Genomic DNA, 105,566 nt, shown 5'->3' with positions numbered 1-105,566 from the left:
AGGAGGTTGCAGTGAACCATCCGTGGGAATTCTTTTTTTTTTTTTTTAAACTCTGTGCCCTGCCCAACATGGGGCTTGAACTCACAAGAGATCAGGAGTCACTCTACTGACTGAGCCAGCCAGGCACCGCCATGGAAGTTCTTTATCCTAAAATTAAAAGTTCCATTCTAAATGAATCAAGTGAAAAACTCAAACTATTGATTGTGAAAGTCATGCCTAATATAACCTCCAGCTTACATTTTTCTAAAGAAATCCATTCCTTTCCTAAGGCTCCAAGGAATTAAATTGACTTATCCAAGGTCAACCTAATCAACAAAACACTGCTACTACGGACCGTCCACCAAGGTTGTGAAATTTATTATGTAGAACTCTGCTTATTTTGATAGAACTTTTACCAGTCAAGTAGAAAGATTTACTGAGTGTTGTGTTCTAACCCTTAAAAGAGAGTACTTCTAAGAGCAAAACCATAAAAACAATGCTATCAGAAGAGGGGGAAAATACTTGCTAGTAAAGTAAGGGTAGTAAGATAGATAGTAAGGTAATAGAGGGTCAGAGCTATTGATGTGCACAAAGGAGGCCAGTGGATTCTTTTGCCAACATAAACTTCTAGCTAATATAAACTCAGCCTTATTGTTACTCTAACCAATTACACTGCCACTATTCAACACATGAGAAAAGAAAGCAGTGCTAAGAGGTGTTTTGTTTTGTTTTGTTTTTTAATGTTAACATGTCATGACTACTGTTAAGATGTCCCTGGTAATACTACAAATCTGTTGGTAGCAAAGGTCTTGTATGGCTGTGAAAATGAGGGTTCAAATAGAAATTATGATACACATTAATATTACAAGCTATTTTTTTAGGACATTTGGTGAGGCTAGTCGTGTCTTAGCATGCCTAGACCTTGTTAGTGATTGACTCAACTTTTGAAAACGAGTGGGAAAAAATCTGATAAAGATCTATTGGAAAAAAATATATAGAGACAAAAATGGCCACCTTTTAATAATGATGAAGATAGCTAGTAACTCCCTAATAATTTTTAACCAATATTTTAAAATATCTTAATTGCATAGTACTTTAATTATTTTGTTTAATTTAGCCTAAGAGACCGTGTTAACGAGAAAACTGACTAGATCTCAGGTCTAGATTTTAAGAGAACAAGGATCTTGGAAACAAATACCTTTTGCTTAAAGTATTTGTGAATTTTACCATTGAAAAACTTTGAAGATTGATTTACCTATGACTGATATTCAAGATCTTTGACATCTTAATATTTCAAAAATAACTTACACTACAAAGCATATGTTGGTATTGAAAAACATGGCAAATGTGTGGTTTACGACTAGTCATTAGTTTATAATATTTAATTTGAATTGGTATGTAAAGAGATCACAAGATGAATAACATTTATTTAGAAGCATATAATTTTGGATCTGGAAAGGACTATAGAAAGAAATCTAGTATTACATATGCATTTTGTAATTGTGGAAATAGAGAATTAAGGACAAATTAGAGGCAGGTTTTTTAATTAGAAACAGCTCTTTTTTTTACTATTTTTTTTAACATTCATTTTTTGAGAGACAAGAGTGCGAGTGAGGGAGGGGCAGAGAGAAAGAGAAATACACAGAATCTGAAGCAGGCTCCAGGCTCTGAGCTGTCAGCACAGAACCTGACATGGGGCTCAAACCCACAAGCTGTGTGATCATGACCTGAGCCGAAGTCGGGTGCTTAACAAACTGAGCCACCCAGGTACCCCAACACTCTTATTTAAATGAAGAATATGTAGCAGCACCTGGGTAGCTCAGTCAGTTAAGTATCAACTGCAGCTCAGATCATGATCTTGTGGTTCACGAGTTCAAGCCCCACGTTGGGCTCTGTGCTAACAGCTCAGAGCCTGGAGCCTGCTTTGAATTCTGTGTCTCCCCTCTCTCTGTCCCTACCCCGCTCGCAGTGTATCTCTCAAAAATAAACATTAAAAAAAAGGTTTTTTTTTTAATGAATATGTAGTGAAAACATCAAAGTCGATGACAACTAAAAATAGGATACAAAATTATGCACATGTTATGTGTGGTAGGCAGCCTTGAAAATGACCCCCACCATCCCTGCCTGTTGGGATTCATGCCCTTATGTCCTTATGTAATCCCCTCTCCTTAAGTGTGGGCTGGATTTACTGATTCACTTGTAATCAGTAGGGATGTCCCTGCTGAGATTAGGTTTTTAAAAGACTGGCTTTCATCTTGGTTGTTCTCTTACTCTCTCCCTCTCAGATCACCACCTACCATGTTGAGAGGACACATAGGCAGCCTATGAAAAGGACCATGTGCTAAGGAACCAGCAATCATCAGCTAAGGATTCAGCAACCACTTGAGTAAGCTGAATCCTTTGGCCCCCAGTTGAGGTGGCTATAACCCATAGACTTCCAGATTCCCAACACACAGAAACTGAGGTACTAAATGTTTGTTGTTTTTAGCCACTAAGTTTTGGGTTATTTTGTTATGTAATAATAGATCACTAATATGCTGTAATTATAACCTAGCAAAAGCATATGGTAGGATGACTCACATACAATGACTGACCCATGTGGGAGTATAAAGGCCTGACCTTCTAGATCCACTGGAGGACAACTCTAAAGGGCTTTCTTATATCTTAGCTTCTGAGCTCTTTGTGGGTTTGGATGAGATTGTCATTGGGCCTGTACTATAGCTCAGCCTTTCCCTCTGCCCATTCCTGTTTTCTTTCCCTCCTTAACAGGTGTTGACCTTCAGGGAACTCCTTAATAAATATTCTGTACACTGGGGTGCCTGGGTGGCTCCGTTGGTTGGGCAACCGACTTTGGCTCAGGTCACGATCTCACAGTTTGTGGGTTTGAGCCCCGTGTTGGGCTCTGTGCTGACAGCTGAGAGCCTGGAGCCTGCTTTGAATTCTGTGTCTCCCCCTCTCTCTACCCCTCCCCTGTTCATGCTCTGTGTCTCTCTGTGTCTCAATAATAAATAAACGTTAAAAAAAAATTAAATATTCTGTACACTAAACTCTTCTCAGAGTCTGCTATGTGGGGAATCCAGTCTGTGATAGCATCCGGAATATCTATGTATCCTAGATAGCTGCTCCAATTATCACTGTTTCAGCCAGCAAGATATGGATGGATGAGAGAGAGGAAGTGGAGTTTTATTTTATTTTATTTTATTTTATTTTATTTTATTTTATTTTATTTTATTTTATTAATTTTTTAGAGAGAGAGTGCGTAAATTGGAAAGAAGGGAAGAAAGAAAATCTCAGGCAGGCCCCACGCTCAGCGTGGAGCCCAATGTGGGGCTGGATCCCACGACCCTGGGATCATGATCTGAGCTAAATCAAGAGTTGGCTACTCAACCGACTGAGCCACCCAGGCACCCTGCCTTTTAACATTTTATTGACTTGACGTAGAAATTGCATCATTTCCACTCGTATATCATAGGTAAGACTTAATAGCCACATTCACCTGCAAGAGAGGAGGCTGGGAAATATACCCAACTAAAGCCATCTACCTAACTAAAACAGATTCCTATTTAGTTAGTTTTGAGAGAGAGAGAGCAAGCAAGCAGGATCAGGAGAGGGGCAGAGAGAATCCTAAGCAGGCCCCATGCTGTCAGCATGGAGCCCAATGTGGGGCTCAATCCCACAAACCATGAGATCATGACCTGAGCCCAAATCAAGTGTCAGACACTTAACCAACTGAGCCATCCAGGTGCCCCTAAAACAAAGATTCTAAGAGATGGTGTTCTAGTTATTTTTTGCTGTGTAACAAACTACCCTAAAACTTAATTATATAAAACAACAACTATCTTACTATGCTTATAAGATGACTCCATGAGTGCAAAGTACAGAAAGGGCACAGTAGAGATGGGGTGATCGATCTGTGTTCCATAAGGCTGGATCCTCAGCTGGATGAATGGAATTCTACAAGATGACTGAAACAGCTCGGGGCTGGAGCACCTGTGGTGGGAAGACTCCGTTCCCAGATAGCGTCTTCACTCACAAGTTTGGCTCCTGGGCTGGAATGCTAGAAGGACAGTTTCAGATGGGATTGTCTTCAAGAGCATCTACTTGTGGCCTATTTAGCATGACAGTCTCAGGATAATCGTAGAGTGTTCAGGGCTCCAAGAGCAAGAGCATTCCTGGAGACCAATGAGGAAGCCGCAAGGTTTTTTATGACTTACCCTTGGAAGTTCTATAGCATCACTTCCACTGTCCACAGTCTTAGAGTGCACCCAGATTCAGGAGGGGGAAACATACATCCCATGGGAGGAGTGTCAAAGAATTAAAACTGCCACAAGGGTGAATATTGAGGGACAATTAGTTCCTGCCATAGGTCCTGAGTCTGTACCACAGCAGTGAAGAGGGAAATGAGAGAGAGAAGGAAAGCCAGAGACCATTAACAACTATAAAATGAAGTTTCTATAATATACCAATTAATCCGTAACTATTTTCTAATTACTTACTACATACACAACTCTAGTACTTTTGTATCCATTACAGAGTGGGTAAGTGTCCTATTATATACTAGATAGCATTGAGGCCCTTCCCTTTGGCTCAAATTCTTTAAGCTTTTAAATATAGCTCAGGATCCTTGGCATATGTAACTGAAATGTTCTTTGTGGGCTTAAGGTTATTTATAGGAGGAAATGAATCTTTGTTAGGTTGCTTGCAGATTGTCCAGGCTGGGGTGCTATAGATTGGTAAGTACTAGGTCCAAACGAAGTAGTGTTCCTCAGGTGACATATTTAGTATCACAGTTTGAGCACCACAATGGACCCCGAACTGTAGTTTTCTAGGGACTTCCATTCCATTTCCATTTAAAGGATTTACTACATTATTCAGCAGGATAAGTAACCTCCCTGCCAACAGTCTACTGTATATTAATTTTTTTTCTGAATTAAAAAAAGAAAGTTGGGTTTTTAATTTTTTTTTTAATTTTTATTTATAATTTTTGAGAGAGACAGAGCATGAGACAGGGAGGGCAGAGAAAGAGGGAGACAGAGAATCTGAAGCAGCATCCAGGCTCTGAGCTGTCAGCACAGAGCCCGACACAGGGCTTGAACCCAGGAGCCATGAGATCATGATCTGAGCCAAAGTCAGATGCTTAACTGACTGAGCCACTCAGACACCCCCAAAAAAGAAAGTTTTGTAATCACAAAGGCAAACTAGGACAGACACTGAGCATACTGAGATCTTTAAACTCTTCCAAGATTTTGGGATTTTCCTTATATTCCTAGGGATAGGGTGACCTCACCCCATTGTTCTAGAATAGAAGCATCTACTTTGCTGCTGGAAAGGCCTGGGATAATGTTGGAAATCTAAAAGGAGCAGTAAAGCATGACTAAATTTCATTAATCTCCTTTTCCCCTGTCAAGAAGAATAAGGGCCACACATTTTTTGCCTGTTTCGTTTCTTTTTTTAAGACTGGAAGCAACCTGGGGCACCTGGGTGGCTCACTTGGTTAAGTGTCTGACTTGGCTCGGGTCATGATCTCATGGTTCGTGGGTTCGAGGCCCCAGTCGGGTTCTGTGCTGACAGCTCAGAGCCTGGAGCCTGCTTTGGATTCTGTGTCTCCCTCTCTACCCCTCCTCCACTGGTACTCTCTCTGTCTCTCAAAAATAAACATTAAAAAAAAAAAAAAAAAAAAGACTGGAAGCAACCTGGTATCGATCTGAAGGGCAACATTATGTGGATAAAGTTAAGTAATAACCTATGCCTTCCTTTAGCTCCCCAAATCTCAAACTACAATTCCCATAAAGCATGAAGTGGAAATGTATTATTTACTTAGAAGCAGGAACTAAACAGCCACACCTCTTGATGGGTTGGGGCTTGTTTTGTACCTGCAAACCCGGAGGGAATGATAAGGAAGGGTAATGTATCCCTGGGCAGCCGCATTCCCTTGGGAAATTGGGGTTATTCCTCAGTAACTCTTGTGTGTGTCCTCACTCTGGCTACCTATGCCCTCTCCTTTATCCACTTTACCAGCCAATGTGTGTGTCCATCTCCTTTTAAACCTTTTGTTCCATAGGAGATGAGATGTGTTCCATATTCCTTTCACTCTATCTCTAGTGGTTTGCCTCAAGTGTTCTTACCTATTATTTCCCTCTCATGTCATTCCCACTTATACTTGAGATGCATTTTCTACCAGTTCCAATTTATCATTGTCCTCCCCTGTACTCTGCATCTTTCCTTCATGTGACTCGGTATAGAAAATGTATTGCCCTTTGGTAAAACCCTCATCTGAAACTGGAATATTAGGACAAATATCTTGTAAGGGAATGGTTTTAGGAACATGTGGTGCCCTGTATAAATCTACTGATAATTAATATATTTGAGTCTTAAGAATCCACATCTTATTCTACTGTGAACTTTTTGATGAGAATTAGTTCTTCCATTCATGTTTTATGGTTTAGTTCATTAAGTTCCTGTGCAAGAAAAGCAATTAAAATTTTTTTAATGTTTATTTATTTTTGAGAGAGAGAGACAGAGAGACAGAGTGCAAGCAGGGGAGGGGCAGAGAGAGGGAGACAGAGGATCTGAAGCAGGCTCCAGGCTTTAAGCTGTCAGCACAGAGCCGACATGGGGCTCGAATCCACGAACTGTGAAATCATGACCTGAGCCGAAGTTGGGCGCTTAACCGACTGAGCCACTTAGGTGCCCCAAGAAAAGCAATTTTAACAAGGAAAATGGAAAACACCCTAAGAGGGGTAGGAAACCTTTCTGCCAGGTGAACTACTAAAGAGATTATTAGGAGCTTCTGTGCTTTTAACAGTCACCTGCTAATATCCTTAATAGCTTGACAATTAAGGTTACTAGGCAAGAACTGTGCCTATTCAATTTTATTCCCTGGGCAGTACCCAACGTGCTCTGTATATGTGAACATCTGATGTTAACTTGAGTTATTATGCCTGATCCTCAAGGTTGAGTAGAACAACTCAACTGCTCATTCTTGGGAATAATAGGTAATTTTTCCCGGGCACCAAGATACAATGATTAGGGCATGGGCAAGGAATTTTCCTAAACTGGCCTATCTGCCCAGAAGAGGTCATTCCTTTTCCCATGTGAGTACCTCCCTCCCAGAGAGCTGCATTGACTCACTCTCTGACTCAGCACGATTACACACAATAAACAGTTGAGAAATTATTGTCTCTGCTAAGAGTTTCTGATGCGGTAAAGCACATGGATGCAATTAGTGACCAAAAAGATACCAATCTCAATTTCTAATAAGGCCCCTAGTTCTTTCCCTGGTCCCTTTTCTCTCCTGAACCCACTCACAAAGCTAATGCATCAAAAGTGTTGGCTACCCTCTTCTCTCCTCACACTCCAGTTTCTCCAAAGCTTCTCACCTTCCTTCTCCAAAACCCCCAAATGCTTTTTCCACCAGAGTTCAAAGAATTTACTCTTTGTTCTTCAATATATATGTGCTAAGTTTAGCCAACTTAAGTTTAGCTAAATTTTTTTCTTAGGCATTGGAGGGAGACTAAGTTGGCAGAGATTGCTTTCTGGTTAAGTAGAGTATATAGGGTTCTCTTTACTAGTTTACTAGTTACTTAGTCTTCCATTGTGTGCCTCTACCAAAATTTATCCCAATTCCTATCCATAATGATAGCTAAAATGTATTGAGCATATACTGTGGGTTAGGCACTGTTCTAAATATCACAGCCCAATGAAGTAAATTCTATTATTAGCTTTTGGTAAACCAAAAGCACAGTGGGGTAATTTGTCCATGATCACATAGCTAGTAAATTGTGCAGATGGGATTGGAATCTAGGCAATTCTTAACCACTATGCTATACTTCTTCCCTGTTGATGGGATATTTAGGCCTTTCTCTAGATTCCTTTAGATTTTTTTTTAATATAGATAATGCAGTAATGAATACCCTAGTACATAAATATTTATTTTTTTTTTTTTTTTTTTTTTCAGAGAGAGAGGGCACGACTACAGGAGAGGGGTAGAGGGAGAGAAAGAGAGAATCCCAAGCAGGCTCCATGCTCAGCATGGAACCTGATGTGAGGCTTGATCCCTCAACCTTGGGATCATGACCTGAGCTGAAATTAAGAGGTGGATGCTCAACTGACTGAGCCACCCAGGTGCCCCATTTTCTAAATATATCAGTAAGGACAAATTCCTTGAGATGACATTATGAGGTCAAAGAGCAACACATTTTTATTTGAACAGGAAAAGTTTCTTCTCCAAATGTATCATTTGTTTGGAGGAGGCAGCATTTTTATCAGAGGCAACAAGCTGTCCTCTTACGGTATTTGAATTTTTACTAGCAGGGCATCTGGGTGGCTCAGTTGGTTGAGCATCTGACTTCAGCTCAGGTTAGTGATCTTGTCATGAGTTGGAGCCCCACATCGGGCTCCCTGCTATCAGCATAGCACCCACTTTGGATCCTCTGTCTTCCTATCTCTGCTCCTCCCCTGCTTGCTCTCTCTCAAAAATAAACAATTTAAAAATAAGTAAATAAAATAAATCTTATTAAAAAATAAAATAGAAAATAAAATAAAAATTTACTAGCAGAAGTACTAGAAAGTCATCTTAGTCCTTTATCTGAGGGAGTGATTATCTAAGTGGTCCTTTCCTCCTATCATTGCTGTTATTTGATTAGGAGTGCACACAAGTAAATTGCAAGCCGAAGAGCCCTAGACTGGGGCCTGGGTCATGGTAGTTCAGTGATTGAATTAAATGACAAGGTCTTTGATTTTTTTTTTTTAAAATCTGTAAAATGGGGACATTAAGTACTACTTACTTTATCTCCCACGTATGGGTTTAGAGACACAAATATGAATGTATACATTGTTCATATGTGTCATTAAGAACACTTATAATGGAGGGATACCCATCTAGGAACCAGGGGAGAGAACTATGGGGCCCATTAGGAAATTGAGATCTGGTATCTTTTGGGTTACTAAATGCATACATGTGCTTCACTCATACATGTGCATTAGAAACTCAGGCAGAGACAATAATTTCTCAACCATTTATTGTGTGTGACCATCTGTATAAGTCTTAGTATACTTTTAGCAGGTAGGCTTACTATAAATATTTTATGAATAAATTAATGAACAAAGTTTTCTTTCTTTTTTTAAGTTTATTTATTTTGAGAAAGAGAGCAAGCTAGCAGGGTAGGAGCAGAGAGAAAGGAAGGGGAAGAATCTCAAGTAGGCTTCCTGTTGTCAGTGCAGAGCCTGACATGGAGCTCGTTGTGAGATCATGACCTGAACCAAAACTAAGAGTTAGATGCTTAACTGACTGAACCACTCAAGTGCCCTGAACAAAGTTTCCAATGCTGGTCATCAATTTTCCAAAGCTAATACAAACATCCTTTCAAAAATAAAAAAGAAAATAATTTTTAGCACTTTGTTTTTCCCCTAAATAATGAATGTCTATGTCTTCTTTAGGAGAACTATGTTCATAATATGGCTTAAGGTCTTAAATTTTGGTCTTGGGTAAACTAATAAGCAAATCACCCAGAGCAGAGTCTGAAGTTATCTACGTTGTCAAATGTTGAGTAACTGCCTCTCTATAAATTTGGAAAATACAAAAATGTAGAAAGATAATCCATTTATTAACTAGTAACCCTTATGCTGTATAATTTATTGGTCCTTCAGGATACTATCTTCCATTTCTTTAAATTTGTTGATAGACAACCCTATTTGTGAATCACTTCCAAGTGATTAGCAATCTAGTAGAAATGAGTCATATGTAGTCATATATATGCTGACAAAACTTTCAAATTATATCTTAGATTATGTGTATTTTACTGGACTATATAAGTCACTTTTTATAAATTTCATCTTCTATTTTATTCTAAAACTTTCAATTATCTTGAATAATGTTCTTTCTTGTTGAGTGTATCCATATTTCAAATATTTGTACAAATGTGGATATAAACTGAATCCATTTTTCCCCTTTTCCAACTTGTGTGTGTGTGTGTGTGTGTGTGTGTGTGTGTGTATTTATTTTATTTTTTTAAGTAAGCTCTATGCCCAGCTGGGGCTCAAACTCACGACCCTGAGATCAAGAGTTGCTTGCTCTATTGACTGAGCCAGCTAGGCACCCCTAGATTTATATATTTTTTAAACTAAGTTAGGAAATATCTACCAACTTCAACATGGAAATATTATTTATTTATTTATTTTTAGCACATGTATGAACAGGGGAAGGGCAGAGGGAGAAAGAGAATCTTGGCCTCCATGCCCAGTGCAGAGCCCAATTTTGGGCTCATGATTGTAAGGTCATGACCTGAGCTAAAATCCAGGGTCGGATGCTTAACTGACTGAGCCACCCAGACTCCTAATATGAAAATATTTTACACTTAGGTGTTTTGGAATAGAAAACTATACCTTTCTATGAATGATACATGTGTGTACTCAAATGCAGAAATAAAGTAAACATGAAAAACATTCTTTCTAATTAGGGATAGATAGAATATGTGTATATATATATATATATATGTATGTATATATATGTATGTATATATATGTATGTATGTATATATATGTATGTGTGTATATATATATGTATGTGTGTGTGTATATATATATATATATATATACACATATATACATATAATTTTTAACATTTATTTTTGAGAGAGAGAGAGACAGAATGCAAGGGGGGGAGTGGCAGAGAGAGAGAGGGAGACACAGAATCTGAAGCAGGTTCCAGGCCCTGAGCTGTCAGCACAGAGCCCAACATGGGTTCCAACTCATGAACCGTGAGCTCATGACCTGAGACACTTAACCAACTAAGCCACCCAGGTGCCCCAGATTAGAATATTTTTAAAGAATTTATCACTAAGCAGCCAAAATTTTTATACTCAAGAGTTTCAGGATTTTTCCAAGAACTAGAAAAATAATATTGTTTTAGTCTGTTGGGGTTGCTATAAAAAAATACCACGGACTGGGTAGCTCATGAACAAATTTATTTTTCACAGTTCCAGGGCCTGGAAGTCCACCATCAGGGTGCCAGCACGGTTAGGTTCTGGTGAAGGCCCTTTCCAGGTTGCAGACTGCCACCTCCTATGGTGCCTCACAAGGTAGAAGGGAGCACAGGGCTCCTGAGGTCTCTTTCATAAAAGCACTGATCCCATCCATGAAAGCCCCATCCTCATGACTGAAGCACCTCCCAAAGGTCCCACCTCCTAAAATCATTACACTGGGCATTAGGATTTCAACATATAATTTTTGAAGGGACACAAGCATTCAAATAAATGTTTGAATAAGTCATAACAAATAAATCAACAAATACCCAACTCGACAGCAGTCCTCCTCAGTTATGGGAAAGTAATTGCCAATGCAAAACAGATACTAGTATGAAGTTCTACTTTATTCTGAATAACTGTGCTGGGACCTATATTTTCTGAGTCATGCTATCGAATAGACAACGAACTCAATGATGAACTTAAGTTCTAGTTATTGCGTGTGTACTCAACAAGACTTTGATTTACTAAGCGTTTGCAGCATTGAAGCTGTTTCTAAAATTTCTGTTCACTCTTTTTGGGGCAGTCATTATATCCAACACTATTTACTGGGTGGCAGCACTATGTGATAATGTACACACTAATTTGTGGGGTACCTGGGTGGCTCAGTTGGTTAAGCGCCGACTTAGCTCAGCTAACGATCTCACAGCTCGTGAGTTTGAGCCCTGCATCAGGCTCTGTGCTGACGGCTAAGCCTGGAGCCTGCTTCAGATTCTGTGTCTCCCTCTTTCTTGCTCCTCCCCTGCATGCACTCTGTCTCTCTCTCTCTCAAAAAATGAATAAATGTTAAAAAAAAAATTTTTTTTTAATGTACACACTGATTTGTGTGTTAAGAAAGAAAGTTCTGGAATCAGTTAATTGCCCAGATTTGAATCCTGGCTCGACCACTTATCAGCTATGTCATTTCTATTACTATTACCTATTGAAATGGAAATGACAAGGATAATTACACCTGCCTCGTAGAGTTAACTAAATAATATATATAAAGCACTAAGCAAGAGTAGTGCTTAATAAGTGTTAGTTGTTATTTCATCCTTTAAAAAGAAAGAATGAAAATGTATACTTAGGGATGCCTAGCTGGCTCAGTTTGGTAGAGCATCCAACTCTTGATATTGGGGTTGTGAGTTGAGCCCCACATTGGGTGTAGAGATTACTTTTTTTTTTTAATTTTTTTTTTAACGTTTATTTATTTTTGAGACAGAGAGAGACAGAGCATGAACGGGGGAGGGTCAGAGAGAGGGAGACACAGAATCCGAAACAGGCTCCAGGCTCCGAGCTGTCAGCACAGAGCCCGATGCGGGGCTCGAACTCACGGACTGCGAGATCGTGACCTGAGCCAAAGTCGGCCGCTCAACCAACTGAGCCACCCAGGCGCCCCGAGATTACTTTTTTAAAAATGTGTGTTTAGAAGTCTGTGATTTAGTATGCAACCCATCTGTAGTTTAGGACTAGAGTAGAAAGCCTTATGGCTTTTTCCACATAATGCTTTACATCAAAAATTTTATTTCTAGTCAGTTGAAAGTAATAAGAATGGGGAAACCTTGTCTTTAGAAGTAACTTCCAGACAGAAAATAAGTATATAAATATTGGATACCTGGATTACTCCCTGAGGTTTAGCTACTAAAAGCAATATCCCCTATTTTGAATCATGATTTATTACATGCCCAGTAGTAGTCACCACCAGTACCTATTGCAGTGCCTTGCACAGTCAGGCATTCAAACATTAGCTCAATAAATAAATGAATAAAAAGTAAATTCACAGTTAAAGCCAAGAGTATGAAGAGAATGTTTAATTTTTTTTTTTCATTTAGTTCCAGCAATGTAATTCCCAACCAGCAAAGTGCATACAGATTATATGAATCAAGCTCTTTGGTCCACAGAGTAATGCATCATAGGAAATTATAATCATTGCTTTTACAACTGTGTATGATCCTGTAAAATTCTGTGCTCTTGGTGGCAAATGGAGGAGGAAGACAGATAGATGGATCAGCAAGAGTTCTTCACTCCTGGTGGAGGACAAATCAAAACCAGTGTCCTACCAATGGAAGATTACCGACATTTACTTTTATGAAGGATTTAGACAAATTTGCAAACATATTGCAATTTTTACTTTTTATTGAAAAACATTTTTAAGTACATTTTATTTTGTGTTTTCGTATTTTTTCTTAATGTTTGTTTATTTTTTTTTAGAGAGAGAGAGAGAGAAAGAGAGAGACAGTGTGAGTGGGGGAGGGGCAGACAGAGAGGGAGACAAAGAATCCAGAGCAGGCTCCAGGTTCTGCGCTGTTGGCATGGAGCCCAATGCGGAGCTTGAACTCACAAACCGTGAGATCCTGACCTGAGCTGAAATTGGATGCTTAACCGACTGAACCACCCAGACTCCCCCATACTGCAATTTTTAAAAACGTGATTTACTGAGCTATGAAGAAATAAAAAGGGACCTGTTAGTAAAGAGATATTTCCCTTTTGCTTGATTTATGTGGCCTGATTGTCCCATTAGTCCATATATATTAATTAGTCTAAATATATTCATGTGGTAGGCTGAATGATGGCTCCCAAAATGTCTGTGTCTTAATTTCCTGAACATATGAATATGTTACCTTGCATGGCAGAATCAATTTTGTAAGTATGATTAAGTTAAGGATCTTGAGATGGGGAGATTATTCTGAATTATCTGAGTGGGGGCCCAATGTAATCAGAAGGATCCAAATACAGCGAGACAGGAGGAAGGACAAGAGACAGAGGAGACTGGAAGACACTGTGCTTTTGGTTCTAAAGATATAGGAAGAGATCATGAGTCAAGGAATTCAGGTAGCTTCTAGAAGCTGGAAAAGGCAAGGAAACAGATTATATTCCCTGGAGCCTCCAGAGAAATGCAACCTTGCTGATAGCTTAATTTCAGCCCTGTAAAACCCATTTTGGACTTCTGACCCACAGAACCGTAAGATAAAAATCTATGTTGTTTTCATTTTATTGTATTTTTTTAAGTTTATTTTTTTCAGAGAGGGAGAGGGAAAGAGAGAGCAAGACAGAGAAGAAAAGAGAGAGAATCCCAAGCAGGCTCCATGCTCTCCATGCTGAGCCCAATGTGGGGCTTGATCTCACAAACCATGAGATTATGACCTGAGCTGAAATCAAGAGTCAGACACTTAACTGACTGAGCAACCCAGGTGACCCTAAACCATGTTTTTGTAAGCCACTAAATTTGTGGCACTTTGTTAGGCAGCAAGTTTCTATTATACATTCATTAATCTGCACCTAACTTATGGAGACACTAATTTGTAGTCAGTACAAACAAATTTACTTCTGGTTCTCTTGGATTAAAACTGGAGTTATCTTAGGGTGTCTAGCTGGCTGAGTCGGTAGAGTAGGCAACTCTTGATCTTAGGACATAAGTTTGAGCCCCATGTTGGGTATAGAATCTACTTTAAAAATAAATAAAATGAAAAAACGAACAAAACACAACTGGAGTTATCCTTGGAAAAGTGATTTATTCCAGGGCTGGGGTAGGAAAAAATATAATTGAATCTAGAGCATCTTTTGGTATCAGAAAGTGAAGAAGTGCTCAAAAAAGATTGAGGGTATGTCAAAAGGGTACAGACACTACCTGAAAAAGGTATCAATGGCTAAAGCTGGAAGTTGAACAACAAAATAATGATAATTTGGATTATATCTCCCCAAATTAAGTATAAATATATATGCATGAGTCCATAATAAAATAAATACATACATAAATGGAGGAGAGTGGACAATTCCATTGAAGAATGTTAATGTGGGGGAAAAAATTAAATTAATGTGAGAAAGTTTGAGGAAAAGCAGAATATTTACATAGTTCAAAGTATGTCTCCCGTAACATTAAAAAATTTTTTTTGTCTTATTAATTTATTTTTTAAATTTTTTGTTTTTTATTTATTTTTGAGACAAAGAGAGACAGAGCATGAGCAGGGGAGGGGCAGAGAGAAAGGGAGACACAGAATCTGAAGCAGGCTCCAGGCTCTGAGCTGTCAGCACAGAGGCCAACACAGGGCTCAAACTCACAAAGCATGAGATCTTGACCTGAGTGGAAGTTGGATGCTTAAACGACCAAGCCACCCACGTGCCCCTCCCATGATATTTTTAAATTACAATTTTTTTATATAATTATAACTTTACAGTGGAGAAATCTAGAAGAAGCTTAACCAAGTAATCAAGATCAATAATCACTAGTGTGGCAGGCAGAATTTTAAGATGTCTGCTCACTTCCTCTGTCCTTGCTACCTTTGATATATATGTCTTGCCTCCAGGCTGTGAATATAATGGATTTAAATCCTGGAATGAGGTTGTATTATGTGACACTGTTGACTTTAAGAAAGGGAGATGATGGGTTGGGGCCTGACCTAATTATATGTGTCTTTTTTTTTTACTTATTTATTTTTTGTAAGATTTTATTTTTAAGTAATCTCTATATCCAACATGGGGCTCAAACCTATAATTCGGAGATCAAGAGTCCCATGCTCTCCCAACTGATCCAGCCAGGTGCCCCTTTCTGAGTCTTTTAAATCTTGGCCTAGAAGTCAGAGATTCGAGGTGTGAGAGGGATTGTCTGGGAGGTGCTCCTGCTGCCATTGTAGGTGGAGGCACCACACAACTAGAACTTGAGAGTGGCCTCTAGGAACTGAAAGTGATCCCTGGCTGCCAGATAGCCAGAAGACAGGTGAGTTCTATAACCAAGAAGCTGAATTCTGCCAACAACCTGCATGAACTGGGAAGAAGGATACAAGCTCCACATGCGAATGCAGCCATCAGACACCTCAGTTTCAGCCTTGTGAGACCCCGAGCAGGAAGCCCAGCTTCAACTTGCCTGGACTTCTCACCTCCAGAATCCATGAGATAATAAGCGGGTGGTGTCTTACCGTGCTGGGTCTGTGGTGATTTACTCTGGCAGCGGAAGAAAACTATACAGGCAGCCATAACATATCTCAACATCATGCCCCAATAGGGTGCTCTGAAAAGGACACATCGCTACGAGATTTTCTTGCCTAAAATAAATTACTTCATCTAATCATGGGAAAACATAAGAGGAACCCAAATGGAGAGAGATTCTACAAAATGACTGACTAGTACTCTTCAAGACAGTTGAGATCATGAGAGACAAGGAAAGACTGAGTGTCTGGAGTGGAAAAAGGACTTTAGTGGTAAACTGGTGAAATCTGCAGTTTAGTTAACAACAAAAACTACAACAAAACACAGTCATTTCTCTCTAGAACTGGCTAGGCTATGTAATCGTAAACAAATCACTTGCTAGATGTTGGTTTTTTCAGTTGTTACAAACAGTGAGTTTGTAGTGGTACTTTAGGATTCTTAGCTGAGGGGCGCCTGGGTGGCTTAGTCAGTTAAGCGTCTGACTCTTGGTTTAGCTCAGGTCATGATGAAGTCCTCTTGGGATTCTCTGTCTCTCCCTGCCCCTCTCCCGCTCATGTTCTCTCTCTCTCTCAAAATAAACTTAAAAAAAAATAAGTAACAGATTATTAGCTGAAATAGTCGCTTACTGTTTGTTTTTTAGTAGTACTATTTTCCTTTAAGAAAGCTTAATTTTGGAAGAGTTGGTATGTTTTGGAAGACTTAGTGTGCTTTAACATTGTAATGATTTTGATGTGCTGATACAGATTAACGAAAGCAAATACTATGAATGGATATAATCCAAAAATGAAAATCTGGACAGCTTAGTACATTGTGGAGGCTTTTTGCGGTTATTGCTTTGCTCTTTGAATTTTCTTTTTATTTCAAATTAAAGAGTTGGCATAAACAACAAATACACAAAATCCTTTTACGGTTTAAAAGAATGAATATTTCAGAAATTTTCTGAATTCAAGTCAGGATAAAGAGAGGCAACCAAAAAAGAATTCAGTAACACACCATTCAAACAGTTTGATTCAGACAAGATAGAAACCCCCTTCTAATAGGAAAAAAAAAAAAAAAAAAGGACAAATGGACTACATGGAGTATTTACAAGAGCTTTCTTTTTTTTTTCAAAGTTTATTTAATTCGAGAGAGCGAGCATGAGCAGGGGGAGGGTGGGGAGAGAGAGGAGGAGAGAGAGAGAGAATCCCAAACAGGCTTTGCACTGTCAGTGCAGAGGACCCGGGGCTCAAACTTATGAACCATGACATCATGACCTGAGCCGAAACCAAGAGTTAGTCGCTTAACTGACTGCTTCACCAAGGTGCCCCTACATGAGCTTTCTAAGTATGGTATCATGAGTCTCTTCCCCTATAATTTTTTGTTAGCTTTATTTCAGAGAGATGGACACATACCGTGTGGATTGAATGATGCTTTATCACATCATCAGTGATAACTGTATAAAATACTCTAACTTTGCTGCTTGTACATTTTAGGTAACATAATTCTTCCCTCCTTCCTCCATAGAGAGAAACACAATGCTTACCATTTCCAGCTCAAGACTGGCTTAACGGCCTCCTCCGAGGTTAATGTTAACATCGTTCTGGACAGAGTAACAGGAAGCATCTGTGTATCTGACCACAAACTGAGATGATCCATTCTTCCCCCATCTGAAGTATAAATTCTGTTGGTATTAAATTGCTTAATTGCTTCTGCTTTATATATTAATACTTTAAAACATCATAAAATCTCTGGGAAAAGTAAAATGATTTATGACTATGTAAATATTTATTTAGTTCTTCCCAGTTGGTCAGTATTGATTCTTTTTCCCCCCTCTATACTTTATTATTTATTTATTTATTTTTAAAGTTTTTATTTAAACTCCAGTTAGTTAACATACAGTATCATATTAGTTTCAGGTGTATAATATCATGATTCAACAATTCCATATATCACCCTGTGCTCCCCACATCAAGTGCACTCCTTAATCCCCATCACCTATTTAACCCATCCCTCCACCCCCTCCCTTTTTCCTCTATAATTTAAAGGAAACTTGTATTATGAAAGCTATTCTTAGATATCTTTTGTTTTTATGTTCTAGAACCATCTATGGCTACAGGAAACTCAGGGAAGAATGTTAGTCAATTAGCAGATGCTAAGTTACCCAGAAGAGCAGATGGAATAATTGATTATGTCCTACAAAATGGGGGAAGGGAATACTTAAAGATCTTTCCTCAAGTATGCTACAGAGTTTCCATACAAAAGGCTGTAACTAAAACTATATTTTTCTTTTTTTTTAAATGATTTATTTATTTATTCATTTTGAGGGAGAAAGAGAGCACAAGCAGGGGAGGGTCAGAGAGAAGGAGAGACAGAATCCCAAGCAGGCTCCACACCATCAGTGCAGAGCCTGATGTGCGGCCCGAACTCACAAACTGTGAGATCATGACTTGAGTTGAGATCAAGAGTCGGACACTTAACCAACTATGCCACTCAGGTGCCCCATAAAACCATATTTTTCTTCTCTGGTATGTTTGTTTTTATTTCAGGTGATCTTTTATGTTACTTTTTAACCTGTAGAGTTTTCAATATGATGTGGCATTAATCATTTAAAAATAGGGTATGCATACATTTAAAGTTTTTTTTGGCAATAAAAAATGTACAAGAGAAATAAGCCAATAGAACAAAGTAGCATACTTTGCACTGCTCCCAGATTTTTTAGCCTACACTATAATATGGACAATTGGAATATATTGGCATCATTAGAATTGTACAGATATTTTACTAATCACCTTGGGACTCTTAGTGAGATTGAAAGTCCACATTTGCTTCCTCAGAACTCTTCTCATTCAACCTATAAAATAGCCATATCTTTAAAAAAACGTTTTTTTACGTTCATTTTTGAGAGAGACAGAGACAGAGCACGAACAGGGGAGTGGCAGAGAAAGAAGGAGACACGGAATCCGAAGCAGGCTCTAGGCTCTGGGCTGTCAACTCAAACTTGTGAACCGCGAGATCATGACCTGAGCTGACATTGGACGCTTAACCGACTGAGCCACCCAGGTGCCCTCAAATAGCCATATCTTAATTATGTAATAGTCTTGAAGACATTGTACTATTTAAGAATTCAAAATCTAAACTATTAAGTTAATAAATATTTATGGTGCAAATTTTGTGCCAGGCACTTTTCTAGACGCTTAGTGAACAAAATAGGTTAAAAAAAAAAAAAAAAGGAGGGGTGCCTGGTTGCCTCAGTCAGTAGATCTCAGGGTCATGACTTCAAGCCCTACATTGGGTATGAAGCCTACTTTAAAAATGAATAAAGAAAAATAAGTTTAAGGGGTGCCTGGGTGGCTTAGTTGGTTAAGTGTCCAACTTTGGCTCAGGTCATGATTTCACAGTTCATGGGTTTGAGTCCTGCATTGGGCTCTGTGCTGCCAGCTTCAGATCCTCTGTCTGCCTCTCCCTCTCTCTCTGCCCTTCCCCCACTCTTGCTCTCTCTCAAAAATAAGACATTAAAAAAACTTTTAAAATAAAAAAGAATAATAAAGGAAAAAACCCTAGCCTTCATGGTACTTACATTTTTTAAAGTGGGATCTGTATAAACTAAAACATCTCTAAAACAATAATTCTCGGGGCGCCTGGGTGGCGCAGTCGGTTAAGCGTCCGACTTCAGCCAGGTCACGATCTCGCGGTCCGGAAGTTCGAGCCCCGCGTCAGGCTCTGGGCTGATGGCTCAGAGCCTGGAGCCTGTTTCCGATTCTGTGTCTCCCTCTCTCTCTGCCCCTCCCCCGTTCATGCTCTGTCTCTCTCTGTCCCAAAAATAAATAAACGTTGAAAAAAAAAAAATTAAAAAAAAAAAAATAAAACAATAATTCTCTTCTCTCTTGCCAGAGTGAAGCCACTTGAGGGCAGGGGCTACTGTTTCCCCAGTATCCTAACTGCAGTGCCCGGCACACTATAAATGATTAATGGGTATTCCTTGAATAATTAAATAGCAGAAGATCCTTTTTGCTTAAGTACAAATAATGCTTCTTTATTGCCTATTGTATCTGTTTAGATTTTTCAGCTTGGCTTTCGAAGTTCTCTCACTCGGGTCCTACCCTTCGTCTTTAATTTCTATTTTTCAGCACACTCTTGTGATACTGTAAGACACAGTACTCTTGCTTTACCTCATACCACTTCCTCTGTCCCAGATAAATAAAAACCCTCTCCCTTTAGGTTCAACAAACACTCATCTAGGATCTTCCATGTGCCAGGACTGTGCTATAGATTTTCACATCTTTTCTTGAACGTACACAAGCACACTCGCAGGTTTTTAGAAGGAGCGAAAGAAGCTCAGAGTTCTGAGAGCAGCCCAGGGTCACTGAGCTACCCAGTAGGGCCTGGACCTGGCCTTCTCTCCTTACTCTGCCCCTTTGGTTCCCTACTGTGAGCCCTTGCTTGTCTCCAGGGCTTCCAGGATGTTATTTATCTTTGCAGCTAGACTGTAAGCTCCCTGTGCCCAACTATGTACTATCTTCTACTTCCCCACAGAGTCCGAGTGCCATGCCCAGCAAGCTCTCAATAAATATTTCCCTAATTGAAGGAAGGCTAACCAATTTGGGCTGAGTCTCCTATTTTCAACTGTCACAAAGTTAACCTTTGCAATAAATTCCATCTTTTTTTTTTTTAAGACCTTATTTTTAAGTAACCTGTGCATCCAATGCAGGGCTCGAACTTGCAACCCCAAGATCAAGAGTCACACAATCTTCTGAACCGAGCTAGCCAGGTGCCCCACAAATTCCGCCTTTTCAATTAAGTTTTACATGGTCAGAGCTTGCTGGGTGAAAAAATACTTCCTTTTAGTCTTAAATACTTCACCTGAGATTTTAGTTATCTTTGACTTTATGTAAACGATTTAATGTTCAGCTGATCTACTTCCTTCAGTGACTTTAATCACAACCCTGTTCATATTTTCCAAGCACAGAAGTCCTAGTGTTTCCAGGTTTTCTTTCATCCTTGACCACACAACGTCTTTGAGATACGGCAAGCTAAACTGCGTGGACAAACTGCATTTTCATGAGATAACCTATCCAGGGTCACGTGTTCTCTCATCAGCCAGCAGATTTGCCCCCAGAATGTTTGGCCAGCAGTTGAGAAAAAAGAAAAAGAAACTTAATATTTTTAAGCCCACTGGTCTCAAGCGCCTCTCTGGCTCCACCTCTCCCTATAGTCTTCAATCTAGGCCAGTTCAGACCTTTATCCTATGCCTCAGCTGTAAAGCCCATGAGGACAGGGCCTGTCTGGTTCACTACTTATACCCTGCAGGACGCTACAAATTTCAGCCTCAGAATACACAGCAGTAGCTCTAAAACTTTTTGTTCCAGTTCACCATAAAAGCACATGCGCACGTAACTGAAGGGAACGGTTTCGTGAAATAAACTTTGACCACAATGACTCTGGATATTTTCCGTTCTATCATTCTATTCTTTTTAGTAGGTCATTAGCTGCGAAGTTGATTTCTTAAGTTCCCTGTTTCAAACACAATATGCCACAGAGTTGAGGTGAGTTCTCTTGGCATTGTATCACCTAGTACCCTGTAAAGGAAGACCCCTGTGATCATTTTCCATTGGAGCCAAGTTCTAGGGAAAGGCCTATCAGTCTGGCACATAGCTGAGTGAATAAAACACTTGTGGCTTTGTGTTGGCTGAATCTGTTCTGGCTGTGAAAATGTATAGTTCAATCATGGTTTTTAAAATTAAACTTTCATTTCATCAAGACCACTAATAACTTCAAAGAGAAATCTCACATAAATCTTCCAAGCAAATAATAAATATGTAAATAGGGTTCTAATTAATGTGGTATTTGTTCAATACTTAAAAAAAAAATTTTTTTTAATGTTTTATTTTTGAGAGAGAGAGAGAGACAGGGGAGGGGCAGAGAGAGAGGGAGACACAGAATCCAAAGCAGGCTCCAGGCTCTGAGCTGTCAGCACAGAGCCAGACGCAGGGCTCAAAGTTATGAACCATGAGATCATGGCCTGAGCTGAAGTCAGCCACTTAACCAACTGAGCCACCCAGGCGCCCTCTGGCCCCTTTCCATTTTCTAATGAAAGTCCTACTTTGATTCCAGTTGCTTTCTATGAATTCAGAGAAAAGAAATAGGAATGGACAGTTGTGGAGTGGCTGTTAGGTGTCAGATATTATACCACAGATGGTCCTATAAATCATCTTATTCAAGCAATGGTGTTAAGAATGAGAGCATTGAAGTCTGAGAGACTAGGGAACTTGCCCGTTTGCATAGCTAGTAAATAAATATTAGCTATTGGATTCACACATGGTTTTCTGATCTATACCCCACACTTTAACCCTGAACTGTATTTGCATTTTAAAACGAATACCTGCCCGCTAAAACAAGTTAGTTGGAAATGTTACACATCAAACATCTACTCGTTCCTGTGTGGGATGGCTCTTTTTGAAGATGTTTCATCATCTTTTTTATGATTCATTGTCAGCAAATTCTTCTTCAATCCCTCATATTGAAGCTGAAATGCATTTCTCATTCTTTAGGATGGCTAACGGAGGGGTTAATAATAATGGTGACCATATTCTCCTGTTGTGCATTCTGTGTGTACTCTTCCTGTACCCCACTTTATATTTCTTAACACTTTGATGGAGTCTGAAGGACACCAAAAATCTCAGCTAAACTTAAAATTCTTTATTGCAGACTATCACTCACCTGGGTATTCAACACTATCTGGAAAAAAAGTCAATGGAATGTTTATATTTTAATGCAGATATTTGGTATACCATAATCATAGTCTTTGATCTTTTTCTGTGTTGAGGTCAACTTGTGTCTAGTGCTGCTAAGCCCACTGTCTTGGTAGTGTTTCAAAACAAAACAAAAACAAAACAGTTCTCCCTGACCTTGAGCCGTACTGCCTGTAAAGTGTTTATTGGCAAGCAATCAAAAAGAGCAGCTGACCTTTACATAGCACTTACTAGGTGCAGGAGACCCTGCCTCGGGTCTCACATGCACTATGCCACTGAATCCTCACAACTCTGTAATCCTCATTTTGACAAAGGAGGACACGGAGAGGTTAAGTAGCTTGCCCAGGATCACACTACCAAGGAAAGTGGTAAAGCCAAGTTCCTGAACCAGATAGCCTTGATTGATGACTGAACTCCCAACCACATCAGGCCCTTTTGCACAAGAGGAACACATGTGGAAACAAACAAACAAACAAACGAAACAAACAAAACCTAGAAAACTCAAGGATTTAACTGGCAGAGCTCAGAACAGAGGCATGAAGACAAGAATGGCCGTGGCTTGAGGCGTGGGGAAAAAAACATCAACGACCTAATAGAAGAATGAGGTTGGATAATTTTTAGTAGAATCGTATCTACTTCTGTCCATTTCTTTCTCTTTCTGGTTTTCCTTAATAAAACAAAATGCAGGGCCCCCTGGATGGCTCAGTCGGTTGAGTGACCCACTCTTGATTTTGGCTCAGGTCATGATCTCATGGGTTTGTGTGATCTAGCCCTGTGTTGGGCTCTGCACTGCCAGCACAGACTGTGCTTGGGATTCTCTCTCTCTCCCTCTCTCTCTGCCCCTCCCCGGCTCGTCCTCACTCTCTCTCTCTCTCAAAATACACTTAAAAAAAAAAAAAAAAAGCAAACACCTACTTGTAAGCTCATATAGCACCCAGATATGCATAAAACAGAAACACCAATGTATGCAGTTAAGGTGAAAATACAACTTTTGGTCACTGAGGTCTTCCTCCTGGTGTACAATTGGCCTTACCGTTTTATAATTTGATCATCCTCCTCACCTGAATTTGAATCAGCTGTTTGAATTGTGTTAACAGTTATCCCTTATTTATATTTTTAAACAAACGGAGAAGATAGGAAGTTTTTTGTTTTGTAATGCTTATTTATTTTGAGAGAGAAAGAGAGCACACGGGCGTGTGAGCAGGAGAGGGGCAGAGAGAGAACAAGAGAGAATCCCAAGCAGGCCCTGCGCCGCCAACACAGACCCGGGGCTCAGTCCCACAAACCGTGAGATCGTGACCTGAGCCAAACTCAAGAGTCGGTCGCTTAACCAACTGAGCCATCGAAGGGCCCCTAGTTAATCCTTACTTTAACTGAATGAGAGAATTTCCCCCCTTTCTCCAACCTTACTATTGAATTCTGGTATTCTATAACAAATATATGACAAAGATGTTACAGTGTAGCAGGTCCAAACTAATTAATGGACACGTTCCAGAACATCATTGTAGATGAGCTATTTGGAACCCGGAATTTATTTTCCCATGGAAATAGTGGTTAAGTTCCCACTGGGTCTACAAAAGTTCCCTTACCCAGGAATGTAGCAGAAACGAACACTGTAATCTTCGTGTTGACCTTTGCTTGTTATTCTGAGGGCTCTATGGACTTCTCTTCTTACTACAATGTTGTAGCTAACCACCACTTTAGGGACAGTTTTTCATTTGAAATTATAGCAAAGGTTGACCATCACTTATAATTCTACTCAAATCCAATCATTAATACTGCTTTTGGGTATTTCTTTTTACTAATCATTACCTAAACCGTAACTTCAGTTAGAGAGTTGTTTTCCTTAGTGTAAGGTTAGTAGTCCATGGAATGGCCCTAGAAGGCAGACAGCCTAGGCTCTGTTACATTCTTCTGCCTACAGCACGATAAGGCAGTGAAACGGCACCAGGGACACATCTTGCCCCTGCTGCTGCCAGTGACCATCAGGTTCCCGGAGGGTATCTTTTGGCCCTTGTGGGGATTAAATAAAACAACTTTTCTTGGTTTCTGGTTTGGCATCAGGTCGTAATTTCCAGGGCTCCGTGCCCCTGGGTTAGGTGTTTAGAACTTGGAGATTACCTGATCATGTGTGTTTTGACTACAGGTGAATCTGTATTACAGAAATTTCATACTCAGATAATCTACAACTATGGTGTCGATGTCTGCCAAATATGCCGGTCTCAGAAACATTTTCTTGTAGGACACGGTAACCACAATAAAACCAAATCTTTGTTTTAGATAGAAACATTACCAACAAATGTTTCCAAAACAGCAATGCTTCAAGTGAAAAAAACCTGTGTTTATGGCCATCCTAATAGCGTGGCTCTGAAAACTCAGGCTCTGTACACACACCGCACACCCCACTCCTGTCTTTTCACCTCCTTGGGAGTTTTTACCCTGGCTATGGACTCTTGATATGAATTTAGAGTCTGCTTTTTTTTTTTTTTTTAACGTTTATTTATTTTTGAGACAGGGAGAGACAGAGCACGAACGGGGGAGGGGCAGAGAGAGAGGGAGACACAGAATCGGAAGCAGGCTCCAGGTTCTGAGCCATCAGCCCAGAGCCGGACGCGGGGCTCGAACTCTCGGACCGCGAGATCGTGACTTGAGCTGAAGTCGGACGCTTAACCGACTGAGCCACCTATGTGCCCCTTTAGAGTCCACTTTTAGAAATGTTAGGAAAAACATTTGTATGATTAGGGAAGGTTTATATCCATAGCCCTATCCCTCCAAAAAAATCCCATGTGTAATTTATATAACCATGTCTGCTGTCACTTGTCTTTTTAAACACTTAATGATTCTGTCAGCAAACATTTGCCAATAAAGTCATGGCTTTATTGCTTAAAGATATCTAATAATATTAAGTATGCAAAACTCTTTCACTTGAAATCCACACAATCTATGAATGAGACCTTTAAAGGATATACAGGTGGTATTTTCTTCACTTCACTATAATGTTCACAATAAGGTGGTTAATTTTTACAAAATTACAATCATTAATACCAAAATACAGATCAATTAAAGATTCCAATAGTAAAAATATTAAGGCAAACATTTCCCACTTCACCTACAGGCCAAACTGTGAAATTAAGTCTTCCGAAATTAACAGAATAAATAAAAGACACTATTGCTTCACGTATCACATAAGGTAAACCTGGCATTCATGGATGCACTGTCATCTGTTAACTAGATCTTTATGAAACAGCATAACTTTACAACCACAGGTGGCATTTCCAATTATGCTAGTACTTTACAACATATACTGTTAGTTTTCAGGATCAAGAGGAAGTCTCTCAATCACAGTGCTATTTCAATTGGCAACTATATTTATCTTTTTGCATTCTTTAACATAATGGAGAGACTTAGTTACCAGCTCACAAAGGTGAGCTAGGCCACTTGTCACTGATGAAGAGGGCTCCAATTGCTGGCTACTCAACATTTGGTTTTGGCACAGAGCACATGGCAGGAATTTCGCATTTCCAGATCCAGAACATAGAGCTGTGGCAGGCACCTCGGAAATTCTAGAGGAGAATTTGAAATCTTTTTATTAAGTTTTAGGGCCAAGAAGTGATCCCAACAGTATTTAAGTAAAGAAAGGAAAAAGAAGAGGAGGAGGAGGAGGAGAAAGAGGAGAGAAAAGAAGGAAAAATAACTCTGTTTGGAGCTCTTGGGGGTATTAAATGAGAGCACATACATAAAGTGTCCAACAAGGTTACCAAAATGCACTAGGTGCTCAATAATGTTAGACAAATTCGAATATTGGGAATTTTATTGAGCAAAAATAGGGTTATTTAAGATTAATTATGTCAGTAGTTTTGTTAGCACCTTTAGCATCTAGTAACTGGGGAGACATAGCACCTAAAAGGAATTCAATTATCACCTGAAATACTGGCCAATTAAATTCACCAATATTGCAAAATGTAGTGAGATTTCTTTCTTGGTTAAACTGTAATTCCCCAGGTCTGGGTTATTTAGCTCAGCTGGTGGATAAACATCATGGATTATAGCCATGTACAAGTCAAGCTTTATAAAGAGAAAGACACTGAGATGCTAAGATTATGCACCATATCCCATATCCCTATCACACAAATAAGTTTGGGTGTCACAAGAGGGATTGCATAAAAGGGTGCAGTCAGCTTAAAGCGAACACATCTTAATTTCTTGAAAATGTAAAGCATACCTATAAGGTCACATCATATATAGGAACAAGTTCAAAAACCCGTTTTTTGAGTCCACTAGAGTTCCACGTTAAGAGAAGTAATTTCCTTGTTATGACCAATGTGTTTGCTCTCCAAATGTTTTTTAAAAAGTTGCACATAGAACACAACTTCACAATTGAGGTTTCCAAGATGATAAGAATCTGTTAACTTTACACCTTAATTATTTCAGATTTTTCTACTACAGAGAAAAATAAAAGGCCACAAAAAGAAAACCCAAAGTATTCAGGTACTGTATTCAAATTTAGAGGACAAAGATGGGGTCAACATGAAAATAATAATTATCTGATACATGCATTATCTGAACTCACTTTAACCTTATGGGAATTTCTTCTAAATTTGGAATCTCAAAAAATAAACATTTTTAAGTGGAGTCATCAGTCATTTCTAAATGCTTTGCAATACATTTTAAATGAGAGAAATTAAATATTCTGCTGATTCGAGGCACTAACATCACAAATCCATTCCCACTCGGTTGGCCAACGTATGTCAGAAAAATAACTTTTAGTACAAGATTCAGTTCATCATTCCCTGTAGAACATATAAGAAGTTCCTCTGATAATTTTTCTGGTATTCTCTTTCTTCGCAAAAATAGGAAAATATCTCTGTAACTTATTCTCCTCCAGTAAGAGTCCATGGGAATTGTTGCAAGTGGGCGGTACCCTTCTCTGATCTCGGTGCTACCTCAGCTTTGGGTAACTTTGATCCCATTTATCCACTAAGCTGTGCTCATTTAAAAAAAGTAGATCTGTGACAACCACTGCAATATATTAAAAGTGATTTATACAGCTGGCAGCACACTGGAAGTTAAGAACCAACAACATATCAACTCTAACAAAAACACACATTTTTCCACTCTGTGACACAGAAAGTGGACAGCAACATGTGCGATGCGCCAAAGATCTAACCCCTAAAGAATCTAATGAGAAAATCAAATATCTGGGTAGAATAATCACATTTCCTCAATAAGCAATTTTAAAGAAAATCTAAAGCTGTCTTTTCAAGTCTATTTCCAGTTTTACAGTAACCTTTCTTCATGGGTAGACCATAACAGAATGAGGATTATTCTCAGAAATGTGCTCAGTTATACTTAAATTGTATTTAACCTCTCAGTGATCTCTGCCTTTATTGGCACTGTGAAAAATAAACAGCTGGATCATGCCTTTCTGGACAGTCAGGTTTTATTTACATAGCTTTGAGACAAGGAGACAAAAGACATCCCTTAACAATTGTCTTTTGGCAATCTCAGTTTTGAGTGGAATATATAATACAAATTTTTATATAGAAAGCGACTTGCAAATATGCATGTAAAAACATATCCATAGACCAATATAAGATACAGTGGCTATGAAGTCTCTTGAAGTACAAATTTATAAACTGACCACCAGACACAGAACTTGGATCCGATCCGCAACGGAGAAGAATCATTATTAGCCTGAAAAAAAAAATTAAAATGCCACTGCCACCAACCTGGAAAAAAATCACATAGGAAACAGAAAACAATAATCACCGGAAAACCTGTGTCTTGTAAAGATTTCTTTCCATCAGAAGATGCAGAAACATTTTCCCCCGAGGTGCGAATGAAAACGTTTCTCAAGCACCCCCAGTTTCTTCCCTGCTTTCTCCCCCAGGCGCCAGTGTAGACGGCCGGTATGGACTTTTTTCCAGAGATGAGAAGTCGAAATTTGCACTTTATCGGGAGCGGGTGCACTTTTCCCCCCGGCCCCCCTTTCCTCTGCCTCCAAGATGGTAGGAAAGTTGTCGTTTCGGAGGGCAGAGGAGCGGCTCTCTGGTGTTATGTCCTCGCAGTGCCTGTAGTGGTGCTGTAGGAGGCTGCTGCCTCTTCTTGTGCAGCCCCGGCAGCCCTGCCTTCTTGGCTGGAGAGTATATTCAGGGATTTCCCCTTAATAATCACCGACCCTGGGAGCACTTTTTAGTTTCCAAAATAAAAATATGATCCTCACCCCTCTTGCTTGACAGGGAAAGGCTCTCGCCGGAGCCCAGGGGGGAGCAGTAGCAGCGGCAGCCGAGCTTCCTAGTCCATTGCCAGCGCCTCTCACTCTGATCTGTCAGCCCGGCCGAGGGAAAAGGGGGGAAGGAGAAAAAAAAAAAAGCAGCTGAAAGGTAAGCAGAGGCGGCCCCAGGCCCGGCCCACATCCCCGGGCTCCCGTAGGGCGGCGGGCAGGGCCGCGCAGGCAGGGCGGGCGGCGAGCGCGCTTACGTGAGGCCGGGGATCCGCCGGCCCGCGTCAGGCCCCGGGCAGAGAATGAAAGGGTGAGAGGGGCTGGCGCCGGGGTGGCGGGGGCTGGGGGCCGCAGGACCTGGGGGCGCCCACGGGCGGCGGCGGCAGGCGGGCGGGGGGTCCAGCCGGGGCCCGAGCCGGCCGAGCGGCGCGGCCTGCGCGGGCCCGGGTGGGGGTGTGGGCCGGGGCGGGGGGTTGGGGGGGAGCCGGCTAGGCCTCGGGCCGGCGGGCCCCGCGGCGGCCGCGCCCTGCCCCGGCACCCCGGGCCTCCGCGCGCCCCTCCGGCTCCCCCGGGGCCTCCGGGCGGGACGGCGGCGCTGCGGGGCCCGATCGTGCGCCGGCCGGGAGGCTCCCCCGCGGGGCGGCAGGCCCGGGTTGCCGGGACAGGGGCGTCAGGGCCTAGGAGTGGGGAATGGGCACCCGCCCGGCCCTTCCCCCTGGTCTCTCGCCGAGGCCCCCCCACCCTCGATTCCGGTAATAGTTGAATTTATTTATTCCCCTCTGCGCTCTGGGCGGCCAGGCCGGGGCGGGGCGGGCGGCCTGGCGGGCGTGGGGTGGGGTGGAGGGGCGGCGAGGAGTCAGGTGCAGCCGCGGCCCGGAAAGTTTCCTTTTAGGCCCGAATTGGGGGTTGCCCTCCTTTCGGGGAGCCCTGGTCCTAGCGCCCGCGACCCCCGAGGGCGTGGAGGAGAGCACTCGGCTATTTTGCAACTCTTTGCCAGTTCCTGTCCATTGAAGGTACTCCGCCCCTGCACCCCTCGCCCGCGCCCCACCCCACTCCCCGGCGAGCCCTTCCCGGGCTGCAAACTCCTGCGGGTTCCCCAGGAGCCCCCAGGCTGGGGAGAGGGCCTTCTCTGCCCGTTTGGAAAAGTTTTCCAGGGAATTTTCTCAGCTTATTAGTTAGTGACTGGGCTTTTGGTGTGGGAAAGGAGGAGGTAAATTCAGGTGGTATTTCTCCTGGGCTGGCTCTCCTAATCGCCTTTTTAGCCTTTGCTCCAGAAACCGGGGGTGTTCATTTCAGATTAAGCACGCCCCCTCCTTTCCTCTCGGACTCCTCCGGGTCTCAAGCCCCCCTTTCCTGGACGGTCCCCGCACAGGGAAAGACGAAGGGAGCGGTGAGGAGATTGTCATTAGCGGGGGTTGGATTTCTGGAGCAGCCCCCAGACGTGGGAGTTTCCTGTCCTATTTGGTCAGCGTCTGGTATATCAGACACACGAACGGAACCCGAGGGGGGAGACCCTGGTTGTCAGAACGCTTGGAAGCATTAAAAATTAGGAGGAGGGAGAGGAGGTGGGCAGGGCAGCTTCTGAAACCAGGTCTACAGTTTAAGGATGAGTGGCTTATTTATTGTGACAATAACTACTTGGATTGATGTGATATTATGTCCGACCCTAGACATCGAAAAATGGGGATTTTTAAGGAAACTTGTTATTGCCACAACTCAGAAGGGTCTGTGGAAGAGCCCTCAGGGAACTGAACGAAGCTGACACAGTGTGGTTTTGGTATTTTTTTTTCCCCCTATGTTTAAACGGGTTCAATTTTAGTTTTATTTTGGTGCCACGAGCTTTGCAAGTTGCAAAAACAAACAAACAAACAAACAAAAGTAAAAAACTTAAATTTCCAGATCTCGATTTCCTGGTTTTCAGGGATGGGATGTTTCCTGTGGCTACACTTAACCACCTTCTGGTTGTCGTCTAGTATGGAAGTGGAAATGTTAAATGTCCCCTGCCCCCACTACCAGCCCCTGGTGTGGGCAAAAGTTTGCAAGTTATTTTTCCTCTTTCGTTTTTTGTTCCCCACCCCCCCCCCTTCTTTTTTTAGCGGACCCAGGCCATTATGTTGTGTGTCTGTGTGTGTGCCCTGCCCGGTATCAGGCTGTCGTTCATGGGCAGAGGTGTTCCACATTCTGACCACACAACCCCCCCCCCCCACTGTTACCTAGTGAGAAGCTGGCACTTGAGCAGAGCTATGGATCACCCATGACTTGGTCTGACTCCTGTCGGGCGTGGAAGTGAGACTCCTCCTATGATTCTTCTGTGTCTTTCTTTTCCTTTTGTCTGCCTAAAATAAAACTCCTGTTTCTCCACAATGATAGATATCCAGCCATTTAGCATTTTACTTAAGGAAAGCTTGATATTTGAGGCATGGATTTCATACAAAAATGCAAATTACATTTAATGGTTGTTCAACTTTATCGATTAATTGAAATTGCTTATTGACTTGGACGTTTTCATGTACTTGTGTACTCAGAATTGTTACTTCTATTATAGCTTGCCCTTATTTTTAGAGCATGTTGGATGGAAGAAATCGTTCAGTGAGTCTCTTTTCCTAGAACATTTTAGGATTAAAAAAAAAAAACCTTTGCCCCATAATTTGCTAGCTTTAAGGTATATTATCGACTTCACTTTCCCAAGCTTTCAAAAACTGTATGTACAAATCCCAGAGTTTTCTGCTTTTTCCCACCCTGTCCCAAACCTACAGAAATTTCCTAATCTAATTGTGTCATGGGCTACTTTATTCTTGAAGGAATGGAAGATTTGACACTTTTAAAAGTTGTATTTTATTTGAAACTAATAAGAGTTTCAGGGCAAATATTGAGTTAATTTTAGATTGCTAAGGTAATTAATATATGTTTCACTATATGTATTTAGTTTCAAAAGTAGATGTTTATTGTAACTTGTAAGTGAAATAATCGCATCTTATTTCTTCTGAAAGATTGTATAAGGAAATGTGTGTAGGCCCCCACCCCAGCTATTTTCCTCAGTAAATCATATTACTGCTATTTTAGAGAAATGAGATTGTAGTTTATATGGATTTTAAAATTTCAAAGTCAGAGCATTCAAACATGTCCTGTCAAAAAAAGTGCTGATCCATTCATTCTTACCAGAGATGTTCCCTAAGGGTTAGCCGCTCTCACCGTCCAGGTTTGGAACAGTAGTTCTGGGTAATGAGAGGTCATTTATATCTGAATACAGTTAGCAATAGTCTCAGACTTATAACACCTCATTTCTCCCCCCACACACCTGGGAACTTGTAAACAATAGATGAATGGGTGAGTCTGGGCTGGAAGCAGCAAATTGTCCCCAAAGCAGATACTCTGCTGCTTTGACAATGGAGTCACATTTAAGTCCATTTAACTTATGCTAATACGACTCTGCTTTGCAAAACAAACAGCAATGGAATCTCCTTCCCACTCCATCAGGTACAGGTCTGTCCCAGGGTCCTCCCTGTGATGGCTAGTTTTAGACAATGCTTCTGGCTCTTTGAGACACTTTCAGAGATAACTAGTGACTAAAGCTTCAAGTTAAAACCTTAGGCCTCTGTTCTTTTTCACCTTGCACTTATTATGCCAGGCTACTTGGTTCTGATTCTTTCCCAGAATGTGATTTGTTTTTGAACAGCTTTTCGGTTAAATTTTAGTTGTCGTGTCCTGCAGTCAGGCACATTTCGACTGGGCTTTGGGTTCTGATCCCAGCTCTTCCACTGGGAGCGTTACTTAATGTTTAGTTTCTTTATCTGTAAAACGGAAATAGAACATTTTTTGGCTAAGGATTAGATGAGATGGCCTATGTGCTTGCCTCTTGGTAGGTGCTCATTAACTATTCTCCTAACCCACCTTAACCTTTTTTTTTTTTAAACCATCTAAATACCATTTCTTCTATTTGTTTGCTTTTTTCTGACTACAAGTTATACTAGCTCATATTCACCCCACTCGGCCCTGTCTATCACACTCAGAGGTATAACCACTGTTAACATTTTTGGTTGTGTTTTCTCTCCTTGTGTGATTGGATGTGCACGCAGCTGAATCTTAGGATCTTGCATTTAAGTGTTGTGTAGTTTCGTGTTGGTTAAGTGTTTGGGTTCTGACCTCAGACCGGCCTGGAATCTCACGTGACTTGGACCAATTGACTTAATTTCATTAAGTCTCGGTTTCTTCATCTGTGAAAAGGGGTGATAATAATACCTTTATCATAGGGTTGCCGTGACAGTTAAATGAGGAGTTGTGCATAGTTTTTAAAATGGTGCCTGGTGCGTGACTTTTATATAATGTTTTCCTCTAAAGATTCTTCGTATTATGGATGTGTTTTCAATGTCAAGAAGCTCTTGGCTCCGTATGTATTACCAATACTAAGAATTTAATACTGATACTGTATTTGAGTACAGATAGAATATTATAATTGCCTTCATGTGGCAAATACCTTTTTGTGCCACTGAAAAGTTAGCAGGATTTTCATAGAAGTTTCAGCAGCTTGATGGTGGTCTAGCCGTTGGATTCTGTGAGTTGGCAGATGTAAAGGACTGGTAAGTACTCCAGTGGGCATCGAAAGCGGGTTTACTTTACTTCCTGCTGCTCCCTTGAAAGCCTTGTAGTTATCTGCCTGCTTGTGTGTGTGTTTGTGGGGGGTGGGGTGGGCTGCAGAGCTTTGAGGAAGTCTGTGACTTTGGTGGGCTCACCTTAGGAGGGTAGGATGTTTACCTGGGGTGATGGTGGAAGTTGCCAGAACCAGTGCTGTTTCATTCATTTACCAGATTAGTTTCCTCTTGGTCACTGTGGCCTTGTAATACTGCGACACATTCTCTGCCCTTGAGGAGTTTTTAGTCTAGGGGTGGGGGGGGGGGGAAAGGCTGACATTTACAACATTAAATGATAAGGGATAGATTAGCCTGGAGGAAGAGAACCTATTTATTCTGGCCTAGGGGTAAGCCTCAAAGAAAAGAAGGACTTCCCAGGGTTTCTAGACTTTTAGGGTTTCTGCCCTAAGCGAATGGGAGGAGTTAGAAAGGCATTCGGAGAGGTGGGACCTGCTAGTAGGAATAAATGCCTGAGGACAAAAGAGTATTCTGTGTTGCAAATTGTAGGAGTTGTAGGAATAGGAATAAATAGTGGGAGGGGGAGAGGTCAGCCTGGTCAGGTCCTTGGGAGTTTAAGTGATGGGCTCCAGAGTTTGGATTCCTTTTACATTCGTGAGCAGACCCTGAAGGGCTTTGGCCAAATAAATTATTTGCGTTTCAGAGGATCTGAGTTGTACAAAGATTGGAGTGAAGGAGAGCAAGACTGGAATAGACCAGAGAGGAAGCTGCTAAGAAGAGATGGAAGGTTTGAACTGAGGTGTTGGGAATGACAGTGGAGATGGAGACAAGTCAGTGGACAGGCTGGTCACAGAGGTAAAGTGGTCTGCATAGGTTGGCCAGACGTCGATTTGGGGATCGTGTCATGGAGATGACAGCTAAAGCTGTAGAAGCAGAAACATTTGGCTTAGTCTGGTTCTGAAGTCTTTTGGGGGGAATCTGATGGACTCTGGATTCTTCTCCAGAAGAATGCATTTAGGTGTGTTTACGATTTGTACATGTGTTTTCAAACTAAACTTGGGATCATAACCTGTAGTCTTGGGGTAGATGTAGAGTGGAAGATAAAACGAGGCGCTGTAGAAATGTTTTGTTTTATTCACTTTATGTAAAATTTGTGACTTTATCACTGCCATTTCATAGATGAGGAAACCGATTTATAAAGTAACTTGCTTGAGGTCACGCATCTCTATTTTAACAATTTAATGGGAAATCTGGCTTCTTGCCTTTTGAAAATGCTAAGATTTAGAAACCTTGGGTCTGCATTTGTCTCTTTTCTTCTTTTTTTTAATATCACAACAACTTGCTAGAACTGGTTTGAGTCAGCCACCTTTAGAGGAGCAAAGTCTGTCCCTGTCCCACCCTTGTGGCCCATTTAGGCGTTTCACCTTGCATCCATCCCTACAAAATAAGAATAAGAAAGTCTTGGGGAACATTGACATTTAAGTGTGGGAGCAAGAGAAAGGAATCCACGGAGCTGCCAGAAAGGAGAGCTTTTCAAGAAAGAGAAAGTGGTCAACAGTGTGAAACACTGCAGAGGTTAAGTAAGATAGGGATGGAAAAGTGTATGTGGAATTTAGCAACAAAGAGGCCATTAGTTTCAGGTTCTTAGAACAAAAGAACTTTGAGAACTATAGCTATAACTTAGTTTTTCTTCTGGTCCTGCAATATAGGGTTTCTGTCACAATGGAGTGTGACCGTGGCTTGCATAGGGACTCAGAAGCCTTTGTTGTAAAGGTTTATTAAGTGGAACTCATCAATGCTGCAGCCAAATCAAGCAATGCTCATTGAGTTGATGTTTCGCATCACGAGAATATCAGGATATAGTGACTCTATAGAACATAGAAAATAGTTTTAACACTGGATTTTTAATGTAGATTATATGGTTTATTCTTAGTGGATTCTGTTACTCTAGCTCCAAGAAGGTGGGAGGCCCTGACTTAATGGAGAATTACACTGTACCATTCAGAAAACCACTAGCAGCTGGAGAGTGCATTTTAGCCCTGCAGATTCTAGATTAAAATGATAATACCAATAAACTACTTCTTACTGCTTCTAATAGTAGTTAAGATTAAGTGATTACTATGTGCTGGGTACCATGCTAAGTACGGTTCATGAAATACCTAATTTAATTCTCCTGAAGGACTCAGTGAGGTGCATACTATTATAGTCCTCTCTTTTACATAGGAGAAAACTGGAACCTAATAACTTGCCCAAGGTCACGCACCTAGTACTTAGCAGAACCAGATTGGAGCACCATCTCTGACATGCGCTAGAGCCCAGGAGTACTGACACCTGCCATAGAACTGTCCTTCCCTTTCTAATAAATCAGCCAAGGAATTCAACTAGCTTAAGGGCCATGTTAATTTAAATTCATAATGCAGACTCATTTGTACAGCAAAGTATTTGGCACATAATAGATGTTCAATAAGCATTTATTTGGTTTATTTTCAAGTATTTTAGTTTGAACTTTATGCTGAATATCGTTTATGTTTTGGGGTGATAGGCAATTTTTCTCACTGATCTTTCTCTTCAGATCACATCAGCGGGAAGATTTTCATTTCCGAGTCTTAATTTTACCGCTTTCACATTGCTATGTGCGATGTTAGTTTTTTGGTTTTTTTTTTTGTTTGTTTTTTTTCTTTAATCAGTATACTTATCTGTTTAGTATCTCACTACCTTTTGGTGCTCCATGAAGTTGAATGAAAACTTACTTCAGGGGTGCCTGGGTGGCTCAGTCGGTTGGGCGTCCGATCTCATAGCTTGTGAGTTCTCATAGCTTGTGAGTCATGATCTCATAGCTTGTGAGTTCGAGCCCCACTTCAGGCTCTGTGCTGACAGCTCAGAGCCTGGAGCCTGCTTCGGATCCTGTGTTTCCCTCTCTCTCTGCCCCTCCCCCACTCACTCGCTCTCTCAAAAGTGAATAAACATTAAAAGAAATGAAAAAAAAACAAACTTCAAAGAAAGCTTAAGGGGCTTTTAGGTGACTCGGTTGGTTGAGTGTCTGACTCTTGATTTTGGCTCAGGTCCTGACCCCAGGGTCATGGGATCAGTTCAGGTCCCTCCTTAGGCTCCTTGCTGGGTGTGGAGCCTGCTTAAGATTTTCTCTCTCCCTCTGCCCCTCTCACCCACTCATGCACACATGCTCTCTCTCTCAAAAAAAAAAAAACAACAAAAAACCATCATAACAAAAATAATTTTAAAAAGCATAGCATGGGTAGAAAAGTTTTTTGAGCCTTGAAAGTATAGGACTCAGGGATAAGTAAATTTTTTTTTCATTGTATTAAATATGTTAAGAAAGCTAACATTCTGGGAATTAAAGTGCTCGATTTAAAAAAATTGTAAGGTATGTCGTAAGTCTAGGCTCCTAAAAGGGGCTAAACTATACAATTACAGAGAGCAATTAGGGGAATCTGCTGTGGCAGTGAAATGAACATGCTTCTGAAACATGAGACTCAAAAGAACAGTAATGACATGCAGAGTTTCCGCATGGATGTGGTACAGTGGCAGTCCCAAAGAGAATAATGTTCATATTTTGGTCAGATTGGTTTATGTGTTGCTGTGGGAAGACTGAAAGGGCCATAGGTTGCTTTGTTAAAGGCTTGTCTTTTCTCCCTGCTTAATATCTTCTTCTGCTGTATTTGAAAGAAGAAACTATGGGAAGGAAGTGTTTTCTTTTCCAGTTATACTCAGCATTATAATATAATACCGAGGAAGGTTGTTTGTTTGTTTGTTTTTTAAGATTTTATACCTAACCATTATTTCCCACTCTTGAATTCCAGTATGTGGATATGTTTGCTGTTTGCTGTGGAAATACTAATTCTGTGAGACTATTCTCAGTAGTGATTACATTTGCCTTTTAGTAATAAATAACGGCATATATTCTGCTCTCTAGTGTTCAGTTACTTGCATTGTGCTCTTTAAGGGAGCACAGATCCACTTACAGTCCAAACAAGTTATTTCCACAGCAGAAGATAATATCTACTATCGCTGTCAATAAATTGAGTGTGGTTGGGATTTTTTTTATCTTTTTCAAGTGATACTGATCATGTATTAAAAAATAGAGTTTAGGTATAGTTTTTCTTCTTCATGGATTAGACAGTAATAATTTGGTTAAGACCATGTGGACTTTATACGTTTCCTCTCTTTATGTCTTACAACAAATGTTAAGGAGTGAAGGCTATGTGAACTTCACCTTTGGAGTTAGGGGTAAATAACGTCAGTTGTAGGAGGCTACATGTAAAAAATGAAAAAAAAATAGGTTTCTTTTTTTTCTGAGATCTACTTTAGTGCTTTTGTTATGATTTCTTCTTTAATTAAAAACCCATTAATGTAGAGAAGACCAGATGAAGAGTTGTGTCCAGTTTATAGACAAAGTAATTTTGATATTAAATAGTAATTCATTTAGAAGGAAGCTAGATTTCAAAGCACAGGGCCATTCTCCTCCAACATTCTTTCCTTTTATGGTATATAAAGTGAGTCTGAATACATTAGGGAATTGGAAATATTAAGTATGAAGATTAAATTGAGCATTTAAAAGAGGGATTTGAAAATGGCGAAGTGTTGATTGTTCAAAACGTAGAATGATATAGAGTTGGTTTTTAGTGGAACTTTAAAATATTAAAAATCAAAGAAATGGGAAGAAAAATTGATCACAGATAGATAGAAAAAAATTAAGGTTAAATAGAAGTTGTTTCTAAGATGTTGAAATTAAACACCATTCTGTAATGTCTTAGAGGTCCTTGGCAAGAGCTTTGGCACCTTGTGGCAAATACTGAAGAGGGCAGGTGGGTAGACAGTGAATTCTTTGAGTTAGAAAGAATCTGAATATGGGGTGCATGGGTGGCTCCGTTGGTTAAGTGTTGGCCTCTTGATTTTGCCTCGAGTTCTCTCTTCGTAGTGAGATGGAGCCCTTGTGGGGCTCTGGGCCTAGTGTGGAGCCTGCTTAGGGTGCTCACCACCACGCTGCCCCTCCCCTGCTCGCGGGCAAGCTCTCTTTCTCTCAAAAAAAAAAAAAAAAAAAAAGAAAAGAAAAAAAAAGGTTGAATTGGCAGATTTGAAGGCATTCTTACTTATATTATTTTAAAATGTTTTTTTGGGTTTTTTTTGTTTTTGTTTTTATTTTAGAGAGAGCATGCATGTGCATGGGGGAGGGGCAGAAGGAGAGAGAGAATCTCAAGCAGGCCTCACGCTCAGCACAGAGCCCTTTGCAGGGGAGCCAGAAGTGGGGCTGGATCCCATGAGCCTGGTATACCTGAGCCTAAATCTAGTGTTGGACGCTCTCAACGCTCTTACCCTCAACCAACTGAGCCACCCAGGTATCCCAGAATAGTGTTAGACTTACAGAAAAATTACAAGGTCACTTTTTTCTTACTTTATTTATTATTATTATTTTTTAAATGTTTATCTATTTTTGAGAGAGAGAGCGCAAGCAAGGGAAGGGCAGAGAAAGAGGGAGACACAGAATCAGAAGCAGGCTCCAGGCTCTGAGCTGTAGGCACAGAGCCCCATGCAGGGCTCAAACCCACGAGCTGTGACATCGTGACCTGAGCTGAAGTTGGACACTTAACCGACTGAGCCACCCAGGCGCCCCCTTTCTTACTTAATTTTTAAACATTATTTGCTGAATAGACATTGGGTGCCACTTTATATGATATCTATTTGATGTTACTTCATAAAAACTTTAAAGTTTCTGAATTTTTTTTAAGGTTTATTTTTGAGAGAGAGAGAGAGAGAGACAGCACGAGTGGGGGAGAGGCAGAGAGAGAGGGAGACAGAATCTGAAGCAGGCTCCAGGCTCTAAGCTGTCAGCACAGAGCCCAACATGGGGCTCGAACTCATAGACTGTGAGATCATGACCTGAGCAAAAGTTGGACTTTTAACCAACTGAGCCACCCAGGCACCCCTAAAGTTTCTAAATTATACTAACTTTCTCTTGGTATATGACTGTGGCTATTAGAAATTACTGTATAGACTGTCCGAAGTGCCAGTTTAGTGATTTTGAATTATTTAATGATCCCTGGGTGAATTGTAACCTCTGTTTTAGGTAGACCACCTGGAATTAAGAATTACTGTCACAGAAGCTATTTATGTAAGCGGCACCTATTTATTGAGCACCTGTTAACTTCTGGGCACTGTGCTAGGCCCTGGGATATAATGATGAACAACAGAAAATGGTTTGTCCATCTGGGAACTTATTTTTTAGGAGAGAAGACAGCAGAATAGGCAGTTACAGTGGAATGTGATGATCACTGAAACAGGGAAATGCACGGAATACCTCAGAGGAGCATGTACCTAACCCAGCCTTTGGGAATCTGTAGGTGGCCATGACTAAGCTGGCTTCTGAAGGATTGGACTAGGTCTGGCCCCAAGTGGGAGCACGAACAGGGAAGATGTCCACTGCTCTAGACAGAGGGAGCAGCTTCTTAGATTTGATGAGACTAGAGGAGCCTGGGCCGCTCAGCTGTCATGAGGGCCTCCAATTGTACACTTCCTTTTGAATGCATCTTGTCTCATAGGCGATATCATCTAAAGGCAAAAATTATGTCTTTTTTCTAAATTTAGGTTTTTATCTTAATTCCATTTAGTTAACACAGTGTTATATTAGTTAAAAATTGTGTCTTTTACTATTTTCCACAGCTTCTGAGAAAATGATGAACTTTTCACAAGTGATTAGTAAATACTTGCCATTAAAGCTAGAGTCATGTGGATTTCACATAGTGAAATGAATTGAATCAACTTTATTAACTATTTATTTTTAAATAAATACAGTTTATTTATTTTGAGAGAGAGACACACAGAGAGAGAGAGAGAGAAAGAGAGAGAGAGAGAGAGGGAAAGAGAGAAAATCCCAAGCAGGCTCTGCACTGAGAGTGCAGAACCCAATCAATGCAGGGCTCGAACTCCCGAACCATGAGATAATGACCTGAGCCAAGGTTGGATACTTAACTGACTGAGCCACCCAGGCGCCCCAAGTTTATTAACTTTTTAAATAGCATATTGATTCTTTAAAATAAAAAATAATTGATTACAGAAGCAATGGATTTCTTACAAAAAATTGGGTAATACATTTGTTTTATGATTTTGGTTTTATTTTGATATATTTTACCATACAGAATTTTAAAATATAAAGAGTACTGACATCTTTGTTCTCTTCAAACCAACTAGAAGTAACAAGGAGCGTGAGAAACAAAAGCAACTCATTCTTTGGTAACTAACTAAACCTTATAACCAGAATAAGTGAATGAGTGCTGGTAAGTGCAGTGAAAATTGAGTCAAGGTAAGAGCATGCCGGAAGAGCGTGAACTCAGGCAAAGTGAGGATGCAGCTTTTTCCCAAATAGCTGACACACCTTGGGAGCAAAACCAATAACCTGCATATGTGGAATGGCAGAGTTGGTATGTACATTGGGCTCCCTGAATGGCCAGAGGGAGGGCTGAATTACGGACTGCAGTGATAACTGTGTTTGCGAGAAGTTTAGAGTAGAGGAGAAACTGGAAGCACGTATCTTTACAGCTGCTGATCTTCGTCCACTGAAGAGAAATGAAGCCTGCATTATCATCCCCTGAAAATCTATGGCCTTTGGGCCTCTGTGAGTTGGGGAGACAAGTTCAGCATTGAGTCAAGCTTCAGGGGAAGAGTGTTGGTGATAATCATTTCCAGAAAGAGCCCAGCAAGTGAAAATTATGAACATAGTTCCCTATGGTGACAGGTGGTGTGTGGAGTTGGGGGTGAGTTGGGGGTGAGATGGCTTCTCTGAAGCAGGAGTTTAAAGAGGAGACAAAGCTCAAGAAATCAATGATAAGACAACGGGAAGAGGTAAGAGTGAGCTGATAGAACAGGTTACAAAAGAAAAAATATATACGTAGTTATTATACAAATGAAGGTCACTTTCAAAGCATCAGATACACTCTTGTTGGGAATAATGGAGGTAAGCTTGAGAGATTTGAGCAATCCAAAATGGAAAAAGTAAAAGGGAGTGATAGATACGGAGCACGGTAAATCTAACATACCAATAATTGATAACCCCTGAAGAATAGAATCATTGAAGCAGAAAGAACTTACCAAGACATTAAGGAAGAGTTTCCCCTAATAAAAGACTTGAAATTCTAGAATGGTTTCTAATCTTTAAATGTAAAGACTTATTATTAAGTCAAAATGGAAAAAAAAAATACACAAGGTCACTAGACAAAAAAAATATGACCCAGGAATTTTATGTCCAGGTAAGCTATCGTGTAAGTATAATATCAATTGACACATATTTCCGAACAGAAAAAGCACAGCGTAGTTCTCCTAAGTCAGCCCTGCAGGGTGTGGGGCAAGGCTGGAGAAGGGAGGTGACTGTATTATAAACTACTGAATTAATAGATGAATTGAACACTAAGTTAAAAGGATTAGTGATTAGCATTAAGTAAATGTAAGTGTAAATATTATAATGTTATAAACTATGGCAGTACAGAAATATAAGGGAAAAATTGGAGATTGGGTAGTTACAAAATGAAAATAGAGAAGAATACAGTATATAATTCATATAACATGCAAAATATGTGTTAATCAGCTGTTTAATGTTATTAGTAAGACTTCCAGTCAACAGTAGGCTACTAGTAGGTAAGTTTTTGGGAAGTCAAAAGTTATATATAGATTTTTGACTATGTAGGGTGTTGGTGCACCTAACTCTCACATTATTCAGAGGGTCAATCATATACCAATTTCTTTTCTTAGTGTGGAGTGAAGAGATGTTATCCAAAGGACACAGACTATAAATCTTCCAGGAAAACAGACTATATAGTGAAATTTTTAATAAAAAATTAAAAGCTAAAAGCAACACAAAAAAAATAAAATTAGGACAAACTATTTGTCATGTAAATAAATATAAAATTATAAATTAGATACTACTCATTTATTAGAAGAAAATGACAGATTGGGACAAAAAAGTTATATCCATTAAGAGATGCATCTGAAAAGGGACCAGCAAATAATATTTTAGAGATTGATTGATTTAGTGAGTTTTTTAAGTGTCATGACCATACGATCTCTTTTGTAACTACTCAGCTCTATTACGATGTGAAGGCAGCCATAGACAGCATGTAAAATGAATGAACAGGACAGTGTTCCAGTAAAACTATTTACAAAAACAGGTAGTGGGCCAAATTTGTCCTTTAAGCCAGTTTGCTGACCCATGATCTAAAACTGTGCTTTAGAAAACTTAAAAGTAAAAGGTAATAGCATGATATACGGAATAGCAAACAGCACGCCATGGAAACAACGAATACTTTTTCAAGCATACCCTATTACAGCCCAGAGAAAATATCAGTCAAATCCAAAAAGCAGAGATATATCCATATTCTCCGTATTCTTATAGAACTAAAGCGAAGGAAAGCATAAAACTCTGCCAGCTGAGACAATTAAACAACTCTTGGGCTAAAGGAAAAATTGAAAAATCAAATCCGTATCAACTAGTAATACCAATCATCAGAATTCTGTGTGTTCTTACGGAATATGGCTAAAGTTGTACTCAGCGGAAAATTCATAGATATAAGTAAATTACTAAAGCAAAGAATGATAGAGGAGAAGAATTCATCCCAAGAAGTTACAAAATAATAATAATAAAATGGAAAGAAAGCAGAAAGGAGGTATTAGCAAATATAAAAGCAGAAATTGATGGATTTAGAAAACATACTTGGAGGTATTAATAAATCTAAGAGATTTGAACCTTTCTTTTAAGATGTTGGTAACATCTTAAACCCCCATTGAGCCTAATCACGAGCAAAGGGAGAAAGCACGAGTCACCTGTGTATGAACAGACGCAGAGTCAGAGAATGCATCACGGATATTTAGGAAATTAAATGTAAGTGGTCCTATTGCTAAATTGCGTGCAGGTAAGTATGAAAACCTGATCTACACAAAAAATCACGAGGCCCAGGCAAACTTCTAAGAAACATAACTGCAGTGCTTTTTAACTTGTTCTAGTACATAGGAAAAGAGATTTGCTAAGTTATTTTTTGAAATATTATTTTGATACCAAATTCTGAAAAAGCACACAAAAACTAAACACTAGACCAGTCTCAAATTACAAAAATCCTAAAAATTAGCAAGTGTGATTTAGTGACGCATTAAAAGAATAATACATGATGACCAAGTTACCTTCATCCCAGGATGAAGTATCAGGAAATCAGGAAATACTAAATACATCACTAATGGGAAATACTAAGTGCCGTGTTTTTAAAAGTATAAAAGGGAAAAATGATTTTCTCTTGAGAAGCTGAAAAAGAATTTGGTAAAATTAACTATCAGTTCTGAGTTTATTTTAAAAAAGAAAAAATTCTTTATTTGTTTTTTAATGTTTATTTTTGAGAGACAGACAGAGCATGAGCAGGGGAGGGGCAGAGGAAGGAGGAGACACAGAATCCGAAGCAGGCTCCAGGCTCTGAGCTGTCAGCACAGAGCCCAATGCAGGGCTCATCATGACCTTAGCACAAGTCGGACACTCAACCGACTGAGCCACCCAGGTGCCCCTAAACAACTCTTAATAGGAATTACTTGATACTTCTTAACATGGTAGGAAATATGTCTTATAAAAAGTTTGCATTATTCCTCCTGTTGACGGTAAGCAATTCTCATTTAACGGGAGTAACAGTTGTTGCCATTATTATTAGCATCATTCCAGCAGTTCTAGCCAATTCAAATAGAGAAAAAAAGATGTATAAAAATTGGAAAGAAAGGGAAATCATCAATCTACACAGATGTGATTGTTAACCTAGAATATGTCTTAAAAGTGAAGGTGGTCCATCATATCCCTCCATCCCTGCCCTCAGTCTTGTTCTGTTACTTATTAAAATTTTTTTTTAATGTTTATTTATTTTTGAGAGAGACAGAGACAGCATGCGAGTGGGTTAGGGGCAGAGAGAGAGGGAGACACAGAATCTGAAGCAGGCCCCAGGCTCTGAGCTGTCAGCACAGAGCCCAACACGGGGCTCAAACTCACAAGCTGTGAGATCATGACCTGAGCTGAAGTTGGACGCTCAACCGACTGAGCCACCCAGGTGTCCTTCCTTTCTATTATTTATAAAATATTCTCATGCAGCTAGATACATTGGCTGCTTTTTCACAATGGCAATCAAATTAGTTCTATAAATTACTTGTTTCACTTATATCCAGTGTATTTTCCCCCTGAAGTTCACAGAGGTTTACTTGAACTAATTTATGAAATATTTATGTTGACCAGGTGGATGAGCAAGCCAAAGAGAGAGTATAAAAATGAAACAGCATGAGTTTGCTTTGAAATATTTCCTGTCCTGAACATCTAGACCTTTAGGACAGTTAAATTAAAATTTTTAATACAACTTTTCCTTGTATCCTAATAAAGTGAAAAGGGAAAGTTCTTATTCTTATTTAAAAAAATTTTTTTAAAGTTTTTATTTTATTTATTTTTGAGAGAGAGCAGGGGAAGGACAGTGAATTTCAAGCAGGCTCTGCACTGTCAGTGCAGTGCTTCACGTGGGGCTTGAACTCCCGAAGAGTGAGATCAGGACTTGAACCGAAACCAAGAGCCAGACATTTAACGGATTGAGCCACCCAGGCACCTCTTGACATTTTTTTAAGGTTTATTTATTTATTTTGAGAGAGAGCCAGCATGAGTGGGGGAGGGGTAGAGGGAGGGGGTGAGAGAGAATCCTAAGCAGGCTCCCCACTGTTGGTACAGAGGCCTACGTGGGGGCTCCAGCACACAATCCAGGAGACACATGACCTGAGCTGAAAGCAAGGGTTGGTCCCTAAACTGAGCCACCCAGGCTCCCCAAAGCATTGGCATTTTTAAATTTTATTTTATTTTTTATTTTTTAAAATTTACATCCAGATTAGCATATAGTGCAACAATGATTTCAGGAGTAGATTCCTTAGTGCCCCTTCCCCATTTAGCCCACCCTCCTCCCATGACCCCTCCAGTAACCCTCAGTTTGTTCTCCGTATTTATGAGTCTCTTCTGTTTTGTCCCCTTCCCTGTTTTTATTTTTGTTTCCCTTCCCTTAGGTTCATCTGTTTTGTCTCTTAAAGTCCTCATATGAGTGAAGTCATATTTGTCTTTGACTAATTTCACTTAGCATAATACCCTCCAGTTCCATCCACGTAGTTGCAAATGGCAAGATTTCATTCTTTTTGATTGCCGAGTAATAGTCCATTGTGTATATATACCACGTCTTCTTTATTCATTCATCCATTGTTGGCCATTTGGGCTCTTTCCATACTTTGGCTATTGTTGATAGTGCTGCTATAAACATGGGGGTGCATGTGTCCCTTCGAAACAGCACACCTGTATCCCGTGGATAAATGCCTAGTAGTGCAACTGCTGGGTCATAGGGTAGTTCTATTTTTAGTTTTTTGAGGAACCTCCATACTGTTTTCCAGAGTGGCTGCACCAGCTGGCATTCCCACCAACAATGCAAAAGAGATCTTCTTTCTCCGCATCCTTGCCAACGTCTGTCGTTGCCTGAGTTGTTAATGTTGCCATTTTGACAGGTGTAAGGTGGTATCTCATTGTGGTTTTGATTTGTAGTTCCCTGATGATGAGTGATGCTGAGCATTTTTTCATGTGTCGGTTGGCCATCTGGATGTCTTCTTGGGAGAGCATTGACATTTTTTTTGTTTTGTTTTGTTTTGTTTTAAGTTTGTTTATTTTGAGAGAAAGAGCCAGTGGGGGAGGGGCAGGGAGAGAGGGAGAGAATTCCAAGCAGGCTTGAACTCACAACCTATGAGATCATGACCTGAGCCGGAGTTGGAAGCTTAACCAACTGAGCCACACAGGCGCCCCAGCATTGACATTTTTTAGTAACTCCTATTTGTTCAGTGCTTGATACTTGGTGGGTTGTGTGCTCTGTTATCTACTTGATCCTTAGAGCAACGTGATGGTAACATAGCTACTACTATTAACCCCTATTTTGCATATGAGAAAACTGAGCGTTTATTATTTGTTCAAGGTAACACCGAAAGTAGCAGATTTTGGCAAACCTGTCTTCTGAGTCCTTTAAGTATTTATGTATCTTGTCATTTATTGGTGAAAGGAATTTCCTATTCAGTTTTGTAAAGAAGAGAGTATTTCTTGAGTTTTTCTGTAGCTAGGATCCAAGCTATTTCATCAGCCATCTGGGTGACTTTTGGTTTCTGGAGAAAGTGTTAGACCACATCAGCCCACATACAGTCCTGACTTGACAAATCAGTTGATTCAGTTTCATTGTAGACTATATGGAGTTACAATATGTAAATGTTCCTGTTGGACATTTTGTGTGTAGAGAGGTAGTGGGCATTATGTGATTTCTAACTTGCATTTTGTTACTAAAACTCCAGAATCTTAGAAGTCACGATTCTTAGACTATTTAGCGTAGTTGGGAGCAGCGTTTATGGATAGCAGTGCACTGAATGGTAGCAGTGTATTGGGTGAAGAGCCTTTGGGCTCAAGAAGTTTATAGTTTGGATGGGATAAATGTGGAAAATATTACAGGCAAAATGACTTTTAAAATAGGGATTGCCTCCTTTTTTTTTTGTATTTCATAGGAACATTTGTTGCAAATTGCCAAATATTTTGCCAACATATCAAAAAATGTTGAATTTCTGATGGAAGTTTTAGGTCTGTAGGTTCATTCTACTGGTATTGTGAAAAGATCTGGGCTCTGAAAACAGATGCAGCAATCAGCCACCAGTAATGAAATAAAAAAGACCTGCCACCTTATGACATCTGTTTATGACATTTGTAACTTTGAGGTACTTATAACACTTAACCAGAGTAAAAGTTATTTAGTTCAATTTGGAGGGATAAGGTAACTTGATATTTTATCATGTCTCTTATTATTTGAATTTAATGTCGGGATGATGGATTACAATGAAGAATCCATCCCATTAGGAAGGGTGATATCCTAGAATTTCACTTCCCAGGTGAGCAAGCTTTTCATGTTCCTATTTGTTAACTAGGCCTTTTGATATTTTTGTAGACAATCTGCTTCATCTTGATTCTGCAGCATTCCAAACTGTGGTATCCTTGGGGTTCTCTTAACATTGCTATGGTGCAGAAGATTTAAAATCAGGTATGGCTGTGGGGCCAGAAGTCCCTCAGTGAAATTCTCAACTTAAATCTGCCTTATACTCTCTGATTTATCATTTGGGTTTCTTTTTTTGTGGTGGTCTTTTAGCTGATGTTCACAAGGAATAGAGTCACGTGATGTATGAAGGGAAACATATACACTTCTCTGAGGTTGACAATAAGCCCTTGTGCTCATATAGCCCCAAACTGTGCAAGCAGCGGCGACTCAACGGCTACGCTTTCTGTATCAGACACGTTCTGGAGGACAAGACTGCCCCCTTCAAGCAATGTGAATATGTGGCCAAATATAACAGCCAACGCTGCACCAACCCAATCCCCAAATCAGAGGATCGTAGGTAAGAGCTAATAGTGGGAATCCATCTTTGATTTAATTCGTAGGCTTGGAATTTTTCTTGTCTATTTTTTTTCTTAATGTGGTGAATTTAAACATTGAGTTCCAGGGGTAATCTAAGTAAACCTTGGAATGCTTCTAAAGATGAGAGATGGCAGTTTTTAAAAAATGGGGTAGTAAACTTGGGGAATTATTTGAAAAGTATGTTTGAGTGTTTTTATTGATGCAATAGACTTTAAAAGAATTTTTCCCTCAGTTGTTGCTTGTGTTTGGTTTGCAGTCCTACAAAGTAAGTCCTGATTTTGATAGAAATCTGCTTAAACACAGAAATTATAGGAACTACTTAGGTGTTGTAATTAACAACAATAATTTTGGAATTTTAAAATCTGTGCTTGAAAGGTAGCAAAGGGTATGTACTTCTTGAAAATTATTCAAAAGAATGATTACTTGAATTAGATTTATTTTCTATCAGACTTCTAAGCAGTGTTTGGCATTGTTTTATAATGTTGCCTCTTTTGGTTAAAAGAGTTCCATATAAAGTATGTTTACTATAATTGAAAAATGATATTTTCATTAGTATGAGTAGGCTTTATCACTAGGATTGTGAATTTTTACTTGGCTGAATTAAACATGGAGGTGTTTTTAGAGGAGTCTTATGATGGTTATTCATCATTCATATTCTTAGGAAAATTCACACTATTTCCCATATAATCTCTTTTTTTTCCTCTTATAGCCTCTTTTTCGTGTTTCTTTTTCTTCACTTCTCCAGAAACCATGTGGATCATTGCAGGATGTCACAGGGAGATAACACGATTATTTTCCTAAAAGTTCAAATACTTGTTATCTTTAGGTAGAAAATGTGAACTTTTTACTTCTATCTTTAAAATATGTATGTATGTGTATATATATGTATATATATACACACACACGTATGTATATATACATATATATATACACACATGTATATACATATGTATACCCACACACATATATACACACATATACATATATATATATATCCTTATTCCTATACATAAGTAATTGTCACCTGCATACATTGGTTGAAAAGAAACCATGTATTTTATATGTCATGGTGAACAATTTTTACACTTTCAGGATGAAATAGATAATTTGTGTTGATAGACCTCTCACCAAAATGAGTATAGCACCATGTGGTGATTTGGGAATACTCTCTGAGAATTTCTAATGAGCACTTAAAGCTTCACATTACAATACCTGAAAATTTGAAGCAGCTGCTCAGGGAGACAAGGAATAAAATTTTAATCTCAGATGAGAAAGGGACCACTGTTCCTGGCTAACCATATGGGTCCAGTTGGTTTTAGCAGACTTAACATGCCCATTTCTTCTTACCCCTGCCCTTTTTTAACTTGAAGAATTGATGAACTTGGATTAATTTACTTCAAGCTCCACTATAAACACATCTATAATTTTTGTCTTTTTTTTTTTTTAGTTTATTTATTTATTTAAGTAATCTCTATATCTAATGTGGGGCTTGAACTCACAACCCCGAGATGAAGAGTCACATGCTCTTCTGACTGAGCCAGATAGGCACCCCTGTAATTTTGTCAGCTTATCACAGTTGCAGTTGTCCACTGTGGCTTTTTTCCTCTCCTTCATTTCAGCAGAAGCAAGTAGGTAAAGAAATTTCTACTAGCTAGCAGTAAGAAGTAAAGCAAGAGTAGCTCTGAATTTCTCCAAGATGTTAATTCTCTCAATCCTAGGTCTTCACCTTGATATTTGAAGTAATTTCCTCTTTTTAGAACAAGAAGGAATTTTGCTATGTCAAAAGAAGCAATACTTAAGTACTTACTAAATTGCATATATTTTTTCAAAATTGGTTCAAACCAATGCAAATGGGATCAATATTTTTATTATTTGTAGCATTTGGAATAGATTAGAGTAGACATTAGCTAGCAGGAGGTAATATTTTTCTTATTACCTCAAATCCAGGTTGAGGGGTGCCTGGGTGGCTCAGTCGGTTAAGTGTCAGACTTTGGCTGAGGTCATGATCTCATTCGGGAGTTTGAGCCCCGCCTTGGGCTCTCTCCTGTCAGCCCAGAGCCCACTTCTGATCCTCTGTCTCCCTCTCTGCCTCTCTCCAGCTCATGCGCACTCACTCTTTCACAATAAATAAATAAACTTAAAAAAAAAAAAATCTAGGTGGAATTCATATAAGGTCTAAACATGTATATAAATATTGATAGTTACAACTACACTCTATGATATGATATAGTGTAGAAAAGATTGAGATTCTTTTGAAAATAAGCTTTCATTAGTTTTTTATTTTTATTTTTATTTATTTATTTTTTAACGTTTTATTTATTTTTGAGACAGGGAGAGACAGAGCATGAACAGGGGAGGGTCAGAGAGAGGGAGACACAGAATCCGAAACAGGCCCCAGGCTCCGAGCTGTCAGCACAGAGCCCGACGCGGGGCTCGAACTCACGGACCGCGAGATCATGACCCGAGCTGAAGTCGGCCGCTCAACTGACTGAGCCACCCAGGCGCCCCAGTTTTTTATTTTTTTAAATTCAAGTTAGTTAACATACAGCGTGGTATTGGTTTCAGGAGTAGAACCCAGTGATTCATCACTTCCATAGGGCACCCAGTGCTCATCCCAACAAAGCTTTCATTATTGTTAATGCAGTTCTTCTTTGGACACTTAGGAATTTGAGGTGGTTTCATGTATTATTTTAGAAAACAAATTCCTGAGGCCTTCCCCCCCCCCCCCCCCCCCCTTGAGGACTCTTAGTTGATAAAATGATCTGACTGGTAGTCAGCTAAAGGAAGGTTCTCAATATCTGGTGCCCAACTTATCTGGTATGTATTATAAATGCTAACTTATGGGATTCTACCTTTTTGAAGTAGAATAATGTTATGTTCAGTAGAAGTACTGGTATAATTAAAAAGTAAAGTTAATTTCCTAATATACTTAAAGTTGGGAAGCTAAGGCTTATCACTGTTACCTTGGTGTCTCAGAGGTAAGTGGTTATATTAAGTTGGTTATTTTATATAATATTTTAAATTTGTTTGCTATAATTTTATACATTTTAGTAGTATATATTTGCCAAGAAATTTTTTGTTTCTTGTATGTTTACTCTTTTCTTTCTTTTTTTATTTTTTTATTTTTTTTTAACGTTTATTCATTTTTTGAGAGACAGCACAAGCAGGGGAGGGGCAGAGAGAGGGGGAGACATAGAATCCGAAGCAGGCTCCAGGCTCTGCGCTGTCAGCACAGAGCCCGACGCAGGGCTTGAACTCATGAAACTCGAGATCATGACCTGAGCCGAAGTTGGATGCTTAACCGACTTGAGCCACCCAGGCGCCCCGATGTTTACTCTTTTCTAAAACAGCTTAGTTAAGATATAATTCACATCCCATACAATTCATGCACTTGAAGTGTTCAATTCAGTATTTTTTAGGATATTTACAGGTTGTACCACTATCATCATAGTCCAATTTTACATTTTCCTCCCCTCAAAAGAACCCCTTAGCAGTGTCTTCCCTGTTCATATTTGTACACTTTTAAGCACCGATCATAACTAAGGAAGCTGTTGTAATTCTAGCTATGAAAACTTTTCCCTTTTAGAAGAGGAAATATTTTTACAAATTCAGACTCTGTGTTGTGGTGATGCTGACAGAGTGACTGGAGCAGGAGTTGAGGGTGAGGTCGAGGAAGGACTGTACAGGCAGATCAGCCTCTGCCATGTTACGTGAGGTGGCGGCGCATAGCGGGCTCAGTTACCAGTTCAGGCTGCCTGTGTGTAATGAGCAGAAAAATTAGATTTCCAAATTAAAAAAATATTATTCTCCTCACTAACCCTTTTGTTAATTTGAAAATGACTTGACAACGACAACAGAAATCATTTATTCTTTATTGGGAAGCTTGGTTAATGCGGTTATCCCTGAAACTTTTTTCCTTGTTGGCCACAGCTTTCTGAATCTATTCTGGGTAAGGTATCTGTGAGACCTAGCCCAAACTTGTTAGGTGTGTAGATTCTCTTTACTGTCCAGAAAGCTTTCTTAATAGTCCTATTAAAATTGAGAAGTGCCTCTGATAGATTTATGTATAAAGCCAACGAAACCATGTCTCCTGATTATTTGGTGAATCTGTATTTTTAATAACTACTTAAAAATTTGTTTCAGGGGCACCTGGGTGGCTCAGTCAGTTAAGCATCTGACTTCGGCTCAGGTCATGATGTCACCGTTCATGGGTTCGAGCCCCAAATCACACCCTTCACTATAGCGTAGCCTGCTTCGGATCCTGTCTGCCTCTCTCTCTGCCCCTCCTTCGCTCGTGCACTCTTTCTCTCAAAAATAAATAAACGTTAAAAACAGTTAAAATTTGTTCGATGCGGCCCAATGAGTTTGAGGACTGACGTTAATTATTTACTTTAGTGCCTTTTCCCCCAAAACTGGGTCCGATGGAGATAACACAGGTGGGCTACAGTCAAAATAGATGCCATTTTCGAATAAGTTAGGGAAACACTGTCAGATGGGTACATCTCCACCTCGAAGCATAATGCACATTATCATACAAAATGCTGTGAGAAGTTCTTCATCAGAAACAAACAACAAAATCGTTGTCTAATTCTGTTTAAGCCAGTATTTTCCAAATTTATTTAAGCATGGAATACTCTTTAAAGCATACTTGTTAACCTACTCTGAATTGCTTAAGGAATACCAGTTTGGAAAACACTGCTTTTCTAGTGGCGAAAAGCCTCCATAGGTTTTCAGTGTGGTTTACTGGAGCAACATGCATTCTACTTTCTTATTATGTAGAAGGATTCTGTCCTTTTTTAGTATTTTTAAAATACCATTTACATTACAAAAGTAGCCTCGTGTTGAAGACCTACTAAGAGTCTTTCTGAGCTTTGATAATCTGTTCAGGTCTCCACTCTGACACTTTCCAGATGTGGGGTTTGGGGCAAGTTATTTGATTTCTATCAGGTTTAGCTTCCTCATCTGTATACAGGGCATTATTTTAGTATTTACTGCAGGTAGAAACATGTACTTCTCTCTCTCGCTGTTGAGGAACTCCTTTCATCTGTAGTCCCACTAATTAGTTTTAATTTACTTTTTCCTTCTCTTCTGTATTCTCTTCTTTCTCTCTTAATGTGTGTGTGTGTGTGTGTGTGTGTGTGTGTGTGTGTAGAATACACTGTAGACACTACATTATTAGGGGCTATGTCATAAGATCTTTGTGACTACAAATATTTGAAAATATACATACATACATATTTCTGCATAGGAGAGTTTTAGATGATCCTTTAGAGTCCTTACTTTGTATGCTATGAATACAAAATAAAATAACAAAGCAGAGCGAGAAGCAATAGCCAGATGGTTATCCGGGGCCACTCACTATTTGAATGACTTGCTTCTGTCTGCAGCCTCTGCACATACACAGTTCACATATTTGCTTCAGGAAAATGGCAGACTTGGAGGATTGCTTGAGAGTAGCGGCAGTTGTTTACATTAAATCCACCAATGCCAAGAGTTAAGATAGTCATGAATTTATAACATACTAGGCAGGAGTCACAATTTATACCATGTCGTTCTATATTCTCCTTTTCTTACTCTGTATATCATAAACCTTTCCCCCTTCTGTGTGTGTGTTTTTAAAGGTACTGCAACAGCCACTTGCAGGTACTTGGCTTTATCCCGAAAAAAGAGAGGAAGAAAAAGAATGATCCTATAGATGAGGTAAAGGTCAGGCACCAGATGGATACCATGGCTTTCAGCCTGACGGTGCCCACGCTGGCCTTGAAGATGCCCAATGGACTGGATGGAATGTCCCTCTCTCCGCCCGGGGCTAGGGTCCCTCTCCACTACCTGGAAACCGAGTTGGAAGACCCGTTTGCTTTCAACGAGGAAGATGATGACCTAAAGAAAGGGGCAACTGTGAGAAAGAAGTTGCAGAGCAAGTTGGCCCAGAATCGGCAGCGCCAGAGAGAGACCGAGATTTTAAAAGTTCGACAAGAGCACTTTAGTCCCCCTCCTGCACCTTCACAGCAGCAGCCCCCGCAGCAGCACCCTCACCCGTCACCCTCCCCCACTTCTTTAAAACCTCCGGCGCCGCCGCCACCGCAGGGTTTCGTCTGCAAGTCCCCTCCACCTCCGAACACCAGCCTACCACTGCAGGGAGTGGCCCCCACCACACACACTATAGCACAAGCAAGGCAGTCGTCTCACAAGAGGCCGCTGCCCCTCCTGCCCTCCGGCAGGGCGCCTGCCGCGGACCCGCCCAGCACTGATCGGGTCCTTATGAAAGCCACAGCCTTCTCTCCACACTTCTCCTGCATCAGCCGACTGCAGAGACTGGTGAGACTGTGCACCCAGAAACATCAGCTGGACACTGATCTGTTCCCCCATCTAGGTGAGTTCTCTCTTGTGCCAGATCGTGCCCGCGTGACGGGAACAAAATGTGCCCTTTCCCGCGAGGCCGCGTGCCCACGGCCGCCCCCTGTGCGATGGGGGTGGAGGGCACTGGGGCGGGGGGTCCGCTGCGGGGCTCCGTGTTTAGGCAGGCCTTGGTAAAGGAAACCTCCCTGGTGGACGGGATGCGGAAGCCGCAGTTGGGAAGTGTAGAATCCCATCACAGCTTCTGGTTAGTGGTCGTAGCGGCGGTGTTAAAAGGCGGTTGGTTGTGTTTGGCAGTTCTGTGCCTCTGCCAGCTCAGCACCTGTGTCTGATGAGGTTTTCGACATGTCTTATCATAGGACTTTGGAATAACGATAGCATTGTTAATATCTGCCGACAGTTAAAAAAAAAAAACTTGTTGAAAAAAAATTCCCAAAGCAATATCTGTTGATAATTTAAAAGTGGAAAAAAAAATACAGCTAAAACTTTAATGTAGTGAAATGTCTGTCTTTATTGCTTCTGAATTTTCTTGCTCAAGAAAATCTCTCTGATCCCAAGTTCATACAGATACTTTATATTTTGTTATTGATAGCTTGTTTTTGATTATTTAAACTTTTTTTTAAGTTTATTTATTTACTTTTGAGAGAGAAAGCCCATGTGCACGAGCAGGGGAGGGTTAGAGAGAGAGGGAGAGAGAGAATCCTAAGCAGGTGAACCTCGATCATGACCTGAGCTGAAATCAAGAGTCCAAAGCTTAACTGAGCCACCCAGGCACCCCTGATTATTTAAACTTTTAATTCATTTGGAATTTATTCTTAAATATGGTGTTAGCTGTGATCCTAACTTTAGGAAAAATTATTTGCATGGCATATGATAGCAATACAATAGAAAAATAGGAAAAGGATGGGAATAGAGGAAGAAGAAAGGTAAATTAAATGGTCAGTAAACCAGTGAAAACCCCAATCCCCATAGCAGGTGAGGAAATGCAAATTAAAGTAACAGTAAGTTACTATCAGATTGGCAAAAACTATATCCAGTGTTGTTGATGAGGCTTATACATTGCTGATAAGTAATGTGGTAGTATTTACTAATTAAGAGTGTGTATATATAGCCAGCAAACTCACTTTTGGGACTCTCTTTGGATTAAAAAATACATATATCAAAATGTAAGGATATGTGTTCAAGGATGTTTATTGCAACGTTTCTTGCAGTATTAAAAATCCAGAAACAACCTTTATAACCAATAGTAGGCCTTGAGTAATTATGGTATGTGTATATATATATATATATATATATATATATATATATGCTTTATGAAGTATTATATAGCTATTAAAAAGAATGAAATCTGTGTCTTTTAACTTGATGTGCCTATGTTATATTAAGTAGAAAAGAACCAAGAAGTATGGGTATTATCCCATAAAAAAAATATAAACAGGGGGCACCAGTGCATCTATTGATCAAGTAGATGTATAGATAGATGTTTGCCTCTTAGGTGTGATTATAGGCAAAGTGTAACTGAATATACACTACCAGGCTGCTGACATTGGCTCTCAAGGGGGGATAAAACTGGTCAGGATGTGTTTTTACAGAGACGGGAAAGGTAACTCTTCTTACAGTATAGTTTTATATTGTTTCACCTGTTAGTAAACCATGTATGACTTTTGGTAATTAAAGCAACTAATAAAACTTAAAGAAAAGGTGTAGATAAAAATAATAAATTAAAACACCCAAACCTTATTAATACTGATTTGTTAATACCTTGGTATAGTTAAGTTATATAAAATTGGGTTCCTGCTCTACATACAGTTTTGTAAACTGTTTTAAAATTTTTTCATATTGGACTACCAAGGGAGTAATTTTTCATACAAAACGTCATTTGTCACAGCTGAATCCTTTTTCTAATTTAGGTTGTTTGCAGTTTGTATCATTATAAAGTGTTGTAGCTGTATAGTTTCACAGTAAAATTATTCCTATCACATCTTTAATTTTTCCTTCAAATAGATTCCTAGAAGCAGAATTGGGGATTCTAAGCTTTTGCGGTTTTTAAAAAGTTTTGTGAGGGGCACCTGGGTAGCTCAGTCAGTTAAGCGTCTGACTCTTGATTTCAGCTCAGGTCACGATCTCATGGTCGTGAGCTCAAGCCCTGCATCACCCTCTGCACTGACCCCACAGAGCCTGCTTGGGATTCTTTCTCTCCTTCTGTCTCTGTCCCTCCCCTGTTCATGTTGTTTTCTCTCTCAAAGTAGATAAATAAAACTTAAAATAGAAAGCTTTTTGATACATGTTGTCAAATATTTTCTTCAGAATTATTTTGTCACATTACCTCTTTCAGCAGTATATGACAATGATAGTTTTTCTACATCTTTATAGTATGAGATATTAGTTGTTATTTGCCTTTCCAAATTTGATACAAAATTGATTTTTTTATTAATTTTTTTTTAATATTTATTTTTGAGAGACAGCGCACAAGCAGGGGAGGGGCAGAGAGTGAGACACAGAATCCGAAGCAGGCTTCAGGCTCTGAGCTCTCAATTCAGAGCCCAATGCGGGGCTCAAACTCAGGAACAGTGAGATCATGGCCTGAGCCGAAGTTGGACACTTAACCGACCGAGCCACCCAGGCGCCCCCAAAATTTGCTTTAATTTGTGTACTTTAGATCAGTGTTTCTCAAGCTTTTTGGCTTTAAAATCAATCCCTTTTCACTCTTAAAAATTATTGAGGACACTCCAAAGCCTCTGTGTATGAGTTAAATTTATTGATATTTACTGAATTAGAAATTAAAACTCAGAAATTTAAAAAATCCTAATGCATTTAAAGATGACAACAAAGTCACTACATGTTAACATGTTCTTTTTGTGAAAAATAGCTATATGTTTTCCCAAGAACAGAAATATAATAAGAGAAGCATTATTTTATATTGTTGGGCAAATCTTAATGTGTGGTTTGCTGGGAGACAGCTAGATTCTCCTGTCCACTTCTGCGTTCAATCTGTCGTAATACGTGGTTTTGATTAGTAGATAAAAATATGGCCTTACACATTCGTAGCTGGAAAAGGGAGGAATATTTTACTGGTTTTTAAAAAATAATTATGCATATTCTTGATTCTACACCAAAATTTCACAAGTGGTAGTTTCTTTTCTTCTTTTTCTTTTTTCTGTTGTTTTTTAAGTTTTGCAGCTTTTTTTCTTTTAATGTTTATTTTTGAGAGAGAGCGTGAGAAGACGGGGATGGTGGATCTGAAGTGGGCTTTGCACTGACAACAGTGAACCTAATGTGGGGCTCAAACTCACAGTCTGTGAGATACTTGACCTTAGCTGAAGTTGGACGCTCAACCAACTGAGCCACTGAGAAGAGGCGTCCTCCTTTTTTTTTTTTTTTTTTTTTATATCTATTTATTTTGAGTGAGACAGAGCAAGTGGAGGGGAGGGGCAGAGAGGGAGAGGGAATCCCAAGCAGGCTCCATGCTATCAACTCAGAGCCCGACTCAGGGCTCTCATGACCTGAGTCAAAGTCAAGGGTTAGATGCTTAACCGACTGAGTCACCCAGGAGCCCCCAACAAGTGGTGGGTTTTTAAAGATTAGTTGTAATGTGGAATCTGAGGCCATTATCAAGGAATTTTTGCAAACTCTTACATTAAAATCCATTGATCTACTTTGTACTTTGCATGGATCTTTTTACTCCTGCATGATTTTGTAACATCATGTGTTGGTCATTTGGAAAATAGCGGTTTACCAAGTTAAACATATGTTCCAAATGTTGATATATTTCGTTATACAAAATTTAAAAATCACATTCATTGATACTCTCACCCAACCTCATCAGAAAAATCTTTTAGAAAGTTGTCATATGGGGCGCCTGGGTGGCGCAGTCGGTTAAGCGTCCGACTTCAGCCAGGTCACGATCTCGCGGTCCGTGAGTTCGAGCCCCGCGTCGGGCTCTGGGCTGATGGCTCAGAGCCTGGAGCCTGTTTCCGATTCTGTGTCTCCCTCTCTCTCTGCCCCTCCCCCGTTCATGCTCTGTCTCTCTCTGTCCCAAAAATAAATAAACGTTGAAAAAAAAAATTAAAAAAAAAAAAAAAAAAAAAAAAGAAAGTTGTCATAGACTTAGTGAAGACTTCAGGTTTTCAAAAAAAAAAAAAAACAACCAAATCGGGGCGCCTGGGTGGCGCAGTCGGTTAAACGTCCGACTTCAGCCAGGTCACGATCTCGCGGTCCGTGAGTTCGAGCCCCGCGTCAGGCTCTAGGCTGATGGCTCAGAGCCTGGAGCCTGCTTCCCATTCTGTGTCTCCCTCTCTCTCTGCCCCTCCCCCGTTCGTGCTCTGTCTCTCTCTGTCCCAAATAAATAAATAAAAAAAAGTTAAAAAAAAAAAGGGAAAGAAAAAAAAACCAAAAACAACAACAACAACAAAAACAACAAGCTTTCAAGTGAAAATGTGAATTTCATAGTTGGGAGCAAATACTGTTCATTGCTTTCTTTGAAGTGACAGTTTCACTGCATTCATTTTAGAAAAAAATGACTGCCAGATACCCAAGTCTTAATAACTGTAGTTTGTCAGTCACTCTTTCGAATAAAAATGGTGTTGGATGACAAAAAAGCAGCTAGTTGAGGTCACAGCTAAAACAGTGGAGTAAGTGTTTTCCTCAAAGCAACCACCATACTTTCTTGGGAGGTATGCAGAGGCGCTTTATGACTTTCCATTGAGTCACAAAGATGTTGGAAAGACGTGTGGTCAAGAATTGAGATTTAGGGGCGCCTAAGTGGCTCAGTTGGTTAAGCATCCGACTTTGGCTCAGGTCATGATCTCGCGGTTTGTGAGTTCAAGCCCTGCGTTGGGCTCTGTGCTGACAGCTTGCTCAGAGCCTGAAGCCTGTTCCAGATTGTCTCCCTTTCTCTCTGTCCCTCCCCCGCTCACATTCTGTCTCTGTCTCTCTCAAAAATAAATAAACATTAAAAAAAAAAAAAAGAATTGGGGCGCCTGGGTGGCGCAGTCGGTTAAGCGTCCAACTTCAGCCAGGTCACGATCTCGCGGTCCGTGAGTTCCAGCCCCGCGTCAGGCTCTGGGCTGATGGCTCAGAGCCTGGAGCCTGTTTCCGATTCTGTCTCCCTCTCTCTCTGCCCCTCCCCCGTTCATGCTCTGTCTCTCTCTGTCCCAAAAGTAAATAAACGTTGGAAAAAAAAAAAAAATTAAAAAAAAAAAAAAGAATTGAGATTTAATAAAATCAGTAATCTTTAATATACAATTGCTTTGTCAAAGATACTCTTAAAACTTGTTTTTGGCTTTTATTTCACTGCAATTCATGGTGTGAAACCTATAATGACTGCTAGTACAGTTTGGTGCCATTGTTCTGATTCCCGCTGAGGTGCCAGCAGGTTTGTTCACCATGGTTCCCTCCTCCCCCTGCCCCAATCAGTGCAAATGTCAACAATGGTGAAATGAGCAAATAATGTCTTAGTATTATTTTGAAGGTAGTGTTGACCTAAGGAACTCTCTAAGAGGGTCTCAGGGACCCCTGGGGATCTATGGACCATACTTGGAGTGAGAACTGCTATTTTGAATTAATAATGTAGCTTTGAGTATTTGTTCATATGCTTTTTGAACATTTATAGGTCTTGTTCTTTTTTCACCTTTTCAGGTTTTTTTCACTCATTTTTATGGAAGTGTTTCTCTTTTTTATTGATTAGGTAACAGCTTTTTATACATCATATTTGTTGCAAAACCTCTCCTCCTGCCCATTTGTTATTTGCTTTTAAATATCTATGATAATGATTTTGGAATTTAGGAGTTGAAATCGTTTGTATGTTCTATTTTTTTAGAATTTCTTCCTTTTGAATCAGGTTTATTGTTTTGTTTTGCTTTATTTGTTTTTTACTTGCTTGGGCTCTCTTCATTCCAAGACTGTGTAATATGTTCACCTATATTTTCTTTTAGTCCTTTTCTTGTCTTATTATTTACATTGCAGTCCTCTATTTGGAATTCGTTAGGTATGAGTTTTGAGGCAAAGATCTAACTTTATTTTTTCCCAGATGTTTGCCTCTTATTCCACAATTTACCTACGTCCTCTTCTAAATATTTATACTTTGGATTATCTGTGGATGCTGATTTTTTTCTTTTAGCTTTTGAAACAAACTATGTTGTGTTGAGGGCTGGTTTTCTATCATTTTGAATTAAAAATTTTTTTAAGGTTTATTTATTTTTGAGAGAGAGACAGGGTGTGAGCAGGGGAGGGGCAGAGAGGGAGGGGAAGACATAGAATGTGAAGCAGGCTCCCAGCTCTAAGCTGTCAGCACAGAGCCCCACATGGGGGTCGAACCCATGAACCCTGAGATCATGACCTGAACCAAAGTCGGACACTTAAGCTTAACTGACTGAGCCACCCAGGCTCTATCATTTTGAACAGAATGAAAACTTATAGAAAATGTATTGTCTTTTTTATTCAAGCATATTATGGGCCTAGGTTTTCAAAACAAAGGTTACTTTGGAGAAGAGAAATTGTAATGCACTGTTGTGACCAAGTACAGTCTGCATTCATGTCAGCAAAGAATACTTAAAGAAAAATACAGTTTTGTAATCAGCTAAAAACAGTTTTGCCTGGGCTGGTTATCTCAGTTAGTTACATTAAAACTAGTGATAATGAAGCCAAGATCAAAGGTTTGCTTTATTGGACAGTTAATTTCACAAGAGAAACACTTCCATCTTAGTACTTATGACTGAGATCTTGATTTTTCAGAGAAGGTACAGGTGACTTAGTAGAAATTGCTGTTAATTATATAAAAACAATAAAAGATAATTCATGTCCTAATTTTTGAAAGTGCTTAAATGTAACTTTGTGTTTGAAAGGCTTTGCCTTTTAATATTCTGTCCTGAAGCTAATTCTATTGTGATTACTTGTTTCTGACTTTGTTTTTTATAATTACTATTTTAGTAGAGAGAAAGTAATTTACTTTTTAAGGTGACTTGACAGTTTGGATGGTCATCTTGGAACTAGATTTGAGGTTTCTTTATGCCAGTGGCAGTGTGTTATTTAATTTTAACCATTTATAATTTGCATTTTGATTAGCCTTTTCTTAATTTCCCTATTTAGCACATATAAACTCATTTAAATTATAGAAGCAACTTGTGAGGTCCTTTTTAACGTAAGTGTCTAATGAAGATGGTCTTTTGATTTTAGGAGGTTTAAGAGGGAAGACCATACTAGTTATGAAAGTATCTAAAGTCTCATAGAGGTATGAGTATATTAAAGTTATGTGTGTTAGGCTGTACAACATCAGTATTTATCAAGGTATCTAATTAAAGTCTCATTGCGTTATCAGTATATTGAAGTTATGGATGTTAGGCTGTGTAACATCAGTATTAAGACCTTTTCAAGGGGCGCCTGGGTGGCTCAGTCGGCTAAGTGTCCGACTTCAGCTCAGGTCATGATCTCGTGCTCTGTGAGTTCGAGCCCCGCGTCGGGCTCTGTGCTGACAGCTCAGAGCCTGGAGCCTGTTTCAGATTCTGTGTCTCCCTCTCTCTCTCTGACCCTCCCCCGTTCATGCTCTGTCTCTCTCTGTCTCAAAAGTAAATAAACGTTTAAAAAAAAAAATTAAAAAAAGACCTTTTCAAGATACAAAACTTCTATAAAGGTAAAACATCTATGTTGGAAGCTAGTAATTATCCAATCATTAAAACAGTAGCATTTAATAAACTAAGTGATTGTTCATACTGTATTTCTCTATTTTTCCCCTTTAAACTTGTTTTTCAAAATGTCACAAAATGTGCCAGCTCTTGTGTAAAAGAACTAAAAGGAACTCCAAGCCACATCAGGTTATTGCCATCTTACCCTTCCCTCTGAGCCAGTCAATGGCCCTGCCTGGGGGGAGTGGAGTCCTTTTTTTGGAGGTGTTGGGAAAGGGGATGAAGTGTCTGCCTTTGACAGTTTATTCTAAGGCCCTTCTTTGTTGAAGTATAGAGTGCTTTCACCAGTACCTTTTGATTTCTTCCTTACCTGAACACACATTAGCCTTCCTTACCTACCATTGTGAAGATGTTTTGGGTTTCCCTGACATTACGTATGTCAGAATGTATGATGTTTAACGTATAATGTTTTGATACTTCAGAAATTCTACCTTTTTGGCAGGGGGGTACTTGACTCCCTGCTTATGTTGTGTCTACTCTGTAAAATGTCTGACAGAGGAATTTCATCTTCGGAATATAGCTTTTTGTTATAACGTCATTATTTTAACCTGAGTGTATGTCATGTATTCATTATTAATATTTTTGCCAGAACAGGGATGAAACTCATCAGGAGGCATTTTATGTACACTGTGATAGCAGGTGCTGTAGGTTTTTGTGTTATGCATTTTGGGTAGCTTTTTCTTTTTTTTTTTTTCCTAAATTTTAAGTAAGAATACATTTATTCTCACCTGCCATATCCTCTCCTCTGTCCCAGGGTTGGACTGGTCGGAAGAGAGCGGAGAGGAACCGGAGGACTCCGAGCAGGCCTCGCCATACCAGGTGGCATGGTCCATCCGAGAAACCCTCAGATATGAAAGACACACGTAAGTCTTCCTTTTGTTTTCATTCTTTAGTTACCCCTGCTGTGGCCCGATTTTTCGTTCTATATGCTAATGTTTGTTTATTTCGTTGGATCTAGTTTTGTTGTAATGGAGGTGAAATAGATTCTACTTGGGAAGAAATGTACTATATTGTTGGAGGAGAGCTACGCTTCAGTTGAATTGGGAAATTCGTTTCTGTACCTTTCCCATTTATAACTGAAGGAACCAATTATAATAGAATTTAGAGTGGGAAAGGGACTTTAGAGATTACCTAGTCTCATTTCCTCATTTTACAGAAGAGGAAACCAAGGCCCAGACAGGTTGAGGAACTTGGCTGTGGTCCCAGGGCTACTTGGAGTCCCACTGTCTGACGTATCTGGATCTTCTTTGGCTCTGGTCTGATAGCTGGAAAATCAGTGGTTTTTACTTCATCTGTCTTCCACAAGATTGATCCATTCTTTGATATTTCTTAAGTGCTGAATATTTTTAAAACTTTTTTTTGTTTTATTTTTGAGAGAGAGAGAGAGCGTGAGCACGCAAGTGGGGGGGAGGGGCAGAGAGAGAGGGAGACAGAGAATCCAAAGCAGGCTCTAGGCTCCAAGGTGTCTGCTTAGAGCTGATGTGGGGCTCGAACCCATGAACCGTGAGATCATGACCTGAGCCGAAGTCAGACGCTTAACCAACTGAGTCACCCAGGCACCCCAATCGCTGAGTATTTCTAATGTGCTGAAATGTTTTTCAAGATAATCTCTTTAGAGGTTCTTGGTATCTGCTTTATGAGAAAGCTGTAGGTTGATTAACACACAGCCCCTTCCTTGATAGTGAGAAAGCTCGTTCTGTTTCAGGGGACTGCCTTAGGGATTCACTTGGTACAGTTAACCATACTGAAATAGATCCCTGTCTGTGGAGCCAAAGATGACTCTCAGACTCAGCTAATTGTTATTATTTTTTAAGTATTGTGGTTTGAATAGATGTTTGGCAAGATAGAGGGGAGGCCAGCTATCTGCCCGCGGCTGACTCCTAGAATTTCACAGTGTTGTTGTATGGACATATATTCTCTAGGGTCTGGTTTTTTTTAGTTTATAGGCTTAATATGTGATCTGTTAGTACAGCCAGAAATAATTAGGCTTAGGGAACTGATTCGTTAGAGACTAATGTACAAACCAAAATGCCAGTTCAAATTGAGAAATAATCATTAAGTAGTACAAATGCTGACGAAGCCAGCCTACATGGGGAGCTTATTTGGGCCTGGAACTAACTAGAGCAAGGAGAACTAGTTGGATTTCTTGATGGCCAGTCGTCCTGGCCTCCACAACTCCCAGACAGTATCAGAGAATGCTGTACTTTTTTTTCTGGCTCAAAGGTTCCATTTTATGTGTCATTCAAGACTGCTTGCTTACCATTAGTGAATTCTTTTTTTTTTCAGAGAGAGTACAGTTGAACTCACACCTTTGTAATTACAGCTCCGATCCGTCATGCTTCCTAAGGTTGATGTTCCTATGAGCTTAACTTGATTTGGGATATTTTGAATTAATTTTCCAAATTGCTATAAATGAGGGAACATAAGTCAATGCTTAGCACAATGCCCTATACATGGGCAATGATTGATTAAATGGTAGTTAAGATTCCTGTTGGAATTCTCAGGATGACCTGAACATCAATATTAGGCATATTTGCTCTTGATTAGGAGCAATGTATATTGTTGCTGCCTTCTATTCTTTCTTTCTTTTTTTTGAGAGACTGAGAGCATGTGCGAACAGGGCAGGGGCAAAGAGAGAGGGAGAGAGAGAATCCCAAGCAGGCTCTCACTGTCAGTGTGGAGCCTGACGCAGGGCTGGAACTCAAACCGTGAGATCGTAACCTGAGCTGAAACCAAGAGTCAGTCGCTTAACCAGCTGAAGCACCGAGGTGCCCCTGTTTCTGCCCTCAGTTCTTAACAGAGTTTTTGGAATATTTCTGTTGTTTTAGACTTGAGACCATCGAATTTTTCTTCATCTCTGTAGCATTTTACTTTCTTGGTCACTTTTGCTAGCTGGCATGCTCTCTGACTTACCACAATACTCTTTTCCTGGTTCTCCTTTTCCTTCAGGATATTTGCCTTCTTTTTATAAGTAGCCATCCTCACTTCTTGTCCAGCAGGCACTTTAATCTTTTCCCTTCATCCATCCATTCATTCATTCACTCACTCACTCAGCATATTCTCGTCAAAGTCTTGTGATCTGGGAATGGGCACACCATATGGTCTCCCTTGGGTGAAACTTGGATTGGCCTGCTTTGCCATGCTTTCGTTGTCTGCATCTCCAACGTCTGTATCTGCCACTGTGCCCTCTCGTGGGGACCTTTGTCCTGTATTTAAACTACCCATAGAACAACTTTATTTCAGTTTCGTCTTGCAGCTACTTGTCATTTATTGTACCTTGTGGTTAAGTCTAGTAGAAAATGGACAGCTGTAGAAAATTGGCCCTACCCTACCTAGCCTGTCCATTGTATCCTCAAGAAGTTTTGCCATTTAAAATTACTCAAAAGGTTTTACCATTTAAGATTGTTCAGTGAGTTCATTGAGTTTTTGGAATTTTGGAAGAAAAACCGATAGTGTTCTGATCACCATTCTCCACAAACCCCTCCCCTCCCCAGAACCTTTTCATGAGTTTTCTTGCTAAACTAGGATTATACTTGAAGAAATTTTAGGGAAAAGTTTGGCCTTGTTTTGTTTTGTTCTTTTTAAAGACTTTATTTTTGAAGTTTTATTTATTTTGAGAGAGAGAGAGAGAACAGAATCAGGGAGGAACAGAGACAGAGGGAGGAGAGAATCTCAAACAGGCTCCACACTGTTCAGTGCAGAGCCTGATGCGAAGTTTGACCCCACGAACCATGAGATCATGACCTGAGCGGAAATCAAGAGTTGGACACTTAACTGACTGAGCCACCCAGGCGCCCCTGTTTCATTTTCTTAAGTAAGCTCTACGCCCAATGTGGGCCTTGAATTCACAACTGGAGATCAAGAGTCACATGCTGTACCCGCTGTGTTGGTCAAGGTGCCCTGGTTTTGTTTTGTGAAAGATTTCTTGGTTAGTCTGACTGTAGACGCATGTGCTAAAAGAGTTCTCTCAGGCTCTTCCTGAGGTCTCAGTAGCAGAAATAAGTCGGTATGTTAAATATATTTTTAAGGAACAGTAATTACCTAGTAACTGCTTACCTTTTCATATTTCTAATGGTATGTTTGATAGAAAACCGTTCTTAATTTTAATGAGGGCAAGTTATTAGTCTTTTCTTTATGGTTAGTGTATTTGTGACTCTTTTAAACAATTATTGCTTACCCCCCTGTCATAAAGCTACATATCTTCTGGAAGCTTTATTATTTTACTGGCAATCAATCTTTGTGAAATTTTTTTTTGTATGTTTTGTACATGATGTGAGGTAGTAATAAGGACCATTTTTTTTTCCATGTGGATTTTCTATTTAATCAACACTATATTGAAAACACTGTAATTGGGTTGGAGCCCTTGACATGTATATGTATGTCTATTTGTGCATTTTACTTTATTTTTTTATTTATTTAATTTTATTTGACTTTATTTAAAAAAAATTTTTTTTAATGTTTATTTTTGAGAGATTGAGAGAGAGAGACAGAGCACGAATGGGGGAGGGGCAGAGAGAGAGGGAGACACAGAATCCGAAGCAGGCTCCAGGCTCCGAGCATTCAGCACAGAGCCTGATGTGGGGCTTGAACCCACAGACCACGAGATCATGACCTGAGCTGAAGTCAGACACTTTACCCGACGACTGAGCCACCCAGGCACCCCTGCATTTTCTTTTATTTTTAATGTTTATTTTGAGAGAGAGAGGCAGAGAGGGAGAGGGAGAGACAGAACCCCAAGTAGTCTCCACCCTGTCACCGCAGAGCCCGACGCGAGGCTCAAACTCATGAACCATGAGATCGTGACCTGAGCCGGAATCAAGAGTTGGACACTTAACTGACTGTGCCACCCTGGCACCCCTATGTGTGCATTTTCTATTCTTTTTCATTTATCTGCTTAAAGAACCAGTTTTGGGTTTCATTGATTCTCTGTTAGCTTTATGTCATTGCTTTCTGCTCTTTACTTTTTCCTTCTCTTCTATTCTTTTATTCCTTCCTTCTTTGTTTTAGTTTAATTTGTCTTTTTCAAGTTTTTTAATGCTTATCTATTTTGAGAGAGAGAGCATGCGTGTGCGTGCACAAGTGAGGGAGGGGCAGATCTTTTTCAAGTTTTTAAGGTGATAAATAGTTAAATCTGAGATCTTCCTTGTTTTCTTTTCCTTTTTTTTTTTTTTAAGTTTATTTATTTATTTTGAGAGAGAGAGAGGGAGAGCAGAGAGGGTGCGTGCACACAAGTAGGGGAGGAACAGAGAAAGAGGGAGAGAGAAGGAATCCCAAGTAGGCTCTGGAGTCTTCTGTGCAGAGCCCGATGTGGGGCTTGAACTCATGAAATGTGAGATCATGACCTGAGCCGAAATCAAGAGTCTGCCACTTAACTGACTGAGTCATCCAGGCACCCCAATCTTCCTTGCATCTAACATAGACGCTTGTTGCTATATGTTTCCCTCTACATATGTTATAACCCCCGTAATACATTGCTGTTGTATTAAGCAGTTAGTTCTCTTTTAAGGAGATTTCAAAGAAAAATAACTCTTTTGTGTTTATCCACATATTTATAATTTCTAGGGCTCTTTATTTTTTGAATAGTTCTATATTTCCATCTGATGTCATTTTCTTTCTGTATGAATGGTTTACTTCCCCTCTGGCAACCACTAGTTGGTCGTATTTATGGGTTTATTTCTGCTTTGTTTTGTTTTTTAGATTCCACATATAAGTGAAACGATACGGTATTTGTCTTTCTCTGACTTACTTCACTTAGCATAATACCCTGTAGGTCCATCCATGGTTTTGCAAATGTGTGCCTTCATTTTTGAAAGATATTAATCCTAAGTTAACCATTTTTCTTTCAGTACTCAAGGGTGTTGCTCACATGGATTGCATTATTTCTGACTAAGAAGTCAGCTGTCATTCACATCTTTGGTCCAAGGAGCATTATATATCTTTTTTTCTCTGAGTTTTGACGTTTTTTTCTTTATCAGTAGTTTTTTTAAAAAATTTTTTAATGTTTATTTTTGAGAGAGAGAGAGAGGCAGAGAGAAAGGGAGACACAATCTGAAGCAGGCGCTAGGCTCTGCACTGTCAGCACAGAGCCCAATGTGGGGCTCGAACTCACTGACAGCAAGATCATGACCTGAGGCAACGTTGGACACTTAACCAACTGAGCCACCCAGGCGCCCCTCTTTATCAGTAGTTTTAAACCGTTTGTGTAGTTAATTTTTTTTATGTTTCTAGTGTTTGGGGTTCATTGACCTTTTGGATCTGTATGTTTATAATTACGAAATTTAGAAAAATTTTGGCCAAGATTTCTTCAATTATTTTTCTTCCCCCTTCTATGTAAGAGACTTGATACACATATTTTAGACTGCTTGAAATTATCCCACAGCTTATTGATGTTCTGTTCACTTGTTTTTTTCCTGTCTCTGTTCCATTTTGGAAAGTTTCCATTGCAATCTTCAGGTTTGTTAATCTTCTCTCTGTGGCACCTAATCAACCATCAATCCCATTCAGTGTAGTTTTCATATTAGATACTGTATTTTTCATCTCTAGAAGTTTGTTTTGGGTCTTCTTAATATTGTCCATGTCTCTCCTTGACACGGTCATGATGACTCTACCTTCTCAAACATGTGAAATATAGTTATAATTGTCCGTTGATTCCTGATTTACCAAAAGTTTTATTTATTTATTTTGAGAGAGAGAGAGAGAGAGAGAGAGGAACGGAGGGAGAGAGAATCTCAAGCAGGCTCCGTACTGTCAGTACAGAGCCCCATGCGGAGCTTGAACTCACAAACTGTGATACCATGACCTGAGCCAAAACCAAGAGTCGAATGCCCAATCCACTGAGCCATTTAGGCGCCCCCTGGTAATTTTTAATTAGATGTCAGACATTGTTAATTTTACTTATTTGATTCTGGTATTTTGTCATCTTTAAAGAGCTTTGTTTTGGGAGATGGTTGTTTCTTAGAAGCAGCTTTTGAGGCTTGCTTTTTAAACTTTGTGAAATGGGACCACAACAGCCTTTAGTTTAGGGCTGATTTCACCCCACTACTGAGGCATACGCTCTTGAGTAGTCTACCCCGTGCCCTGCATATTGCAGGTTTTTGCGCTTGGGATAGTGGGAACACAAACTAACCCTGGCCCTGTGTGTGCTGCTGGGATTAGTTGGGCCTCCTCTTTTCAGGTGGTTCTTTCCTGGCCTCCAGTATTTCCCACACTCCTGTACTGATCACAGGACTCAAGTGAGGAACTGAGGGGAATCCTCTGTAGATCTGCAGAGTGCTTCTCTCTGTGCACCTGTCTCCTCCCAGTACTCTGTCCTGCTAATTCAAGCATTTCTTGGGTAGTTAGATGTGGGTGAGCACACCAAGTATCCTGTGTCTGAAATATCATTGTGAGGTATGGGCTAGAGAACAAATTCATGTCCGCAGCATATAAGTTGATGTTGAAGTTATAAAAACAAATGAGAATTTCTAAAAATGGAGTGATGACTGGAAAGAGAATAGAAGGAAATGGGGAAAATAACAGGAGGAAGGAAGGAAGTAGGAACTTTTAACATGAAAGGAAAAGAGGAATAAATTGTGTTGTTTTGCAGAAGAGATGTATAGTAAGGTGGGATTGAGAAATAATTAACCCAGATTGGATATGTCCTTTATTATATACTGCTAGATTCAATTTGCTAATATTTTTTGCCTCTGGGATCATTAATAAGCTTTTCCTATAATTTTCCTTTTGTCATATTTCCCCTTATTTTTGGTATCAAGCTTATGGTACTTGTATTAAAGGAGAATATTCCCCTCTTTTCTGACATCTGGAGTATTTTGTGTGTAATTAGAATTAGTTTTTCTTTGGATATTGATAGAACTCGTGGTAAAACTGTTTAGGCTAGTTAATGGATATAGGTGTATCTCATATGCGTGTGTGTGTGTGTGTGTGTGTGTGTGTATGTTTACTACTTATTTTTAGTAAGAGAGAGCGCATGTGTGCAGGGGAGGGGCAGAGAGAGAGGGAAACAGAGAATCTCAAGGAGGCTCCACACTGTCAGCAGAGCCGGACATAGGTCTTGAATTTATAAACCATGAGTTCATGACCTGAGCTGAAATCAAGAGTCAGATGCTTAACTGACTGAGCCACCCAGTATTCCTAGGTTTCTATATTTAATAATAGTAGCTATACTTGTATTCTAATTTCAGATAAGTCTTTTCATTCTCCCAACAACCTTGGGAGCTAGACAACCCAGCTCTCTCTCTTTTTTAAATGTTTATTTATTTATTTTTGAGACAACACAAGCAGGGATGGGGCAGAGAGAGAGGGGGAGACAGAATCCAAAGCAAGCTCCAGAGTCTGACGCAGGGCTCGAACTCCTGAACCGTGAGATCGTGACCTGAGCCCAAGTCGGACACTTAACCGACTGAGCCACCCAGGCGCCCCCAAGCCCCAGGTCTCTTTTATTTCACAGATAAGGAAGGAAGGTAACATACCAAGAATGCAGTAGGTGCCAGGCCTTGTCACTGCTGGTCAATGACGGACACTGGCCTTTCTCTGCCCAGTTTGCTACTCTTTCTCCGCAATCAGGTGTGAAATACTAATGTCACAACATCTTAGAAGTGGGAGGCATGTTGGGAGATTTTCTGGTTAAGGACCATGCCAGGGGTGGTCTGTGGACCTGTGCAGGTCTGCAAACTGCTGCTTCCTGGTCCGCAACACGATAAGCCTGGAAATTCCTTATAAGCTTTGAATACTTTTGTAATGCTGGAACCCGCCTCAACATCCAGGTGCTTCTCTCCATTCACTGTACACTTGAGAACTGCTGGGCTAGTCTCTCCTCCCTGCTATAATATAATGGAGTCTTTTCAAAAAACAGCTTTGGCAAATGATTATCTACCTGAGCTTTACTTTCCCTTTAAGACTTGTTGTTTCTCCTCTCTTTTTTCTATTAATAGCCCTTCCATTCTCCTAGTTATGCAAGTTCAAAGTCATTGAGTCATTATTGGTTTTCTTATCCTTTATATCCAGTCACCAAATTGAGTTAATTCTTTTATGATAATGGCCCTTATATGCCTTGTTCTTTCTATTATCTCTGTGCCCTTTTACGTACAGTCACTCCCTTGTCCTTCAGTTGCTGGTTTTGGGCTATGAAATCTGTACTCCTTCCCTAACTGTGTTCCTGTTTATCATGTCCAACGGTGTTCCCACTGCTGCCTTTGATACCTCATCTGTACTTTAAATTCTTTACGTCTGAAATGGAATTTATGTCCTGCCCTGGATCTGCTCTTGTTCCTGTGCCCTGGTCTTCGGTGATGGAAACTGCCATGGGATTCTCGTCCCTTCCGTCTACCTGTCCCAGTTGACAAGGTCTGCCTTTTATATATGCGGGTTACCTCTCCTCTTCTGCATTCCTGCTGTGTCACCCTGGCGTGGGTTCTTGTTACCTGTTACCTGGAGTTTCAGAATCATTTGCTCCCTGCCCTTTTCCCCAGTCTCTTCCTCATTTCCGTCTGCTGATGGTGTCATCTTTCTCGCACCCAGCTGTTACTGTTACCGATTTTCTTCAAACTCTGTGAGGGTCTTCACTGCCTGTAGAATAAAGGTGAAAGCCTTTCATCTGCTGTTTAGTTTAGGTTCAGAAAGTTTACCGTTCCCGCCATCACTCCCCTATGTACCCCACACCTTAGCAAAAGCTAGCTAGTTAGTACTTACTGTTCCCCATCCTGTCCATCTTCAAAGCCTGGCCTGTATTCCTTTATCTTTGTGAGGTGCCCTTTTTCTTTTCTTTAAATTCTGCCCTTTCTTTATGGTTCAGCTCTGTTGACATCTCCTCTACGAAGCCTCTTATCCAGGGGTGCTTGGGTGGCTCAGTTAGTTAAGCGTCCGACTCTTGATTTTGGCTCAGGTCATGATCTCAGGGTTCATGAGATCGAGCCCCCACATTGGGCTCCTTGCTGACAGCACAGAGCCTGCTTGGGATTCTCGCTGTCTCCCCACCTCTCTCAAAATAAATAAATAAGCATTTATAAACAAAAAAACGAAGCCTCTGATCCAGCATACTTGCTAGTGAACTTCAGTGGCACTTGAGCCATATCTGTAACTCTGTCACTTAATTATTCTCTGCCTCATGTTAAGGATATTAATAGCACCTACTGGCTCAACTAGAGCTCCCGCATGAAATCCTGCTGTGGGACTTTGGGGAACAATTCAGAATAAAGATTCCTAGGCCCCATTCCATGGAAATTCTGGTTCAGTAGATCTAGTGTAGGTCTTGGGATCTCAAATTGTGAGAAGCTCCTAGATTTTTCTAACTTAAGGTCAGGTATTTGAATCATTGGTCAGCCTACCCCACTGTTCTAGTTACTGATTCGATCGTCTTTTGAATTGTTTAACTTTGGGTATGTGCTCATCCTATCTAAACCGCATTGAGAATTGCTTACATTTTTTTTCTCCTGTATGGTACTCAACATAATAGACACATAGCAAAGTTGAGTGTTGAATAAATGAAAAGATTGAATAAGATCCTTCAATTGGTATATTTGTAGTAGAGACTATACCGAAGAGAACTTGTTTCTTAGGACTTACTTCTTAGACTGGAAATTTGCAAAGTAGCCACCTACGGACTATTTTGAAACGAAAGGGAATGATATCACTTAGGAAGTTAAGAGAAGCCAAGCAATGATTTACAGAAGATCAGTAAAATAATAAATAGTCTGTAGTATCACATACGTGCTGTTTGAAGAAGGTAAAGTAACCTGGGTCAGCTTTCGAGTCTGGTGTGCATTATTCCTAAGAGTAAAAGGTGAGATTACATTTGTTCCATAGAAAAGTGACCTTTTTAACCTCACCAGGGTAGACACTGCCCGCCTACCACAGCACTCTTGTTAAGTCTCGATGTGGCCTCAGCATCCTTTTCAAGGTAGCAGGCCAGCGGGGTCCACTGGCCGCTCGAAATTACCATCATGACAGAAAAACCTCTGTGTAATCCATGATACGTGAAATGTTGTTTAGGATATCTTCTGTGGTTAAAAAGGTAAAATGAAAAATACTGTGGAATGGTTGTGATCCCTGCAATCAAAACTCTTTAAGTGCTTAGCAAGAAAAGAGTCGTTAAAACCAGCACACATAAAAGGGCAGCTCTTCGAGAAGGTGCTGCAGGAATTCACTGCTCTATTTCTGGTATGACCTATCTTTTATGAAATTTGCTGAGTGTTTCCTCATAACTGCCGTGTCATTTACTCAGACTTTTAGTAAGCAAAGGTAACATGATTTTCTTCCCAAGAATCCCAAGAACCCCAAGTCACCTGAAATTTAGAAGACACTGATGCATGAAGTGTCTAACGAGGAGATGCTAAGAAGGTTCTGAAAGCGTTGGGTTGTCTCTGCTGCCTTACTTGTTGTCGAAATACGGTACTTTTCAGCTCTCCTGGAATTCTCATCCTCTAATTTTGTTAAGCATATGCTCACCTGCCACGGATTTTACCCCATGTCGGCCAGCTTCTTGACCTGCTTTTCCCCTCTCCAATGAGCCTTCACACTTAATCAGGTTTTCACTTCTCTCCCTGCGCTTTCCAGGTCAGATGACGATGATACGGAGAGTAGGAGCTCCAGGGTGACCCAACTTTGCACTTACTTTCAGCAGAAATATAAGCACCTCTGCCGCCTGGAGCGGGCAGAATCTCGTCAAAAGAAATGCCGGCACACGTTTAGGAAAGCCTTGCTGCAGGCGGCCAGCAGAGAACCCGAGTGTACCGGTCAGTTAATCCAGGAACTGCAGAGAGCTGCGTGCAGCCGAACCAGGTTAGAGCCCTAGGCAGCCACCTGTTTGTAAGGAACTCGTCTCTGTCTGGCTTCTGTATTTTGTTGAGTGGATAGCGGAGACACAGTGGGCAGTGGGCATTTAAACCTGAAATGTCGAAGCATCGCAGCTTGGTTTTGTTGCTCAGAGAGTTGTACAGGTGGCAAAATAACAGCACCACGAGCTGACAGTAGAAGCATTGCTGTGGCTCCGCCAGATAAATCTATGTAGTGAAGTATTGGAGAGTGCCACCTGTCTTTACAAAAATAACGATGCTTTCAAATTTCATGTATTATTTAGAAGTAGGGTTTGTGGGGTTTTTTTTCACCACGAAAGTAGCATTTTCCATATTTTACTTCTTATTTAAAAATTTTCTTTCTCACATTTTATGTCTTCAAAATACTTTATTCCATTGCATTTCTTTTAGGGAAAATCTCTTTTCTGTTTCTAGTCCAGGTAATTGCTTTGTAAATTTGAAAAATGTAGAAAAAAGAAGGGGAAATTTTCCACAATATCACCATGCAGAAAACAAAGAATGAGCACTGTAAATATTTTGGTTGTTTCCTTCTAGTCTTTTCTTCTGCTTGTGTGTACACACGTGTGTGTTTGCGTGTGTATGAAGTCTCCAGGGAGCCATGCATTTGTATTAAAAAGGAAAAATGAGATCATGCTATATGTATATTTTATTTCCTGCTTTTTTCCCCACTTAACATTGAATTATTGCCATTTTCTCCTGATGTTCTTTAAAACACAATTTTTAATGACTTCATAATTAGTCTTTGGACTCCTTAAATTTTAAGTATGTATTTAAGCAAAATTGGATCCATACTGTTTAAGAGGTATGTGTCCAGTTTTTTCTCTTAAGAATATATCCTAGCCATTCCCTTGTGTTCTTAAAAATTATTTTGAAAACATGATTTATAATGTGTGATACTATTTTTAAATGAAAATCCATATATTGGAAATGTAGAGCTATCAGATATTTCAGTGAAGAAATGGTAGTATTATTACTATTTTGGAAATTAGTTTAGGTGGTGAAAACTTAATTGTAATTATTTATTTAGGTTATGTACCTTTTGAAACTACTAGCTTAATTGAATTAAAAGTTTCCAAAATATCTTCATATTTAATTAAGGAAATAATTTTCAAATTTAGAAGGCACAGTTCTTGATTGAGTTTATTATTTCACACTTTTTACTTATTTTTTTCAGATAACAACCTTGAGACACACACACACACACACACACACACACACACACACACACACACTTTTAGGAGTTTTATGCCAAAATATTAGCAGTGGCTATCTCAGAGGGTAGGATTATTGATAAAGTTTGAAAAAAATTATAGTCTATATATTCCAATTTTTCTCTAATGCTCATAAGTCACTGAGGAAATAGGGGTTTAAAACAGACCAAACTAAGAAAAATAACCTTTGATTTTCAGCTACTGATCATATTTCTTACATATCTATATATTTTTTAGTTTTGTGTATTTTGGTTTTCATTATATTTGCTATTAAAAAAAAAAAAACAACTACTTTTTAATGGCATCTATCCAAAAGATAACTATACCCTTCAGAGTTTTCTGCTTCTTGACATATTTAGAGTTGTTTGAAAGCTTGTATGTCTAGTTAATAAACCTACGTAATGATTGCTGCCTCCAGTATTCTCCCTCACTCACAGTTCCTGCTCCTCTGTAGGGGCGGGGGTAGGTAGTGTCCGTTCTGTAACATTCGTCAGGTCCTCGCTTACTGACTTAGCCTTCTCAGAGAGAAATTCCCATGTTCCACTGACTGTGTTTTGTCCCCCTGTGACATGTGCTTATTGAGCTCTGCTTCATTGTAGAATTGTATACAATGTCAGACGGTAATTTTTGTGAGGGCGGGAACAATGTACGTTTTGTTCTTAAATCTCTAGTGTTGAACAGATGAATAGAATTAAACATGCCTTTTCTCTATTTGTTGAAAGAATTCACTTGGTTTGACATAGGTTTAAAATAACGCTATCTAACGTTTACATAATGCTTGGCAAGCGTATCATTTCAGTAGAAACTTTAGTTTCGTCCAGCATGAAGCAGTTTGTATGTAGAGCACTGTATACTTTGAATCTAGTATGTTATTATGACCTTGTCAAAGATGTAAGGGACTGTACTCGGAGTTTGGGACAATTTAGTATTTGTGTAGAAAACTATTTATCTATGATTTTTAGCTGGTAGAATCAAGGTCCCCCCGACCGCTTTTTTTCAGAAAAGTTCCCAAACCACTGTTAGTGATGTTTTAAAAACGTCATGATAACTAAATATTACTAAACAAATACCAAGACGCCTTTTGGTTATGTCACTAAAGATTAGTAAAAAGTCTGTTGCCCAGTGCATCACTGGTACTCATTTAGCAATGAGCCATAATCATTTGTTGGTGATTGGTAACTTGCTAGTTTACATTATATTTTAGGTTCACAAAAATCAGTGTCAGTTGGATAATGCCCTCTATTTGATATTTTTGCTTTCAAAGACCAGTTCCACAAAAGAGATTTAAAAAGTTGCTTTTAAAATATTTTAGAAATTAAAACTTTAGTGGCTGCCTTTTAATAGGTAGCCTTTTAAAATATAGCTTGGATATAAGCTGAATAACATTATTCTTTAAAAAAAATTTTTTTTAATGTTTATTTTTGAGAGAGAGAGAGGGAGGGTGGGAGGGAACATGAGTGAGGGTGAGGGCAGAAAGTGGGAGACATAGAAACTGTGAAGCAGGCTCCCGGCTCTGAGCTGTCAGCACAGAGCCCGACGCGGGGCTTGAACTCACGAACCGTGAGATCATGACCTGAGCTGAAGTCAGCCGCCCAACCAACTAAGCCACCCAGGTGCCCCTGAATAACATTATTCTTTCTCATCTAATAACTTTGTCATATATGTTGGTGAATATGTGGAATAAGCCACTGAAATAGCTTTTAAAGTATGTAAACTCTAATTGAACTACCTTGTAGCCACAATAGAGAGACTAGTGCTGTTTGTGTAGAAACTTATTGTTAAAGGGGCATCTAATCACACAAAAGAGAAGCTTGTAGTGAGTGTTTTCATATTAAAAACATCAATGGGAATGCAAGCTGGTGCAACCACTCTGGAAAACAGTATAGGGGTTCCTCAAAAAACTAAAAATGGAACTACCCTACGACCCAGCAGTTGCACTACTAGGCATTTTTCCACGGGATACAGGTGTGCTGTTTCGAAGGGACACATGCACCTCCATGTTTATAGCAGCATTATCAACAATAGCCAAAGTATGGAAAGAGCCCAAATGTCCATCGATGGATGAATGGATAAAGAAGATGTGGGATATATATACAATGGAGTATTACTCGGCAATCAAAAAGAATGAAATCTTGGCATTTGCAGCTACGTGGATGGAACTGGAGGGCATTATGCTAAGCGAAATTAGTCAGAGAAAGGCAAAAATCATATGACTTCACTCATATGAGGACTTTAAGAGACAAAACAGATGAACATAAGGGAAGGGAAACAAAAATAATATAAAAACAGGCAGTAGGGGCGCCTGGGTGGCTCAGTCAGTTGGGCATCCAACTTCAGCTCAGGTCATGATCTCACAGTCCGTGAGTTTGAGCCCCACGTCGGCCTCTGTGCTGACAGCTCAGAGCCTGGAGCCTGCTTTGGATTCTGTGTCTTCCTCTCTCTGTGCTCCTCCCTTGCTCATGCTCTCTCTGTCTGTCTCGAAAATAAATAAAAACATGTAAAAAGATAAAAAAAAAAAACAAAAAACAGGGAGGGGGACACAACAGAAGAGACTCATAAATATGGAGAACAAACTGAGGGTTACTGGAGGGGTTGGGGGGGGATGGGCTAAATGGGTAAGGGGCACTAATCCTGAAATCATTGTTGCACTGTATGCTGACTAACGTGGATATAAATTTAAAAAAATAAAAAGTAAAATAAAAAATAAATAAAAACATCAAAATGTTTTGGTAATTCTCCCTTTGTTTTGTTGGGATTATCTGGATAATAAAATAGATCTAATGTCAGGCATTTTTACCTTAATTATCCAGGGGCATATTGAAATTCTGACTCTGAGTTTATTTATACTGACTTTATTTTGCTGTTTGTTTTAAGACATAGATCAGCAATTTTAAAAAATGAAACCGGTGGTTCCTTTTGAAGTGTAGGATAAAGAAAACGAGGGAATGTGCTCTACCCTAGGTTTTGTAGATGGCTGAGCGAATTATTAAAAAGTGTTCTACAAAAATTATCCATTCAGCATAGAGAACTACCTGCTATTTAAATCTAGACCAAGAGAATTTGGGCTAAGCTGCCAAAATAGTAAAGCTTCCTTTATTTGAAATTGTGTATCCTTTTTACAGAGCTGGAGTTAATGGCCCACTTCCCCACTCTTGTGATTCTGACAAATCTTACAGAACTCTGAATTAAAGCAACTTCTCTGGCAGCCCACGGTTATCTGTTTGCAGTTACTATTTATATGAAAGTTATAATAGAAATGTTGTTTAGATTTGCTATAAATTCATATGTAATTTTGGTTCTGTATGACCTTCTAATTAGCGTAAGCCATTCTATCAAAATCCTTAGATATAGAAACAAACAATTCAAAAGATATTTTGTTTTGGACGCCTGACTTGTGATTCAGTGTATTACGTAGATTCTTTTTCTACGCTCAGACGTGCGTAAAAGCCTACTAGTTTGTGATGCTTTATAGAATCAAACAGGGTCGTTTTGTACTTCTGAGAATTTGGATATTTTTATTTTTTTTATGTTTGTGTAAAACTATGGAAAGATCCAGAAACTAATAAAATGAATACTAACTATAGAGGGAGTAGGAACTTGCAAATTGGGACAAGGGGAGAAAGGAGACTCTCCACTGCTTGGTTTTTATTCTTTGGTTTTTCTGGAACCATGTGAACACATCGCCTATTCGTAAATTTAAAAACAAGATTTAAACATTGAAACATTGAATGTGCCAAGTGGAGATAACATTTAATGAAAGAAGGAGTTGCACATACTATAAAAAGTTAAAAGAATATATCCAAAGTGAGTTCATTTTGGAAGATGAGAGCAAATCAATCATTTCTGCATATCATTATCCCTTTCCTCACATCATAGATCAAGTTTTTTGCACATTTACTGTTCAGCAGCTTGACATGGCCCAAATCTGATGATGATAATAATACCAGCAACTAACAGCCATGGACTGTTTACTAGGTATCCTACCATCTGCTACTTATGATAAGTATTTTGGATGTGTTGTATCTTGGTGCTTACCTGTCCACTAAAGGTACTCTGTCTCCACTTTATAGGTGAAGAAGTTGAGACTCAAGCGAGGCTAAGTAACTTGCCCAAGGTCACACGGCTAGTAAGAGTTAGGGCTGAGATTCAGAATTAGACCCGATTAATCTAGTCTCATGTTCTTGATCACTTTTGTCTACTTGTTGCCTCTTTGTGAAGTAAAAGGAACCAAAATGTCACTTAAGAAAGAAAAAAAACCAGACATAGTGGAAATCATTTATAATTATTTCTTTTGTCGGTAAATTAGGGAAATATTGGAATTGGTCATCGTAACTCATATTTACCTTTCATTTAATGAATGTGGAAAAGTAAAATGTTGGTGTTGCACTCTGCTAAAACATAGTGTTGAAAAGTTGCCCTGGATTCCTAACGCATTTTTAAAAAATTAATGTGTTTTTCCTTCCTTAGCATAAGCCGGACCAAGCTGAGGGAGGTGGAACCAGCAGCATGCAGTGGAACCGTGAAGGGTGAACAGTGCCCTAACAAAGCCCTTCCATTCACCAGACATTGTTTCCAACGTATCCTCTTAATTGAGTGGGCATAAAAGTATGAACTCATTCGGGTTCATATTTCATTCTTAAGCCACGTGAATGACTTTTGAAATCATAACTATTTGATGTTCAAAATAATTTTTATGTAACTTCTAATTTTCATGATGTCTTTTGGATACTTTTTTTCTGCTTACATCATTGTGATTCTTTTTCAAGAATTACATCAAAATTGGCAAAATCGATAGCAAGTAGCAGATTCTTCCAGTGGCTGGCACTTGATTAAATTTTGTTAACAGAATTCTGGTTCTTGTGGTGCCTCTTAAGTAGCTTGTAAGAAGCAACTATATATAACACTCAATTGATGGAAAAATCAAATCATATTATTCAAAAACTGTTCTTAATCTTCCAAGAAAGTTATACAGTTTTACAGTGTGCCTTTTGCTCTGGGAATAGTTTGCTATTTGTGTTGGGTACAGTGCTGATTTGAAATGAAGGAAGGATGAACTTCACTGACTGGGAAAAAAGATACATTAAGACAGAATATACTAGAAGGAAACCTGTGGTAAAAGGGTTTCATTCAGGCTGGTTATGAAGTCTTACTATTTTCAGTTTTATTAAACATCTAAAATTGAGTAGCATTTAAAAAAATTATACAGTAGCAGTTACTTGTTCTTTATTGTCTTTGACTTTTTGCCTTCCTTTCTGTTCTTGGGATTAAATTTTCACTTTTTCAGCATCACTTTCTATGTAGTTTTATAAATCGCCTTAACTATAAAAGCAAAAAGGAAAAACAGAAAGAAGGGTACTTTCTTGATAGGTATAAAATAAGTCTTAGAATATGTAGCCAGGGGCTCAAAGTTTGGATGCTTAAAAATGTTTATGAGGGGCGCCTGGGTGGCGCAGTCGGTTAAGCGTCCGACTTCAGCCAGGTCACGATCTCACGGTCCGTGAGTTCGAGCCCCACGTCAGGCTCTGGGCTGATGGCTCGGAGCCTGGAGCCTGTTTCCGATTCTGTGTCTCCCTCTCTCTCTGCCCCTCCCCCGTTCATGCTCTGTCTCTGTCCCCAAAATAAATAAACGTTGAAAAAAAAAATTAAAAAAAAATGTTTATGATATAAAACTGATGTTCTGGGGCGCCTGGGTGGCTCAGTCAGTTAAGCATCCAACTTCGGCTCATGTCATGATCCCACCATTCCCGAATTCAAGCCCCACGTCGGGCTCTGTGCTGACAGCTCAGAGCCTGGAGCCTGTTTTGGATTCTGTGTCTCCCTCTCTCTCTGCCTCTCCCCAATTCACGCTCTGTCTCTCTCAAGAATAAAAGTAAAAGCATTATTAAAAAAAAAAATAAATAAAACTGATGTTCTAATTTTAATGGTATGGTTTTGATCTAAAAGTAAGTTTTCATAAGTTGTAAGTTTGAGTTTTGTGTTGGACATGCTAAATGAAAAATCCAAATTTGGATCGATGAGTTTTTTAGAATTAAAATATAATTAAAATTTTTATTCTTTTTTTTAAAAAAAAAATTGTTTTTTTTTTTCAACGTTTATTTATTTTTGGGACAGAGAGAGACAGAGCATGAACGGGGGAGGGGCAGAGAGAGAGGGAGACACAGAATCTGAAACAGGCTCCAGGCTCTGAGCCATCAGCCCAGAGCCTGACGCGGGGCTCGAACTCACGGACCGCGAGATCGTGACCTGGCTGAAGTCGGACGCTTAACCGACTGCGCCACCCAGGCGCCCCTAAAATTTTTATTCTTTTTAAAGAATATTTGTATTTGAGAGAGAGAGAGAGAGAGCAGAGGGTGAGTGGGGGGGGGGGCAGTGGTAGACTGAGACAGAATCTGAAGCACGTTCCACACTCTGAGCTGTCAACACTCTGAGCTGTCAACACAGAGCTGGCTGCAGGGCTGGAACTCATGAACCAGGAAATCATGACCTGAGCTGAAGTTGGGACACTTAACCGACTGAGTTACCCAGGTGCCCCATTCTCACTGAGGATTGTATGCAAAAAGTTTTCCTTAAAGTTTTTTTTTTTTTTTTTTTTTTTTTTTTACCATTATAGTGCAACTTTTAATAGTGTGTGAAGACTTAAATGACCCTCCTTTTTCCAAATAACAAAAATCAGAAAGGCTATTAAAGAGACACCTATTAGGAGCCCTTTAGCAAAACAGACTCTTTTATCTTCCGATAAATTCAACAATTACCATTTTCCCACATCAGTAGTTGGGTTCATTCTTTAGCTTTTATAGATAAGAAAATGTGTTACTTGCTAAACATAAGGGAAGAAGCAGATTTTATATACAAATTTTAAAAAGTAATTTGAGTTTCAGTGTATTACATTCTTAACTTTGAAAAACACAGATATCCTCTTGAACCGCTCTCAGCAGCTTTTCTCAAGTTGCACGGCCAAGTTTGCAGACGGACAGCAGTGCTCTGTGCCCGTGTTTGACATTACACACCAGACCCCTCTGTGTGAAGAACATGCCAAAAAAATGGTGAGTTCAGATTTTATTTTCGGCAGCAGAGACTTTCAAACTTTGGATAGCAGTCCACAGTAGAAAATATTTTGTGACTTGGTACAAACTGTATGTAAATATATAAAATATCATATATCATGTCATATCATATCATATAATGTAATGTAATATAATGTAATATATAATATGTAAACATACTTGTCATGACCCATTGAGTAAATTTCATAGCTTCATTTTTAAATTTTTATTATTGTTTTTAAAGAGTGGGTGTTTTTTGTTTTGTTTTGTTTTTTTTTAATAATGCTTATTTATTTATTTTGAGAGAGAGAGAAAATGAGCTTCAGCAGGGGAGGGGCAGAAAGACAATCTGAAGCAGGCTCCCTGTTGTCAGCACAGAGTCCACTGTGGGACTTAATCTCTTGAACTGTGAGATCGTGACCAGAGCCAAAATCAAAAGTTGGATCCTTAACTGACGGAGCCACCCAGGTGTCCCTTCATAGCCTCATTAAAAAAGAAATTAAAAAAAAACCTGTCCTAGAGGTGCCTGGGTGGGCCAGTCACATGCACCCAGTCTCTCTCTCTCAAAAAATAAATTAAAAATAAGTTAAAAAAAAAACTATTCTAGAAGGTATTTAGTAGTTACTAACATATAGTTATTTTGTTTATTATCTATCCTTATTCTATACCTGTCTTTGCCTTAAGGTACATTTTCTTACACTTAACAGATTTTTCAAGCTTTCTTCGCCCCATTTCTTTAGATTTTTGCTTTTTTATATTCAATTCTGTGAATGTCTTGGATATTTGATAAGATTTCGGCCAAAAGCCAACCCTTTCTATAATTCTATTGAACTTAACTATTGCTTCTGTTCATGCTAGTATCATAAGCCCTAATTAATTCAGAGTAATTTGGAAGGAGAGGTAAGTCTGAATTAGTGGACTATCTGAATTACATCATTATTTTTTTTTTTTTTAAATTTTTTTTTTCAACGTTTTTTATTTATTTTGGGACAGAGAGAGACAGAGCATGAACGGGGGAGGGGCAGAGAGAGAGGGAGACACAGAATCGGAAACAGGCTCCAGGCTCTGAGCCATCAGCCCAGAGCCCGACGCGGGGCTCGAACTCACGGACCGCGAGATCGTGACCTGGCTGAAGTCGGACGCTTAGCCGACTGCGCCACCCAGGCGCCCCATACATCATTATTTTTAAAAAGTGCATTTTTATTACTTTTACCTAGATACTTGCTGAGTTCTGCTATTTGCAAGGTAGTGTGCAAGGTATATGTGTGAAAAAGCTGAGTAAGACAATTCTTTCCCTCTGCAAGCATTTTACAGTTTCAGGGGAGCAGCAGGGTAACTGAATGGCCATTGGACCAGGACCTCATAGTCTAAGGCTATGATCCTGGTGTTGCCACCAGCTAAATGTGTCACAAGGACTGTTGTAAGTTAAAGATTACGTCTGAGTATAGCAACGTTTGTACCCCATCAGTCCCCCAGTGAGAGACTTAATACTGGGTGATAAAACCTACGCAGATCTCTTGGCTCTACTTTCAAACTGTCTTGAATCCGGACACGTTTGCCAACTCCACTGCTACCATTCTGCTCTCGAATTGGTCTGGATTATTGTAATAGTCTCCTAATTGGTCTCCTTCTTATTGCCCCCTTCTTATCTGCACCCAGATGTCCTGTTCACACAGCAGTCCGAGTAGGCTGTGTGTGTCCCACTTCCTTTGAGTTTATGTGCAGTAAAATCCACTCTTGGGTGCACAATGCTGTGAGATTGACAGTGCATACATCCCTATAACCGCCACCATAATCAAGATCTGCTGTCAATCCCCCCAAATTCTCTTGTGCTACCCCTCTGTAGTCTACCCCTAAGTATCTCCACTGATGTTTTCCTGTCCCTGTAATTTTACATTTTCCAGAATGTCTTATAAAAGCCTTTTATTATTTAAAAAAAATTTTTTTTATTTTTTGCATTTATTTATTTTTGAGAGACAGAGCACAAGCAGGGGAAGGGCAGAGAGAGAATGAGACATAGAATCCGAAGCAGGCTCAAGGCTCCGAGCTGCCAGCGCAGAGCCCGACACGGGGTTTGAACTCACGAGCCGTGAGATCATGACCTGAGCCAGTCACTTAAGTGACCCATTGAGCCACCCAGACGCCCCTAGAGGCCTTTTAGAGGATGCACTTGTGGTCACTTTAGTTCCCTGGTCAAAACCTTCCAATGGCTTTCCAGCACATCTACAATCAAATCTAACATTTTTTTTTTTTTTTTTTTTCCAAATCTAACATTCTTATCACGGCCTATGAGACTTCCTGATCTGGCCCTTGTAATTTTTCCAGCTTCATCTTGTACCCTCTCCTTACTTCCAGAGTTTCAGCAACATTGGCCTTCTTGCTGTTTCTTGAACCCTTGAAGTATGCTCTCACCTCGTGGGCCTTGCACTTGTTTTTTTTCTCTTTTCCTAGGATGTTCTTTTCCTTGGTTTCTACATGCCTCTCTCCTTCATTTCATTCGGGTTTCTGATCAAATGTCACATCATCAAAGAAGCCTTCCACTTCCTCTCTGCCCAGTCACTTTTTATCCTCAGACTGTACCTTATTTTTCTTCCTAACATTTATGTCTGTCTCATTGTATTACTTACTATTTTATTTATTGTCAGTATCCTTTTACTAGAACATAACTTTACAAAGGCAGGAACATTTTTTGTCCATTGCTGTATCCCCAGTGCTTAGAACAAAGATGCTCAATAAGTGATTGTTGGATAGTTAGACGCATGGCCGGGAGAGGTTGAGATTCAGAATTAGACTCAAACGCTGGACAGGACAGTCATTGGTAGAAGCTGAAGCTACAGGACATCCAGGCTGTGACACAGAACATGTTATTCAATGGCTATGAGACCAGACAGCAGATGGTAAGTTGGTAAATGCAGCATCCTGGCACGGAAGTAGAATGAGGCAGTGAGAAAGTTGAGAGTGAAGAGTGTTTGCAAATAGTGGAGACAGTGAACAGTTGGCATTAGGAAAGCCGCTAAGGCATAGGGGCGCCACCTCTGTGGGGGAGCTTCGTGGGGGACTACCAAGAGCATGGCAGGGCCTCATTCTGGAGCAGTTCTGTGGGGACTGCCTGGCACATTACCAAGAATATTGCCGGGCTGCACAAGCTTAGGAGAATAAGACACACACCTAGAACTAGAACCAGGTGGTACTGGAGTGTCTTATGAGTAGGACTGGTGTATCTTGAGCTGGACAGACTCTCCTGCTTAACGTCTCTGCTGGTCCTAGAGGGAAAGCCTGGATGGATGCCTAGCATCCTGGTGGGTACTGGTGGCTGCTTAGTTACTATTTGTTGAATTAAATGATGGATACGATAAAAGTAGACCTCAAGTATTGAGCTAAAAAGGACTATTAGAGGCTAGGAAACAGCCTTTCTTTGTTTTTTTGTTTGTTTGTTTTATAAATTTGTACACTTGTGACTTTAGTGTGTAATTGTTTTTAAAGATTTTTTTTAAATGTTTATTTTTGAGAGAGAGAGAGGCAGAGAAAAGAGGGAGACACAGAATCTGAAGCAGGCTCTAGGCCCTGAGCTGTCGGCACAGAGCCCGACACGGGGCTTAAACTCATGGACCGTGAGATCATGACCTGAGCTGAAGTTGGATGCTTAACTGACTGAGCCACCCAGGAGCCCCTGTAATTGTGTTTAGATTCAAGTATGTAGCTAGTGTTAAACTTCTTTTAGATTTCCTGGATTTATACTTTCAGTTGTAAAAATCACTATTTTGTATACCACCAAGAAATTTAAAAATGCTGCACAGTACACTTCTTACCACTTAAAATTTTTGTTTTTGTTTTTAAGTTGATTTATTTATTTTAGAGAGAGAGAGAGTGAGAGAGTACGTGAGCAGAGGAGGGACGGAGGGAGAATTCCAAGCAGGCTTCATGCTCAGCACAGAGTCCGATGTCGGGCTTGATCTCATGACTGAGATTGTGACCTGAGCGGAAGTCAAGAGTTGGATGCTTAACTGACTGAGCCACAGGCGCCCCTTTTGCAGTTTTTGTTTTGTATGTATCAAAATAGCTTCTTTAGGCTTAGTTAGACATAGATTTTTATCTTCTCTAATACTCCTGGTTTCAACTGAATTACTTGAGATAGAAAAGGAGGTAGTTTCTACATCATCATCTTTGATACAGCTTTGTCTACTTTGTGGTTATTTTCCTTTCTCATTTGGTTGTTGCTTTGCAAAAAAAAAAAAAAAAAAAAAAAAAAGGAATTGCGGTCAGCTCTTCAATGAGTATCTGCTTCACTAATGAGTTTTATGCCCTCAGCTACTCTTCGTGCTTTTGTACAAACAACAGTTTTCCCTCTTCATGTGAAACCAACAATGCACATGCCTTGAGTCAAACAGTGACGGTACAAAGAACTGTTGTCACCCTCGCACATACGTAGACCATGCCAACTATAATGACCATCACCAGGCCAACAGCAGTTGCAGCCCAGTTGCAGAGATACTAAAATGTACCTTGGAACTGATGAAATGCAGTATTCAGATTGAAGGGTGGCCGATGAAGAAAGCTGGTTCTGTTGTTAATCTCTTGTTCCTCCTTGCTGGTTCTTACCTTGTTCACTCAAGTGAGTAGCAGCAGTTATATAAAGCTGCGGTCCCTTTGTCTTCTCTCTTTACCTTGTCTCCCTGGTCCATGTAAATTACTTGAAGGGCTTTTACGGTGTCATGATTTCTGAGGCTACATCTCCATCCCTTTCTTTATCCCTCATACCATTTCCTCCTCTATCTCCTGGGACATCTTCGTACCTCAAATTATATGGGAGCCAAGCTGAATTCCTTAACTTCTCTTCTGAGTCCATATTCTGCTGTGTGCTCTGTTCCAACTAATGGTATCATCTAACAGTCTCCCAACCTAGAAACCCTAGAGAGACGTGTTAGAGTGTTCTTCCCTTCATCCAAGGAGCTGTCACATCTTGAGAATTCTGTCCCTACAGAGCCTTGCTTTTCCATTCCCACTCACATTGCCCGTAGCCATTTATCTTGTATTGACTGTTGAAATGGCCCTCTGATTGGAAATAATACCTCCATTCTCTTGCCTTGTCTGTTTCATTGCTGCCAGTGTTCTGAATCCCTTTAAAGCATTTGTCAAGTTGTGTTACTCCTTTCATCAAAAATCATTTCCCATTGCCTATAAAATGAAGCTGAAAATCCTGAACATGGTAATCAAAGTCGTACGTGATCTGGTCCTCAACTTCTTTACAGCTTACTTTTTATGTTCCATCCTCCATTACACCATACCCCAAGCACCAGTCATACCCAATTATTTGCTGTTTTGTCTTGTGAGTGTCATTGCTATAGAATGATCTTCCCCTTACCCCAGTGACTTAAAATCCTACTTATCTTTTAATCCCACAAAACTAAAAGTAATTGATTTTCCTTTTGTACATGCATGGAAGGTATTTATGCCATTATTGCCCTATTTTCTCTGTACTGTATTTATATATACTTATATTGTTGTTCTTTCCATGAAAGAGTAAGTTCTTTTGAGAATGCAATTACATTTCATTCATTCTGTTTTTTTTTTTTTAAACACTACAGCACCTATCACAGTGTCTTTTTTTTTTTTTTTTTTTTCCCTATCCCTTCTACCCACCCACACCTCCCTCTCGGCCTGCCAAAATCTCACAGTGTCCTTAAATGTGGGGTGAACTGTATGTATTGATTTGGATTAATTTGAACTAAGTTAAAAAAATGAATTTTTTACTCATTTACTTAGGGTTATATTTGCTGTAGGTATACAGTATGTTTTAGGCATTCTATAGAATGTTAAGAGATAGCTCTTAGGCTTTTCCCAAACATTCTCAGTTTAAAAATACCCATTTGTTCATTTCAAAGGATAATTTCTTGAGAGGAGATAGCTCCCGTAAAGTTCAGCACCAGCAGCAGAGGAAACCCAGGAAAAAAACCAAGCCTCCTGCACTTACCAAAAAACACAAGAAGAAGAGACGGCGTGGACCTCGTCGACCCCAAAAACCCATTCCCCCTGCAGTCCCCCAAGGGAACCTCAGCATGCCCACCAGCGTCTCACTGCCAGTGGAGACCGCTCAGATCCGGTCAGTGATGCTTCTCACAACACCTAGCATCATCTCTGTAGCGTTGCAGCTCAGCCACCGAAGCCATTCGATAGATGAGCCTAGACCTTGTAGTCTTCAATGTAATTTTTACCAAATATCTGACTGGGTGAGATCTGAAATAAAGTTTTTGACTGTAACACAGAAAGCAGATGCTGAAATTGAGAATTTAATTGTCTGCCCTCAGATTTTTCTGCTTTAGCAGAAATTCCATATATGTTTCGACAGAAATGTTCCGTCAGAAATCTGATACCTTACTGATTTTGGCAGGAGTTAAGCATTTTGACCAGTCGAATGAGGCTTCTGTTTCAGCTAGACATTTCAGTCTTATCTGTCCATTTCACTTTTTAAAAATTACTATTTGACTAGACTTGAAATTCTAAAAAGTATTAAGACACACTCAATGCACAAAATTGTGATTTGTTCTACTAATGTGAGGTAAAGCTATCTCGAAACGGTTGCCTTCTCTTCCTACATGGGTGAAGATTTTGGGGCTATGTGACTGAGTATGGTCAGGTCTTCCTTTTGCTTGTAAATTTCCTTTTCTGGAAGTAGGAAAAGGAGACATTTTAAGCTAGGATTTCCCATTTTCACATTTGACGAATGTGTCTTGGGGACACTGGTGTGAAGGGATAAGGGGCGTGATGGGGCCAACTGTGTCCTCTTCCACAGGAGCCCATCCACGCCGGAGCTGAGTGCTGATGAGTTGCCGGACGACATTGCCAATGAGATCACTGACATTCCACATGACTTGGAATTGAACCAGGAGGACTTTTCAGATGTCCTGCCACGGCTGCCTGATGACTTACAAGATTTTGATTTTTTTGAAGGTATGGCTCAATTTTTTGATTCAAGAAGGCTGAATGAATTTTTAAAAAGGGAAATAGCGTTTGTGAAGTATTCCTCCTCACACGCAGTGTCTTCCACCGTAATTAGAAAATGCAACCCTGCTAAATCGATTTTACCCTGCTTTCAGAAGGTAAGGAGTGCGGTTTGTCCAACTAGCCAAATTAATAGGCTTAGTAGGTTGATCATTCAACTGTTAGGTTGTTAACTTTGTCCCTTTAAAATGAGTCATTTTACTCTATTTTTCAACAAAAACATCTTAAACTTGAGTTTACTGAAGGCTTTTAGAACTCGTCCTATTCCAATACCCCACCCTGTACTTGAGTTGAAGTGCACTTTTCTAAAACGAAGTTTGCTTTAATCCCACCAGTTCTGTGGTGCTTTCAGGGAAAACCTTTTATGCCCTTAGAAAGTTTCTTTCACCATTAAAAACTGGATATTTTTCTGGTGACTAGTCAAGTTCCTAACTCTAGAAATGTTTAATGTTGGAGACGAAGTCAGTGGCAGCCCCCAGGCTTTCCTCTCATGAAAACTGGCATGAGGGGAGCAGGACTAGCGGGAAACACAGAAGCGTTTTGGAGAGGACTGAGTGCGAGTGAGTGCTCGGCTCCCGGGTGCGCCGCCTGTCTCTTTTCCCGTCTTCTATGGCCGCCCTCCTGCTGGAGCAGAGAGTTCAAGAGCAGAAGCACCGAGGGGACTCTTGCATGGCCTTTTGTCTCCAGTCCGAACCAATATGATATATTTTCTATTGTAATGATTTTGACATAACTTCAGGTAAAAACATGTGTAATCAGACGGCCACCATACATTTTAAGTCGGTAATGCTTAGAAGAATCCTTACGAATTTAACGCTTTGGCTAGCTTGGTTTAGACACTGCTGTAAGTAAACTGAAGATACAGGCTGCAGGACAGCTTGACCTCTCAGGCCTGTCCTGCAGACTACTCTCTCACTCTTTCTTTCCAGTCTAGTCCCTGGAAGCTTCCCTTTTCCGTGGGGCCTCTCTTTAACAGAATACTGTTACAGATAATTCCAATGGAGGATTTTTGTGGTATGGCATACGTAACGACTCTGCTGATTCTCTTGACGGCTTTTGTTTTGCTCAGGAAAGAACGGAGACCTTCTTCCAACTACCGAAGAGGCCGAGGAACTTGAGCGGGCCTTGCAGGCTGTCACTTCTCTTGAGTGCCTGAGTACCATTGGGGTACTTACCCAGTCAGATGGTGTGCCAGTCCAGGAGCTGTCAGAGAGAGGAATAGGGGTGTTCTCCACAGGTACTGGAGCTTCAGGAATTCAGTCCTTGAGCCGAGAAGTAAACACAGACCTAGGGGAGCTACTGAATGGGCGCATAGTACATGATAATTTTTCTAGTCTAGAGCTGGATGAGAACCTGCTCCGTTCTGCTACCTTGTCTAACCCACCTACACCCCTGGCAGGGCAGATCCAAGGGCAGTTCTCTGCCCCAGCCAACGTCGGCCTTACTTCTGCCACTCTGATCAGCCAGAGTGCACTTGGGGAGAGAGCCTTCCCAGGACAGTTTCATGGACTACATGATGGCAGCCATGCCTCCCAGAGGCCACATCCTGCCCAGCTGCTGAGCAAGGCAGATGACCTAATCACCTCACGACAGCAATACAGCAGTGATCATTCACACTCCTCGCCCCATGGAAGCCATTATGATAGTGAGCACGTGCCGTCTCCCTACAGTGACCATATCACCTCTCCCCACACAACATCTTACTCTGGTGATAATATGGCAGCTACCTTTTCAGCAGAGATGCCCATCATGGCGCAGCACTTGCTCCCAACCCAACTCGAGGTGCCACTTGGAGGAGTCGTGAACCCCAGAACTCACTGGGGCAATCTCCCTGTCAACCTTGGAGATCCCTCTCCATTTAGCAACCTTCTTGGCGCAGATGGACATCTTCTTTCCACTTCCCTATCCACGCCACCCACCACTTCGAACTCAGAGACCACACAGCCTGCCTTCGCCACCGTGACCCCCAGCAGCTCCAGCGTGCTTCCGGGGTTACCGCAGACCAGCTTCAGTGGCATGGGGCCTTCTGCTGAACTCATGGCCTCCACCTCTCCCAAGCAGCAACTCCCTCAGTTCAGCGCAGCCTTCGGCCACCAGCTGAGTTCTCACAGTGGCATTCCTAAGGACCTGCAGCCCAGCCACAGCTCTATAGCCCCTCCTACAGGCTTCACGGTAACAGGTGCCACAGCTACAAGTACCAATAATGCATCTTCTCCCTTTACCTCCCCTAACTGAGCGTGTCTGTGTGTTTGCAGGCAGGTGGGGAACCTGGTGTTTTCTATCTTTGTTTCCTGTTGATCATCCCTTTCCCCTTTTCCTAAAGAAGATTTTAAAAATAACAGATGGGGACTAGAGGGGAACTCCTTTTTCCAGTTAAACAAGTAACCCTGCAGTGGACCTCGCTTCAGTGTTCACATGTGCTCCTTTGCACTGGTGCTCATTCCCTCCCGGCGGGTTCACTCTTACCCCAGTGGTTTCCTTAGTGGCTCAGCACAGTGACTGGATAGAATTGATTTTTAGCAGCAAGTCCTAGAAGTGGAAGATACCTCAGATTACCAGTGCCCTTTACTATTTCCTAGTATTCAGATCAATGCTTTCCATTCTATTACCAGGTCTTTACAGAGGTGGTTCTAGATAGAATGGTCCTGTTCATCGAGTTCCTGTGTAAGAGACAGCAAATGGTGTGTAGGGACAGATCAAGGCTCTGACTTAGCGCCAACTGCTAAACACCGCACGAGGCCAGGATTCCATTCCTAATTGTGATCATGTTCAATTAAAAAGAAAAACATTATTAGTCTTTTGACCGCCTGTGTGTATGTGTGCGCCCATGTGTGTGTTTTTGTGCAGGGCAGGAAGCAGCTGTCCCATGGTTGTTCTTTTTCTTTCTTTCTTTCTTTCTTTCTTTCTTTCTGTTTTTTTTTTTTTTTTCTTTCCTAACGAGCATAATAAGGCTCTTACTTCTCCTTTCCCACGTCTCACAACCCTAATAAGGTTGGTCATCCTTTCCCACCGAATTAACGAAGTTTCCCAAATAGAGAGGGTGGTGGTCTGGTGACGTGAATTGTACAACCCTCTTCCGCTAAGTTATCCAAGAACACGAGAAGCTGAATTCATGTCAGGGCCGTGGGGATGTCACAAAAAGCATGGAGTGACTGCAGGGTTGCTGAGATTCTGAGGTCTGGTGGTTATTTTGCCTTTTTAGACAGGTGTTTGTTTCTCCATCCTCTCTCATGGAATACATTCACGAGATGTAATTAAAGACCATATTTTGATGTGAAAAGCAGGCTAGGTCAGATACGTTTGGAAAGATGGAGTCTCCGAACTCCTTGGTCCATCTTTTACTTTTGAATTTTTCATGTTTACAGTAGTGATTCTTTGGTAAGAGTTGTAAAATGTTGAAGACACTTGTAGAATCAATGTGCCAGTTGTGAAGTGACGTGTAATATCTGAAGGATACACATTTTAAAGTTTCTTTCAAAGCAGAATATGGAAATTAGACCTAAATTTTACCTACCCTGTTGGTACTTTTAAAACAATTTAAGTACTTAGATTTAAGCTGCAGAAATTTTTTTAAAGTACCGAGATTTTAGGGTTGAAAATTATATTGGGTAGTTTAGTAAGTTGGTGACTATGGAAATGAATATGTGAGGTTTCTTTTTACCTGCCTTCTCCCCTGCCCCCTTCCCAAGGGTGGAACTAGATTTTAAAGTCATCTGTACTCTTCTGCTTTTGCTGAGAAGTTTCACCATCCCCTGAGATACCATTGGCTATTTATACCTGAGTCTAGTCTAATTTACATATATATATTTTAAAAGATGAGTAGAGAGAACATATCTATTAATGATGTGATATAATAATTCATTGGTCAGGGAATATTTGATCTGAATTCCTTTTCAATAGGTAAAGATTTGGATGTATTTTCCTACTTCCTATATGTATTCTCTTTATGCCATGCTAATTCTAACCAGTTCCCTTCTTTTGAAAGCTTTTCTTTCTCTGCTTTTTAAAGGAATGATGGTGATCAGCAGGCATTATGCAGATGCCATGCGCCTGAGGTTATGGAGGGGAAATGTCCCATGACTGTATGAAATCATTATATGCCCTATTTTGTATTTATTGAAGTTTCTTTTTGTGGGCCAAAAATATGTTTGTAATATATTTAGTTTTTTTTTTAATCATGATAATTGATTGGAAGATTTATTTTTTAATAGCTTTGCCTTTTTTGCAGATTGAGAAATTTCTAAATTATAAATTATGTCACAAAGCAAAATTATATTTGGTATCACCATAAATTTCTATTCTGAACGGTGAGAGCAGATAATTTGAATATTTCTCACCTGTGAACCTATGTTAGTAAGCTTTTTTATTTTAATGTACTGTAATGAAATGATGATGAGTAGTTACCTCTGCTCAGAAGTGTCATTTAGTTTGCTCCAGTCGTTTCGCCTCCCATTCTAATCCTCGCCGGATAACTGTCCATTCCCAGCAATTTGGTCTAGTCTCCATCGTGTACTAATCCAAGGTTGTACCAGAGCAGGACACTATCTTATCGGCCCCCTTCTTTGACAGCAAAGGGAAAGTCATGGGGAGTCGGTTTGAACTTTTCTGGCTATTTGTCCCTCGTGGTAGCTGCTTAAAATTCTTCAGTTATCAAAACTGAGTTTGCAGTAAGTTGCACATTTTATTGTTCGCAATTTTCTGTTTTGTGTGCATTTAAAAGCCCTTTCCTGCTTTCTAATAAGGAGGCACGAAATGATCAGGAATGTTGCCAGTTACAGCTTCACACCAAAAACTTTTGAGTAAATTCATTTTTGTTTAGACGCCCACAGTGATAGCTGAAGAAAGGGCACCCGTAGAAAGTACCAGTGTAGGTTTGAGGAATTAGCAAAAAACAAATTTGTCCTCTCATTTCATCTACTGCAAAACAAATATCCAAGCTGGCAATTTGCTTTGCCCTTGCGGTTTCTTGCGAGTCCCTTTTTGGAAGACAGAAGAACATCTGTGAACCCAGAGACACCTGTTACGTTTTTCTTTTAGCTGATATAGAGCAATTCTCGTCTATCAGTAGTAGGTTTGCTGTTAATGTGTAGAGGAAGGAATGAATTGTCTTTTCCTCCAGAAACAGGAAAATTAGTGTCTTTTAAATAGCACTTACACTATACTATAATAAGGCAATACTGGAATCAAAAACAGATTGTATGTAAGGTCCTAATTAGGTGGAAGCTAGCTTTTTATTCTAGGGTGAAACTCATCAGAAATAGTGGCAGAGAAGGGTCACTCTATTTCTGCAGTTCTTTGGGACCATTTATAAAGGCCAGTTAGATTGTGTTAATGTGATTTAATTTACAGAGTTGCTGCAGTTAATGGATACATTCTGTGCTCTGAGAATCTGAAGTCCATTCTAACGAATGATACTCACTGGCTGTGATCTATAGCATCCGAAGAAAAGATGTGTTTTCTCTCCTTTACTCTCTCTACATAATTGTTAATATTATTTTAATTAAAGTACTTAAGACATTGTTTTTTTCTCTGTAAAAATGGCTTAGTAATTTGCACATCTGCGTAGGTTATGTAGCTAGTAACAATTCACAATAGTAAATAGCAATTACACTTAACCCACCAAATGACAGACTATGCAATGGAAAAATTTTGTAATTATCGTCACAAAGCTTATATGGTGAAGGATTTTTTTTTTCCCCCTCTAGTAACCTACCACGTGAGATAGAACTGCTTTATAAGTGACTTCCTGAGCAATTTCATGCTGGCAGGCAGTGCGGTGTGTCTAGTGTCCCTCCATGAAAAGATTATAATTTCATAAGAAGCAAATAGTAGGTATGGAGATAAAGTTGGAAGATGTGTTTCTTTGTTTTCTTTTCCTTAAGATTGTAGTTACTGTCTTGAGTGGTGTCAGGCTAAAGAAAGCTAATCCTTTATCTTTGCCAAATAATTATTTATAAGATTTATTTCTTCAATAAGCCCATTTATTTCTTCGATAAGCCCAATGTCTCAACTGCGAGCTAAGCCTCCTCACTTTCTGTGACTAACACTAAAAGCTATTCCTTATCAGAGCTCGTTCTCAGGCCACCATCGCAACCCAGAGGCAAAGAGAGTGCTTTGATTTGGAAGGAAACGGTGTCTGTGATACGTGCCCGATCTGTAACCTTTCTTCTTAGGTGAAAGAATTTCTGTTTCTGTTGACCAATATACCATTCAGTTTTTTGTGTTTTAAGTAGGCTCCACACCCAACATGGGGCTCGAACTCACAACCCTGAGAACACAAGTCGCATATTCTACCGACTGAGCCAACCAAGCACACCCCCTTCCATTCAGTTCGTTGTTAACTTGCGCCCTTACGTTTGTCGTCCTTCCTGCCCCCTTGCGAGGGGTTCTGGGGCTGCATCAGCAGTGTTTGAGGCGGTCGCCCTTTCTCCGAGTTAGTTCAGTAGGTTGTTGTGGACTGGTATTGCAAAAAGATGAAGATATTGATAACACTAAACTAATTATTTAATCAGTTTCGACTGCATTTGAAAAATTTTTTTTTAGGTAGCTAGTTTTCAGGTTCTTCAACCTCTTTCTTTTTAGCCTTTTAACATTCTACTAAGTTGTGTTTTTAATCTGTCTTATGTGGAATAATCTGATCCAGTGGTCTTCTAAATGGTCAGCAGAACTCTGCAGTTGAATGAGGCAGTTTAAAGGATTCCTTAAAAGAAAATGTAGTCATACTGAACAGTCTTCATCTGTATCTTTTAAACCGTCACTAACACCTACATCACTCCAAGCATTTTTTTTCCCGATGAGAAATACATTTCTTGGTGAGGTGGGAGGTAGAAGTATACATGTGATAGAACATCGATTTTTTTCCCCCTCTCGCAATACATTGAAAATACGGAATCTTCACTGGCATTCTATAGAAAGGTAAAACAGTTTAATGACTTCTTAATATCTTGAGCCTTATAAGTGTTCCAATATCATACCCTGGAGGGAACAAGAATCCATGTTTAGTAGATTAAAGTAACATTTTAAATGCTATCTTTCAAAAAATTTGACATAAAATACCAGTGAAGAACATATTTGGGTATCTGTTAAGCATTTCCCCCTGACTAGTGAGTTAGGAAAGAAAACCTAAAACACAAGTGAATAATTCTGTCTCCTAGTAGCCAGTGTCATTAATGCAAAAATTGCGGGGCCGACTTAGCCTCATTTCTCAATAGCAAAAATTCTCGTTCCCTTCACCTCTGATTTCTGTCAGCTTTCCCCTCTCTGCACGGTGATCAACAGAGCCAATAAAGGACACGTGGCATTTCGGAGAGAGAGCAAATTTGGTGTGACTTTCTTGACCATAAACTAGGTTCCCAAGTCTTGGGAATGTCTGACTACTTTGAGTGGCGGAGTTTTTTGGTGATCTAAAGTTGAGTCTGAAAAAGAATGTTGCAAGAGAAAAGCTTTCTAACTCTTGGTAAGCTCTGTAGGGCAGCCCAGCTTTCCTCCCCTCTTCCCTCCTGCCTGCCTGCCTCCGCCTGCCCCCAGTTCTCAAGTATGCACACGTACAGCCTGATCTGTCCTGATCGTGGCCTGAGAGTACTAGAAGCTGCCTCTTGACTTTTCGTTTGTTCTTACTTGTGTGTTTAAGCTGGGGACCACTGAAGTAAGCTCTAGATGCACCCAAAGTTCCCCTTGGAAAAAATGTCAGTATGCAGTGCTGAAGGTTCCAGTGCAGCTAGACGCCACACCATTGCTTTTGCTCGGGGACTAGACTGATTTGCCCTGAAAGGACTCCACCCTGCCTGGTTCGGGCCCAGTGGGCTCCAGCAGATTAGCGTGGAAGTGACAGGAAATCTGGTGCTTGGAACATTGTCTTCATCTGCTCAGAAGGGTTGGAATCAGTTCCTCGGCACAGTGATCGTTCTTTTCGCTGTACAGTGTTGAGTATGTCTCAGGGATTCCTTGTGGAAATTAGGGCAGTTTTTAAAATAAGAAAATAGTTTTAAAAGAAACTAAAGGTGACTCACCATTGAAGAGAGCGCAAGAAAGAAAACATTTGGTTTCATAGCCCGCCGTGTCTTGCGTAGGACTCTTCCTTTTCTCCTTCAGGCTCTCCTCCGCTTCAGCAAACAGTCCTTTCCCACCACGCACAGCTTTAAAAGTTTTATTTAAAAATTTCCTTCCCCGATGAGCTTTCAGAATACTTATTGTAGATTTTAAGAGAAAAGGTATATTAATTTATACTATTAACATCACCTCATAAATTATAAGTTTTATACTAAAGCTGTATTGAGTGTAATGAATTATGTTGCCTATGTGTTTTAATAGCTTAAAAAATTATATATGAGCTTTTTTTTTTTTTTTTTTTTTTTTTTTTGACAAAACAAACTAGTGAAGCACCTTTTTACACTGGATCTCTGCCGTGTCAAGGTGTATAGCTATCCTTTGCTACCTTGCAGATATATAAAATAAAAGGATATCCTGGGGCCTCAAAACGTAGAACACCTTTAGACCATTTATTACTGCTCATAGAACTGTTGGGCGTCGTGTTTCTTTAGTAACTGATCTGTGGTTTACACTTCAGATGGCTAGAAGCTTAGTTACAGGGTAAATAGAAATACATAGATCAAGCAAAGCTCCCAACTACTGTAGCTGGAATTTGTAAACTTAAGTTTTTAAGACCTCCTTTATTTCCTATGGATTTATTCTTTAATTTACAGTTTATTCTGTAAGTTGGGAAGTAAAATAGAGAAAATAATAAGTCTAGATGTTCTCAGTGTCTTATTCAGGAACTTTTTATCCCTCCTCACTAAGGAATTCCCACTGTGACTTAAAAATAGAATTAAATTACTCGTGTGCATGTCTCTGTCTGTGTTTTTACACACATGCAAAAATATACATTGGGGGGGCACGTGTGTGGGAGAGGTGAATGTGTGCTTAGGTGAAAATAGAGGAAGGTAACAGAATGTATTGTAGAAATATGACTATTTAGAGGGGGCTATCAGAGTTATTTTCTCATTGTCTCCGTAGTATAAATACACCAAATTCTTCATTATGCTATCTTATGTTAAAAGGCTATCTCTGATATCATGTGCATTTTCTTTTAACTTTTGATTAACTTATATATTACGCTATGTTTTTAAAATGACGTGAGAAACAGCAGGTTCTAAGACCAGCCTCTCACCTTTGAGCATAAAAATTAGAGAGAGAAAGAGAGAGAGAGAGATGCAAACCCAGACGTGAGCTGTGTTTATCTACTGGGGTGATGGGACCAGATCCGTTGAACCTTTCTTTATGTTAATAATAGATCTCTTCATATTCTAAGTTAGAAAATCTTGAACATCTTTTCTTGGTAAAGTTAAGGAAAGTATAGGCTCTTTTTAAAGAATGCCATTTTTTGAAGGGACTGCTTTGTTGAAAGAGTTGGTGGGATCATTTCACCATGCATATTTCAAAGCTGGGATGATTTTAGTTATCTCCAAAAATCAAAAAATTTTTTTTTTTTTTTTTACTCATTTGTGCTCTTACTTATGAAGTGAGTGTGCCCCCAGCCCCCGTATTTTGGTTACAGGAAAAATTATGCTACCCTTGACTTTTACCTGATTCATAGGGAATTTAAAAAAGATACATTCCTATAGTTTGAGTTTTGTCATTTTGCCATACATTAATTACTGGAGTATCTGATGGTCTCAGATAGCCCAAACTAGAGTTGTTATTAAGTGCTCCAATCACATTTATATTTAATATTAAAAAAAAATCATGTACTTTGAAATATGTCAAAACAACTCCTGATACTACACCTGAATTTGTAGTTCTCTTTGAAGCCTCATTCATCTTAGGTATAGTCAAGACCTAGGAGAGCTTTACATGTCGTTCCTTTTATAGTTGTATTTCTGCATCTCCCAGTTTCATTCACTCTTGCTTTATGGATTAAAAAAAAAAAAAATCTGCATATTTCTTGTACATATGCATGCAAATGAAAGAAGGGGGTTGGTTTCGGTGCCACTCCTCCCTTCAGTTACTGGTTAATGGGATTTGCTAGAATAAATTCCCCCTGATTGAAGGGTGAAAATAGACCCTTTTGTGTATATCTGTACAGAGATGTGTATATGGGATGTGGTGGCACTTTGCTGAATGTGAACTTGCCTTGTTAATGGAAAGATTGAAAAGTATTATGTTTATTTATACATTTGTATAAATCTATATATACACGTATGTATATGTGTGTGTATAGATAAAGCTATATACATATATTTCCTTAAATGTGTGTGTGTAATAGATAAACAGCCTTTGTGAAGCAAGATTATCCGTCCCTGGAAAACTCTGGGTTATTCTGTAAGCAAGAGGAGGTGACAGTCTAGAGTACATTATCAGTGCATCCTAAGACGGAAGTCCTTTGGATGATAGTCTTGTTCATGGTTATCATAAGTGAATTCCTGCTAGAACTATTCTTACTTTCCAGTTCCACTATTCTTCACCTTCATGCCTTCTCCTATCCAAGTACTAACCAGGCCCGACCCTGCTTAGCTTCTGAGATCAGACGAGATCGGGCGCATTCAGGGTGGTATGGCCGTAGACTTTCACTGCCTTCTAAATCAGTCTCTCATCACACTTCATTTGGTACTTCCCCCCCCCCCCCCCATTATGGCCTTTCTAGCCAGAAGCATTTGGCTTAAGCATATTTCATTAACTCCTCAGTTGTTTCTTTTAAAGATCTTACGCTCTTAAATTTTCCAGAAGATGTAAGTTTTGGTAATAGTTTCTAGAGTAGTTTTGAGGATTGGGCATTCGTCTTTGTCTCAAAAACGAGCAAACCAAGAGTCAAACAAAACGCATTTGAAAGTTTTACCTAGATAATTTTGGGACATTTTACTCACATTGGCAAAGAACATAATTACGATTTTATTAATTGATAACAGTGTTAGGTTTATTTTCTCCTTTACCGTCATCAATTTGTCACTTAAAAATTTGGTTTACTTTGTGTTTTAGCCACAAATTTGCCATTTTCATTTTTCATGGAAAGCGTACAAAGCACGCATATGCCTCTTGAATTCTCTAACTCCTTTTACTCATGATGAAACTGCTTTAATGAATTCTTACGTAATGAGTTTTGCTGTATTTCCTCTTGACTTTTTTTCACGTTGGTGACATTCTGTTTTAACTTTGCTGCAGCTCTCTACAACACTTGCATCCCTATATATTGTGCCTTTAAAGCTCTTATGCACACACAGACAAAAGTGTATATATACATGTTGGAGCATGTGTACATATACTTTCGTATATACTCACACAGTATGTCTCATATATTGTGGGAGTGGATATATAGATATTCAAAGGCAATGAAATGTTGCTTTCCAGATATATATGTATATAAATAGTGTTGATATACTGTATATACACATGTATATGTATGAGTTTTAAATGGCAATCTTTTACATTTAGCAAAATGCTGCCCCTACTGGAATATTGTCACTGCAGTGGCAGTTGTATGTAATGATTTAAAATACATTATCGAAAATTATTTAAAAGAACATTTAAAAGTCTCATCTAAAGACATCCACACATTATTTATTTATCTTCCTTTTCCTTTTTATTGTTACTTTTTTTTTTTTTTTTAACCGAAAGGGAGACTGTCATTTTTTAAAATGCCATCTGTCCCATAGGAGAAAGAGAGAGAGAGCTGGAGATTCACTTGAGGAACCTTGTGCATTTTTCCTCTCTCTCAAATGGAGATGTACCACAAACCAGCCTGTTTATTTCAGTTATAAAGCAATCCTAACATTTCCATTAGTGTATGTCATCCACCATCTTCTGGACCAACTTAATTCGCCAGTCTGCCTCTTCCTTTCATTAATAAGTAATGATCACTGAGATCATTTTGCCTGGGGGGGAAGTTAACTACTCTCTAGCTGCAGGGAATTATATCACCTAATTGTTATTCTGCCTTGTTCAAAATTCAACTTTGAGGGAAGGCAGCGCTCCTGAAGCTGTCTTGAGCATGTTTTGCATTTATTTACTTAAAAGGTCTTCCCAGACACTTTTTTTTTCTTTTTAAAAGAGCTCCAAGTCTGCATGCACTTGCCATAGATTTCTTATTCCCCACAACTTCAGGTGTTTTCATTAGTATATCAATTTGACACGCCGAATGACAGACTATTAAGGAAAAAAACGTGGAATATTTTATTTTGTGATGAGTTGGCAGCAGATTACATTTCAAGACCTCACAGAGATAGGAACATAAACATAGATGGACAATCCTCCATTGTAAGACGTTACAAAAAACGCAAAAACAAAAAACAGTGGATTGAGAGTTCCCCTGAACACTAAAACAGAGAGGTTGGGGTTTGAGGGATTTCATGGAATAGTTTAGCTGGAACTTGATATCAGAAGCAGCCTTTAACAGAAAGCCTCTTGGCAATTGTATGGTACTAACTGGAGTCCTGAGGTGTGAATTGAAACCAAGTTGCAGTGGGAAATCAGAGGTGAGGTGGTAACATCTTTGAATCCAGTAAGTGACAGGTTGCACAGTTGTAAAATCTCTTCTTACCAAGTAACTGCACGGTAGCAAGGACTAGCGGTTCTCAAAGCCCTTCTTTTTCAGTGTTCTCATTCACCTTGGCACACAAGTATGTTTAACAGGCCATACATTAAAACTATTTACAAAAAAAAAAAAAAAAACCTGCTTAAAGGGAACTTACAAACTGAGAATCTTCTATTTGCATGAATAGTGGCTAGAAGCTTAGTTATATGCACAAAAGCTAAGGGGCCACTCGTTTCTGCACAGACTATAGGAGCAAGATGAGGAGGTTGGCAGGTTTGGGTAAGAGCCCCACCCCCCCACCCCCATCCCCCTGCTGCCCAGTTCTAACGGAAAAGCGTATCTATGGCATTGAGTATGGTATTGCTGGGGGGTGGGGGTGGGAACCACATTTTGGGAGGCGATGGGCTTTTGGTTTGTAATTTCCCTTTAAACATGAAGAGATGGCTCACATTTTCCATATATATCTCAATGAATGTACTGTATTACTGTTTTAAAAATTTGATGAAATAATAATGGATTGGTCTCCTTTTGTTATCTGGTCCTTGTTTAATTTGTTTAAGGGTTTTTGTATACAAAAGTTTACATTTTTATGTATATTTTTCTTGTGTAAAAACTGATGTAATATGTGTATAAAACACTGTATGTATTATCTGTATATAGTGTGACAAAATGATTTTTCTTTCTTTCTTTTGGATGTATTAATAAATCTTGCTGTGAAGTAGCCTTGTTTTGGGTATAATTTCCTTTGCCTGGATATACATAGAAGCTGCAAATCCAGGGCACACATATTCCCCCCCTTTGTTATTTAAGTAGAGTAATTATTTTAATGTATTTTATCAAGAACTCCAGGGAGATGTACTCATGGTTCTTTATGGTTAGACCAACAACGATTAATATTTGTAGTAGCTATAGATCAGTTAAAGCCTAAGTGAGTTTAACGTGGTATCTAACCTTGAAATGCAACCAGAAGTTGCATTTCTACTTCATTTAGTCAGAAGCCCCTTCTCTCTTCATTTTCATAGCTTCACAAGTATAAGAAGAACTTCATGCTGTATAACCAAGAGTTTAAAAAAAGAAAAAAACTTGAAGAAACATTCTTTTATTTTTTTTAATAGGCGGATTGGAACTTTTCTTTTCCTGTGCTGTCTTGTTGCCAAAGGATTTTGTGGTGCACATAGAGGCTAGGATAAAAATCATAAGGAGAAATTAGTGAACTAATCACATATCCCTTTTCTTAGAGATTTACTATTTTTCACTTCTGTGGGACATTTAGACTGGTTTTCCTTCTTCCTTAACCCAGGCATGCTTAAGATACATCTAAAATTGTACTTTGCTTCTCCTAAAGAAGGTGACATTTTGAGACCAGAAGTGCAGATGCCCACAGTACGAGTAAATTGGCCTGCGGTAACAACGTCATCCATCCCGGGCTCCACTTTTGAAATTGACAAGGTATGAAGAATAATGCTTGAAATTGATCTGTCCATTTCTTCCGTTATATGATAGTTGATTTTAAACTCCTGTTCATGGGGCGCCTGGGTGGTTCAGTCAGTTAAGCGTCCGACTCTTGATTTCGGCCCAGGTCATGATCTCCTGGTTTGTGGTTTGACCCCCTTCATCAGCTCTGCACTGACAGAGCGGAGCCTGCTCGGGATTCTCTCTCCCTCTCTCTCTCTGCCCCTCTCCCGCTTATGCTTACTCTCTCTCTCTCCAAATAAATGTGTAAAGCGATTATTAAATTCTTTTGTTTATTTCTATTAAGGATGCTCCTTTTCTGAATATCTGCACAAATCACAAGCTTTTGAGATTGTCCTGGCTCAGTTCTTGGTTTGATTTTTAGAAACTAGCTGCCTTAACGAGACACGATTATTAGTGAAATGTTTTCAGATGAGGCCACATCTTTAAAAGCGTGATGCTAGGAGCCTGTGGATCGCCAAGTAAAAGCAAAAATTAAAGTTTAGAAGAGAATCTATTTTTTTAACTCTTCATTGACGTATCTTCACTTCCTTGCTCTTTCCTCTGTTCTATTAATAATATTTTTTTTAAGTAAGCACCACACCCAACGTGGGAGTTGAACTTGTGACCCCGAGATCAGGAGTTGCATGCTCTACTGACTGAGCCAACCAGGTGCCTCATTAACAATAATTTTTTTTTAATGTTTATTTATTTATTTATTTTGAGAGAGAGGGAAGGAGAGAGAGCACAGGGGGAGGGTAGACAGAGGGGGAGAGAGAGAATCTCAAGCAGGCCCCATGCTGCCAGCTCGGGGCTCGATGTGGGGCTCAATCTCATGAACTATGAGATCATGGCCTGAGCCTAAATCAAGAGTCAGAGGCTTAACCATGTGAGCCATCCAAGCAGCCCTCCCCACTTTTTTAAATGTTTGTTTATTTATTTTTGAGAGAGAGAGGGGGAGGGAGAGTGCAAGCAGGGGAGGGGCAGAGAGATGGAGACAGTGAATCCCAAGCAGGCTCCAAGCTGTCAGCTCAGGGCCTGACCGGGAGGGGAGGGGGGTGGGGAGCTCCAACTCAGGGACCATGAGATCCTGACCTGAGTGGACATTGAGAGTCGGACGCTTAGCTCATTGAGCCACCCAGGTGCCCCACCAAGAATTCTTGGAGAAAAAAAAAGCCTATATTATTTAAAAGCCTGCTTACTTGCATTTGTTTGTACCTTTCTGCAGTGTGTGGATCTGACCGTTAAGGTGGTATTATTTTGTTCCTTTCGCATAACTGGCTTTCTGGAAAAATGTTTAAGTGACATGTGATTATAGTGCATTATTTTTCCTACTTGAGGTCCCTGTGATGGAGGGATGTCTGCTGCTTAGTGTTCAGCTTTCAGTCAAGCCCGTGGTGGTATGTTATTGCTGTTTCTTTTCCCTCATCTTTCCAATCTTCTTCCAGGCCTTCCACTCATTTTCTTAGTCACCAATTTATATTTTTGAGCACTTTGTGTTAGAGACAGTTGCGACACCTACAAAATGAACCGCGCCTGGATTCTACACCCAAAGGCTTTGCCACGTAGTGGAGGAGAGAAGATGCGTAAGAACTACACAAGCAAGGTAGAGATTGCCAAGTGCTGAGAAGAGCAGTAAAGCGCTTTGTAAGTTCATGTCAGAAAGAGATGGTTTCCAACCAAAGGAGAGAAAAGTTGGTAGAGGACCGTGCGCGTGAACTGGCGGTGGGCAGTATTTGGACATTGAGAAATAGAGAAAGTGTCCCAGATGGAGGGAGCAGCATAAGCAGTTGAACTTGACAGGTGTGGAAGGCAGAAAGAAGAGGGGTGAGGAATAGAGTGGAGAAGCCAACGGTGATTGCATAGTGAGCATGGAAGGTGGAACAGGCAGGGGGCACAGGAGGGGCGGTCAGATGTGATTCGGGAAGTCTCCTGGCAGAGAGGAGAGTGAAGCAGAGGCTCTGCAATGGTTAGGCTACTTAATGAAGTAGAAACCGGTGGTGGCAGTAAAAATGTAAAGGAGGGAGGAGTTCAAAGACTTGACACCTGACTGATTAGATGGTGGGGCAAGGGAGGAGGTGGAATCAAAAGAGGCTCCACCCGGGCTTCTGGAAGAGTGCCGGTGCCAGTGGCAGAAGTAGATGGCACTACTCAGGACCAAGGGTTTGGAGAGAGCCAACGAGTTTTAGATTTATGAAGTTAGAGTTGGAAGCAGGGACATCTGGTGGGCATGACCCACCAGGAGTGTAGTTAGGGCTCCGAAGAGAGGCTCAAGCTGGAGATAGAGATACACAAGTCTTGGGCATGGAGTTCATTGTTGAAGCCAGCTGTAAATGATCAAGGAAGAAAGCCAAGGACAGATTCTGGAGAGCAGCTGTATGCAATCTACTACTATAGTTTATTTACGGGCCCAGGAAGAGCTCACTTTCCCAAGAGTCTCCCAGCTAGGGAACCCTGAGCTGGTATTCAAAGGCTAGGGGGCTGACTTGCCTCCTTCACATTCCACTAGGAGTGATGGTAATTTTTTGAAATGTTTATTTATTTTTGAGACAGAACAGGGGGGAGGGGCA

At 39.9% G+C, this 105,566-nt stretch overlaps 1 protein-coding gene and 1 long non-coding RNA gene across 3 annotated transcripts; one reads left to right on the top strand and one right to left on the bottom strand.

Annotated features, from left to right (window-relative positions):
• Window positions 1–25,485: 25,485 nt before the first annotated feature.
• On the bottom strand, window positions 25,486–29,218 carry LOC115519882. Its single transcript, XR_003970637.1, has 2 exons — window positions 29,111–29,218; window positions 25,486–28,955 (listed from the first exon to the last, which is right to left on the bottom strand). It is a non-coding gene; the product is annotated as an uncharacterized LOC115519882 (long non-coding RNA).
• INO80D (INO80 complex subunit D) lies at window positions 28,939–102,265 on the top strand. 2 transcript variants are annotated; one of them, XM_030323748.1, is made up of 11 exons: window positions 29,725–29,866; window positions 47,455–47,547; window positions 47,653–47,899; window positions 53,541–54,292; window positions 62,710–62,818; window positions 73,509–73,733; window positions 79,447–79,556; window positions 81,889–82,022; window positions 87,905–88,122; window positions 88,813–88,970; window positions 90,091–102,265. In XM_030323748.1, exons 3-11 carry the CDS (start codon window positions 47,682–47,684, stop codon window positions 91,254–91,256), a joined length of 3,090 nt encoding a protein of 1,029 aa, XP_030179608.1. In that variant the 5' UTR covers window positions 29,725–29,866; window positions 47,455–47,547; window positions 47,653–47,681; the 3' UTR covers window positions 91,257–102,265. The 2 variants fall into 2 exon arrangements, with proteins under 2 accessions (XP_030179611.1, XP_030179608.1); XM_030323751.1 differs by lacking the exons at window positions 29,725–29,866; window positions 47,455–47,547 and adding an exon at window positions 28,939–29,013.
• Window positions 102,266–105,566: the final 3,301 nt, after the last annotated feature.

The sequence above is a fragment of the Lynx canadensis genome, chromosome C1 (genome assembly GCF_007474595.2).
Source record: "Lynx canadensis isolate LIC74 chromosome C1, mLynCan4.pri.v2, whole genome shotgun sequence".
In the NCBI taxonomy this organism is placed as follows: Eukaryota; Metazoa; Chordata; class Mammalia; order Carnivora; family Felidae; genus Lynx; species Lynx canadensis.
The sequence above is the reverse complement of the archived record's forward strand: the minus strand, read 5'-3'. Positions and strand labels throughout refer to the sequence as shown.

Excerpts from the sequence above, each read along its gene's own strand:
- INO80D (XM_030323751.1), top strand. The coding sequence starts at position 47,682 with ATGTATGAAGGGAAACATATACACTTCTCTGAGGTTGACAATAAGCCC. Across the intron at positions 79,557-81,888 it reads CACCAGACATTGTTTCCAAC|ATATCCTCTTGAACCGCTCT; the intron begins GTATCCTCTTAA and ends TGAAAAACACAG. Across the intron at positions 82,023-87,904 it reads AAGAACATGCCAAAAAAATG|GATAATTTCTTGAGAGGAGA; the intron begins GTGAGTTCAGAT and ends TTCATTTCAAAG.